This window comes from Sphaerodactylus townsendi, linkage group LG01, assembly GCF_021028975.2.
Source record: "Sphaerodactylus townsendi isolate TG3544 linkage group LG01, MPM_Stown_v2.3, whole genome shotgun sequence".
In the NCBI taxonomy this organism is placed as follows: domain Eukaryota; kingdom Metazoa; phylum Chordata; class Lepidosauria; order Squamata; family Sphaerodactylidae; genus Sphaerodactylus; species Sphaerodactylus townsendi.
The window spans coordinates 18098266-18230432 of NC_059425.1; the positions used below are offsets into that span (position 1 = coordinate 18098266).

The 132167-nt window shown below is 47.8% G+C and overlaps 4 protein-coding genes across 5 annotated transcripts in view; 2 read left to right on the top strand and 2 right to left on the bottom strand.

Annotated features, from left to right (window-relative positions):
* MACROD1 (mono-ADP ribosylhydrolase 1) overlaps positions 1–37389 on the bottom strand; it is a 419553-nt gene extending 382164 nt beyond the window's left edge. For both annotated transcript variants that reach the window (XM_048512020.1, XM_048512030.1), the window contains exons 1-3: positions 36976–37389; positions 25567–25668; positions 20619–20742 (exon numbers count right to left, since the gene is read on the bottom strand). In XM_048512020.1, coding sequence (XP_048367977.1) covers positions 20619–20742; positions 25567–25668; positions 36976–37237 — 488 coding nt within the window. In that variant the 5' untranslated portion in view covers positions 37238–37389. The remainder of the gene's footprint in view (positions 1–20618; positions 20743–25566; positions 25669–36975) is intronic.
* Positions 37390–44510: 7121 nt separating this feature from the next.
* STIP1 (stress induced phosphoprotein 1) lies at positions 44511–69472 on the top strand. Its single transcript, XM_048512119.1, is given in 15 exon segments — positions 44511–44633; positions 49996–50205; positions 51257–51398; positions 52942–53083; positions 57603–57771; positions 57895–58021; positions 59166–59188; positions 59191–59270; positions 60733–60853; positions 62003–62099; positions 63634–63758; positions 65364–65400; positions 66984–67087; positions 67927–68099; positions 68958–69472. Coding segments are annotated over 15 exon segments (1632 nt in total). The 5' UTR covers positions 44511–44624; the 3' UTR covers positions 69031–69472.
* A 4570-nt stretch (positions 69473–74042) lies between these two features.
* FERMT3 (FERM domain containing kindlin 3) lies at positions 74043–121378 on the top strand. The gene is made up of 15 exons (XM_048512141.1): positions 74043–74269; positions 79638–79805; positions 84444–84677; positions 85870–85995; positions 88115–88283; positions 92939–93041; positions 96578–96685; positions 96848–96982; positions 97701–97750; positions 104196–104320; positions 112930–113036; positions 114106–114315; positions 115180–115304; positions 117459–117600; positions 120434–121378. The coding sequence occupies exons 2-15, from the start codon at positions 79646–79648 to the stop codon at positions 120611–120613; spliced, it is 1974 nt and encodes a 657-aa protein (XP_048368098.1). The 5' UTR covers positions 74043–74269; positions 79638–79645; the 3' UTR covers positions 120614–121378.
* A 2793-nt stretch (positions 121379–124171) lies between these two features.
* The window catches only part of TRPT1 (tRNA phosphotransferase 1), an 8571-nt gene continuing 575 nt past the window's right edge, over positions 124172–132167 (bottom strand). Inside the window, exons 2-7 of the mRNA XM_048512130.1 lie at positions 130028–130109; positions 129407–129576; positions 126621–126795; positions 125044–125100; positions 124710–124820; positions 124172–124304 (exon numbers count right to left, since the gene is read on the bottom strand). Of these exons, the coding sequence (XP_048368087.1) occupies positions 124282–124304; positions 124710–124820; positions 125044–125100; positions 126621–126795; positions 129407–129576; positions 130028–130109 (618 nt within the window). The 3' untranslated portion in view covers positions 124172–124281. The remainder of the gene's footprint in view (positions 124305–124709; positions 124821–125043; positions 125101–126620; positions 126796–129406; positions 129577–130027; positions 130110–132167) is intronic.

Consider the following 132167-nt stretch of genomic DNA (forward strand, 5'->3'; position numbering starts at 1 on the left):
CTTTCCCTTCCTTCCCCCCACAACAAACACCCTGTGAGGTGGGTGGGGCTGAGAGAACTCCGAAAAGACCAAGGTCACTCAGCTGACATGTGTGGGAGTGCACAGGCTAATCTGAATTCCCCAGATAAGCCTCCACAGCTCAAGCAGCAGAGCGGGGAATCAAACCTGGTTCCTCCAGATTAGAATGCACCTGCTCTTAACCACTGCTGCTCCAACCATTTTGTTTTCAGTCCCTTTCCTAATAATCCTCAACGAAGAGTTGCCTTTTTCACCCCTGCACCACACGGGGTTGACACTTTCACTGAGCTGTCTACTATGGTTGATTCCCCACTGACAATTAATCGCGTGGTACTTACGCAAAAAAACAAGGTTTCAGGCATGCCTCCCCACTCCTCGAGCGACAAAGGGGGTTTCTTCCCATTTCTGGCGCTCATACCCCACCCCCTTATTCCGCGTTTTCGCTGTACCTGCTTGGAAGTACAACTTTTTCTTTTACCACGGTTCTTCCCAGTCTCAAGGGGAGAAACGAGGGACTAATCTTCACTTAATTGCCCGCCGTGGAACGTGACATAAATGCCGACGACCAATCAGCCATCGCCGGACGCTTAGAGATGCACGCGCAAAATTTCCTGGTTTCGTTTTTGCCTTTGGGGTCAGAGAGCGCAAGCGCGAGGAGACAAGAACACGTAAGCTGCTTTCCATAGGAGATCAAGCAGCCATTTAAACGATTAGCCATTTGCTTGTTTAGCCTTGTAAATCTAACGTCATGACGTGATCACGTTTTTTGAGGGGGGGGAAAGGGACAAAAAATGGAGATCAATTTGTTGTGGGGAGTGCTGCATTTCCGAAACCTGATGTAGCCCTACATGTGTTTGCAGAATAAATCTGCAATGGGGAGGTTGAAACCCCGATGAAAAGGTGCAGTTTATTTTTAAACTTGGTTCAGACTATATTTAATTTCCAGTGGGGAATCGACTGATGTTGAATCCGCAATGAAAAGTTGCGGTTCATTTTGAAACTTGGATTAATCTACTTTTCATTTTCAGTGGGAAATCGCCCACTGACTCATAAGCTTTACTCTCCTGTTCGGATCCGTGTTGAAAGCACTAGTCAGAAGCCCCACAGGGACCCAAAGTACCACTTACAAATTCAGCCACAGAGTGCCATAAATACCCACTTGGGTGGTGATGGGCCCCAGAGATGACTGCCAACCGTATCAGCAGCAACCCCCCTTTCAATCAAAACAAAAAATGCTATCTTCCTTACTAGCCTAAACTGTAAATCAGGACATCTCCAGTACAAACTTCACCTCAGCCATGAACTCGTGAGGTGACCTCAAGGCAAACTGCACACCATTGGTCTCAGCCTTTCCGTCCCTACCTGCGATTTAAGGACAACAGAGCGGGCTTACCTCTTTCAGTGTTGTTCTAAAGATTAGTAAGGGTGTGGGAAATGGGGGTTATAAAGATAAATTAGAGGAAGGAAAGACTGTGCTTGGCATCCTGAGTTCCTTGGCCAAAGACCGGAATATGACAGCTAGACCATTCTGCAAATGCTTCGTATTATAGTTGCTGTTAAAGGTCTGCCCCATCGCTACTGTGCTATGGCCGGGCCCGTCACGGAGCACAGCACAAGTGCTAAACGTTATGATCAGTGTCTGTCCTGTCACTGCAATGCTGATTCAAGGCCTGGCCTGTCAGGGAACACAGCTTGGCCTGACAGGGAGCCCAGCACTTTCAAGGCCCACCGGACAATCACACACCCCATCAGCTGTAAAGTGAGGCTTGAGGAGTGCTAAACTGGCTGTCATGTATGGTTCCATTTAGCACTACCAAAATGGGCCTGACAGGGGCTTTTCAGACACATTCTCACATTTTCAGACTGCCAGGCTGTGGTAGTCTGGTGCACCGACAGAAAGACCCTGCTGTTTTTGCAGGGAAGTCTCGCTTATGGTTCCTGTCTCAGAGGACACCCAGAGCAAGGAAGTGTTGATTTTAAAGGCTCTGCCGTTTCTGCTTTTCCTCAGTCTAAAAGATGCTCTCCAGGTAATTTATGCATCAATCCTTAAAACATCTACTCCACAAGGCCAGAAGAGTCTTCATTGAAAATGTCGAGGGAGGAGCAGACCTCACGGTTTTCTTCTCCCACCAGTTAACCTGAGTGCTTGAAATGAGTAAAACAAAAACGCCACGCAGTTCTTCCAGCAGGGAACAGGAGGGTTCCGGAGGCTATTTTTAGAAATGGGTGTCAGCATCGTGACAACTGCAGACGTGTTGGAGCACACACCGACATGAGTCATAGACTGGTCTAGGCCTAAAAACGTGAAAGCTTGGGGGAAAAGGGAGCATGCCACACCCCAGGAACCAAAGAAGAATTTAAGCGCATAAAAATAAAAAAGTGTGTTTGCAGGGGGGGGTTTAATGAGATTTTTTAAAAGTCCAGGGATTTTTATAAAATAAATCCAGTACTTTTTATCTTGTATCCTTTAAATCAGGGGTCTCCAAACTTTTTAAACAGGGGGCCAGTTCACTGTCCCTCAGACTGTTGGAGGGCCGGACTAAAAAAAACTATGAACAAATTCCTATGCACAAATGATTGTAAAATGTTTGATTTCACCTTTCAGCCTTTCTGTCATGGTCTATTTTTAGAACAGTGACCAAAGTATGTCAAGTACAGGGTGGGCTCCAAATATTGTTGGGGAGGCTGTGGAATACCTTCCCCTGTAAAAAAAAAAAAAGCAGAACTTTCCCAGTGAAGCATTCCATCTAACCCAGGATCAGGTATCTTCCTGGGTTCTTTTTCCTCCCTAGCAGCCAGCGAGCAATTTGCCAGCCTGGCTGATGCCAATGGGAGTGAGGCGGAACAGAAAGCCTTAGAGCAACACATGGAGTAGCTGAGAGGGAAGGGCGGAGCAGGCATTGCCACATGTAAGGTTTCCAACTCTGAGTCAGAAAATTCATGGAGATTTGGGGGTGCCATCATGTAACTGCAATCAACAGCCATTGGGGCCGGTTCCTCCTCTCCCTCGAGCCCCCACTGCACATGAATGGAGCCAACACCGCCATACCTGGCGGGCCGGATAAATGCCTTCAGGGGGTCACATTTGGCCCCCGGGCCGTAGTTTGGGGACCCCTGCTTTAAATCTTTCATTCTCTGCATGATAGAATGAGAAGGACCCTGAAAGGACTATGGCAATCCAAAGCATGAACTGGCTGACAACTGAAATGGGCTCCACCTTGTCAAAAGAGGTCAGGCAGCGCTGAATTAGGGATGGGTTCAGCACCAAGAGGTATTTATCTGGTCTTATTTATAATCATCCCTGTTGACAAAATTTCCTGTTCAACCTGTGAAGAGCAACGGGAGAATCCACCGAGCCTGCTTCTGGCTTGTGACCTGCATTCAGTCGCCACCTAAAGCCCAACCATAACGCAGCTGGAGTAGGAAAGTCCAAATGAATCAGCCACATTTCAAGCAGCAATTCTAGGCCTGGATCGAACCAATTTTGCCCACCGCAAGGACAGTTTCTTCAGCAGCTGTACCCACCCTCTCCCCACCCAAGATGACAACACGCAGCACTGACCCACCAAGGATGACATGGGCCAAAACACGCATGTTTTCAGACACCTTCCATCTATGTTTTCTAGAAACACAGATAGAAGGGATCTCAAGCGTCATCTAGGAGACAGCGTGGTGTAGTGGGTAAGAGCAGATGCCCTCTAATCTGGAGAACTGGGTTTTATTCCTCCTCTCCACAGCCACTTGAGCTGAGGAGGCTCATCTGGTGAACCAGATTAGCTTGTGCATTCCAACACATGCCAGCTGGGTAACATTGGGCTACTCACACTTCTTCAGAGCTCTCTCAGCCCCACCCACCTCACAAGGTGTTTGTTGTGGGGGGGAAGGGAAAGAAGATTACAAGCTCCTTTAAGTCTCCTTCAGGAGAGAAAGGGGGGAATATAAATCCAAACTCTTCTTCTAATCCAACTCCCTACACCGTGCAGCAAATTTCCAACTCCCTTCCCACCCCCACTTCCCCAGTGACCTCTGCTCCATACTCTGCTTTTCTACGAGTCTCAGAAAACTATGTATGGAGCTGGCAGTCTTCAAGGCACGGGTGTAGCAGAGAATCAGACTAGATGGTCTGTTTGACCCCTTTCGACATTATGCTTCTATGAGTCTATGAACCCTCCTGAGAAATTTTACTACATATACTCTTGCTCCCTCAAAACTCCTCAGAAATATTCCTTGAGGCTGAAACCCCCTTAGCTTCTTAGCTAAAATTCTCCTTAGCTAAAATTCTATGATATGATAATTCTATTTGAACCTGGGCCGATATCAAGGGCTCACACTCTCAGAGAGACGCTGGAGGCCACAGTAACTTAGAGGGGCCTGACGCTGGTCTTCATTGCCACTCAATTGCTCAGCTGTCTGGAAAAGAGTCAGTTGGCAGCAATTCACATCAGAAGGGCACTGGGGGAAGGGAGGCCACCTAACTGCAGATTTCCCAAAACCTGGAGCATGGTGCCTTTAAAACAGACCGCTCACCATTGTCAAGGATTCTACTGTGGTGATCAAGGATGTGCACAAAGAACAGGGGTGGGGAGGGGTGCCTTTACTTAGATTCACATCACGGTCGTCCCCGATAAATGTGAACATTCGGGAGGACGGGAAGGAAGCAAAAGTAAAAGCAATTTGCTCGCACATGCAGCAAAACTGACATTTACTGATGTCTGCCAACAGGCCAAGGCGGCCTCCAAGGGCCGCGTTTGGTATGCTAAGCAGCCCCTTCCCACCAACTTCCAATATCTCCTCCGCCCCTCAGCAGCAACCCCTGCGAAAAGAAGCCACGAGGAGGAGGTTTAATGATCTTTAAAACCTCCCCGTGAAATATAGCCTGGCGGTGACAATAAAAGGGATCGGAGACAAGAGCCATCTGATGGGGAAGTGCTCCCGACTTAGCCATGCAGAAGGCTGCTGCAAATCTCTCTTTTTATAGCCATTTTTACAGCCAAAAGGTGGAAAGAGACAGAAGGGGACGGGGTGGGGAACAGAGGAATGGTGCTGCCCAATTAGACTTGTTGCACTAAATAGGAGAATCCCTGTGTAGGAAGCAAGACGTTTGCAGGGTCATTCTGGTTACGAGCCATTAAAATATGTGCGGGCGGGAGGGGGAAGACATCAACTAGAACAAAGGGGTGTCTCTGATAGGCTGCCTGAGATGGACACAGGCATGTACAGGGTTGTGCCATTGCAATCAGACAGTGTGAGTGCAGACCTCCCAAGGATTCCAAGAGCCTGGGTTTTGAGACCTTAAGCGATAGATATGCTTGAAAAGGGATACATAATGCTTGGGGTAATCTAGCATCCGCCTCTCTTCCCATAATACTGTACTCCCAGTGACTCTGCCCCTTCTCCTATACCAGGATTCCCTTACAGAGCATTTGCACAACACTATCTTGCTCGCCCTTCAAACCACTTGGAAGTGAGAGGGAGACTCAAAAAGCTCTCCCAATGAATACTATTCAGGTCTCCCCTCACAAACTACTACCATGCCCTAAGACCTCAGAAAAAAACACACACAAACATACAAAAGTTGCCTTCTACCAAGTCAGAAGAACTGGATTTGAATCCGTAAGCACCTTAAAGACCAACGAGATTTCCAGGATATAGAGTCAAAGGGAGCCAGCATGGTGCAGTGGTTAAGAGCAGGTGGATTCTAATCTGGAGACCGGGCTTGATTCCCCACTCCTCCACCTGAGTGGCAGAGGCTTATCTGGTGAACCAGATGTGTTTCTGCACTCCTACATTCCTGCTAGGTGACCCTGGGCTAGTCACAGTTCTTTGGAACTCTCTCAGCCCCACCTACCTCACAAAGGGTCAGTCGTGGGGAGAGGAAGGGAAAGAGGTTTGTAAGCCACCTTGAGTCTCCTTACAGGAGAGAAAGGTGGGGTATAAATCCAAACTCTTTTTGTTAGTCATGGACTCAAACCTACCACTTCCACTGCAGACCAATTTGGCTACCCACCTAAACTTTACCTTGAGATACCTACGGTTTTGCACATATCCTGCCACATAATTAGGGGCTTTCTGTCCAAGAAGCATCCTTGCTATAAGCCAGATCCTGGAAACAACATGTTGTTCCTAAGGCAGTTCAGGAGGCGATGCTATCCTTTCCTCTTACATTTCTCCCTTCCCTCTTTTCTTATCTTCCCATAATTGAAATTTAGATTATCAATTTGATACCCCTAGGTCTGTAGCCATTGGATATTCCAGGGCTTCCTTGACACTGCAGCTCTTTGCCAGGTACTAGTTTTACAGAGGATCCTGCACACCTGTTCCAAGAAAAAACAGTTAATCAGGAAATTCTGCCTTGTTGCTATCTAAGAAGTAAACATGATTCCACACCCACCGTTCCAGCCAATGAAGGGCTCGGATGACTGGCAAGCATTAGTCACTCTTCCACGTAAATGTTTTAAACTGTATTAATGGAATTAAAAGACATTAGCCTCCATTTAGGTTTTAGCTGTTGTGCAACGTCTCCCTTGTTCCAGTTTGGTTCCCACATTTGGATGCATCCTCAAGAACACTGTTCCTTCCATTCCAAACACTGGCAAAGCATCGTTACCGCTGGTCCTTTTATTCCAACGGTTCCCTCTCACAACTCCCCACCCCTACCCTGCGCAAGATCACTGCCGCATGCCCTTTTCATGCTTGCAGAAAGTCTCTTCCTCTTCCAGGAACACAGCCTGCCTGGCTCTCCCATTAACGGCTCTCATTAAATTGAACAAAGCTCAAATGCCACCAGGGTTGGTGACACAACTCCCACTCTCCAAGAGGAGAAAGCTCCACCACTGTTATGGTCTAATGTAAGAGAGAGGCAAGGAAGGGGAGACGAGGGGCAAAAAAGACAGGGGCTGAGCGGCAAATAGCCTCTGCCCTGCTCTGATGTGGCAAAACAGCACTTCGCAAGGACTGAGGAGAAAGGCCAGACAAAATACAGGAGGGGGAAAAGGCAACAGGGCCACCCCCTCCCTCCTTCCCAAATTAGGCCTGGTCCACATCTGCAGCAGAATTAAGTGGTAGGGTACAAAAAAGTGAGATGAACTCTATCATTGATGATCAATGTTGTTAGTGGACTTTAGGAACCCTACTGGACTGTTTTCTTTCGCTATGAACAACTAATACAGCAAACCCCTTTGGAATCTACTTTATACAACAACTGGGGGAGGAATCATATTTTTGAATGTATCCCTCGGCACAGCTTTTCTGTAAAAAGGAAAACACAACAAGCCGAGGGTGTTTTTCATATGTGGACACAGTTGCATCGTTTCTCTGTAGCTGGTCATACAGCTAGGCTTGTCATGTGCCTGCTAACTGTGGGCAAACTCCCGGCATCTTTAGCTGCTGCCCACTGGTGGTCAGCTGATTGGCAGGCAGAAGCAGGCCAGCCAAACTGGGATGGGGTGAGCAATCGCTGCCACCATGCAATAGGGATGCCAGCCTTCCAGGTGGGAAGGATCTGGATCCCTGGAATTAGTGCTCATTTCCTGACCACAGAAATCAGTTCCCCTGGAGAAAATGGAGGTTTTGAAAGATGGGCGCTATGACGTTGTACCTCACTGAAGTTCTTCACCTCCACAGGCTCCATCCCCAAATCTCCAGGAATTTCCCAACCTGGATCTGGCAACTCTATCCCCCGCCCCCTACTGATGGCCACAGGAGACCTGGCAACCCTACCATGTGATGATATCATCTCCTGTGCGACACAGAAGTACCAACATTGTGGTAGGGCAGTACTCTAGCCCTCATTCAAAAACCCTCCAAAGAATTTTTGAGAGAGTGATAGCAAGTCTCCTTGGAGCCATGCTGGAACTTCCAGGTTGTGTTGGAAGTGACATTTTTGTTCAGGGACAATCGCAGCCCCGCATGGTAAGTTCATGCCACCCCCTCTCCTGCCAGTTGCCAGACCATGCCTGCCAACCCTACATAGAGCCAGCTGCAGTAGGGCTTCCACCTGGCAAGTTCTCCCACATTTCCCCTGCAGTTCTGACTTGTCCAGAGCAAGATGTTTTCTGCATCAAGTATTTGCTGAGGAGCGCTCTCAGTGTCCACAGAGGCTTGTCTGGCCTTACCACTGCTGCAGGGGAACATGAGGGGGCGCTGCCCATCAGGCCATACAGAGGAGGTGTTTGGAACTTCTGGTGTCGGCATCTCAGGACACAATCTGGATCAAGGACAAAATGCTGGAGGGCAGTTGCAACTGATCAAAAGTGTCCCCCTCCCTGATATTTTAAGGCTGGATACAGAAAAAGAGAGGTCCATTATGCATGGAATGCTTACCTCCGGACTCTTCGCTGCACAGTCGGCTTGCAGAGGGCTCTCCTCACATTTCTCTGTTTACCAATGAGGAAGGACTCCCTCCTTTCCCCAGAGTTTTTCTGCAGAGGGGTCTCCAGGTTCTCTGAACTCCGCCCATTAAGTGATTCTTAAACCCACTGATCTCATTACGCTCGGCAATCAAGACTTGGCCCTTTAAGCTGTATTTATGTCAATGTTACTGTACCAAAAGTAATCCTTCCCCCCCTCCCCTGCAAATAAAAAGGGCAAAGCAATTCCCTGGACCACAGGCTGCTAAAGAAAGGGACCATCCTAGAGTAGATATTCTCTCTTCCTCCCCTCCACACTTCCTGCTGTTGGTGCTGCTGCCGCCAGAGGACAAAGACTGGTTATTTCCAAGCTCTCTTTATACTGATATCTCAAAATATCAAGAGAATTAGAGATTGGTGTTGCGTGAGTGACCTTCTCTTCTGTTACTTGAAGTAGTCAGCAACATGAAAGGGCGGGGCGAGGGGGAAGGTGTGCAAAGCAGTGCAAGGGAAAGGGAAGTCAGGCTGTGGGTAGAGGGAAGATCTCTGGGACTAAGCTATGCTCACTGGCAAATTTATTCGCTCTGCCAGCAAAGCAGATGAAAAGTAATGCTAAAAGTGGTCTCGCTTACCATGGAGAGAATGAAAAGTGAAAGTGGGCCTTGAGGAAACAGGTCTGTACTAGAAATCTCGCTGCGATGGACATTCGACCCCATCACGCCACAGGCACATTGTGTGTAATTGGTGAAAGATAACCATATTCCACTCCCTTTTCCCGTGGTGGTGGAAAGAGCTATCAAGTCACAGCTGATGAATGGCAACCCTTTAGGGCAGTGGTGGCGAACCTTTGGCATCAAGAGTCATTCCAGATGCCAGTATGGACTACAATTGGCCATCACTGGCAGGCTGATGAGCCAATTGTAGTCCATACTGGCAGGGGCTGGACAAGTGGCGCTAGATATAAGGTTCGCCACCACCATGGCTTTAGGGTGTTTGAAGGGTTTAGACGACCCTGTATTGGATGGTATCTTCAGAGGTATGTCATGGTAAGGTGTATTTCTCTCATCTGACCATGACATGCTTCTGAAGACGCCAGCCAGATGTGAGCAAAACACCAGGAGCCCAAACTCCCAGACCACGGCCACGTAGCCAGGAAAACCCACAACAGCCAACTTATTCCAGTCATGAAAGCCTTCGACAATACACCTTGGATGTGTTTGCCCTAAGTATGTTTAATTGATCAGTATTTTCGTGACAGTGCAAATCTATTAAGAGATCTTTTAAGAGTCGACAGTCTGAAGTGGATTTGAAAAACGGTGATAAATTTTCTTCCCCCAGAACAGAAGGGCCAGATGTTAAGAACACTTCAGTGTATGAACATGCATATGAAGAAAAATGGGCTTTTGACCTTGGTTGTGAAGCCAGAAGGGTCTGGACGGCAGGGCCTTGCGAGCGCCATGGGAACATAAAGAGTGAGTGGTTTTATTCGCCAAGTCAGAAAGCCGCTAAAAATTATTCTATGCCATAAAAAAGGGGGAGATAAAAGTCACCCATTAAAAACTCTGCACTGGAGCCCCCGACTCGCACCATCAGATCAGCGCTTTATGACAGTTCTTTGCAACGCAGCTGAGCAAGTCTCCCAACTTAAGAGCTGCTCTGAGGAGGAGAGGAGTCTATAAAGAACAGATAACAAAAAAACGGTGGAGTAGATTGGGCTGAACATCAGGTTTGTTAAGCAGGAGTCATCAGAAGCAGAGCACCAGGCTGGAATGCCAGGACCTTCCCAGAAAGCAGAGAGGCCAAAAGTCACAAGATTTGCTTACAGAAAGTCATGAGAGTGTTGAAAACAATTAAAGAATTGTGATAAGGCGGCAGGCAGGCAAATTAGATTAGATCGACACATGCAGAAGCATAAGAGGGAAACCAAAGTTGTATTCTGGACTATACCATTTCAGGTCACAGCTGAGGAATACCATTTTCTTATATTTCCCCTCAAATTTTAATACTTTTTTAAAAAAAATAGCAGCAACAGGGAGTGGGCTGTGTTAGAGTGAACTCCCCGTGATGTGCTAGGTTTGGGTCCAATAGCACCTCAGAGACCAACAAGATTTTCAGGGTATAAACTTTCAAGCGTCAAAGCTCCCATAGCCTGAAAATCTAGTGGGTCTGTAAGGTGGTACTGGACTTTGAATTCTAGCACAGTTATGGCGATCCTATGGCATTCATATGTCCAGATGGACTTCAATTCCATCAGCTACCTGCCAGCATGCCACTGGCCGTGCTGGCAGGGGCCGATGGGAATTGTAGTCCATAACATCTGGAGTGCCAGAGGATCGCCACCACAGTAGTAGCAGATCGACATAGCTACTCTCTGAAGCCATCTCCCTGATGTGCTTGTTTTCTGCTTGCAGGATGTTTTAAGAAGGGGAGGCGTTTTCCAAAACAGTATCGAACCTCGTGAATTCTAACCCATTCCATCACAACAGGGGTGAACCATTTTAGACCAGGACCCAGAGTTCTGGTCCAGAGGGTCTGCCAAGCTCTCTGCATATTGCTCAGACACTGCTGCTAAGGAGCCAGAGTTCAACAGCGTTGGTTCAGAAAGGATTGATTAAGTTGTTTATATACTTCAAGTGCCAAGGACAACCAAATAAACCATAATCAAATTGCAAAAAGAAAAAAAAACCCACAGCATTTATGCAAATGTGTATTTTTTTCCAATAACTACAAGCATTACAGTGACTGAAAGGTAAGCAAATTGTAACAAGAGCTGATGGAGACAATGAGTGGTGACTGGGGGAAGAGAAGGCCAGGTTGTCATGCAAGGGACCCAGACTTCTGCCTCTCAGATAACAGACCGATTCCTTAAAACACTGGCCCCCATCCAGCTAATGAGGTGCTTATAACTAAAGGTACATGCCACAGGGCCAATGCCATTTTAAAGTCTGGCATGGAAGATTTAAAAACGCCACGAGAAATCCAGGTGAGGCCCTCTTGCCACCCCACCAGTACCTTTTCATAAAAGCGCGAAGCTTGATGGTCACGAGGCGCAGGCCTTTACGGCATAGTGGTTAAGGCTGGGTGGAACAAACTGCCAAACAGTGGCCATTTCCCCACTCACCATTTGTTGCGTGCTACTCACGGCAAGTAATTCAGGGGTCTGCTGCATTCCCTGCTACCTCAGTGGCGCATAACGCAGCTTTTAATTCTCGATTCTGCCGCTTCTCTCCTTCCCCCCTCCAGCTACGGCGTCATATTTCTGCTCCCTGGATGGTCGAAAGCACCTTTTTTTGAAAACCCTGCACCGGGAGCTGGGGAAGCTGGGGGGAATGTGTGTGTGACTCGGGTTTGAGTTTCCCGCCGCTGCTGGTGATGTAGAGCCACCCGTCCAATTAGACAATGGCAGGTTGTGTGTGATGCACGCACAGCCTGTTTTTGTATTTTTTGTTTTAATCCCAACAATAGAAATTCATCGTCTTACAGTATCGTCGCTTTGAGCGCATCGTGAGGCGGTAGACGACATATTATTAGCGCTCAAATAGACGTTGATTCCCTCGGCAAAGCGTGGAGATGTCGATTCGGCCCTTTTTTTCAAATTAAAAAAAAATTCCCCAGCAATAAACACAGCACGGCCGCCAATCAGGACACCACTTGAAGGCGGATCATGGGGAGTCTCGTCATTGCTCCGGAGCCGCTACCGCCTCATTGGACTTCAAGTGGGTGAGCTGCAGTGGGGTAACCATGAGCCCACGCTTCAAAAGCAACTCAAGCAGCATAAACCTAACCGTAGGTATCATCTACCTGCATTTTAGAAGTGGGGAAACGACCAGTGTGAGGGCCCTGTGTGACAATTCCCCAGGGCCTGAAAGGCGTTGCTGTTCCACCAGGCCTTTCCATCTAGCCACCCAGATTGTGTTTTATAGATCATCTCTTTCGGTCGGGGCGGGGGGGGGGAGGGGGGAAAGGCAAGTTGATGGAAAGGTTTATGTATTTATTGCCATCTGTTTTAACTTATTAGTCTGGGTGCTTATATTATATTTATCTGTTTTAATTGATTTTATAGTGATGTTGTATTTTAAATGTATTGATTGTTAGGTTTTATGTTGTGACCTGCCCTGAGCCCTGTGGGGAAAGGGTGGGATACAAATCTCATTGACTAAATAAATAAATAAATGTATTGTCGAAGGCTTTCACAGCCGGAGGTGCTGTGGGAGCCTGGCTGTATGGCTGATAGTCTCAGAGCATTCTCTCTCCTGACATTTCACCTGCATCTGTGGCTGGCATCGTCCGAGGATCTTCCGAGGATCTGTGGATGGCGAAACGTCAGGAGAGAATGCTGCTAGAACACGGCCATACAGCCCAGAAACCACACAGCACCCCACTAAATAAATAAATGTTTAAAGTGCTCATCTTGGGCTTTAAAATGGCAGTGGCATCCCGGTGGTGTGCAGGAGGATGCCCTTATGTCTAACTTGCCTTTTCATTACAAGCACCTAGCTAGCTGGGCGTGGCAGTGTTGGAAAATGGCCTATTATCCAAGAGGCAGAGGCAGGTGCTTTGTGTGACACCCTGGCCTTCTCTCCCAGCCTCGGCTCATTTTCTCCATCAGCTCTTGTTACAATTTGCTTGCTCTTCTAGCACTGTAATTCTTGCGCACGTGGAGTGTAGCTGTTGAAAAGACGTGCATTTGCATAAATGCTGTGGATTCTTTTTATTTATTTATTTTGGCAATCATGTCCAGTCAGGTCCAAAATCTCGTTGAAAGCAACAGTGCGTCAGGTAAGTGGCAACCAAGTGGCAACCTAGCCGATTTTGCGCCCCCCACGCGGAAGAGGTAGTTTCAGGACAAGGTATCCCTTGTCCCTAGGCAGATACACCACTGTTGTTAAATGATGTGGAGCCCTGTTGATCCATTAGAGGAAAGAATTCGTTGGTTCTAATCAGCAGCATCTCCCTACCCACACTTACCCTCCCCATAAAGTCACGTTTTACTTATGGTGACCCTTGGGGGGGGTTTCAAGGCAACAGACATTCAGAGATGGTTTGCCATTGCCTGCCTCCACAACATAACCCTGGTATTTTTGGGAGGTCCCCTATCCAAATACTTGCCAACCCTGCTTAGCTTCTGAGATCTGATGAGATCAGGCTAGTTTGGACTAGGCTCTTCAACCTGCGGCTCTCCAGATGTTCATGGACTACAATTCCCATCAGCCCCTGTGAGCATGGCCGCAGGTTGCAGACCTCTGATCCAGGTCAAGGTGGCATTTCCCGAGCATTACTTATTTCACATTTGACTTCTTGCTTGTTATACCAAAGGATGGATCCCATAGATCTAACTAATGATCACTAACTAATGATCAATAACACATCAGGAAAAACTTCCTGACAGCAAGGGCTGTTCAACACTGGAATGCGCTGCCTCGGAGTGTGGTGGAGTCTCCTTCTGTGGAGGTTTTTAAAGAGAGGCTAGATGGCCATCTGTCAGGAGTGCTTTGATTGTGTGTTCCTGCATTGCAGGGGGTTGACTTGATGGCCCTTCTGGTCTCTTCCAATCCTAGGATTCTATGAGATCTAACTAATGATCACTAACAGATCTAACTAATGATCTCTGACCACCCACCTCAGGAGCCTTTGCCTCGGGGGAAGTTTCCTGGGACTGGGGGAAGGCACTGCTGTTATCAGAAAGCAACTGTAGGTTCCAGTCTGGGTCTTAAGACACCACAGGTTTCAAGTGGACAATGCAGCTTCAGGAGAGGACACCATAGAACCCACTTCAAGGTCCATGAGCGAACAGACTTCACCAGAAAAGGAGCTTCCCAAGTCAAAAGCATGCCTCAGCTCCCACCTCCTTTCTTTCTCTTCCCAAGCAGTGGCAAACATCCACAAGCCATCACACCGCCAAAGTGACAGGCGAAGCGATTTATGCTGACAGTTCGGCATCGTAATATCTGCCTAGAGCTTTGTCTCTTGCACGTTGCGGTCCCATAACTATTGTCGTTATAAGGCGACGATTCATAATACAGAGGGATTCGCGGCAGCTAGATCCATTCATCTATCCATAAACCACCCAGCTGGGAGGCGAAGCGGCGGTTGGCTTCGCTCAGGTCTTTCTGGCAGCCGGTTGTCTGCGGTTTCTCCTCAAACGGAAACAAAGCCTCGTCAAGGCATGCCCCCCCCCTCAAAAAAAACCCCCACCAACAGGCAGCATAAAAGCCGCAAGGAAGCCCCAAGGTGGCCCCTTGACCCCAGAGAGGGTTAGCTCCTGCAAGGGCAAAAACTCAATCTTGGGGAAAGCCCAGAGGAGCAATCATCAGCAAGGTCAGAAGGGAAAGAAGCCCAAAGGGTATTATGAAGCTGCTCCCGGAAGGGCAGCATGACACTTCTTTTGCCACAACCCATGATTTACAGCAGAGATTTACAGGGCAGGTGGGGGCCTTCCATGATGAACACTAGCTGGGCAGAGTGCAATGTGGCCCTGCCACCAGACGGCAACGATTGGCCTAAGTCAGGGGTAGGGAACCTTTAAAACCCAAAGAGCCATTTGGACCCATTTTCCACAGAAAAGAAAACACATGGAGCCGCAAATACTTTTTGACATTTAAAATGAAGTAAGAGGTGCTCCAGCCTCAGCCCCATGGGGCTGCTGGCTGGGGTTTCTTCTGCATCGGACTAGGTCGGCTGGGGAAGAGGGGAGATCTCCCTCTTCCCCAGCCGCCTGGCGACTCAAGGTAAGAGGTGCCCCATCCCGCAGCCCCTCGTGAAGGAAGCTGCTGGCTGGGGCTCTTCAGAATGGCTGGCTGGGTAAGAGGGGAGATCTCCCTCTTCCCATCCAGCCAGGCAGCCTCCCCGCGGGGTGCCCCATCCTGCAGCCCCGTGAAGGAAGCTGCTGGCTGGGGCTCCTCTTCTTGCATCGGAGGTCGCCAGGCCGCTGGGGAAGAGGGAGATCTCTCTTCCCCATCCAGCCAGGCAGCCTTCCATGGAAACGGTAGGGTGCCCCATCCTGCAGCCCTCGGTGCTGGCTGGGCTCCTCTCTTGCACGGAGGTCGCCTGGCTGGCTGTAGAGGGGAGATCTCCCTCTTCCCCATCCAGCCAGGCAGCCTGTGGGAAACGGTAGGGGTGCTCCCCATCCTGCAGCAAGTGGCTCCTGCCTCTGCAAGGAGCAGGGCGGCGGAGAGGGCTCGCTGCTCGCTTTGGCCGGGCCGGCGAGGGCGCCTCCCGCCCCTGCAAGGAGCAGGCGGCGGAAGAGGCTCTCGGGCGCTCGATTCCTGGCCGGGCCGGGCGAAGCTCCCGCCTGCAAGGAGCAGGGCGGGCGGAGGCTCCCCGCGCCTGCCTGGCCGGGCCGGGCGAGGCTCCCGCCTGCAAGGAGCAGGGCGGGCGGAAGAGGCTTCGGCGGCTCGGAAGGCCTGGCCGTCAGCCGGCTAGGGAAGCGCCTGGCCTCTGTGCCGCAGGGCGGGTGAAGAGGGCCCGCTGCTCGCCTTCCTATGGAGTCAGCAGGAACAGCGGGCGAAGAGCCGCGATGCTCGGGCGAGCCGCGGGTTCCCGACCCCTGGCCTAAGTGGAATGATGACACCATATGCTACCATCTCAGAGGCATAGGGGGAAAATGGCTCCCGGGGCAACACCTGCTCCAGGCGCCCCACACCCCCCCAACCCCCCCCCCCCCCGTGCTCCCTTACTCCCAAACTACTCCTTCAGCTGGCAGAGGGTGGGGTGGGGATGGGGGCAATCCTCCACCCTATGTGACTCCAGCTGCTCTGGGGACATGTGACACCACACGTCCTTGTGAGCGCTCCGCCTCTGTACCAACGCCACTCGGGCATCCAAGAGATGAACCGGCTTATCCATACCACTGAGCTGCAAACCAGCTCCTTCAAGGGCAGCTCCACCCACCGCAGCCGTGACAATATGTTACAAATTCGATTTCCACTCCTGTGCAAATGGAGCCCCCTGCCTGAGCACTGCCGAGAAGCAGAGAGAGCAGAGGTGCCTGCATTTCTTCCATTAGCAGTGCAGGGCCGGGGAGGGAGAGAACTGGGTCAGCACCCCAAGTCACAGCGGAATCAAGTCAGCAGCAGCTCCAGTTCCACAGTATCAGCGACAATCAAGCTCTTGACTGCAAGTCGTGCGTGCTGTGCCTTTTCTATTCCCTTTGGGAAATGCATAGCTCCCACATGGCTATTAAAGAGGGCTTTTAGAGAAACTATAAAACCTCCTCCGAAATTTGGAGCGAGAAACCTATCTCGCACACCCTATTTCCACTTTACGCCCATCCCAGTCAAACCCCTTTCTATACCACCCCTCACTTTTGAGGAATCGAACCCAACCTCTCCCTTCTCCCCCATCCAGACAGCCTGTTTTAAAGTCTTTAAAGAACGTGACTAGAAAATGGACCCTGAGCAAGGTGAGAATTAAAACAGCCCAAACTGACCCCAGTTCTGTATGATTTCAGACTCCAAGTTAAAAAAATCCCACCCTACGATGCTTCCTTCTGAATTATCAAAGGCTTTCACGGCCAGAATCAAGTGGTGAAATGTTAAAAGGAGAAGAGTTTGGATTTATACCCCATCTTTCTCACCTGTAAGGAGACTCAAGGTGGCTTACAAGCTCCTTTCTCTTTCTCTTCCCACAACAGACATCTTGTAGGAGGTAGAAATTGGGCTTCGAGAGAGTTCCCAAAGTGACTGATTAGTCTCAGTGGAAGGACCAGAGTACTTCCAGATGTTGGCACTGAATGGACTATGGGACTTTATAACTCCCAGCCAGCCCCTGCCAGCATTGGCCATGCTGGCACGGGCTGATGGGAATTGAAGTCCATGAACATCTGGAGTGCCACAGGTTCGCCACCACTGGACTAGCCCAAAGTCACCCAGCAGGAATGTAGGAGTTTCGAATATACATTTGGTTCACGAGATAAGCCTTCCCCACACGGTGGAGTAGTGGGGAATCAAATCTGGTTCTTCAGATTAGCATCCACCTGCTTTTAACCACTACACCACACTGGCTCTCCACACTAAAACCACCAGATCCAAGTCACACAGTCTGAAAAACACACAATCCCCAACTTCCCTATGACTCCCCCCCCCATAAATCTCTGTATGTAGAAACCTAATAATCAGGGAAATGTAACTGAGGTTACATATATTTCACATGTTTTTGAATCTCACTGACACATGAACAGCAATAATGGACACAGAATGTAGAAAAATAACACAGCAGAGAATCTGCAGCTCACCCCTCACCCTGGTGGACTCATTTCCTATACTCGAGGACATTTGCATGTTAAATATAGGCACACCCTCCCTGTGCCAGAAACGCTCACAGATGGGCAGCAGGAAAAGTTGCTGCTTGCTTGCTCTTTTAGCAGCTATTCTGGGTATTTCTAGGAAAGTACCCCCTGCCAGATCCCAGCCTTGAGAAGCATGAGCAGTCAAGATAAAGTCCCCCCAAAGCAGTCCAAACTATGCTTTCCAACAGCAGTCCAAATGTTGCAACTGCTAAGCCCACCACTTACACAGCAAGCAATGGTCATTGGTCAGCATCCAATTCCCCGCCATTCACCAAGGCAGAGATGCAAGCCCAGAGAGCCAACTTCTCTTCAGGCCTATCTGTTTGCAGACATTCTGGAGGTGCCTCCGAACATACTACATCACCTGGTCCTATCCTGCTAGAGCCCAGCCACCTTCCTTGCCAGGGCCTGATTGCCTGCTGCTGACATTAACACCATTATCATGCCCGGCAAGACTGTGGGCCCTCACAATGCCCAGTGGAGAATGAAAGAAATGCTCTGACTGTTCCCCCCCTGCATGGTGTAGCCCACCCAACCTTTCTGGAAATGTGTGACCTCCCTACTCACCCACCCACCATATCTGGCATTGCAGCAATGGCAGCTAACAGCTCCTGGCCTCGATCCGCACAGGTAATTTACTTGCAACTAATGATAATTATCAGGTCTCCTAGAATTTAATGGACACATATTATAGTCCCACTTGTGACTTTACATATGAATTAAGCACATATGGGCTTCATGATGCACAGAGGCAGGATTTATGAAGCGCCAACAAAACCTCTTGTTAGCAAAGACTTTTATTCCACTAATAAACAGTATGATTTATTGAGGGAGCAAATTAGTAGGATGAGTCCTGCAACAGTGAGGTTTTACTGCCCTCTAGTGCCCATTACGCGCAATGACACCTATGCCTTGCAAATCTCACCTTGGCACCTCTTGATGCTCTAAACTGCACCTTATGTTTTCCCAGGACCTCCACCGATGTGTGCAATCAGGTTTGTGTCAGAAGTTCCAGGAACTCAGTTGTCATGTATATATGGCCCAAATGGGGCTACAGCGTACAGGGAGATTGGAACTATGTTCCTTCCCCACCGTTTTCCTAAGCTTAAATAAACAGAGCTACTTACCACGTTGAAGAAACCTAGATAAACACCATCAGTACATGTCAAGCCCCCTTACAGGACGAAAAGTGCCACCTGGGGCAATTTCAGGTCAGGAAAATATTGGGTGGAAAGCTCCTAAGCCCCTTCCCACAGCAGAGCATGAAAGGGGAGCTTGGCCGGCATAGTGGTTAAGAGCGGTGGTTAAGAGCGGTGGACACTAATCTGGAGAACCAAGTTTGATTTCCCACTCCTCCACATGAAGCCTGCTGGATGACCTTGGACTAGTCACCGTTCCTTCAGAACTCTCTCAGCCCCATCTATCTCACAAAATATTTGTTATGGGAGGAGAAGGGAAGGAGTTTATAATACACTTTGAAACTCTGGACAGTTGAGGAAAGCAGGGTATAAATCCAAACTCTTCTTCTGATCCAACAGCCCTTGAGCGCATAGGACTTGAATTCACAACAGAAAACCTAAAACGCTCTGACTGAGCAGTCAAAGGAAAATGCAACGTATAGTTAGACCCTTGGCTAAGTGTGTACACAAAAGAGACTTGCAAAGCATATTTGCTGGGGGTGCCTTACCTGTGGATAAGCCCAACTGCTGCTACCTTATTTGTCAAACGTATTGCTCAGGCATTCTTATCAGTGATTTGAGTGCTGATTCTGCCAATAGCCTTGTACCAGATGCTTCCAGGTTTTAAATACTAGGCAGGTGGGTTCACAACATCATAGGAACCGGTCAGTCTGCCTGGGAAGAAGACTGTTCACTTGAACAAAGCACTGTGTGGTTATCACAATGGTTTGTGGTTATCACAATGGCCTCCAAACTTTGTTTCCTGCCTGTCCCATATCCCCATTCCTAACAGCCGGTCCAGGTGTTTGTCATCCAGTTTACAAAGACTTTACTTAAGCCCAACTAATCCTTTCTGTGGAGGACATTCAGCCTCACTAGGTCAAGGACAACCCAAAGATGCAACAAATTGCATCCAGAAACACCTGGCACCAGCAGGAAGAACTACCATAAGAATGGTAAGATATGGCCCAATAGCTACCCTGACATCCAAATGAACACCTGTCCTTAAAGAAGGTTTCTTTTGTTCAGCATTGTAAATGGTACTGTTTAGCAAAAGGCATTATTTGAGAGCAGAAAATAATCTGAAAGAGGAATCGCTTCCAAGCGCATATTCATTAATTTCTTTTCTTCTCCTGTCACATTTGGTCAAACAGGCTTTGTGGGGGGAGGGGAGGGTAAGCAATACAAACCTGTACATCTGCAAATCCAAAGCAAATATAGGCTGTGCATGTATTTATGACAAAATTTATACCCTGCCTTTCTGCCCAATCAGAGCCACTGAGGCGGCTACCAATTTAAAAACAGCAGTACACAAGCCAATCATAAAACCAATTAAAAGCAAAAGCAAAATACACACGTGAAAACAACAATTAGGGCAGGGAAGAATGCCAGGCGGGGCAAAAAAGTCCTACACGATGGCCAACAAACCCACTTGCAAGAAACCACAAGCTATCATTTCTCTCCAGACTAAAATGATATCTCATTTGTTCTGTGGGATAAACACTGTTACTAAAGCTAGAGACAGACAATTGATCTGAAGGGAGGAACGATAGATGCAGACAAACATTAATTCCTTCTGTTCTAATATTAAATAAAACTGCACCACAAAACCTGGGGGGGAGGGGGTAGACACACATTTGACCTTTCTACTGTTGCCAAGTTAAGGATTTTCACCATCAAAGTTCCCACGCACGACACGAGCCACAACCTGGCATGAGTTCCCAGACCGTCCACTCCCTTGAAGCCAAAAATTAATTCCAGCCACGAAAAACACCAAATCGGATTCACTCACCAGCGTTGACAATGGCGTCCACCTCTAGCTTGGTGATGTCGCCACGGAAGAGAGAGATCTTCTCATTCAGGTGATTATCTTTCGGGTAGATGGCCCCTTCTGGAGGCTTCACACGGGCATCTTGCAGGGAAAAACAGTAAGTGAAAGAGGTCACCCATTTCAGGACCACTATGGGCCAGTAGCAAAAAGGCCGGAATGTGTTTGCAAGCTTTTCGCTCCCTTCCAGGAGAACAGCCAAGTGGTTCCACCCCCTCCCAGAATGCTCTATGATGCTCTTGCTGGCCTACAGTTTGCACCAAAGGGTATCACGAGAATTATTGATGAGGAAGCACCTGTCACGGATTAGCCAGATCTAGACCTACCAAAGACTACTCCGATTAAGAATCTTTGTGAACAAGGGATTGCCTACTCGGTAGCAATAGTAGTTTCCACACAGAGATTATTCCCCTTTCTGCCCTGCTTTTGCAAACGTATTCTCAGCAGCAACATTGTTTCTGCACACATTTATTGCATGCTTTTCCCTCCCACCCCCATTGGGCTTTTTGGAATAATATCCTGCCCACTGATAACTTCTTAAGAAAACAGCAAAAGGTTTGCCCCAGGTGATGGGTTGCAGGCAGGATGGGAAATGGCACCAGGGATGGGTAGGGAGCTACAGAAATCCACACCTTCCCTTTTGCATTTTACAACATCCACTTTGGATACCATCATCCAGGAAAAGATTGTATCACACCAGGTTTGGGCGGGGAAAAAAATCACAGCAGAGCAGGGAAACACCAAGGAACTGTGGCAATGACCACTCATACTGGCTGCCAGTTTGTTTCCAGGTTCACAGCAAAAAATGAGGTTGGCTTTTAAAACATTCAGTGCTTTGATTCTGAGGAAACAATTTTGCAGCCTGAGATAAATTGGACAGCCACTGCCAGTCTGTGTACAAAAGACTAACCCTTATTGGCCATGCTGGCAGGGGCTGATGGGAATTGTAGTCCATGAACATCTGGAGAGCCGCAGGTTGCAGACCCCTGACCTAGAGCATCCGAGGCCATTTGTGGTTTCCTTTGCATTCAGCGCCAATTCCCTTCAGATTAGATTCTCAGCTATGCACACATTTCCCCCTCTTCAAAACTCACTGTGCTTCAGATCAGACTATCCTTGCGGTTTCCAAAACCAGTTGAAGTGCAACTTTTTGCCTCCCTTTACAGAGAGATTGAAGGAGGCCAGTGTACACTCGGCTTCCTCTGGGTTTTTCTGCTCCCCCCTGTCTTTCACCACCCACACAGCAGAAATTTTGGCCACTCCTTCAGAAGGAGCAGTGGGGCTTCTTTTTTATTTAAAAGATATGGGTCTATCACAGGTGCGACAGACCACTGAAACGCCGCCCACCCCCCAAAAGGTGGCAGGCAACTTTTTCCACTGGAGGCTGCAGAAACAACAAGGAGGCGTAGGAAGGAGGGTGGGAAAATGGCTGCTCAGCTCAGCAGGAATACTGTGTACATGAAAAAATGCAGGCAAACTCCTTACCTCAGGGTAAGTTATGCATATATAAAGGGCCATGTTCTACTTCTGCCCCAGAGACCATCCAAGGATCTCAATTACAGACAACTGCAGAAGTCTTTTAGGTGGGGATCCATATAAGGGCGTACTCACCAATTGACTCTGAACTCTAGAACTCCCTCCCCCAGGAATTACATTTTCTCCCCTCACTGTAGGCCTTGAGTCATCAGCTGAAGGCTCTGCTTTTAATTTCAAACAGACTTTTGAAATCATGTCCTTCCTTGTGGTTTTAAATTCGGTTAAATACATTTTGATTGACTTAAATCAATTTTATCACTCTATTTATGTCCACATCTCACTGGCCTCAAGCACTTTTTAAAGCTCAAAAGCAGCACGTCAGTGGCCTAAACGAACAGACCAGTGAGTGCCCTCTGATGCATCAACTAGGTCTCCTCTTCCCCTTTGGATTATTTCCGTCTGAGAAGTTTGGACTTCTCCCTCAGACCTTTGCTTGGACCTGCTCAGTCACAGCCCTTGTCTTATCCTCTCTGGCCTCTCAGCTTCCTGCCTGAATAGACAATCTTCCACAGCATGTAGGCACAAGGAAGATTTGGAAAGCTTTCTCACATTGGGCATTATTACTGAGCAGCTCAACACTATTCTGACTGTGGGAGCTTGCTAGTTCTCCAGCCTACTGCATGATTCTACTCAATGACCTTTCTCAGTTCATAGAATCATCACATTATTTTGCCAACATCAGACCCCTCGATTCTGCTGTGTGGGTCAATGCCCAGAGAGGGGGCATTCTGTAAACCAGAGATAGACACAGCAACTTCTAAAAATGAGTGGTTGTGGAAGAAAAGATTTCCCCCATATACTCAGCCTAATAGAATCATAGGGTTGGAAGATATCACAAGGGCCAACAAGTCCCTAAGCCCTGCCATGCAGGAATACACAATCAAAGCACTCCCGGCATATGTTCATCCAGCTTCTGTTTAAAAATCTCCAAAGAAGGAGACTCCACTGAAGTCAGCCCGCGAGGGTCACAAGGAAGAGGCGAGACGTAGCGATATCATCCGGTGGAAAGAAGCCAGCAGCTAATCTGCCATGGTCTGGTCCCTGGCACCTTTTATTAGGGTTTTCCGAGAGGCGGGTCGGGAGGCGGGAGAGCGGGAGAATATTGTCCAGTACATGACTCATGGGGCTGCGTACGTGAGAGAGGAAACGTTCCTGTCCGGGCCTAATCCATACCTGGGGGTATGCACCCCTTTGTCCGGGACATCTTGTGACAGTGAGTCAGGCATCTCATGACGTATGACTCATCGGGGTCTTGTGACAGGTGAGCGTGTGCGCCCAGAAGGGCACAGATGGCACGGGCATTCCTGCGCTCTCTCTGAGGCTCTGCTGGGTTCGCGGGGCTCACCCCTACACTCCACTATCTGAGGCAGTGAATTCCACTGTTGAACAGTCCTGACAGAAAGTTCTCCCTAATGTTTAGGTGGAATCTCTTTTCTTGCACCTTGAATCCATTACTCCATGTCCTAATCTCTGAGGCAACAGAAAACAAGCTTGCTCCCCTTTTGACATGACATCCCTTCAAATATTCAAACACAGCTATCATGTTCCCCCCTTAACCTTCGCTTCTTTATATTAAACATCCCCTGCTCCCTAAGCCTGGATTCCACACCATTTACCATTTTGGTTGCCCTCCTCTGGACACGATCCAGCTTATCAATATCCTTCTTAAATTGCGGTATGCAGAACTGAACACAGTACTCTAGGTGAGAGTAATACTTTACTTTGATTTTCAGATTTCTAATGGTTCTTCTATCTATACCAGCAAAACACTTCCAGATCAGGGTGGACAGAAAGAAGTGTGGATCATTACATTTCTCCTTATACATAATTGCCTAAGGGATGGAATGTCCAACTACGAACCCCCAGGATCAATGGCATTCCATTCTATTCCATTCACTCCCCACCCACCGTCCCCCAACCCAGGAGCCTCCCCCGCTCCAAACAATATGAGGTGCTCTCCTGGAGGGAAGATGGAGGAGGAAGAAGGGGGATCCCCCACCCTCCCTCCCCTTCTTGAGTCCATTTTATTTTAATTTAAAATGGGCTTTAATGCTTGTCTATAAATTTTTATCCTGCCTTTTCTCCAAGAAGTTTAAGGCGGCATAATTGTCACCCACCTGGCCTTGTTCCAGCCCAATCCTGTCATTGGGATGTGGGAACCTTTTATTGGGGATGATTTTCTTTACTATCTTGTTACTTTCTCTTTTCAGTATGGGCTGATCAGTTTGGTAGGTAGATGCTCGCTTTGCACTTTAAAGCAGTGGGGAGTATAGATTGTTTTGACTTGGTGAAGAACATAAGAACATAAGAACAAGCCAGCTGAATCAGACCAGAGTCCATCTAGTCCAGCTCTCTGCTACTTGCAGTGGCCCACCAGGTGCCTTTGGGAGCTCACATGCAGGATGTGAAAGCAATGGCCTTTTGCGGCTGCTGCTCCTGAGCACCTGGACTGTTAAGGCCTTTGCAATCTCAGATCAAAGAGGATCAAGATTGGTAGCCATAGATCGACTTCTCCTCCATTAATCTGTCCAAGCCACTTTTAAAGCTATCCAGGTTAGTGGCCATCACCACCTCCTGTGGCAGCATATTCCAAACACCAATCACACGTTGTGTGAAGAAGTGTTTCCTTTTATTAGTCCTAATTCTTCCCCCCAGCATTTTCAATGTATGTATGCCCCCTGGTTCTAGTATTGTGAGAAAGAGAGAACGTACCTCTGCCTTCCCCTGGGAATGATGGGCACCTGCTCCCCCTTGGGAAATGGTATCAAAGGGGGGTGTCTGGTCATGTGGAACTTAGGTGTTGAGGGAAGGAAGGAGAAATGGGAGCGAGGGTATAATGGAAGCTCCTTTGGCGCACAAACTCTAGTTTTGTCAATGGACATCTAAATCCTCAATTCTGATGCTGTTTTCAGTATTGGTAATAATTTCAACACCAAGTCTTATTATTGAACAGTCCTGGGGCATGACTCATGTACAGTTCTCCCGTCACCCCATTTTGTTTGTAGAACTCTGTGAGGTAAATTAATAGTAAGTGATGTCAGGTTGCAACTAACTTGTGGTGGCCCCTCACAGGGTTTTCCAAGTAAGAAAAGGAAATATGTGGGTTTTTAAATTGTCTTTGTGAAGTTAGTCTGAGAGAAAGTGAGTAGTGCAGGGTTATCTAGAGAGCTTTGTGGAAGAGGAAAGAGTTTAATCCAATTCTCACAATTGCTATGCTAGCCACTACACTAGCTGAACATACACACCCACAAGGCTTCCAGACAGTTTTTTGGTCTTCTTGCACACATGAGCCAAACCTTGAGTTTCCCTCAGAAACACAAAGTAACAAATGGAATTAAGCTGAGAGCAGAACGGAGAACTTTAGAGACTCACTTTTTGCCATTTCTTTCCATGTGGGTATTTGCTTCAGTTTGATGAAATCCTTGGTAAAATAATGTTCTCGCCTCTGCTTAGCATTCAGCCCTTTTAGAAATGCTGGACAAGGAACAAAGGGTGGGGGAGAGAAGACAGAAATAGACATGTTTATTAAGTAATCCAAATTTGGGGAGAAAATTTGATACAAGATGTGGGAGCCGGCCAGCCTTTAACTTAGACATATAAAATATGTCCTACAACCAAAAAGAAGCCCAAGTTTTCTTCAAATCAGAAAGGCTCAACACTTTGGGCAACTAGGCAAAAAGTAGCTGCCACCAACCCCCTCCCCCCCCCCGAACCACACTTTGAATCAATGCAACCTGGACACGAGATGACTACCCCTGTGAGAACTAGGCCTCAACGGCACCCATCCTCACACACTTCAAAAGACACTTTTCTGGCACATCGAGTAATCCAATTTGTGTCAAACTAATAGCACAGTGAAAGGCTTCTAAAGCATCCGTAACAGCTGGGGGAATCAAAGCTTCCCTTTGATATCTGCTATTTCAGTATTTAAACCTGTCAGTGTCTTCTGTTTCATTCAAAGGGTAGATCCAGGTGCTTTCCTCTCACCTCTTTTTCCAAGGGGGAGGGAGTCACTCAAGACCAAGAATATGAGTTTTTAAAGTGGATTCATTCGGATCATGTTCCTAAATGCTTACTGAGGTTCAGTTAAGAGTGGGTGTTAAGGAAACTGAGGTCACTTTGACCAGATAGAAGCAACATAAAAAGGGCTACAAGGATCCCTTTATTGGGAGGCAAGCTAGATGGTCTTGTGGCTGGAGTTTGGGCTAAAACACAGAACTGACCTAATCACAGAATATGTGTGTGTGGGTGAGCAGGTGTAACCTCAGCTTGTGGGTTCTGTGGGGCAGTACTTGGAATGAGTTGCAACAACAATTTTTAAACAACAAAATGGTTTACTTTTCTTTACAATTAACACTTTTAAAACATCAACATTTAACGTTACAATTCAAGGTCCTGTTCAGGTTGCATTTCAAGTCCTTCTATTTACAGTCTACTGATATTGCCAAGTCCAAATTCTTCTTTGCAAGTTGGCTAGCTCCTGAAGACTCCAAGGGCTTGATGAACAGGTTGCAACATGATGAAGGTCTCCAGGAGAACTCTCACCCATTACAACCACAAAAGAAACCCTGAAACAATAAACTCCAACATTTACAACACAGCAAAAACTAACAACTACCTTCCCAGTAGTTCCCAACAATATTGCAATTACCTTAACAAGGTGTTAAGGGCTTATAGAAATCAAGGTCCGAGTCTGGTAGCCTTGTCTTCTGCAAAGAGCTCTTTCAGCCTTTCTGCTGCTCTGAGTCTCCACCCCCTTACTGGGTCAACCCATTCTGGGCCAATCCATTCTGGGCATGGGGGTTACACGGGCGGTGTGTTTTGTTTTTTGACAAGAGTCCAATTTTTTCCCCTCAGAGAGAAATTTGGTCTGCTTTCACCAAAATGTGGGGTACCCTTCTCTCGATCTCCTTTTTTCTCTTTATACGTTTAATTTTGTAGGCTGCCACCAGGAATAAAATTCCAAATACCCTTTTATTTCCCCTTTTATTCTATTTTCTTGGTAGTATATACTACCCTGTTTCCCCGAATATAAGACATCCCCTGAAAATAAGACGTAGTAGAGGTTTTGCTGAAGTGCAAAATATAAGGCATCCCCCAAAGTAAGACGTAGCAAAGTTTTTGTTTGGAAGCATGCCCGACGAACAGAACACAGAAAAATAAGACATCCCCTGAAAATAAGACATAGCGCATCTTTGGGAGCAGAAATTAATATAAGACACTGTCTTATATTCGGGGAAACACGGTAGTGGTAAGGCAAACGGATGGCTTTTGTGGCACTAAGGAAAAAATCAGGTAGGAGTTCCACTACTTAAATGAACCAAAATAAGATTTTTATTTGTAACTGGTAGGTAACTTCAAGGTTCAAAACAAATTGGTTTCAAAAGTTAAAATAAAATATAACTGAGGCACCAACTAACTACTTTATATAACTTCCAGTCAGCAGAAAGTAATTCGCCTTGGTCACACCCATACAACTGCTTGGCTTTTCTGACAGAAATTCTCCTCAGAGTGAGTTTTGACACTCTTAACTCTGAGTTCTCTTTAGGTAAAAACCACACAGACAAAATTCCTCGCACAGATGTGACACAGAGCTCTGTGTGTGTGTGTTTTAGCACAGCCTATGTTCTCATACAGAACTGTTTCCACACAGGACTCTGCTCTGTGTTCAGCACAGCCTCTCAATCTCTCACACAGAGCCCTCACTCTCCAAACTCTCAAACTGACACACTCTGTCTCTACCCCCTTTTATAATATTTTATTCCACTCCTCACAAAACGCAGTCACAGCATTCCCGCCTTTTTATGGCCACGCCCTCTGTCTTTCTCCTATTCAGCACTCAGTTTAAAGCCAAACAAATCTAAAATCATTTCAATCCAACTTTAAAATCGTTACAGAGTGTGCAAGCAAGGGCCAACCTTCGTAAACCCTAAAAGGCACTCATGCGGGTTAGAAAGAGGGGCTCAAAACCATCTCGCCAATGGCTTATCCAGTGGTGGGATCCAAACATTTTAGTAACAGGTTCCCATGGTGGTGGGATTCAAACTGGCGTGGCACCAATGGGGCTGGGTGGGGCATGATGGGGGCGTGGCCGGGCATTCCGGGGGCGGGGCATTCCTGGGCAGGGCTGTGGCAAGGACACAGCCACTGTGCCGGTCCTTGGGCAGGAAACGAATGCACGCAGGCGCAGGCTGCCGCACACGCCGGTGCACCTCCTGCTAGACTGCTTCAAGTTCTGCGCACTACTGCTGAGAGGAGGGACGTAACTAAGGCAAAAATCACGTGGCAAAATCACCAATTAGTAACCCCCTCTCGGCACACACAAATAATTAGCAACCTACTCTCGGGAACCTGTGAGAACCTGCTGGATCCCACCTCTGGGCTCATCTCCCCATTTCTTCACCCCAAGCATTTTTCTTTATAACTGGCACTGGCGTAATGCCCATTGGGCAAGGTGGGCAGCTGCCCAGGGCATCACCTTGTGGGGGGCATCAAAATGCTGAGTTCGTTTTGGGGTATTTTAGTGGTTTTCCATTTCTGGCCTGCAGGGGACGCAGTTTTTAGGCTAGCGGCACCAAAATTTCAGCGTATCATCAGGGGACTGTCCTTATGTTACCACCCAAGTTTGGTGAAGTTTGGTTCAGGGAGTCCAAAGTTATGGACTCCCAAAGGGGGTGCCCCTATCCCCCATTGTTTCCAATGGGAGCTAATAGGAGATGGGGGCTACAGTTTTGAGGGTCCATAACTTTGCCCCCCCTGAACCAAACTGCACCAAACCTGGGGGGTATCATTAGGGCAGTCTCCTGATGAGACCCTGAAAGTTTTGAGACTGTGCCTTCAGAAATGTGCCCCCCCAGCCTAAAACCCCCATTGACAGCAATGCAGAAAACTCAATGCAGAAAAAAGATTCTTGGGCAAATTTCGGGATGTTCTTGCAGGGAGGGCATTCTTGGATGTATCGGCACCAAAATTTCAGGGTATCATCTGGAGACTGTCATGATGGCACCCCCAATGTTTGGTGCAGTTTGGTTCAGGGGGCCCTGAAATTTTGGTGCTGATATGTCTAAAAGTGCACTCCCTGCAGGCACCAATGTCCTGGTGCAAAACAAAATTTGGTCGTGGTGGAGTGGCCGCCCATGGGGGGGGGGGGGCATCCAACTCAGGTTTTGCCCAGGGCTACAGTTTGCCCAGGGTTGCCTCGTTACGCCCCTGAACTGGTGTGCAATACGGGATGTGATAGAAGAGAGGTGGTGTGAGGAAAAAAGCAGGGGGCACCGGAAAAGCTCAGCCCTTCTCACCATCACATGTTCCTTTTGCCATTCACGAACAACACATGTAATTAGGGCACTTTAATGTTTAACCAAAACCAAACTGACACCATCATGCCTTATTGGGCATCTTACTTGACAGCCAGTGTAGTGCATGGTTATAGAGTTGGACAAGGGAGACCCAGGTTCAAATTCCCACTCTGCCATGGAAGCCTGCTGGGTGCCCTTGGGTCAGTCATTGCTTCTCAGCCTGACCTACCTCACAGGGTTATTGTTGTGAGGATAAAATAAGAGAGGAGAATGATAAAAGCTGCTTTGGGTCTCCACAGGAGAGAAAAGTAGTGTATAAGTCCTTCAGGGATAGGGCGGGATATAAGTATAACAAACAAACAAATAATTGAAGTTAACACCCCATTAAACTATAGTGTTAATTAATGAGCACACATTTGCCACAAGAGCTGCAGAGGTAAGGCGACAGGTGCAGTTGCTCAGCGTTCTGCCATTACAGTGCTGGAGCAGCATGCCTGTGGTAATAAAAAGGAGCATGAAATCTGGCATTGAAGAGATGTATGCGGCACTTACCTTATTAAATTTCAGAAGAGGGGGGGCAGAATTGTCCAGAGATTATCTAGCAGTTTTTAAAAAGTGTGTACTGAGGTACAGGTTCGTCTGTTTAGTAGACTTCTCAACATATCTTCGGTTTCCCCTTCTGTTGGTTTAATCTGATTAATATTTTAATACGGAGAAGAGAAGGGCTTTATGTACACACGCACCACCCGGCATTTCCTCTTCAGCCAATAAGTAGGCTCAGTCAGCACTGTCTAAAATGGTTAATATGCCCTCACTTTCTATAAGCCTATTAATAGCAAATTTTCTGTCTTAAATATAACTTTTAAAATAATTGGCTGTTGTGGGTTTTCCAGGCTATATGGCTGTGTTCTTGTACCTTTGGCCCCCAGTGTTTCCCATGCATCTATGGCTGGCATCTTCAGAGGTATGTCATGGTAAGATGGGTTTCTTGCCATGGTACAAGCCTTTGACAATACATTTAAAATATTTTTTGTAATTATGCTACCAAGGTACCTGAGAATTTGGAGTAAAGGGGGAAGGGTAGCAGCTGATGAGGAAGGAGTTTATTATGTCACATATTTTGATCTGCATGGCTGGTGTCATACAGGCTAATCATATCGCTTTATACGTATATAAATAAGAAGGTGATTCAGGACAGATGAAAGATAGTATTGTATTGTATTGAAGGTTTTTACAGCCGGAATCACTGGGATGTTGTGTGATTTCCGGGCTGTATAACCGTGTTCTAGTAGCATTTTCTCCTGATTTTGCCTGCATCTGTGATGCTACAAGAACACAGCCATACAGCCCGGAAACCATACTACACCCCACTGAAAGATAGTATTTCCTTGCATTTGTGCCTTATATGTGTCACCAAGTCGCTTCTGACTTATGGGAAACCTATGAATTAATTATATCCAAACTATTGGCTTTACTCAGATCTTGCAAACTTGATTTAATCAAGAACTCTTATTTATCTTCTGGGGGGTCAATGGTATCACCACCAAATTTCAAATTAAATACTTCTTTATTCAAGAAGTAATTAAATTGTGGAATTCACTGCCAGCAGAAACACTGACAGCCTCTAGCACTGATGAGTAAGGATACATTCATCAATTACTATTAGCCATAGTCACTAAACAGAACCTCCACATTCAAAAGCAATAAACCTTGAAATACCAATGCTGGGAGGCAGCTCAGGTAAAAGCCTTGGCTTCAAAGTCCAGCTTGTTGGTTCTCCAGGGCAGCCAATTTGTCACTGTGAGAGGCAAGATAATGGACTAGATGAACCACTACTCTGATCCAGCAGGGTTGTTCTTATGTTCATAATCAATTATTTTCATTATTAAGTAAGTTCATACTTAGAAGGGGAAATCACTTCATTCCCATTTTGAATAGCTAGCAAATTCTTATCTTTCCAGTGTTGTAACGTCAACCACTTGGCCACCAACATGGTCACAGAATCCATTTCCACTAAGCAGGGGAGATTTCATAAAGGATTGCAAAGTCTCCAACCCAAATGATTACATCTGTGAAGTGAAGGCTGTTTTCTTGAACTAGGTTTACATTACTCACTGGTCCATTCAAAACGGCATTACTGGATATTCTCATATTATGTGAGCCATATGAGGTAAAGACAATTATACCATCTCCAATAACCTGAAGCAGGTGTTCTCCAAACAGTCTCTCGGGTGTTCAGTTTGCACAAAATAATAATTTTGGCCATTATAACCTTCGTTTTAAAACAATGGGATAAAATCTTTATGAAAAACTTCCACAGCTGAATGCTCACTTAGCATTCTAATCCCCGTTCCCATTGCTCTCATAAATAAACCAAGTCTGCTTTCAGATTCGTCAGACAGAGCACGGGTTAGGAAGATGGCAGACCTGGGAAGGGAAGCGAACTGAGAAGGCCTTCAAGGACTAGATATGCTATTATATTACTTTCCTCAGGGCTTTATATTTAAGCTCTTGTTTTCAAGGTTATAGTCAGTGAAAGAATAGCTGTCCTACTGCATTCAGAAAACCACTAGAAGAACAACACTGTAGCTTTATATAATTTTAATCACATTTTAATTGCCAGAAAAGGTACACAGTAGTCGGGCTGTTCCACAGACAAATTCCAAACCCTATTTTTACTATTACCATTTTTTCCTGCTGCTCTATCCTAGGAGTTTTTGGTGCATCTTGAAATCTGCTTTGCATGTAACTCAATTCTGCAACACATCTTGCATTCCATTTCAAGGCTGTACCAACTATAGACTCACAAAATAACCCACAACATACTATTTTTTTTAGTTTGACCACCCCTCTTGATTAAGAGTTCAGAGGAATTCAAAAACGTCGCTATGTGACGCTATTTCAGTTGAACCCCATGTGAAGGCCTTGCATGATCACTGACTTCAATCTTACAGAAAGCACTTGGGGAATATTTTTGTCAAGAGTAGGGATGCCAGCCTGCAGGTAGGACCTGGCGATCCCCTGGAACTACAGGTCTCCTCCAGATTACAGAGATCAGTTCTGCTGGAGACAATGGATGTTCTGGTGCAGTGGTGGCGAACCTTTGGCACTCCAGATGTTATGGACTACAATTCCCATCAGCCCCTGCCAGCATGGCCAATTGGGACTGATGGGAATTGTAGTCCATAACATCTGGAGTGCCAAAGGTTCGCCACCACGGTTCTGGTGGGTGGACTCAGTGGCATTGTAACTCACTGAGGTCCCTGACCAACTGCAAATCTTAAGGAGTTCCCAACATGGATCTGGCAACCCTACACCTGCATCTCCTAGAGTGGACCTGGTAACCCTAATCAAGAGGCAGACTACAAAACATGAGAAACGTCTTTTGGGCTTTGGTTTATCCTGTTTGCAAGTACCAATACAGCCTGTGGTGGCATTCTGGCACTCAGCCTCCGTCTAGCAAAGTCAGCATGAATGGTGGTTAAGAGCAGTGAAGGACTCTAATCTGGAGAACCGCGTTTCATTCCCCACTCCTGCACATGAAGCCTGCTGGGGGACCTTGGGCCAGTCACAGTCTCTCCCGACTCTCTCAGTCTCACCTACCTCACAAGATGTCTGTTGGGGGGGGGGGGGGGGGGGAGTATAAGCCACTTTGAGATTCCTAACAGTAGAGAAAAGCAGGGTATATAAACCAACACTACTACTTTTTCAGAGCCAGGCCCAAGAGCCAAAGGGTCTCTGCTGCTATCCTCTAGGAACAGTTGCTAGGCAACCCAACCCATAGGCTACCAGTATCCATTGGTGTTACTGGAGTAGGGCCCTCTACAGACATCCAAAAGGATGTGGCATCCTTGCCCTTTGGCTGTGATTGCTAGACCCTACAATGCCAAGTTACTCAGTAAGAAGTCGCAAGGAAGGCCTGTAGCCCCATCATTCTGTTACCAGGCCTTATCGAAAGACTTCATGTTCTTGTCACCTTTGTGAGGAGGTCTGTCAAAACCCCAGAGGCAGCTGTATGAAAAATCAATATTCCCTCGCATTACACTTTTCTTCACAGAGCCCAAGCCATCATATGTGGTTCTCCTCCATTTTCTCCTCAATAACCCTACGAAGGGTTATAACTGTCCTCTTCTCAATGTTTTCCACAATAACTCAACAAAGTAGGATAGCCTAGCAGTGTAACTAGCCCAAGGTTACTTAAGGAAATTTGAATTGGCGTCTCCCCACTCCTCGTCTGACACTTCAACCACTCTAGCTCAGTTCTCCCAACCTGTGGCACAATCTCCTTCTAATACTAGCCTAGTTCAATGCCCCACTGGGGCTCATGATGCAGAGTTGACTTGAATTCATAATCAAATCCAGTCAGAATTTCAGGTTTCTCAACATAAGACAGAACAGAAAGCCAAAAAATGCAGTGGAAAGAAGGGAGCAGGAGAATGCATGTCCCAAACATTTAGGGTTATTTCTTCCTTACTTCCAAAGAGATCTCTGCTCCATTTTTAAAAAATCATTGCTTCTTCTCAGAGGCACATTACAAAGGCACTATTTCCTTATCTCCATTCTTTTCTAAACTTCTTTTTACAAACCAAAAAAAAAGCACTCCGGATATTCTCAGAAACACTTTACCCTTGGTATATTTTTACTTAGAGGAAAAATTCTCAGAAGCACTACTTGAAAGCACCGGTGTTTTTTTTTCAAATGGACAACACAAAAGTTGGAAACCCTACAGTGGCATAATTATCCGTCAGCCTCCTGCAGTGATTCACAACTATCGAGTTCTGTTAATCCCAGTCCTCTGAGAAGCTTCATCTACTCGCTAGCAAAATATTTTTTTCAAATTCTTTTCCTAGAAACCCAAGGAAAATAAGCCTTAAGCTTATTGTGTGCATCTTCTTGACAACAAGGGCACAAAATCCAAAAAGTCATCTTGTCTGCAGTGATTGAGCTTTCCTTGCGCCTCACGTTTGGACAAGGCACACTTCTCTCTCACACAGGGCTACAAATAGGCCCCAAAAGCCTGGCTTGTATTTGTCCAAACTGAGGGTGTGAGTCACAGAACAGTGCCATCTTTACTAGTACAGAAGCTCAACCACGCATCCATCACAAAAGCAACAGGACAGTATGGCTGCCAACCTGGAGATCTCATGCTATCACCATTGATCTCCAGGCAGCAGAAGAGAAAATAACTGCTTTAGAGGATGAACTCTATGGTATTTTATCTGGTTGAGGTCCCTCCCCACTCCAACCCGGTCCTCCACCCCGCAAATCTCCAGTTGATTCCCAGTCACAGTTGGCAACCATTGGCATTTATTTACTTGGAGGCAATATCCAAAAGAATATCACATTGTAAACTAAGCTGAAGAAAAATAGTGTCCTCATGAGGAATGAATATGCTTCAGGAGGATATACTGTTGAGAGCAGTTCAGAATCAGCTGCGGGGGATTAGCTTGTGGGGTATGCTGTGGGGTGTTTTGGGTCACAGCAAGAACACCGGGGGAGTTGTGACTGGGGAGCAGGAAAGCAAAAAGATAGAGCTCTTGTCAGAGCTCATTGGTTAAGCAAGGTCAGTACTCGGATGAAAGGCCACCAATAAAGACTCTGCAGAGGAGGGAAATGGCAAACCACCTCTGCTTCTCACTTGCCTTGAAAGCCCCTTGCTGGCGTCACCATAAGGGCAACTGGATGGCACTTAACGTACATTAAGAAACTTCTAAACTTCACCCCTTTCCACAATTTTTACCACCAACACCTTGGCTAGTACCTCAGAATCCTATACAACATGTTCTACAGCAGATATCCAGGGTCCCCTGCAAACAAGCATGTGTAGAAAAACCTGGGGTGTTTAAAGTTTCGCAGCAAAGGAGGAAATGTTTTAAATCCCACAGCGTAGTTACGTCTTGTATTCTGCCTTTCTTTAAGAGGTACAAGAATTGCCTGGCATGGAGACAGACTGATTCATTAGCAGAAGTGCTGCCCAGTTTCGTGGCCTTCCTTCTTTTTCCCTTTACAGCACAACACAGAGAAATTTAGCTGCTGGAGCCTATCCCACTTCTAAGCCCCAGCACAGGATAATCACCACCTGCTTAATTTCTATGGTTCAAGCTTGTAGCCCAGCAGCAGGGTCAATTTTTGAAAAGGTGGAAACTTTACATCCCTGTGCCTCTCTAACTCCAGTGAATGTATGCCCACCAAAAAAACTGAAAGCTTCAGAGCTTCCTGGCTGGTACTATGAGAACTAGAGTTCCTTAATGACCTTTTTTATCTAGGCCTCTGGAAGACACATGGCTGATCAGGCCTGTCTCCTAGGAGACGATTTATGTTTCCCAGCATGCATTGTGAGACACCTGTAAATACAAAGAGTGTCAGACCTAAATACCCATAATTCACCGCAGACACAAGTCAAGTTCTTGGTTCAGCAACTGCACACAAACAACTCCCAAACTGTTTTGCTCTTTCGTTTGGGTCAGGGTTTTTCTCCCTCTTCTGGAAACTCTCGATATGCCACCTGCTGTTACAAATTAGGAATACAGTGGTGAAAGAAAGTTAGATTCCCACAAATGTAGCCTACCCAAGGAACATAGACTCTATTTAGCACCAACTGCATGTCAGCCTAGCAAAAGACGGCTGCCCATGGATACTAAAGATCAGTGCTGGATGCAATCATAGCATGGGGGATGAACTGGGACATCACAGACACACAAAGACACACCCAAGGCCTCACATCTGCCCCCTCTCACTTACATTTAGCCTCCTTCCAGTCAGTGGCCGTGGTCAGATCCACTTTAGATGCCATAGTCAACAGAGGAGCTGCTGCCAAACTCCGGATGCCCCTTCCAAACACCCAGTATGTTGGCACCCTGCAAACGGGGACCCCACCTCCACCACAAGACACCCTTTTCCCCACCACCCTACAGTGCTATAGGGCAGCTGCCCCACACCCTCAGAAACGTCCCAAGGGCTTCATTCCAGACAGCCTGCTGGTTCGCAGGGGCACATGGAAGACTCAAGGCTACCAGGCCTGTCTCCTAGGAGACGATTTATGTTTCCCAGGATGCGTTGCGAGACACCTGTAAACAAAGAGTGCCAGACCTAAATACCCACAATTCACCGCAGACACAAGTCAAGTTCTTGGTTCAGCAACTGCACGCAAACAACTCCCAAACTGTTTAGCCCTTTCATTTGGGCCAGAGTTTTTCTCCCTCGTCTGGAAACTCTTGATATGTCACCTGCTGTTAAAAGCATTGCAGGGGAACTAAGAATATGGTGGTGAAGGAAAGTTAGATTCTCACAGATGTAGTCTACCCAAGGAACATAGACTCTATTTAGCGCCAACTGTATGTCAGCCTAGCAAAAGACGGCTGCCCAAGGATACTAAAGATCAGCGCTGGAAAAACTGGATGCAATCATAGCATGGGAGATGCTGGGACATCACAGACACACAAAGACACACCCCAAGGCCCCACATCTGCCCCCTCTCACTTACATTTAGCCTCCTTCCAGTCAGTGGCCGTGGTCAGATCCACTTTAGATGCCATAGCCAACAGAGGAGCTGCTGCCAAACTCCGGATGCCCCTTGCAAACACCCAGTGTGCTGGCACCCTGCAAACGGGGACCCCACCTCCACCACAGGCACCCTTCTTCCCACCACCTTGCAGTGCTATAGGGCAGCTGCCCCAAACCCTCAGAAACCTCCCAAGGGCTCCAGACAGCCTGCTGGTTCGCAGGGCCATAAGAAATCCTGGCATGGTTGCAAGATTGCAAGGGAAGGCACTGGCACCCAGCCTGCCTCTCTGGTTGGCCTTTCAGGCAGCGAGAGAAATTCTTCTCCCTTATTTATAACACCTGGTATTTAGGTGGGAGAGAGGGGGGATAGTGTTGCTAGCTGCTGCAGCTGCTGCCACAAGACAGGATAAGGGGCTTTGACTTCTGAGCCTCTTCCCGCCCCTTCGTGGGCGCGCGGTCTTCTGGGAAATGTAGTTCTGCGAAGCCTCCTTCCTGGTCCCGGTGTCTGTGTTTTTCTGCAACAATGGGAACAAAAACAAAGCCATGAGCAGGGGCGATGCAAGCCGTGCAAGATTTTGATTTCATTCACTTATAAAGATAAAATAAAATCAGTAAGGCCATCGGCTTTGGAGAAAGAGGACTCCGGCAAGAGGAAAGAACAAATTGTGGTGGTCGTCTGCAGCAGTTCCGGGATCCAACCAGAACCGCGTTATCTCGGCTGCATATCCTGCATGCCTTCACTTCATTCAAAGGGAGTGAGGTCTTTGGGGAGACCAGCCCTTTGCAAAGTTTTCTATGCAATCGTGGAGAAGGCTGATGCCACACACCTTCCTCGCAGTTCTGCAGGCTTAGGTAGCAGCTTCAGTCTGGCCGCTCTTGCCACCATACTATTCCCTTGAAATCTCTCTTCCTCATACCCAGTTACTTAAAGACAAGCGATACATTATGCATCTATAAAAGCCCCCAACTTAAAAAAAAAGAAGGGGGGGAGAAGCAAGGAATTTGGAAATACGGCAGTTTTGAGGGGAGGGGTGGTTAACTTGTTCTTAGATTCCTTTGAGATGTGCTGTTAGGGGAGAATTCTGCAGATTCTATGGGCCACCAAAAAGACAACATTGCAGTCTTGTGCCGAGTTCCTCTGGTAGTCTAAGCCCATTGAAGTTAATGGACTTAGACTGAAGGAACTCCGCACAGGATTGTATTGTTAATGGGTTTTAGATCAAATTGAGCCTAAGTTCTCTCTAGAGGCTAAAATGACTAAACTGAGGCTATTGTACTTTGGCCACATTGTGAGAAGACAAGAGGCACTGGAAAAGGCAATATTGCTAGGAAAAGTTGAAGGAAACAGTGTGAAGAAATTGTTCCCTGGTCTTGTGACAAACAGGTAAAAAGGAAGAGCCAATATGAGATGGGTTGACTCAATATTGGAATCTACAACCCTACACAAGACCTGGAATCCACAAGACCTGAGCAAGGCTGTTAAACTTGGTGGCAACACACACAGAGGGTTGACACAGAGGGTTGACAAGAATCGGCAGTAACTTGATGGCAACACACACACAATAGACAACCCTTTCTTGCCTGCCGTTTTTCAACTAAAAACATCTCCCCACCATTGTCCATGGAATTCAGGGGCAACAATCCCAAGGACAACCAAAAGAAACAAAAATCAGAGAGGAGTGGTAATAATAAATAAAGGGAAATCAGGACAAGACAAGTCTAAAGCTGTGGAAAGGGAGTGTACAGTTCTGGATTTGTTCAGGCAGTGTGTGGCCTGGTTTTGTAGGTGCATTTGCTAGATAAATTCAGAAAGAAAAAGGTACAATTTTTCCACAATATGACAGAACTATTCTCCCTTTGTTGGTGTGACTGACTGGGCTAAATTTAGGTAGGTTGCCAAGGCACCGCCAAGCCAAGTCAAGGAGGCAATCTTCTATTTATAGCTGGGAAACTAATCTCCAAGCGTTCCCTTCACTGCCCAGAGAAGCAGCAAAGCCAGAACAAAGGGTGTGCATTTTTATTTATGTTCTGATTCCTCCAGCCTTTATCCAAGTCACACAAATAATACTACTAAAAATGTTATTTCACAAGCCAATCCGGGGTGGGGATCAGCATTTAGAGCAAGCGTGTGGTCAGGCAGGTGCGTGCCCACCTTGCCGGTGTAAATGGCACTTACACCAGCGTAGTGGGCAAATTGGAAGACGGGCAGTTGCAGCGGAACTCAGCAGCACTTGACCCAGAAATGCCTGCCACAGTGCCACCCAAAGAGCCACACTGATCAGAAATTGGAAACTGGTGCAGCTGGAAGTAGGCTAGGGGAATTCCTGGAGGGAAGACGACTTTGGTCTGCTTCCACCGAGCTTTCAAACCAGGAATGTCCCTGGATTAGCCCTTGAACTTATGCCACCCATCCATTTGGCGTGATGGAGGGCTTTCAAGTGGCCTGGGTTTTCCAGATTTTTGCTGCCTCCCCATGCTGCCTGGAAGCCCTCTGGAGGTGTTACAGCAGCATAGCAGTGATGCTGCCCCAGCCGCCATGGCCTCTAGACTGGGTCATATATAAGTTTCATTGGCCATTGTTACAAGCCCAGTATTAAATTTTTGATTGTGTGTTCCTGCATTGCAGGGTGTTGGACTTGATGGCCCTTGGGGCTCTCGTCCAACTCTATGAGTCTATGAAATTTTACCCCAAATTAGATCTTTGTGATCTTAAAAGCCCTCACAACTTTCACTAATGGCTCCACCTGCCCTTTACGGCTTCATTCCCTCATCCCCTATTTATTTATTTCGCCATTTTCTCAAGATGGATTTTACAGACTAAATTAGTACAATCAACTATGCAATATCAATAAATCAATACAATGCAGTAGGTGTTTGACTTGTAGAGATCTGGAAAACCAACCAGAAGTGAAGCACAGCATAAATATTCACATGATATGTTAAACAAAAACAAAATTACATAGAAGCCTACTTACAGCAACAGACAGTATGAACTATATGCAGTGATAAAGGCCAAAGTCCCCAACTCTCCACCTCAGAGCTCTCTCTGAGCCACAGCTTGCAGAAAGCCAGGAGGGTGGGAATCTTCCTGAGCTCATCAGGCAAATCATTCCATAAAATGAGGGCCAGAACAGAGAATGCATGGGTTTGAACTGCTGTTGATTTTTGTCTATTTGCAGGGGGCCTCTTGTACCAGGCCCTGTTCAGATGATCAAAGCTATCATAGTGGTGCACAGTGGAATAGCAGTAGCGTATATGAGTGACCAATGTAATGAAGGCGTCCTTATACTGAGCCCAGTAATGGATGGGCAGCCAATGGAGGGGCTGCAAACGGGAGTAATAATGCATGTATCCCATATTAGATAATACCACTCAAACATCCTTATTTCAGTGCTTCAACATTCAAAATGTAACATACATAGGAAACTCAAAAGAAATCCCTCCCATTTCATAAGCAAGCTGGGTCAAATACACCACAAAGGCATTTAATTTCAAGTACAGGTAGCCTATTTATTTCTTCTTCCTTTTTTAAGTTGTCTCTACGGAACAGATAGATATAGTGTAATCCTGTGTGTTTATGAACCCTGTGTGTGAACAAGATCTAGGGATACGGATAATCTGTGAGTTGAATATGAGGGAGGCATTAGTGTAGTAATGCAATGGCAAAGAAGGCCAACATGGTTTTGAGCTGGGGTGTACCACCAAGGGGGACATGTGGGGTCAAATGTCCCCAGGCTGTGGCCATTTAGACACATGGGGGGTGGAAAATCGCCCCATCCCACCCCCAGTGGTGGGATTCAAATATTTTAACAACTGGTTTTTTACAAGCACCATTTTAACAACCGGTTCTGCCAAAGTGGTTGTTGAACCTGCTGAATCCCACCACTGCCCCACACCCCTCTTCCTCCCCTGATGACCTGGTGCTAAAAAACGTTGTCTGGCTGTGGTGCGGGAGGGTGGGGGTGGGGGGTGGAAAACTTTGATTTTGTACTGGGCTACATTTTTCCCAGATACGCCTCTGGTCTTGAGGTATGTTAACAGGGGCATAACATCAGATAGCAAGATATCATAGTTCACGAAGGCCTGCATACCTCGCATTGGTCAGTGGGACTCCACTTGAAGCAATGTTATTAGAAGTTTTGAAGTGGGCTCAATTTCACAAAAGGATGTGGAGCTGGTGAAATTCCGGAGCAGGTACTATAGAGAGTGACAAAGTCTTATGCGGATGGAGAACAGCTTGCTGTCCTTAAGTTTTTGAAAGGTGATCACTTAGAGGAGGGCAGGGAACTGTTCTTGTTGGCAGCAGACAGTAGGACTCACAATAATGGGTATACATTACACGTGGAAAGTACCTGTTGGACATTAGGAACAATTTTTTTACAGTGAAAGTAGCTCTGCAGTAAAATCAACTGCCATGGGAGATGGTGAGCTCCCTCCACTGGTAAACTTCAAGCAGTGGCTGGATATGTCATGATCTGCCCAGTTCTGGTTCAATCCTGCCATGTCTTCTGGGCAGAACGTGGGATCCTCTTTCCCTCCTCCCTCCCTCCTGTCTGCTTTTGTTTCAGTTTAATTTCCCAGGCAAAGCCGGAACTCCTCACGGTTAGACACGAGTTAAGTTATTGGTTCTCCACAAATCACCCTCGGTTAAGGGAGTGTGGGTTGTTTTGACCCGCGAAGGCCACGCTTGTCCCCTGGACTGTGGTACTGGCAGAGGCCCAAACCCTCTTGGGAACTGGTGTTCAGGGGTGGGTGTGACGTGGTGGGGCATGTTGTGGGGTATAATGGAAAGTGTTTTGGTACTTACCTTTAGTACTTGCAATAGAAGTCTAAAGCTTTTTTAAAATGCTTTTCCATAATTAAAAAAAATCTGAATAGAATCTCATTATTGAGCAATCTAGGGACACGACAGGATAAACATTTGTCAAGGATTCTCTAGGCCAGACCTGGGCATTATATCATCAGTTCGCGGTGCTGCCAAGACCCAGCCCCGCCGGATGATTCGTGACCTGGCCCTTCTGCCTTGCTGGAGAGCTGAGATGAAAGCCCCGTATGCAGCTGGTTTGCTCCTTTGGCTTTGCCGGCTTCGTGGTGGGCTTTCAAAAGCCGTTTCTGGTCCCCCCCTGCCTTGTTGGGGAGCGAGGCGCCTATTGAAAGTTCTGAAGCCGGCAAAACCAAGGCAACCGGCTTCTGCAGGGCTTTCAAAAGCAATTCACAGTCGGATGAAAAAAATAGGTCATGGGACTTAAGTCTCCCCACTTGGTTTGGATTGTCATTGCGGGACAACTATCCAGGTATGTTAAGGCTCAGATTCTTTGTGCCAAGCAGTGTTGTATGCAGAACTGTTGCCACCGACTCCAAGCTGATCTGTGAAAATCTGTCACTCATCAGCCCGGCGCAGGGAGAATTGAGTTCAGCCTTTTACCGGCCCTCCACAATATTTTCTGTTTCTTATGCGGCCCCATGGAAAAAGTAATTGCCCACCCCTGCTCTAGGCTGATTCTGCGTTGATCAGGGGTTGGACTAGCTGGCCTGTATGTCCCCTTCCAACTGGCGATCCCATCATCTTTATCTTCTGTGATCCTGCGGACACACTTACTCCGCAAGACTAATGTGTGTAATAGGGCTTCCTCTCTGGTGTGCATAAGACTATAGTCTTTATAGCGTGCAGTTTACAAGTATGTCAACTGCATACTATGTAGTATGTATACATAATAGTATATAGCAGTGGTTCTCAACCTGTGGGTCACGACCCCTTTGTGGGTCGAACGACCCTTTCACGGGGGTCGTCTAAGACTCTCTGCATCAGTGTTCTCCATCTGTAAAATGGATAAATGTTAGGGTTGGGGGTCACCACAACATGAGGAACTGGTGATGAAAGCGGTCGTGGGCATTGTGGAAGGTTTTATGGTGAACGTACTGGTAGTAGCATGCAAACGATAGAGTGTAGTTACTCGCTTTGAGAAAATAATCCCCTAAAGCAGTTATTATAAGATACACCAACAATGCCACTGTTTCAAAGCAAATATGCCACACAGCCCATCTTCAAAAGAAGCCAGTTTCTCTGAGGCAAGAGTCCCCAACCTTTTATCGCCCAGGGGCATATTTGGAATTCTGATAAAGCATGGTGGGTGCAACCATAAAATGGCGTGGTGCCTACAGGAGGCGGCGACCTGGCGACATTAAAATTTATTTGCCGAAGTCTCACTATCAGTGGAAGACCTCTTGAGCTGTGGTGGCAGCTTCATACGCAACACCGAAATCTGTCAGCCAATCAAATTTCCAATCAAATCTAAATGCTTTTTAAAAATGCTTTTCCTTAATTTAAAAAATCTGAATAGAGTCTCGTTACTGAGCAAACTAGGGACACGACAGGATAAACATTTGTCAAGGATTCTCTAGGCTGATTCTGCATTGATCAGGGGTTGGACTAGCTGGCCTGTATGTCCCCTTCCAACTCTTGACCTTTTGCAGGGCAAAAGCCTTACCTGGACCCACCCACTTGGGAATTCCCAGTAAAAGTGTTTGTAGGTACTCCATTGGGAATTACTGCTCTAGGGGAACAGACTTAACATCAACTGTTCTTTTGGGAGATCTCTGGTTCCCACATGGAGGTTGGTGATCCCATAATTGTGCATTTGTGTGCATATTTTTAGGAAAAACTGCAGGCTCATATTTGTGCCAAGCCAATAGATAGGATTGGCTTTCAACTTCCTATAACAGTGCCCAGTTCCATACTGCAGGCCCGAAAACACATGCTAAACTATAATTTTTAAAAAAACTAATTCTAGGATAAAATTTATTTTAAAAATTCAGTTAAAAGGGCAAATAGATGACATTTTAAATAATTTTAAGATGATTTTTAAAGATAATAGCTTGTTACAGATCTGTGTGAAAGTAGAACCTGAAAAGGTGGGGAAGTAAAACACGTGTCAGGACCGCATTACGTCACACCTCTCGAAATCAGCTGGTGGCAAGAAGCGCATCTTGCTTTTTAAAAAGAATGGCGCTGTCGTCACTCCTTACATTCAATTCAGAGGCTACATAAGTAATCTGAAAAACCAATGAAAAAGATTTTGAGGGATCCCTAGGAAGGAATCTCCATCCAATGAGCTCCGTGTTTGATGACGTCAAATCCTACCTCATCCAATAGGACCTAAGCATAGCTTTGCGGACTGAAACTAGAAGGCGGGTGTTTCAATAGGAACAATCCGCTCCTTCACATCGGGGCCAATAAGAATCCAAGACACCGCCCCTAATCCCGCCCTCTCTCTTCGACACAAGCCGACGCCAGTCAACATCACGGACCTATCCCGCGAGCGACCGGCATCCTATCAGCACGATGTGTAGGCGGGACGCTATTGAAATGTTCACCAATGAAGCCGAGGGAGGGAGGGGCCGCTGACAACGCTAGAAAGGATACCCTATGAGCTCCTTGCCGAGACGAAAAAGGGCGTGTCCCGAGGGGAAAGGCGGGAGCCAATCAGGGCTCGGGGGCGTGGCCGGAGGGTTCTAGCAGGTTCCAGAAGGCGGGGTGGGAAGAGGAAAGGCGGGCACAGGACGGGGGCGGGGGGAGGAAGGCTTAAGTAGAGACGGCGGCAGAGGTGGCGCGGAGACTCGGTCGGCGCCATGGAGAAGGTGGGGGAGAGAGCAAAGAAAGTGGGGTCTGCATCCTGCGCAAAGGCCCATGGGAAGCGGGGGTCTTCAGGAGACTGTTTTGTGAGGGGAATGAGGGCCTGTGAGGGGTCGTAGACTTGGGAGGGGGTTCCATAGTAGGGAAAGCAAAGGACTATGGGAAGGGGGCTCTGAGGGGCTAGTGTGTGAAGGTGGAGCTGTCTGTATGCCAAAGTAAGTGTGGGGGGTCCTTTTTTGGGGGGGTCCTAGGAGTATAGTGTAACTTTAATCGATTATGGGGAAAGGGTCAAGTAGAGAGAGGGTCTTGAAGGAGGAGCTTCTGTGCAAGGGATTCTGGGAAGGCTAGTCCTGCGGGGTGTCTGAATGGTGGGAGGTCTTGAAGGTGTGAAGTATGGTGAGGTTTGGGTAGGGAATGATAGTATTGTGAGAATAGGGGGTGTTACGATGGGTTCAGGGTCTTGAGGAAGGAGTACACAGGAAGCCCGTGGCGTCCTGAACAACCAGTTCAGTTTTGTTCTGGTAAAAAAGAGTATTTGAAGGTCCTACAGAACTAATGCACATTGGCAATGAATTAGCATTGCTACCACTGTAGGAGTGTTAAGGGAAGGAGGGTTCAAGTGTGGGGTTATCTCACAGGCGGATGGGGTGTTTTAGTTATGGGGCAGAAGTTGCCACCTATATCTGCCTATATAGATAGATATATGATGTGAAAAGGTAGGGAAGGAGGGTCTGAACTTTTGTAAGGGACTGTGAGAAAATTGGGGTTGGAGTGTATAGGGCTGTAGGATAACAGAAGTGTTGGGGGTAAGCCTTAAACGATAATGTGGAATAAAACAGCAGGCTGGGAAATTTGTGAGGGTGTTATGTGAGATTCAGGGTTAGCCATATAAAATTGTGTGTAAAGTGCTGTCAAGGCACAGCCAACTTCGATTTTCAAGGCAAGAGACGAACAGGTGGCTTGCCATTGTCTTTATCTGCATTGTGGCCTTGGTATTCACTGGTGGCCTTTCATTCAAGTACTAACCACAGCTGACCCTGTTTAGCTTCTGAGATCTGATCAGATTAGGCTAGCCTTGGCCATCAAGGTTAGGGCCATATAAAATTACACAAATATAAACAAAAGCAATGGCAGAGAGCTGCTATTCATATTTTCTGGTGTGTCCATGTGTTTAGACTGTTTTGCATATCTTCCAGTAGCTCTGTTGTACTTTTACTCCATGCCAAGCCAGATTGGATCTCCCACTTTGCACGATATATAGGGCCCTAATTCATATGGGATTATCACCCTCCTTCCTCTTTTGGCTATTTGCCCTGAATACAGGTGCTGTAGGAGTGCTTGCAATATATATCTCTTCTCCCCCCCCCCCCCCATTTGCGGAAAAGGTCCACGAGGACGGTTGGATTCTCCTGCCCATCATTTTCATGTTGCATAGCCTGATGCACTTGGATTTCAGAAATTGAAGCCAGCTGGAGATGTGTTTATGGGTGTCTCGTTGTTTCTCAGAGGTTGCCTCTAGGATAGGGGTCCCGGACATCGTACTCACGTTTTTTAGAAAGTGGGTGCTGCTAGCAGGACTTTTGATTGGCCAATGGAGGTCTGTTCAACTGTGCAGATTAAAATAATGTTTCAGCATCAACTGCTACCACAATATTGATTTTTTTCTCTCTAATTCCTCTTTCCCACTGTATTAGGGTGTTTTTATTATCCTGCTTCTTCAGTGTGTGTGTGTGTGTGTGTCCACCTCGTGTGGCAGGTGTTTTGTGATTGGCTCTTCCACCCATGGCAGCCATTTTGTGTCTGTACCCACCACCCTGTGTCAGAATTGAAAAGGTGCCCACTGGCTCAAAAAGATTGGGGACCCGTGCTGTAGGAGGTAGAGTTTTAGAAGTGAGTGTCTAGAAGGGGTGTCCGTTATGCACTTTAAATGTAAAATGGTATAATGTGACTGTTGGATTTGGAAGGTTAGGGTAATTGGTAGCATGAGCCAATGCAGTGCATTATTTTTTAGCAAGTGTACTTTCCCCATGCTGGAGAGCACTTGTTGCCCAATATGCTACTTAGCATGATGAATTTGATTATGATGATATACTTTTCTGGTATTGTCTTACAGTTGTGAGTCTAAAGTTCTGAATTGTGTTTAAAAAAGATAGCGGTTTGAGAAGGTAATTGTGGGGAGCTTTGGTCAGAACATTTAACAAGAGTCAAGCCAAGAAGGCATAATATGTACATGAAACAATTTCTGAAGCCTGAAGTAGAATTTCCGGGCTGACAGCAGCCAGCAAGTTGCAGCATGTTTGGCAGCAATGGGAAGGAAATTTTGAGAGAGGCATTTCAGCTTTGCCTGTTTCAGGGGAAATTTTGCATCACTTTAGCAGAGGGAGAACCGTGTTGGCCTTCTTTGCTCATACTTGGTCATGCTAGCCTCATCTCAGTTATATTTTAGCAAGAAGCCCTGGAGTCTTGCTTTGCGAGTGAGAAACGTCAGTGGTGGCAATGGTTCTATGATAAATCAGATCAAAAGAAATTTCAAGTTCCGGCAAGCCAGATCATTCATTTATCTGGCACGGTGTGGTCCAGCGCTGATGGACAGCTGCATCCATGTTGTTTCTGACTATGACACTTGCCCAGCTGTTCTGCTCAAAATCGTATTTTTAAGTGGTTGCGCTGCAAATGTTTTGTGCTTGTTTTGATGTTCACCACCCTCGGGCACCCTATTTGGGTGGAAAAGCATCTCTTAAATGTTTTAAATATATTTCTACATGCGAAACACTTTGCTGCTGTGCTATTACCCTGCCTGACCTCCCCACACAAATTATAGGCGCTGCCTTCCCACATTAATTGCAAGACAAACCCGTCGTTGCCTTAGAGTGTGAAAGTAGAATGTGGAAAGTTACCGCTTTTTCAAGGAGATTATTAGCAAGGTAGCGTTTTCCATTCTCTAGGGGGAAATCAGGGATATAGTGTAGGCAGATGAAAGTAAATGTATTAAACTTATTGTCAAAGGCTTTCACGGCCGGAATCACTGGGGTGATGTGTGGTTTGGCCGTGTTCTAGCAGCATTCTCTCCTGACGTTTTGCCTGCATCTGTGGCTGGCAACTTCAGATCCTCTCCCACCAAAATTTGCAGCAAGAGGGTAATAATGAGTGCTGTTCTAATGAAAGAACAGGCGGCTTCCGGACTTCCTGGCAGTTCCTCCCTCCCCCCAAGCATGTGCGTAAATCTTGCCACATTTTAAGGTGCAGCTGTTTCTCTGTCAAAGTAGCGTCATAAGGTCCCTGGGTCTCTGCATGCACAGCCTGAATGTTCCACTTCAACGCCGCCGCTGAAAGTGCTGATTATTCTCCCGTTAGCTGTCTAGAATTTCAGCAGCCTGTCCCCATCTGAATGGAGCTGTGATTCAGAGAGCCGCCTGCGCTTGCATCTCCTTCCAGCAGTGGCCTTGGACGCAGTGGGGACTCGGTTGTTGTTCTGTTTGCCCTGGCGGATCATGAGCCGCACGTTCATGCAGGCTGGTGGATGCTGCAGTCTCTCCTCCTCTTCCTCTGGAGCTCATTAGCAGGAGTTGCTACCTGTGGAAGCAGTGACTCATACCTGGAGGCCTTTTTGTCCCTCAGGCTCTCTCTGCATTTCTTCCTAGAGCAAAGCCTCGTATGCTTGCAGTTTCTAGGGTTGTCGTAGGTGGGAGGTGCAATTCAGTGTAAAAGGATCTTCTTGCCGTAGAGAAAGTCCTCAGTTCGATCCTTGGCACCTCCAGTTAAAAAAGCTGGTAGTGGGTGATGTGAAAGGCACTGCAAGTCTGAATAGACAATACTGGCAATGATAGATCAGTGGTCCAGTTCAGTATGAGGCAGCTTGTATTTGGGATGGATGGTTAACAAAGGACTCATGGACTGGAGGAGGCTGCCCCACGGCAATTACATGTGGCGCTTGGAGACTGTATCAGCCATTAATTAAGGTATTATCAAAGGCTTTTACAGCCAGAATCAACTGGCTGTTGTGGAATTTCCAGGCTGTGTGAATAGACCACAGCCAAACAGCCTGAAAATACCATAACAGCCATTAAGAAGAAGAGTTTGCATCTATACCCTGCCTTTCTCTTCTGTCAGGAGACACCTTGTGAGGTAGGTGGAGCTGAAAGAGTCCCGAGAGAACTGTGACTAGCCAAAGGTCATCCAGCAGGAATGTAGGAGTGAGGAAACAAATCTGGTTCACCAAATAAGAGTTTGCCGCTCATGTTGAGGAGTGTTGAATCAAACCCAGTTTTTCAGTTTAGAGTCCATTTGCTCTTAACCACTACATCACACTGGCTTATTTAAGGCTTGACATAATTTTTTCCTTGCTGTTGTAACTGATGTGATAAATAATCTTTTTGTAAGCAACGTAGGTTCTGTAGGTAGGTTGTTGCTTCTGAATCAAAAAACGGAAGCATGTATCTATTATGTTAAGGCAGTCCTTTGGGCATCATGTGCTGCATAACTGATAAACAGTTGGCTGGAGCCCATTAAACTGAACACGTGAAGTCACTCTAGACTGCAGTCAACCATCTGTCCATCATAATGTTATCTGCTCTTGCTCAGAGTGGAATCTTCGACTGAGATTTTTCATGTCACTTATTACTGGATGCTTTAACTGGAGATGGCAGGTATTGAACCTGTGACCTTCTGCCAAATATATGCTCAACCACAGAGCCATGGCCCACCTCCTCTCAAGTTGAACTCCACAGTCAATTTTTAGCCCCATTTCTCCTCCCCAGGTTATTCTCTGGAGAGCAGAATGAGCTCTGAGAATTCAGAAAGGAACTGTGCAGTCCCCTGGTTGAGCGCTGTGTCAGGGTTGTAGGAAGAGCAAACCTTGGAACAGTTTTCTGCTGCCACCCACAACACTGTACAGACTGGTTGGTTGAAAGGAATTCCTTTTGGCTGGTATTCCTTCTTGCCGTGCATATTTGGCTTGATTTAAGCATCGCGTTGGCTGAGGTAGTTGTTTTGCATGAGTAGCAGTCTACTTAAAATGAAATGCCATGCAGTTGCAATATCTTATGGAGATACTCAAGTTGACCCTTAGGTGACCAGTCTTAAGCATGTGCCTTTAAGTAACAAGGCCTGTATTTCTTTTCAAAACTCCAAGAGCTTTTGCAGTTGGAAGACTTCCTTTCCCTTTATAACCAAAGCACAGTTCATAAAAGCAAGATGTATGATTGGATGCAGGTTTGTAATAGGGTAACTAATCCAGGGTATTCTGTGTTCACTAAGAAATAGTTCAGTGGGGAAATAGGTTACTTTGCTGGGTTACTGGCACACAGAATTCTTAACAAGATTTTGGCTTCTTTTTTCTCTCTCGCGCTCTCTCTTGATGCTCTACAGGTGAGCGAGTTGAAGGAGAAAGGTAACAAAGCCCTGAGCTCAGGGAACACAGCAGAAGCTATCAAACACTACTCCGAGGCTATTAAATTGGACTCTTCCAACCATGTGCTGTACAGCAACAGATCTGCTGCGTATGCCAAAAAGGGGGAGTATCTGAAAGCATTGGAAGATGCTTGCAAGACCATCGAGCTGAAGCCGGAGTGGGGCAAGGTGAGAAGATCTTTTTAGCAAAGGCTCTCATCAAAGCAGGAAAATCCTCCTTGTTCCTTACCAATTTATGCAAAAGGATTCTGCACCTGGCCTCTTGCAGAGAGCCTGTAGTCTGTCTCAGAAAAAGATGTTTGTAAGATTGCATATTCCTCCACCACAGAACTCAACATGCTGGATATCTTTTATTGTAGAATGCTTCACCTGGGTCCTAGTACTTACGTAGCCCTGCTCCCCTCACCTGTTTGAAAGTATAAATATAAACTATAAATGCTCTTGTATCCAAGTATGATGTTCATTAATGCACAAAGTAATGGTTTTGACATAGGCGGCGCATAAAATGAATGATAATTCTTGTATTCATTTGGGACCATATTCTAATGTGGAAGCATACGGTTTTCTTGACCGCTGCACCTCAACTGGCCATACTAACATCTTTTCTGGGACAAAGTATAGTCCAGGGCTAGGCGGACATGTTCCAGACAGATACATATCGCTGTGGTCACAGGGCCAGATTAGAGACTGTGAAGTCCTGAGGCGCTGTGAGTGCTACTAAGCATCTGCTTGTGGCCGAGCAAAACTTTTCTCCCTCTCATGCCTTGTTTGCCAGCACACCGACATCTTCGCAAACAGGCATTGCTGGATTTTTAGCATTTGAACAAAAAAGGTCTGCTACTGATATGGCCTGTTCTTATGAATGTATGAAACTGTGTCGATATTACCAACTCTGGCAGTGGCTTTCTGGAATCAGAGGCCTGTCTCGTTATCTGCTTCCTGAGTTGCCAGAAACTAAATATGGGGCCTTATGCATGTCAAGCAGGCGTTCCGCCATTGACCCATGACCCCTGCTCAGAAATATTCATATCCATTTCATTGTTTCCTTGGCTTCAATAACACCTTCTTCCAGGGAAACCACCATCTCCAAACAACCTCAGTTCTCAAGCTGCCCCTAATGGTCTGAAGCTATCACTGATGGTGGATGTCACATTTTGTGGAGATGTAGGAGCTGATCTTGTCTCCTTGAAGCCTGACCTTTTTCCTGTTGTGTGTGCAGGGCTACTCCCGAAAGGCAGCTGCCTTGGAATTCTTGAACCGCTTTGAAGAGGCCAAGAAGACTTATGAAGAAGGCCTGAAACACGAGCCAGGCAATGCACAGCTGAAAGAAGGCCTTCAGAACATGGAAGCTAGGCTGTCAGGTAAGAGCCGTGCCTTGGTTTCACTTTCTTCCTTGTGGACCCTGAGAGTTGACTATTCGTATGTCTGTGGTTTAATTGAAAGACTTTGAGGAATTGTTTCAAAGGAGAATCATAGAGTCGGAAGAGACCCCAAGGGTCATCAAGTTCAACCCCCTGAAATGCAGGAACACACAATCAAAGTACTCCTGTCAGATGGCCATCCAACCTCTTTTTAAATACCTCCAAAGGAGGAGCCTCCACCACACTCTGAGGTAGTGTATTCCACTGTCAAACAGCCCTGACAGTCAGGAAGTTAAGTAGAATCTCTTTTCCTTCACCTTGAACCCATTACTCCTGGTCCTAGTCTCTGGAGCAGCAGAAAACAAGCTTGCATGTGTGCCAAAACATGATTTTACATAAGTAGCTACAGCTTTATGTTCTAGCTAACTTGAAAGTCCACTAAGATCTGGGCTAGGAGGAACCTTTCTAACCATTGCCCTGTAGTCTGCCTGGCTCAAGGCAAATTTCAGGGATCCAATGGAAAGGATCTAGTCTTTATCTGATCTGTGGGCTTGTGTACAGTCCTCCCCAGTTATTTTCCAATAAGGAAATTTCTCACTCTGTGATTGTTTGATAACTACAGAGACTCTACCTGGTGCACCTTTTGGATATTTTGTGCAGCTTTGGTAACCTGCTTTGACCTAAAAGATGAAGGAACTTGAAGCCACAATTGGAAAATGTGGACTGTTAACCGTAACTAGTTTGGGGTGACATACAAATGCAGATGGAGGTAGAGAAAAAAGCAGGAGTGTTGAAACCAATAATTTGAGGCAAGCCACTGCTGGTAATTGCATGTGTGCCAAAACATGATTTTACAGAAGTAACTACTTTGTAAAATACTTATGTTGTATCTAACGTGATCCAAAACAGTGTAGTTTCCAATTGTCAAGGTTCTTGGTATTTCCAACAATCTCCTTGTGGCTGTGTGTGATTTATTTGCTCTATTATGTTTGCTTGTGTGTACACATGCATAAATCAGGATGAGGGACTTGGGCCGCTCATCCTTCCATTAGCAGTCCCTTGAATCTATTTAGAAAGCTCTGTCTTATCCTAGAGATCCTTTAACTGGTCTATGGAAACACTAGATGAGTTAGCTATATCTTAGAAAGAAAATAAAGACTTTTGTAAAATACTAAACTGGTATATTGGAAAAGTATCTTACTGGATGGATTCTTTTCTACAACACTTGGAAAAGGTGGCTTCTAGGCCCTGTACTGGATGCCCCAAAGAAGGGAGATCTTGCAGAGTTTATAAACACTCAGTGTTTATTGCTAACCAGTATTGAAGGGCTGGGCCTCTTTTTTTTTTTAAACCGGAAAGTCCACAACCTATATTTCCACACAGACTGGCTGCTGAAAGACAGACACAAATGGTGCAAATGAATACTGGCCAAGTGTAATCACAGGTGTCAGGTGTGGTTGACAGAAATGATCCTGTGATTGAGAGTAGAACCGCAAGTTATTGAAAGAAATCTCACTTTTTTCCCCCTTTCTCGTCCCTTCAGAAAGGAATCTCTTGAACCCTTTCAACATGCCTAACCTCTACCAGAAGCTGGAGAGCGACCCCCGCACAAGAGGCTTGCTCAGCGACCCAAGTTACAGAGAGCTGATTGAGCAGCTCCGCAACAAGCCATCGGATCTGGGGGCGTAAGTATTGGGGGGCAGGTTGGGTTCATTTACATGATCAAATCAAAGGCCTGTCTAGCACAGTACTCTATCTCCAGCAGCAGGCAGTCTCTGGAGCCCAAGAAAGCCAATGTGATTCTGGGCTGTATCAATAGGAGTATAGTGTCTAGATCGAGAGATGTAATTGTACCTCTCTATTCTGCATTGGTTAGATCACACCTGGAATATTGTGTACAGTTCTGGGCACATCGATTTAAGAAGGATATTGACAAGTTTGAACAGATCCAGAGGAGGGCAACCAAAATGGTAAAAAGTCTGGAATCCATGCCCTATGACAGTGGTGGCGAACCTTTGGCACTCCAGATGTTATGGACTACAATTCCCATCAGCCCCTGCCAGCATGGCCAATTGGGTATGCTGGGTATGCTTCGTTTGGTGAAGAGAAGTTTAAGAGGTGACATGATAGCCATGTTTAGATATTTGAAGGGATATCATGTCAAAGAGGGAGCAAGCTTGTTTTCTGCTGCTCCAGAGATTAGGACCAGGAGTAATGGGTTCAAGGTGAAGGAAAAGAGATTCCACCTACACATCAGGAAGAACTTCCCAACAGTAAGGGCTGTTATACAGTGGAATGCACTACCTTGGAATGTTCAACCCCCTGCAGTGCAGGAACACACAATCAAAGCACTCCTGACAGACGGCCATCCAGCCTCTTCTTAAAAACCTCCAAAGACCTCCTTCTTTGGAGGTTTTTAAGAAGAGGCTGGATGGCCATCTGTCAGGAGTGCTTTGATTGTGTGTTCCTGCATTGCAGGGGGTTGGACTTGATGGCCCTTGGGGTCTCTTCCAGCGCTATGATTCTATGGCCTTTGGGTGTCACTCTGATTTGGAAAATCGGTTGATTTCTGCCTGAAGTGCCTTCTGGGGGAGTGTTGTGCTGTAAGGGTGCTGGTGTTTTCTATGTTAATTCCATGGTGGCATGCAGAAAGACTTACAGACGAAGCTGGTTTACAGTAAGTCAGACAATGGGTCTATCTGTCTGTAGTATTATCTACTATGACAGGCAACTGATTACCTGGATCTTTTATTTATTAGATTTAATACTCCACTCTCCCCAGCCAAGGCTGGGCTCAGGACAGCTTACATACATAATTCTAAAACATTAATCCTAAAACAGTCCAAAATTAACATATAAAAATCCTCTGAAGATGCCAGCAACACATGCAGGCGAAACATCAGGAGAGAATACTACTGAACAACAGCCATACAGCTTAGAAAAACCACAACATCCTAACATATAAAAAGGTAAAACATTAAAAGCAGTCATAGATGGTGACTAAATAAACATCAAAGGACCCGTGGACAGCCCATACTATAATTATCAACCCCATCCTATTTATGAGTCCTACTATGCTCTGTTCCTCATAAAGAAGATAGTAGCTTGTATATTCCTCTGCCACAGAACAAAGCATGCCAGACCTTCTTTGTTGTAGAATGTGCCACCTGGGTCCTAATGCCTACCAAGCCGTGCTCCTCCCATCTGTTTGAAAGTAAAAATACATTTTGGCATAAATGTTCTTGTATTCAAGTACCATTTTCAGTAACGCACAAAATAATGGTTTTGGCAAAAGCAGTGCGTAAAATGTATGATTGTTCTCAGATTTGTTTGGGACTGCATTCTAATGTGGAAGCATGCAACTGTTTCAACTCTTGCACCTCAACTGACCAAAATGTCATCTGTCTGTGGAACAGAGTATATCAGGATAGGGAAAGAGGGGGGGGGAAACAAAATCCCGGGACTAGGTAAAACAGACACGTGGCAGCCTCAGCCAGTGGCCTGGTGGAACATTTTGCTTGTATAGACCCTGAGTAAGATCCCACAGGGTCCTGACATCATCTGGTAAAGAGTTCCACCAGGTGAGAACCAGGCTGAAAAAGCCCTGCCTCTGGTTGAGGCCAGCCAAATGTCCTTGGGATTGGAGACCACCAAGAGGTTGCCCCTGGAGGAACAAAGTGCCCTCAGGGAACAATATGAGGAGATGCGGTTCCAGAGATTCAAAGCTCCCAGATATCTCAAGGCCTTAAAGGTTAACACCAAAACCTGGAAGACGATTTGGAATTCCGTGAGCAATTAGTGCAGCTGGCTGAGTACAGGTCTAATGTGGTCCCACCAGAGTCCCGGTGAGCACTCACTACCACATTGTGGACCAGTTGAAGTTTCTGGATCAGTCTCAAGGGCAGGCCGAAGTAGAGTGAGTTACAGTAATCCAGCCTGGAGGTGACCATTGCATGGATCACTGTAGTAAGGTCTGATCGGGATGTTTAGAGATATTAGATCTTCAGTTAAGTGTCCTTGTCTGGAGAACTGAAGGATTACAGTATCCCAGAAGAATTTGCTAGGTCCGGTGTGTAACTTAATTGCAGCAGAGTTTTGTATTGTAAATCTGCCTGAAATAAGGTTGCCTTGTCTAAAATGTAACTTCCCACAATTCTGGTTCAGAGTTGTTTAACAAATTGCTGAACCGGGGATCAGTACAAAGAAGTTATACTCACAAAATAACGCTGTATAGAACAGTATTAAAAAAGTAATGAAAGCATATCTTAAGTCTAAGATCAATTTTAATTCACTCTTCTATAAAAGAAAATGTTAATGTGCAAACTTGCACTTAAATACTTTTTATAGAAATGTGAATGTATTAAAACCCTGTCTTTCTGAAGAAACTTCATTCTAGGTCACTTTTCAGAAATAAACCATCTTTTCCTGTCCTTTTTCCTGTTTGTTCCTTGATTTATTGATCTAGGTATTTATACCTAGGCTAGATTCTGTTCCCTCAAACCTTTATAAAATCTAGCTTGGAACCCTGTTACAGCGAGCTAGGTGGGAAATTCTGTGACAGGAAAACCCTTTTGTGGTTCTGGCTAGCCACCAGGAAATCTGCATTACTTCTCTGGCAGGAGCAACAGCCAATAACATCTGTTGGAGAAGGGGCTGCCAAGAGCAATTGGCTGGAGGCCAGAGCTCAGTGGGTGGTCTCTTATCAGTAAACTGAGGGCCCCTCCTCATCTCCTAAGATGTACTTTACATACTCTCTAAATCAGTGATGGCGAACCTATGGCACGGGTGCCAGAGGTGGCACTTGGAGCCTTCTCTGTGGGCACGTGCACAGAGTTTGTCATGTGGGGAGCAGAAAATCACACACACACACACACACACCCCACACACAACTAGGCTGGCCTGGGCCACTGAGCACAACGTGTGCGTGCCACAGTGAGCAGGGAGGACTCGGCTGGTGGACCTGGTGCCTGTGCTCCGGGTGGCTGCTGCTTGAGGGGGGGTGGGTGCAGAGGAGGCAGAGATGCTGGAGAGACAGAGAGACACAGAGCAGTGCGCGTGGGACTTGCTGGAGGCTAGAGCAGGCTGGCCCCTGCTCAAGCAGGTGGGGTGGAGGAAGAGGGAGCCAACTGTTTTTTTCTAAACTAAACCTCAGCATTCAGGTTAAATTGCCAGGTTGGCACTATGCGATAATTGAGTAGGGTTTGGGTTGCAATTTGGGCACTCAATCTCAAAAAGGTTCACCATCACTACTCTAAATTATAGCAGGGGTCCATAACCTTTTTTGAGTCCTTGGGCACATTTGAAATTCTGACACAGCATGGTGAGTGCAGTAACAAAATAGAAGTCTAAATGCTTCAATAACACAGAGTACATCCCTGTCCAGGGGTGGCACCTGCTGCCAAAGCAACATTTTAAAAAATCTTCACAGCCAGTCAGAATCCATACTGGGCAAAAGCTCTACCTGGCCTCACCTACTTCCTAAAAACACTTGGCCAGCACCTGAAAAGGTTTTAGTGGACACCATATTAGGGGTCCCTGAACTTCAGTAACTTCAATATATGGGACTGGAACTTAAATTACCATGGTTCCTTGCATTAGATTTGTTTGCTAGTGGACCACCCTGTTCCAGGACCTTAAACTCTGTTTTCCAGCTTTCTCCCCAAGGAGGAAATTGATGTGTGTTAGCTGTCTGCCTTGGAAAGTGAGCCATCTTTTGGGCTTCCTCTCCAAAACAAAGTCTTGGTACCCCAGTGCCTTCAATGCACAACATTTATTCTGCAACAGTGAAATTGACATCAGCAAATTTATACAAATCACTCCAGTTAAAATTCTTGCATTTTTTTACTGGTGCCCCTAATGTGGATTTCAGGTATATGAAGATGTGGATTTCAGGTATATGTGGATTTCAGGTATATGACCAGCTATAGAGCATCACTGTCCTCAAACATAGGCCTGGTGGAACGTCTCTATATTACAGGCCCTGCAGAACTGAGCTAAGTCCTGCCAGGCCCAGATGTCATTAGATAGAGATTTCCGCCAAGTTAGTAAAAGGCATTCCATGCTTTGCAATTTAATTTTGGACAAGTATGGCTGTAAACAATGTTAATCTGTAGCAGAATCAGAAGCCAAGCACATGTTTCCAATTCCTCAGATTATACTGTCTGCAGAATGTAACTGATTTGCTCCTTGTCTACTTCATAAAAGGAAATTGAAAGACCCGCGGGTGATGACAACCCTGGGGGTACTGCTGGGAGTTGACTTGGCTGGTGCAGATGACGACGACGAAGCCATGTCCCCACCGCCACCGCCACCTCCCAAGAAGGAACAGAAGCCAGAACCCATGGAGGAAGACCTGCCAGAGAACAAGAAGCAGGTACTGCCTCACAGAGCAGCGCATCACAGCGCCATTTGCGTCCGCTACCTTCAAAGTTTCTGCTTGACTCTGGTACTTGTCCTAAAGTAGCTCGCACTTAAAGACCTCTTCGTTGTTTTTCAGGCTCTGAAAGAGAAGGAGTTGGGAAATGAGGCCTACAAAAAGAAAGATTTTGAAACAGCCCTGAAGCATTATGACAAAGCAAAGGAGCTGGATCCCACCAACATGACATATATCACTAACCAAGCAGGTGAGATAGAGGAAGACCGTTTTTTTCCTCCCTCCCCAAAAGGCAAAACAGAGGTGCCCAGCTACAGAGGGGGCCAGAATCAGAATACTTGACTGGACTTGCACCAAGTGTGTAAGCCTCCTTCAGGGTTGCAAGAGGTTAAGTGTAGCACTTGCTCATCCTTTTGTTGGGAAGTGCTGGAGAAAGCACCCCAGCAGGTGGCACTTGAGAGCACTCTTCTCCAAAACCTGATTCAGTAATAACCAATAGCATTGTCCTGTTTACAGACACTCTATCGCTCAGTAATCTTCGCAACATCTGATAGGGCAGAATTAATGTCTTTATTCCCATAGTGTGGAGGAAGAGCTGAAGCTGAGAGTGTGTAGTTTGCCTCCTCTCAAAGATGAGGGTCAAAAACAGCACTTCCCAGCTGACGGCTGTCATGCCACATCATTTTTCTCAGTTCAGGGGCATAAAATTGCCCAAGTGGTATAGACAGTAAGGAGACTTCAGACATATGAAACTGTGACCCAGCTAGTACATCAAGGGGTCTGGATCTTGGGTGTCATAACTGGCTATTTGTCTGCCTGTTGGATGAAGAAGACTTTGCATTTATACCCTGCTTTTCTCAACCATAAGGACTCTCAAAGGGACTTGCAAAATACTTCCCTCCTCTCCCCACAGGACACTTTTGTGAAGTAGGTGGGGCTGAGAGAGTTCTGAAAGAACTGTGGCTGGACCAAGGTCACTCAGCAGGCCTTATATGGAGGAGCGAGAAAACAAAACCAGTTCACAGATTAGTCTTCTGCTCAAATGGGGATTGAAACCCTTTTCTCCAGATTGGAGTCGGCCGCTCATGTGGAGAAGCAGGGAATCGAATCCTGTTCACCAGATTACAGTCTACTGCTCTTAACCACTACACTATGCTGACAGCCCCCCTCTCTAAATTAAAGCGCTGACAGCCCCCCCTTTCCCCTTAGCTTGAGATTGCAACTTGTAAGCTCCTCAGGGCCGGGCCGTGTCATATTGTTTTGTCTTGTACGTGTGCTTGTCTGCCAGCAGACATCTGCCCATGCATAGGAACCTTGCTGCTTATATCTGTTGGGGCTTTGGGATTGCCAGGGACTCACTGCGTTTTCTGTCTTCGGCCACCTTCCTTCCTCAGCGGTCTATTTTGAGAAGGGGGAATATATGATAAATGCCGGGAGCTATGTGAGCAAGCCATCGAGGTGGGGCGCGAGAACCGAGAGGACTACCGCCAGATTGCCAAGTAAGTCTCCTCCGTTGTCAGGGCTCTCTGTCCTTTCCAAGTCTGCTTGGTGGGACTTCAGTTTCTTTCCGGATTGCTTTTTGGTTTTTCACCCATCGCAGTTTTTCATGGTGGTTGGTATTGCAGTCCCACCCTGATTCTAAACATATGTTGCTGGAGCTTCATCATTTTTCTCAGCAAAGTTTTCTGCCAACCCAGTCTTCCTTTTGCAGTGAAGGACATGGATTACATCAGGGGTGTCAAACATGCGGCCTGGGGGGCGGAGCTGGCTCCTTATCAGGCTCACAAACCAACTGAAGGACCCCCCCCCCCCCGCTCCTGATCAAACCAAATTGGGAGCGAGGGTAGGTTGCCTCAGCTGGCTCGTGGGCCTAATAAGTCTTCTCAAGGCAGCCACTGTACCCCCTGGGGGCTTGCAAGTTCACCGCACATGCCCCAGTGCCGTTTTGGTGCCCACCATGGCAGCCGTGCCCGCCTGACTTAGTAACGTTTATGTCATATCCATAAGAACATAGAACTAGCCTGCTGGATCAGACCAGAGTCCATCTAGTCCAGCTCTCTGCTACTCGCAGTGGCACCAGGTGCCTTTGGGAGCTCCGCGTGCAGGATGTGAAAGCTGTGACCTGCTGCTGCTGCTCCTGAGCACCTGGTCTGCTAAGGCATTTGCAATCTGAGATCAAGGAGGATCAAGATTGGTAGCCATAGATCGACTTCTCCTCCATAAATCTGTCCAAGGATTTATCCAGTCCTCGTAACAAATGAGTTCAATACCCCAAGGTTAGATGATTCTCGTGAAAGGCACTCATAATGACAGATCTTCCCTCTGCAGCTCCTTCAGACTTGCAGATAGTCAATGCTGCAGGTGGAAGGGGGGGAGTGTCAGGCTAGCCTTTTCGAACAGGTTGTCAAAAGGAGGTAAGAGATTTGAGCCAAGCATCCTCTCCTCAAAACCGATGTAACATTTGTTCCATTACACATGTTGCATCAACAGGAAGAGGAGATTGGGGTGACTTTGTCTAATTCCTCACATCACTGTGCCTCTTTTTATTTAAGAGCGTCCCATGATTCTCATCCCAGGCTATTAGTGAGTCTTAGGGGACTGTTGGTTGAAGGGAGAAGCAAGGAAAGATCTGCCTGTAATTGCCTTGTTCTTCAAGTTGGAGGAACCCAGCCCATCAGTTTGCTTTCTTCAATATTTTTCTTGAAAAGCAGGCCAGTTTGTTTTAAAACTTTGAGAACCTTTATGCATGAACTGAACGGAAGCTGAAACGCGATTGCCTGAAATGTCGCCTTGTGTACTGCAGAGCCTGCTGCTAATCACTCTTTTTTCCTATTGGGAACTATCCTGTATTTACCCTTTGCTTGAGGCTTCCCATCCTCTCCAGTAAAACCTCACAGGTGTCATGGCTGAGAGGTTTCCACTTAGCAGCTCCTTGTTCTAAGTGTGTTCTCTTCTGTCTAGAGCTTATGCCCGAATTGGCAATTCCTTTTTCAAGGAGGAAAAGTTCAAGGAAGCCATTCAGTTTTACAACAAGTCTCTGGCTGAGCACCGCACTCCGGATGTGTTGAAAAAGTGCCAGCAGGTGAGTGTCAAGTTCCTGAGCCTTCTTGCACCGGCCTCAGTTGGGCCCCATTGCTGTATCTCCCCCCCACTCCCCCAACCTCTGGGTTCTTCAGAAGCATCTGCAGTTTCTGTCTTCTTTGGCTGATCCTACCTCCCTTGCTATAGGAATCCAATGTTACACAACACCTGTATGAATTCCTGTGGTGATGGCAGAAATCCCACTGACTTCAATGTAATCGAAGAGCCAAGACACCACAAGTCTTGGGCATCGTAGCTTGAGATGGATATAGTTTTCCTTGTTGAGAGACCAAGAGTTCCATATCTAAGTCTTGGGGATGATCAGCAGGATAAGAATGTACTGGAAATCTGTCTTTCCTGCTATTTCTCCTGATTACCTTTTTTCCTAGCATGAATTACCTTAATATCTTCATTCACTTCAACAGGGTTGCAAGCAGTAGGGGTTTAAGCACAAAGAAATTACAGGGTTGTACCGGTCACATGAGGTTAAAAAAAAGGCCAAGCCTGACAGTGCAAAATAAGGTAAAAATATAGGTTTTATTACTTAGAATTCCCCACGCATTTCACCAGAGGCCTTTTCAAGGGAATTGGTTAGTCTTGTAGTGATTTTAAAATGGAGAATATAAGATCAGCAGCAAATTGCCACTGAAAGCTTCTTAAACTATTTGAAAACCACTGCAAGGCCAGCAGATATTTTTAACTTTTTTTGCGCCATCAGCCTTGGCCCTAGTTTTTATCTGCTGAAGCTTAGGCACATTGTTAGAAGTCATTGATTGGAGGAGGAAGAGGAGAAGTTTGGATTTATATTCCCCCTTTCTCTCCTGCAAGGAGCCTCCAAGGGGCTTATAGTCTTCTTTCCCTTCCCTCCCCCCCCAACAAACACCCTGTGAGGTGGGTGGTGCTGAGAGAGCTCCAAAGAACTGTGACTAGCCCGAGGTCACCCAGCTGGCATGTGTTGGAGTGCACAAGCTAATCTAGTTCACCAGATAAGCCTCCACAGCTCAAGTGGCAGGGTGGGGGATCAAACCTGGTTCTCCAGATTAGAGTGTACCTGCTCTTAACCACTGCACCACATTGGCTAGTTGGGTTTCTGGAAGGGGTACAGCTAGTAATGGCATTGCTTCTTTTTAAGTACAACTTTCTTCTACAGGCTGAGAAGATCTTGAAAGAGCAGGAAAGGCTTGCCTACATTGATCCTCAACTGGCTTTGGAGGAGAAGAACAGAGGCAACGAGTGTTTCCAGAAAGGTGAGACTCTTGAGCCAGGTGATGTCTTAGCGCACTCCTGCTGCTGCTGAACTAAGATAGCTGCCCTAGACCGAATCAGGGTGATATTACCCGACCAGCAGCAGCATACCAAAGGCTAGGGTGAAGGAAGACTTTTCTGGCAGCCCAAAGCCCTTTTGGATCTGCAGGCTCTATTGAGCAAAGGACTGTCTTGAAAATGCCAGGGGAGTTGCGTTAATGTTCGGTTCCAGTGGTCCATAGAGACCAGTGGCAGTGGAAAGTGCTATCAGGACACAGCTGACTTAAGAGACCCTGCAGGGTTCTCCGGGCAAGAGGCGAGCAGAGGTGGTTTGCCGTTGCCCACCTGCGTAGTAATCCTGGACATCTCTGCTATCCAAGCACTAACCAGGGCTGACCCTGCGTAGCTTCCGAGATCAGGTAGCCTGGAAGCACCCAGGTCAGGACCCGTGCAGGCTACCTGCTGCTAGTAACTATTTTAAATTTGATCCTGCTTTAATCTGAGGAGCTCAGAGTGGTATGTGTGGTTTTCCCTCACAGTTAACCGCTGTAGACTGTCGTGATGCTATCTAAATTAGATTATTGTAACCAGTTGGATGTGAGGCTGCCAAAGAAAGGTTTTTGGAAACTTGATACAAAATGTGCCTGCCAGAGCAGTCTCAAGTTCTTGGTGCAAGTGTGTTACGCCAAGGTTTTGCTTGCTTCCAATTTACTTTGGGAACCGTTTCAAAGATTCGAACAGCTTTGGAACTGGATCTTTTAAGGGCTGTTCTCATACCCAGTGCCTAGGTCTGTTTGTCTTATGGCCAGATTGTGAACCTGCCCATTCAGTGAAAGCCTTTGCAGTGCTTTTGAGTCCATCCCACAGAAGTGGAGTCAGGTAGGGATAGGCCAGGGGTCTGCAACCTGTGTTTCTCCAAATGTCCATGGGCTACAAATCCCATCAGCCCTTGCCAGGCTGGCAGGGGCTGATGGGAATTGTAGTCCATGAACACCTGGAGAGCTGCAGGTTGCAGACCCCTGGGATAGGCCCTGCTTGGCCCTGCTTGGTTATGGCATCACAACTCTGGAACAACCTTCCCCCCAAACAGAGCTGCTTGACATTCCTTTTATCAGTAATTGATGTCATGTGACAATTTTATTGATGCAAGAGGTGGGGCCATGGCTCAGTGGTAGAACACCTGCTTTGCATTCAGGAAGTTCCAGGTTCAATTCCTGCCATCTCCAGTTAAATGGATCAGATAGTAGGTGAAATGAAAAGCCTCAAACGTTGCCTCTCGGAGGATATCTTGGTAGGCCAATGGTTTTATTTGGTGTAAGGCAGCTTGATTTGTTAGCTGCACTTTTGACTGAACCGATTGAATCCGAGGTAATTTGAATTGCTTTGCTATGAAGTGGCTGCTGCTGATTTTTACTTTTCTATGCTTGTTGTTCAGTTCTGATTTTTTAAATATAATGAATTACGAGCCAGCTTCAACTTGAAGCAAGATGCTTGTTTTAATATGGTCTGATCCTCTTTCTTGCTTTTTTCTTCCAGGAGATTACCCTCAAGCAATGAAACACTACACAGAAGCCATCAAGCGCAACCCCAATGATGCCAAACTGTACAGCAACAGAGCTGCCTGCTATACCAAACTGCTGGAATTCCCATTAGCATTGAAGGTAACTGTGTCGGGGGGGGGGGGGAAGGGGGGGCTTTTGAACTGCATTCCGGGGAACCCTGGAACCTCTCTGAAGCCGATCCGAGTTACTTATGAAGGGAAGTCAGATAAGCTTCCTCAAAAGAAAGGTTGGAGTCCAGTAATGCCTTAAGAGATTAACAAGATTTTTGGAGTATGTTCTTTCCAGTGTCAAAACGACCTTCCTCAGGTATAAAAGAAAGGTTGCCCACAACTGCTCATCCCCAGGGGCATGCATTCATGAGTGGCAGTAGAGAAACTCAGCAGGCCTGGCTAGAAAGGGACCCAAAGTCCTTTGCCAAGCACCCCTATTCTGTGGCACAGAAGAGTGTCATGGTTGAAGAGGATCAGCTGTGGTACATGGCTGTCTCTAGTTCAGATCTCTTCTGTGCCATCAGATGCACTTGGAAAAAACTTGAATCCAGTGGCACTTGTAAGACCAACAAAGTTTTATTCTTGCTGTAAGCTTTTGTGTCCCTGCACACTTCTCCAGTTAGCAAGTGTATCTGAACAATTGTGCATGCACATAAAAGCTTATAGCAAGAATAAGACTTCGTTGGTCTTAAAGGATTCACAAACTTTTTATCCTGCTGCTTCAGAACAACACTGCTGCCCACCTGAACACATTAAGTGACTGTTTTTGCTGAGTCACTCTGTCTCAGCCCTATGCCTATTCCTTAAGTAGAAGAAGAAGAGTTTGGATTTATATCCCATCTTTGTCTCCTGTAAAGAGACTCAAGGTGGCTTACAAGCTCCTTTCCCTTCCTCTCCCCACAACAGACACCTTGTGAGGCAGGTGGGGCTGAGAGAATCCTGAGAGAACTGTAACTAGCCCAAGGTCACCCAGCAAGAATGTAGGACTGCAGAAACACATCTGGTTCACCAGATAAGCCTCTGGCACTCAGGTGGAGGAGTGGGGAATCAAGCCCGGTTCTCCAGATTAGAATCCACCTGCTCTTAACCACTACACCATGCTGGCTCTCACGTGTTTGAGGGCTGTATGTGTTTGGTAAATGCTAAGTGGTAGTAACTGCTGATTTGGAAAAAAAAGCTTTTTTGAGGTTTTCTTTTGACTGGCAGCCCCATGATTAGGAAACAGCACCTCCAGGGAGATGCCCCAGGGCCCCTCAATCTTGATCTTTAGGAGGCAGCTGAAGACTGTTTTATTCATGACTGCATTTGATCAGTTCTTCTCCCATCAGTTTTATTGTTTTTAAGTAGTGGTCTTTGTATAGCAAAAAGAATCCTGACAATGCAGTCCTTACAAAAGCTGTTTTGAGTTCCTGTGACGTAGAAAGGCAGCTAATATATGCACTAAAGAAATGATACTCAAACAATGGGAATATCTCCACTAACAACGAGAATAAAAAGTTAGGTTCTTCCTGGTGACCCAAGGGGCAGTTAGTTAGGCATTAGGTGATCCTCAAGAGGGGAGGGCATTCTGAAAGCAAAGTGCCTCTCTCTATTTTTAAAAGTTCCCAGTTGCCCCCTGCCTCATCTCTAGGTGGGGACCTGAAGAGCAGACCTTGGGAGGAGGATCTTTATTGGGAAGAAAGCAGTCTTTTAAAAGTTTTTTTTCTTTCCACAGGACTGTGAAGAATGTATCCGACTAGAACCCACCTTCAGTAAGTGTTCAGTCTTGAGTATGCCAACTTTGAAGGGGGATTAGGGAAGGGAAAATATGATGAAGCAGTATATCATGGAAAAGTATTTGGCTGTCCTCGATTGGCGCCAGAGTCTTTTTGGTTCTGGCTCCAGCCTGGTGGAACTCTCTTACCAGGTGAGACCCAGGCCCTACAGGATTTGGCTCAGTACTGCAGCACCTGCAAGGATGAGATGTTCTGCCAGGCCTGTGGTTGAGGACAGTGACAGTTCTACTCTACCTGGCCTCTCTACTTTTCCTGGTTCTCTTCCCCTTTCTTTGCCTTTTCCTCTTCTTTTCCTTCTTCCTTGCTATTCTCCTTGTTTGTTCTCCCTTTATTTGCAGGGGTGCCACCTGGAATTTTAAATTTTAGTATTAATACTGAAAATGATTTTAAAGTCTGTTCTCTGTGTTGCATAGCACACCTATGTACTTTGGTCACATTATGAGAAGACGAGTTACTGGAAAGGACAATAATACTAGGAAAAGTTGAAGGCAGCAGGAAAAGAGGAAGACCTAACATGAAATGGATTGTTTCACTCAAGGAACCCACAGCTCTCTGTTGGCAAGACCTGAGCAAGGCTTTTAATGATGGGATGTTTTGGAGGACAACTGCAACTATGTGCAGCTGCTAAAAATCAAACTGGTTTAGTGCTACATGAATGGCGCTCAAGCTCCTCCCGTAAGGGTTACCTAGGTGGATTCTTTTGCAGCAAACCACAACTGTCTGTTGAATTCAAATCATCCCAGCTACGTTTGGGACTCTTTAGTTTGGAGAGGAGACGTCTGAGGGGGGATATGATTGAAGTCTATAAAATTATGCATGGGATAGAAAATGTTGACAGAAATTTTTCTCTCTTTCTCACAATACTAGAACCAGGGGGCATACATTGAAAATGCTTGGGGGAAGAATTAGGACTAATAAAAGGAAACACTTCTTCACGCAACGTGTGATTGGTGTTTGGAATATGCTGCCACAGGAGGTGGCATGGCCACTAACCTGGCTATCCTGGCAGGGGCTTGGACAGATTTATGGAGGAGAACATTTATGGCTACCAATCTTGATCCTCTTTGATCTGAGATTGCAAATGCCTTAACAGTCCAGGTGCTCGGGAGCAACAGCTGCAGAAGGCCATTGCTTTCACATTCTGCAAGTGAGCTCCCAAAGGCACCTGGTGGGCCACTGCGAGTAGCAGAGAGCTGGACTAGATGGACTCTGGTCTGATCCAGCTGGCATGTTCTTATGTGGTCCATTTCTTCCTGCCCACCATTTCCTGATGAACAATGCAATCCTGACAAGAATACCCTTCTAGATTGATCGGAATCAGGGGGCTTAGAAGGGTGTAGCTGTCTTTAGATTACCTAGATTCGAGTAGCACCACAATGAAGTTTTTAGGGTATGAGTTTTTGAGACTCATCAGATCTCCTTAGGACTGTGCTGGAAAAAGCTTAGCCTGTGCTGTTAACCAATTGCTTTCTTCTCTTAAAGGCAAACTTGGGGGGGAGGGAACAAGGGTCAGTAGTTCTTGATTTGAGGGTGACCGATCATTTGCTGTTGGCTTGCAGTCAAGGGCTACACACGCAAAGCAGCGGCACTGGAAGCAATGAAAGATTACTCCAAAGCCATGGATGTCTATCAGAAAGCACTTGAGTTGGAATCAAACTGCAAGGTGGGTACAAGTTTGCTAGGCATGGCTGTTGTAATGGAGGAAGGGGTGTGTGTGTGACAAGTCTTCTTTTCTTTAAAGAGGCAGGAAATGTTAGGTGTGTTATAGGGTACTCTTCTTCTGCTCTCCAGGAATAAAAACTTGTCTTGTGATTACCTTCCTAGTAGAAGCCAGGTTTATGGCCGAGGGAAAGGATATTCTAAACATTAAGCTTGTTTGCTTTCATCTATGTACTAATAGCAAAATTGGCCAAATCAAAAGATATTTAAATCTGGTGATTGGAACTGTGAACGGACAAGACCCACTTACAAATACATTGGGAGATTTTAAGAAACCCCAAAATGTTAGAGTAAGTGCCTGTAGCTTTAAGCAGCAGATTCCTTCAGAGGCTGGTGCTAAGCAACCACAGTGTTCCCGGCTTGGTGCTGTCAGTAAAAGACCAGGGAGCGGGTATGGCCTGTTTTGACCTTTGAGGGAAGACTCACTGGGGCCAGGCCTGAGAAAGAAGGAAACAAGAAAGTAGGAAAGGCTATGGGGATTTTCAGGAAGGAGAAAATGGTGCAGGAGGGGGAATGAGATGCCTCACGCAAGTCCTTGGGGGCCCCTCTTATACATATATATTCCCCCACTCCACCATATTATTCCTCCAGCTGACTATGCTGAGTTGTCTTTGCAGTCCCATAAGACTCAGGTCTCTCTGGCACAATGTGGTAGGGGCAAGGAGCTGTTGCAGAGAAATACAGACCTTTGTGGGTCTTGCCAAGTTCATGCTGGCCATCAGAGGGGCCAGGCTCACCTATGTCCAGGCAGAGTCCCTCATACTTCTGCCTTTAAACCTGCAGGAAGCCTCAGAGGGTTACCAGCGCTGCCTCATGTCCCAGTACAACCGCAACGACAACCCTGAGGATGTGAAGCGCCGTGCCATGGCCGATCCAGAGGTGCAGCAGATCATGAGCGATCCGGCCATGAGGCTGATCCTGGAGCAGATGCAGAAAGATCCACAAGCTCTAAGCGAGTGAGTGAGGCCAGGGAGACTCTTGGGGGGGAGCTGGTTGATGTCTTCAGCTTGGCCAAATTGGCCTGGGGTCACTACCAAGATCCCCTGGGGGGGGGGGTGTCACATGCTGCTTTTGGGTTTCTTTGTCTTTAGCCTGGCAGCTCCTTTGTTATCCCGAATTGTTTTACTTCCGATAAATAGAGATCGATATTGCATATGATGTTTGATGTTCTGAATAGATTTTAATTTCATATACCTTACTGTGGTCAGTTTTGGGGTTCAGGACTTTTAACATTCCTGGAAACTCTTGCATGTTGGAGGTTCAGGAGGGTTAGGTGGAGGGGCTGGAAATGGGGGGGGGGGCAGGTTTGTCTGTGGCAGGTGGCCCAACCCAGTGGTTGGTTTGGGGGAGTTTCCTTTGAAGCCTTTTAAGGGTGCGATACTCATGAGAATCAGAAGCACACTTTCCCATGAGGCCCTACTGCGCAGCTTTGTCTGAGTGCCCTGTGGTTTCCGAAGTCCCATTGGAAATTGTTCACAAGGTCTTGTCTTTTGCTTTATTTCATTTTTACCCCCGCCTTTCTCACCAGTGGGGACCTGGAGAATCTTACATCCTCCTCCTTCCTTCCGTTTTATCCTCTCAACAACCCAGTGAGGTAGGGTAGGCTGACCTAGCAAGCCTCTCTAGGATGCCATGTGGGTGGATTTGAACCCAGGTGTCCCAGAACTTCCTCCAACACTCCTAACCACCGCACTGGATTTCACATTGTCTCCATGCTGGCCAAAGGCTCTTCCCGTGGCCCGGAACCTGCTAACTTCTCCGCCATTTTGGGAGGCAGCAGACCTGACACCAGCCTTTGTTTCCTCTCTCTGCAGACACTTGAAGAATCCTGTCATCGCTCAGAAAATCCAGAAGCTTATGGATGTCGGTTTAATTGCAATTCGGTGATGATTTTGACTCCGCCCTCCCTCTCCAGGTTGAAAAGGGCAGCTGGGACATTTGGATGCTGGCAGCACGGCCCAAGGGCGCCTCTTCTTTTCAGAGGCAGGGACTTGTATGGTCGAGCGGTGTGTCGGTCTCTCTCTCTCTCTCTCTCTCTCTCTTCCACACATAAACGTGCGTGTGTGCTCACACCAAACACCCTGCCAGCATAGGGGCTGGCCCGTCGATCATCTTTACCCATCGCTCTGCCTCTTGGAACTTGTTCCCATTTGTCTGCTGCCCTCTTCTTTCCCCCTCCACCCCCTGCCGTTTTTAATCCCCTTTGCCAGCAGCCCTGGCCTGGGGAAGGCTCATCACTTGTTGGTTGTCTGGGTTTTTTTTTTTCAGCTGTGTGGCTGCATTTTGTCTGCTGCGCACCCAATAAATAAAAAAAAAGCAAAGTGAGTCACCTTGGCTTCCTGGGTTGCCTCCCTTCCTCCACGAATCCTGTCTTGTCTGCTTCAGAGCATGTACTGGTTTTCTCATTGGTCACACGTACACACAACAAGCAAAGCATGTTTCTGCAGTTGTTTCCTCTAGAGTAGCACCAACTCCCTGACTCCTCCCTGCTTGTTTTCCGGCACCTGCATCCAGTGAAGACCACACAAACCTGAGTGCAGCCGGTTTTTTGAGGAAGGGAGTCTGAAGAACAGTCAAATTTTGGTGATGAGAGGAAGTTCTAGAGGTGTGGCAAACCTTTGGCACTCCAGATGTTATGGACCACAATTCCCATCAGGCCCTTCCAGCATGGCCAATTGGCCGTGCTGGAAGGGGCTGATGGGAATTGTGGAGATCTGAGACTACCACCACTGCTGTAGAGCTATAGGGGAAATTAAAACCAAAAAGTCTCCAAGTCCAGCCTGATAGCACACTCCCTCCCAGAGTTCTTAGGAAATTCGTATGTGAGATTGTTCAGCTACTAGCCTGTGTACGTAACTTGTCGGTATAATCAGCCCGCATACAACATGACTGGAAAATAGCAAATGTTACACTGATCTTTAAAAAGGGCCCCAGAGGGGAATCAGGAAATTATAGGCCTGTTAGGTAGCCTAATGTCTGTCCCAGGGAAATTAGTAGAATCTGTAATCAATGGTACAATTAGTAGACACATAGAGGAACACAGTGGGTTGACGCCTTCTGAGGGAAAATCAGCATGGCTCTGGCAAAGGGTAGTAGTCCTGCCTCAACTAACCTTTTGAAGTTCTTTTGAGAAGGTGAACAAGCATGTAGGTAACAGTAACCTGGCAGACATTATACATTGGACTTCCAAAAATCTTTTGACAAGGTGAAAGCCTTCGACAATACACTGAGCAAGGCTGTTAATTATAGGAATAATAGAAACATAGAGTTGGAGGAGATCCAGGGGTCATCAAGTCCCAACCCTCTGCAATGCAGGAATACACAACCAAAGCACTAATTATTGTGTATTGGAGGATGTTTTGGAGGTCATTAATTAATTGGGCTGCCATAGGTTGGAAGACAGCACTGAATGCACACAATCTCCACCAACAGCATCTCTGTTTAGAAGGGAAGAACTGGAGGTCAGGGGATATATGGCTTAGCTCACCACTGCTTTGCTGCCTCCCCCCTTGATGCAGTGAAGCAAAGCCAGCGCTGCGTTTTATAAGCAGGAAACCTTCCAGTGTGGTCACAGCAACAGGAAACAGGGCTGGGTTTGAAGGGGAACCACAGTCATAGCTGTGACTCTTCGTCCCCTCCCAGTTCTGCTCCTTGGAAATATGTCTAGGCTGCGCCCTGCTTTGTGTCAGCAGCAAGAGGGCAGGTCAGCAGCACAGAGGACAAAAACATTGGTTTACTTGCTGTCCCCACCCCTCGCTGTAGTCCTGAGTCTGTTTCTGTGCTGCTTAGTTAAGGCCTGTGACTTGACAGCCAAGTTAGGGGGCTTCTGAGTCAAGAGATGAATGGAGGTGGTCTTTCTTCTGCATAACAACCCTGGTTGTTCTTAGGTAGTCCCCTTTCCAAGCATTAACCATGGTGCCATTGTTCCAGCCTTTTAATCTCCTCTACCCTGGTTGACTGGAAGTCTGAGATTGCAAATGCCTTAACAGACCAGGTGCTCGGGAGCAACAGCCGCAGAAGGCCATTGCTTTCACAGCCTGCATGTGAGCTCCCAAAGGCACCTGGTGGGCCACTGCGAGTAGCAGAGAACTGGACTAGATGAACTCTGGTCTGATCCAGCTGGCTTGTTCTTATGTTCTCTTCTTACGCAACCCGGGGACAGGGTGACAAACCCACATTTCCCAGTCACCCAAAAGTGCACATTCCACACATCTCAATACTCAGATTATTTTGAACATCAGCTGTCCATCTTGCCCTTCCTGACAGATAGAGCAAGTAGTTATCTCTTTGTGGGAAAGCAAGTGGCTGTCAGGGACCCAGGAGACTCCTGGTGAGCTTCAAAGTTTAAGACAGGTTAAAGCCAACAGTTTGTGTCTGCCTCAAGGTCATCCAGCAAGCTTCCATGTAGGTTTGCCAGCCTCCAGATGGCAGCTGGAGAAATCCTGGGATTATAACTGATCTCTGGGTGACAGAAATTAGTTCACCTGGAGAAAATGGTCACTTTCCAAACTGGCCTTATGGCATTCGACTCCATGAAATCTCCCAATTCGAATCTCCTCTAACCCTGCTCTGCATCCTCAAAAGCTCCAGGTATTTTTCAACTCTGAGCTGGCAACTCTTCCTGCATGGCAGAGTGCGGATTCAAATGAGGGTCTCCCAGATTCAAGTCCAATACCACAAACATTAACCTTCAGTAGTTCTCATGCTCATGAGGTGTCTCCTGGCTGGAATAATAAGAGTTTGGATTTATATTCCCCCTTTCTCTCCTGTAGGAGACTCAAAGGGGCTTACAAGCTCCAAGCCCTTCCCCCCCTCACAACAAACACCCTGTGAGGTGGGTGGGGCTGAGAGAGCTCAGAAGAGCTGTGACTAGCCCAAGGTCACCCAGCTGGCATATGTGGGAGTGTACAGGCTAATCTGAATTCCCCAGATAAGCCACCACAGCTCAGGCGGCAGAGTGGGGAATCAAACCCATCTCCTCCAGATTAGAATGCACCTGCTCTTAACTACTACGCCACTGCTGCTCCTCGTGCTCTCTTGTAGAACAGACTGGATGCAGAATGAAAGGGAGAGAGAGGCTGGTGGAGGAATATTGGGGCAGTAGACCATTTTAAAGACTCTGTGTAAAAAAGACACACAAACCGAAAAAAAGCAAAAACAAAATGCACCTCTTACACAGTATATACTGTCTTCCAACTGTATAATCTTTGATGGACAGTTAATAGTTAACATTAATATATTAGAAAAAACATAAGTTCAATATTTTAAGTGTTTTGTAGTGCTTACAATCTACTGTTTTCTTTAGTTTTCAAACCCTGCCAGTACTTTTCAATTCTGAATAAATTTTCAGATGATATTCCATAAAGGGTTCCGCTTTTCCACAAAATTGTCCAAACTGTTGTCCCTTTGCGTCATCAGTTTTGTCATTTCTGAATATTGTATAACTTTCAGAGTCCCGTCCTCTTTTGTCGATATCTTATTATTTCTCCATTTTTGTGCATGTAAGATTCTTGCTGCAGTAGTCATATACATAAATAGCATTCTATGTTGTTTTCAGCTAAAAATCTGGAAGAACTCCCTGATGCTCAGAGCACTTGCTCAATGGAACAGGCTTTCTTGGGAGGTGATGGGCTCTCTTTCTTGGAGGTTTTTAAGCAGAAGCTGGATGGTGATCTGGCAGCCATGCTGATTCTGTGAATTCAGACAGATCATGAGGAGGAGGCAGGAAGGGATGTGCCCAGGGCTCAGGTCTTGTGGCCCTATTTTATGTGGCTGATTGCCACTTTCGGGTCAGGAAATCCTGGCCAGGAATCCTGGAGGATTTTTGCCTTTCTCTGCAAACAGAGCAGGATGCAGAATGAAAGGGAGAGAGAGGCTGGTGGAGGAATATTGGGGCAGGAGACCATTTTAAATACTCTGTAAAAAAGACACCCTGAAAGTTTAAGACTACCACAGCTGGGAAGTTGGGGTGGTAACTGAATTTCCTGTGTTGTGTAGGGGGTTGGATTCGATGCCCCTTCCAGATCTTTGTCCCTATGTTTCTACTTGTAGGGAATCGGAAGGGGAGGTTACTGCATTCAAACTGGGACATTTTCTTCTTCCACATACATTTTTCCATCTGCATATGTTGGCCTAGTTCAGTGATAGCGAACCTTTTCAAGACCGAGTGCCCAAATTGCAAACCGAAACCCACTTATTTATCACAAAGTGCCAACACGGCAATTTCACCTGAATACTGAAAAAAATGGCTGGCTCTGAGGCGTGCGCTACTCGGTAGTAAGCTTGGTGGTAGTCGGTGGTTTTGCTTTGAAGCAACCGTGCAACTCTTCGGATGGATGAATCACGACCCTAGGAGGGTTTACTCAGAAGCAAGCCCCATTGCTAGCAACCAAGTTTATTCCCAGGTAAAGGATCGCGGTTTAGTTCTTCGCATGAAAATCAGTGGGGTTTAACAGTGCTAAACAGGGTTACCTACACTGCTTCCCTTAAACAACCGTAAGTCTTAGGTTTAATGCTAATAATCGAGCCTAGCAGCCCAGGCCAGCCTAGATGTGTGTGTGGGGGGGGTGATTCCTCCCCGCATGACGAACTCTGATTGCACGTGCCCACAGAGAGGGCTCTGAGTGCCGCCCGGGTGCCATAGGTTCGCCACCACTGGCCTAGTTTCTGATGCCTTTCTGAGCATTTTCCAGCAGTCCAGCTATATGGGTGGGCATCTCCCCCTCTGGCCGACAGAAGGCAGGCTGGTGCCCAGTGCCTTTGTGTGTGTGTTCAGCAGCAGACTAGTCAGCTTTTCTGCTCCGAAGTGTACACAGGTGTGTTTATAATGCAAGATATGGCCATAAATGACACCTGGCCCAGCCAACTGGAGGAGCTGCACAGTTTCCTGTGCAGAGCGAATGAGCTTGTTCAAAAGTGGAAGTCGCGTTTTGCAAGGAGGTGCGTGAGTGTAAGCATGTGGTGTGCGCAGTGAGGAAGTTGATAAGGGAGGGGAGGGGAGAACGCCCTGAACGTGGACCAGTGTGGGATCTAGAGACATGCTGTGGAAGTCCCTGGAAGCCTGAACCCACCGTTCTAATCCACACCAGAGGCACTGACGTCTTTGTGGCAAAACCAGCACCTACAGGTATGTTTCCTGTGTCCTTTTAAGGGTGCACCAGCAAGATTAGGAAGTTCCTCTTTTTTTTCTTAACTGTTCTTAGGCAGGGCAAATTGGTAAAGTTATCATAGTTTAAATTATCTGCTTTTGGACTTCACTGGAACAGAATCTGATGCCCGGTAGCAGAATGGCAGTTTCGTTCTGTGTCTTGTGGCACTTCTACTTGACTGTATTACAGCAAGGGTTAAAAGGCTGTGGTCTAGGTCACGCTTCATTAGATGCAGAGAAGGTTCAGACAGGCACACACAATAGTTAACAGTGAGGTCAAAGCTAAATGTAGTCTGTGTAATATACGTTGAGAGGCGAATCTGAACATCTTGCATTTCGTGCCTTGTCATTTCAGAGGAGTGCTGTTTGTGCCATTTGCCCAGAGAGTTCAAACCTGAGGCAGCTACTCCCATTTCATAATTTTTTTTACTGACCAAGTACTATTCAATTCCATGGTGAAATATTTTTTAAAGCAGTTGCTTTGACTGCAAAGTGAAAAGCAGTATTTACGATTCTGTTCCCTTGGAACTGCTGAGCTATAATTAGCCACTGATTCAAGAATGCTGTGACTAGAAGGAGTAACCAATTATGCTGAATGGTACAAAAAAATGGGGCAAGAAATAGAAACTTTGCTAAAAAGAGATTTGCCTGTGGAAATGGATGTGGGAAGGTTTGATGAGAAGGTAACAGCCCTAGATTATGTGGAGCCCCAGTTACTTGCAGCTGATTGTTGAGAAGGAATGACCAACCGTGGCCATGACAAATTAATCTTAGTGGAAAACAGACTTCAGGCTATGCAAAGTAACCAATTAACTGGTCCCTTCCCTGCTATTTCAAAACATATCACAGATTTAGTGTGGATGTAACCTACTCATCCTTGGCTACAGAAATCCTCATTGGAGACCTAGGAAAATGTAAAAGTTAATATAATGATAGCACCCCTGTAGCTTGTGAAACAAATATGAAACAAATTAACAAACCTTTAATTTAACAATCAAATTTAACAAATTAACAAATTAGCAAACCTTTAATTTAAACACAACCTATCTAGAGACAAATAATAGTGGGTATAGCATGACTCAATTGTACAAAATCTTCAGTGCCTTTCAAGAAAAGCACTCAAAACAGTTTTAATAACTAACAGTGCCCACCTAGTAAATAAAGAAAAACAAGAAAGTCCAAACAATAATGCAGGGTTTCCTTATCCCATCTGTTCTTCTACATAGGGTGTAGCTGCTGAAGGTCTTGTCCAACTTGGGCCTGTTTGAAAATAAACAGTTCCCTCAACTGAGCTGTGGGCCTTCCTTCTCCCATTGCAGGTCATATCAACTGAGGAGAATGGGGCTCTTACAGTTGGTAATATGTAAGCAAGCTTACCCACTGCACCTGCTCACTGAGCTCTTGTCCCCTGGGCCCCAAGATCCAACCAAAACACAAATACTAAAATGGCATGAGCATACTTGAGCATAAAATTATTAGTAAGTGTGGAATGAACAACAGCCAAATAGCATGAAGTATTTTTTTTTATTTTATTTATTTATTTAATTTGGTATACCGCCCAATCCCCGGAGGGGATACTGTCCCCCACAAGATAGCTTGTGTAATTCTGAGAAGGCAGCTCACTGTGATTTGTCTCGCATACTTTCACGGCAGCCTCGGGCACCTCAGAGAACGTCGGATTTTTTCAGCTCCCTTCGTGTTATTGCACCACTTTTCACAAGAAGAGAAGTTCTCTGAACTGTTCACCCCCAATTGTAGTTTCTAAGGTCTAGAAACTTGGAAGACAAACGGGCAGGTACCTCGCACAGATGCTTTCAACAGCAATCATGACTCATCAGTGACTTGAGCAGATGATTAATTTTAGCAAAGGCGCTTGAAACCAGCCAAAGAGGGTTGCTCAGTTGCAGAAAACGATGCAATGCAGAGCTTTGCAGTAGTCTAGACCAGAGAGATCCGCACAAGCATTTGGGCAGGAAGTTATGGAGGGAAGGGAGATGGAACGGAAGATGTGGTAATTAGCAGCTTTGTCACAGCTTTGTCAAGTAGAAATTGCTACTTTAGACAGCTGTATGAGTAATTTTCAAATATTTTATTTTATTTAAAAATTCCTCACAAGCACACCACAGTGAAGAATTAAACCGTCCGGTCCATTGTTATGCTGGTCTTCCACTTTCAAAGGGTTTCCTGACGTACAGCCTGCCATGGCATAGTCCCATGGTGGCAAACCTATGGCACTCCAGATGTTCATGGACTACAATTCCCATCAGCCCCTGCCAGCACGACCAATTGGTCATGCCGGCAGGGGCTGATGGGAATTGTAGTCCATTAGCATGCATTCCAGAATAATTATATCGCTCTTCAGTGTTTTCCAATCCAAATGCTGCTCCTCATTAAAATGCAAACCATCTAACCAAACATGAGCTACGAGATAGCTTTAAAAGGGGCTTGGACAGATTTATGGAGGAGAAGTCGATTTATGGCTACCAATCTTGATCCTCTTTGATCTGAGATTGCAAATGCCTTAGCAGACCAGGTGCTCAGGAGCTGCAGCAGCAGAAGGCCATTGCTTCCACATCCTGCATGTGAGCTCCCAAAGGCACCTGGTGGGCCACTGCGAGTAGTAGAGAGCTGGACTAGATGGACTCTGGTCTGATCCAGCTGGCTTGTTCTTATGTTCTTATGAGATACATTTGCTGAAGCAAAGTAAATGCTTTTAGAGACTGTTATCCAACGTGCTCATTTCACCTACTCTATCATTTGTATTCCAATAGTACTTAGTGTAGTCTAATCCAGTGCCATAGTCTAATCTGGAGTGCCATAGGTTCACCACCACTGGCATAGTCTGTTCTATGACTTAAGGACTGTACCATCAGATTCCCACAACATCTTGCTACCTAGTTTGCCAGAGCCCTGGTGGTGGCTGGAGATCTTCTGGGATGACGACTTGATCTCCAGATGACTGAGATCACTTCCTCTGGAGAAAATGGCAGATTTGGAGGGTGGACTCAATGGCATTATAGCCCACTGAAGTCCCTCCCCTCCCCTCCCCTCCCCTCCCCATCCCAACCCCCACCCTTCCTAGGTCAGGGCATGTTCGTCTGTAAACTATTTCTAGAATCTTCTCTATAAACCGAAAGCATGTTTGTGGTGATGGGGAAGCCACTGTTTAAGAGGGCTGCCATTACTTTGAGTCATCTGAGGTAAATTTTTCTTGTTGAGCCCAGGTGGCAGCCACTTCCATGGTCTGTGATGGTCAGGAAACCATTCCCAACTGAAATTAGCTATGCATTGTCGAAGGCTTTCACGGCCGGAATCACTGGGGTGCTGTGTGGTTTCTGGGCTGTATGGCCGTGTTCTAGCAGCATTCTCTCCTGACATTTCGCCTGCATCTGTGGCTGGCATCTTCAGAGGATCTGATGGTAGGAATGGAAAGCAAGTGGAGTATATATGCTGTGAGGTCAAAAGGTGAGGCCACCTGAATAGAGTAGCCTGGCATGTGAGTCACAAAGAAGTCTGTAGCATGGGAGTAACAATGAAGACAGCAAGGTCAATAGGTGAATGGATCTGAATAGAAGTATCCTGGTCTTTGTTCCCTTTGATTGCTATAGTCTATAGTTGTCCTGTGTTTGTGAAATAGCTAATTTCAGCACCCCACTGAAATTAGCTATGTTGGCTAACAACCATTTTAGGACATGTGCCTGACACCTTCTTGGAGATATTCAGCTCAGGTGCCATAAGAAACTGGAGCTGGAGAGCCAAGTGCTCAGAATGGCAAGTTTCTGATCAAAATTGTTCTCAGTTTGCAACCTAAGGCAAAAAGAAAAGAAACAACACAAAAAAGATCAGGCTGCCCTTTCCAGTTAACACTTTGTAACTTAATTCAGACTAAGGGTCCTTTTTAGAAAGTGGGCAGGTCCAGGTATGCTTTTACCCATCGAGGCTTCTGTTTGGCCACTGGTGATTTGATTGGCTGTGCAGATTTTAAAAAATGTTGCTTTGACAATAGCTACCACCACAACACAAGAACTTTCACTGTGGGCCCCTTTTGCACAGCAAAAGTACAGTGGTTTGCAGTTGGCATAAAGCAACCTGCTGTCCGTGTAGGCAGTGAACAGAGCCCACAGAAGCAATGCGGGTTGCCGTCACACCTTCACACGGAGGTGCAATTTTTTTTCTTACCAATGTGTAGCCACACAGACATGCACAGCTGGATCCCCACAGCCATGCTATTGCATGGTACGCCCCTGTGCATCTACGAGTCTACGCTTAAAAAAGTTAAAAGTTGAAAAATGGGTGGTGCAGCCACATTGCAAGCGCCTCCTTGCCCGGGTGTTCGCTCGGAAGTGGCTGCAAACCGTGTTAAAACAAAAGAATCGCGGATAGTGTGATTCTTGAAAACCTGGGGGGGGGGGCATGGTGTGAACTCATGTTAGGAGTGGGATCCGCCCAAAGTCCCCCTCCCCCCAAACTGGACTTATACCGTCGTTAGCCCGTGTTTATTGGCCCGTGCAGAAGGCGCCTGTGTGACTGAAGGTAAAATTGCTGTGTCCGCCATTTTTATGATGGCTTCACCTTCTGGGGCAGACATTTTGTGGCTATACCCCTCACGCTGTGTCAGAATTCCAAAGTGCCCACAGGCTCAAAAAGGTTAAGTACCGCTGCCGTAGGATAGGCTGACCAGACGTCCAGCTTTTGGCGGGACAGTCCCGCCTTGAAACAACTTGTCCCGCGTCCCACAGGTTTTTTCAAGTGTCCCAGGTTTTGGAAGGCTGCCGCACTGCCTTCTGGGGCGCAAGGCAGTGCGGCAGCCTCCCACATGGCCACAGGAGCGCACGGCCTGTGACAGGGCGGGAAATGGGAGCGCCCCAGAAGGCAGTGCGCTCCTGTGGCCACACGCGCATGCACATGTGGCCGCCCGCCCGTCCCGGTTCGCAAAGGTGACCATCTGGTCACCTTACCATAGGACACAGTGTGTAACAGCCTCTGTGTTACACCTCTGTGTTACACCTCTGAAGATGCCAGCCACAGATGCAGGCGAAACATTAGGAACAAGATCTACCAGACCACCGCTACACAGCCTGGAAAACCCACAACAACCCGCTGCCATAGGGTTTTCAAGGCCAGAGATGAACAGAGATGGTTTGCCATTTCCTGCCTTTGGGTAGCAACCCTGGATTTCCCTGTTGGTCTCCCATCCAAGTATTAACCAGGGCCCACTCTTCCAAGGTCTGACAAGCTTGGGATAACCTGAGCCATCCAGGTCAGGGCATGCATTTGTGCTGAAGACCTTTTGACCGGATCCAACAGGACTACTGTCTCAAGCTCTTATCTCTCTTTGCTTCTCTAGGACTCACCATGGCTGGTATAAAGACAGCCAGCGGAGAATATATTGATGACTCCTGGGAGCTCAGGGTGTTTGTAGAGGATCTGGGACCTGAGGCTGACCCGGTACCACTCCGCGTCTCAGGCAGCATGCATATCGGCGGTGTCATGTTACAGATAGTAGATAAACTAAGTAAGTCCCAACTTAGCTTTCTTTCATGTACTTGAAAATGGTAGAATAAGCTTGTGAATATGTAAATGTTCTTTAAAAATTCAATTGGTTACAAGGGGGCTCAAGAGGGAGGAGAAACTGAGTGGCAAAGTCTTATCTGGTGAACCAGATGTGTTTCTGCACTCCTACATTCCTGCTGGGTGATCTTGGGCTAGTCACAGTTCTTCAGAACTCTCTCAGCCCCATCTACCTCACAAGGTGTCTGTTGTGGAGAGAGGAAGGGAAAGGAGCTTGTAAGCCACCTTGAGTCTCTTTACAGGAGAGGAAGGTGGGGTATAAATCCAAACTCCTCCTCCTCCTCCTCCTTCTTAAAAATGGCACTTGAAGTTCTGGGATTTTTTTCTTCCTAAATCGGCATATGTACAGATGGCTCACATTTTTTGAAGTAATTAACTTCACCCCCTCCCCGGTACTTTCCCAAGTTTGCAAAAACCCAGCTGTGGGTGGTGCTTCATGTGGATTTTTGGTCTTCAAAAGTCCGGGGCTATGTAATGTTTGTAGCCTACATCCAGGTAAAGATATTACATTGGATCCTGGTGAAAGTTTCCTTTCATGCAAGAAACTTGATTTTCCTACCTACCTCCTTCTGTAGCAACCCAAAATACTGTCCTAAAACCCTGATCCTGAGGGGAGAGAGGATCCTGAGGCATTTCAGGGGGCATTTGGGTCTCTTGTGAGAAGGGAGAAGTAGCAAAATCACACTCCATTGGTGGAAATCCTTGTGGTTGTGGAAACATCTGGTTTGGTGGATGCAAACCGTTCTTCTCTTGTTTCCCTTCTCTCATCCAACCAATATTAATCCACTCTGTCATATGCCTTAAGACATTTTACCCCATGTTCCAGGTGTATGCTTTACACCACTTTTGCAGCGCTATGGGTTGACCAAAAATGCCCAGTTCCTCTTCCATCTCAAGGACACAGGAGTGAACTCGCCCCAAAGACAAAACTAGAAATCAAAGTTTTTATTATGTCTTTGCACATTCTAAATTTTGCCCTAGATCTTCCAGAGATATATTCTTGTTTTGGGGCTATATTCCCCTTGAGGGGGTTAGCGCTGACATTTTCTTCTCCAAATAGCTCGATTTGGGGCATTTTCAGGGGGAAGGTTGATAGCACGTCTGTCTTCAGCAATGCTGTCCATCCACCATCTCCTTGGTCTTCCATGTGGGTGGTGGTCTCCAGGGTCAAAGTTTAGGCCGTTTTTGCAACAGAAGTCTCCTCCAGTTGCATAATGTGTCCGTAACACCGGAGCTGTGCTTCCCTCATTTTTTTTGTTATTGGTGACATACTGTAAATAAATAACTCCTAGTTGAGCACAGAAGAGTCTGCCTGTTTATGCGGTTCACAAAACACAATAAAAATGTCCCTGTATCCAGTCGCATATGAGCACGGGGTGGGGGTGGGTGGGGGATACCAGTGACTCAGCTAGGGAATGTGGCTGGATCCCTTTTCCCTTGTGGGTTTCTGGAATCCCTCTGATAAGCATTCACATACCATCAACCTTTAGTTGCTAGCTACCCGCTCTTTGCCCCTGCTTGGCTCAGAGGTGTGATAACCAAGCCAGGAAATGACACCGCTGTTCATAAATTTAGTTCCTCTCTAGTCACTTTAGCACCCACTCGGTCGAGATCATGCCAGTTTCATGGGGAAGTCATTTGAGTGAAGGTGGGGAAAACAGTGCGATGCCAACATTTTAATGTGGGGACACCGATACAATCTGGAGTGGAAAACCCTTCCCACTTAACAAGCAACCATTTACAATTGCCCTTATTTACTAGGGGCAGTCCCTACTTCCAGGTCTCTATTTTTTTTGATAAATCATTGTCTGAATTTTGGGAATGCCTCAAAAAAAGTCTTTGTATTTTGGGAATGCCTCAAAAAAAGTCTTAGCTGAAGCTAGCTGCAGAGGATAGCTGTCTTGGTCTACAGTAGAACTAGATTTGAGTCCAGTAGTGCCTATGAGACCAATAGGATAATTTCGCCCATCTCCAAAGTGCAATTGGACTTGAATCTAGCTGAGCAGAAACTGTTAAGTTGCAGCTAACTTATAGGATTTTCAAGGCAAGAGACGGTCGGAGGTAGTTTGCCATTGACTGCCTCTGTGTAGCTACTCTGGTATTCCTTGGAGATCTCCCATCCAATAATTAATCAGAGCCAATCCTTCCAAGATTTAATGAGATCAGGCTAGCCTGAGCTGTCCTTGCCTGATTTCTTCCCCTAAAGAATTGTGGGACAGGTGTGGTAAGCTGCAGTACAGCAGTCAAAGCTCTGCTCATCACCTGAGTTTCATTCCATTGGAAGTCCGTTTCAGGTAGCTGGCTCAAGGTTGACTCAGCCTTCCAGCCTTCCAAAGTTGGTAAAACGGGTACCCAGCCTACTGGGAGTAAAGTGTAGATGATTTGGGAAGGCAGTGGCAGACCACCCTGTAAACACAGTCTGCCTAGTAAACATCGTGATTTGATGTCACTCCATGGGTCAGCAATGACCCAGTGCTTACACAAGGGACTCCTCTTACCTTTGAAGATTGGTCATTCTGTTTGGGTAGCCATTGAATACTGTTGACCACATAATGACACACCCTTCTGTCTGGGATAGCCATCCTCTTCCACCAAGTGTGCAGCTCAGGTGACCCCGCCACGCCCCCACAGAGGGCACACCTGGTGCGTCACACACACCCTCCTTGGAGCTACGTCTCTGGGGGGCACCCGCCTGGCAAATCAACCCTGGCAATTAATGAGGTGGCGGATGTAGCAACCAGATCACCCTCACATCCCTTGGGTGGCAAGACCTTTGAGCAGTGCCATAAGCGCACACTCATGCCCTGATAGTCTATTATTAGATTAATTTAGCTTACTGCCATTCACTAGAATATTGAGGAACTGGGATATGAAGACCTTTTCCACATGATGGCATTTCCCTGCAGAATCTCTGGTTTTGCTGTAGACATCAATACAGCACAATTACTGATTTTGAGGAAGTTTTTACAAAAATGTATGTATGTGTGTATATATGTGTGTATATATACCACAAGTAGTCTTAGGTATGGTTTCACTGTGAAACTTTCACATAATATTGGGATGCAGATCAGAGGTGGGATCCAGCAGGTTCTCACCAGTTCCCAAGAGTGGGTTACTAATTATTTGTGTGTGCCGAGAGGAGGTTACTAATTGGGTCTGCTTTTCCATTAGAAATTCCATTAGGTCCAAAAATCATAAAGTCCTGTTGTTTCCTATGTGGCTGGTTAGCGAAGGTAGAAAACAGGATAATTCTCCCTGTTGGGCTGTTTTAAAAACATGGTTTAGTAATATGGTAAAGTTCCTTGGTTAAGAAAAGTATCCTTCTTTTGATTTCTAGAAACAAAATTAAGTATTTGAAAGTATTAAGTATTTGACAGGCAGTCAATTAGAGGAGAAGTAGTTGTTTCTGTTGGCAGTAGACGATAGGACTTGCTATAGTGAGTTTAAATTATGGACAGAAAGATACCAGCTGGAAATTAGGAACTTTTTTTTACAGTAAGAGTTTTTTTACAGTAACAGAGAAATTATTAATGCCCCGCCCCCAGAATGCCCAGCCACGCCCCCGTTGTGCCCCACCCAGCCCCATTGGTGCTACGCCACTGTTTGAATCCCACCACCATGGGAACCTGTTACTAAAATTTTTGGATCCCACCACTGATGCAGATGTTCCTGACTTGTTCCTTAGCCACGCCCTCAGACACTCCCTAGCTACAGAGACATCCGGGCAGAACAAAGGACAAAAGTAGGGTTTGTCTAAGTAAACCAGGACTTTAACTGTGATTAAAATTAGCCATAGTTTGCTATTTTGCCTTACCTGAGTTTCTACCGTTACATGTAGATTCAAGTTCAGTAGAACCTTAGAGACCAAAATTTTGGGGGTTTGAGCTCCTTTTGTTGAATACTGCCATGACATGGCCCTCTATCTATCCGGGCTATGCTCTGTTTTAGTGGCTGCAGTTTGCCAGAATTTACACAGAGCGTTGACATTGTTATTTTGCTGGCCCTCATATTTGGATCTGTGGTTCTCCTACTGATGCCACAGGACCCTGGTCTATAAATTCATTTATCCCAACTCATAGGTGTGGTAGATCTAGCTGATTGCTCTCTACTAGCTGATTGCTCTCTATTACTCTATTACTCCGGGGGTGGGCGGTATAAAAGTCAAACAAACAAACAAACAAACAAACAACAACAACAACACTACGACGACGACGACGACTAACAACAACAACAACAACAACAACAACAACAAAAATACTGACTGACATCAACTTTTCAGGATCTCAGGCTGAGAAGGACAACTCCCAATTTCTGATCCCCAACAGGAAGGGATTAAACCTGGGACATTCTGTGCAGAGCCCTTCTGGGGTTGGGCGGTATATAAGTTGAATGAATGAATGAATGAATGAATGAATGAATGAATGAATGAATGAATGAATGAAGAAAGAAAGAAAGAAAGAAAGAAAGAAAGAAAGAAAGAAAGAAAGAAAGAAAGAAAGAAAGAAAGAAAGAAAGAAAGAAAGAAAGAAAGTATGTACTCCAACTGAGCATCTTCTCTTGGTTCTTTTGCTTTTTCCTCCAGAACTGCAGCGGGACTGGTCAGACCATGCCCTGTGGTGGGAGCAGAAGAAAACGTGGCTGCTGAATACACACTGGAGCCTGGATAAATACGGGGTTTTGGCTGATGCCCGCTTGCTGTACACCCCGCAGCACAAGCCGGTGCGCCTTTCCTTGCCAAACCAATGTATTGTTCACATCCGAGCCAACTTTGCCCGGCCTGTTTTCAGTGCAGTGATAGACATCTGCAAAGTACTCGGTGAGTACATCATGAGGCAAGGGGTGGTGTGGGGGGCCTCAAAGTGGGCAGTAATCTCTGTCCACAATTTCTATTTCTAAGTGTGATGTAGTGGTTAAGAGAAGGTGGATTCTAATCTGGAGAACCGGGTTTGATTCCCCACTCCTCCACCTGAGTGGCAGAGGCTTATCTGGTGAACCGGATGTGTTTCCCCACTCCTGCATTCCTGCTAGGTGACCTTGGGCTAGTCACAGCTCTCTCAGGACTCTCTCAGCCCCACCTGTCTCACCAGGTGTCTGTTGTGGGGAGAGGAAGGGAAAGGAGCTTGTAAGCCACTTTGGGTCTCCTTACAGGAGAGAAAGGTGGGGTATAAATCCAAACTTCTCTTCTTCTTCTTCTTCTTCTTCTTCTTCTTCTTCTTCTTCTTCTTCTTCTTCTTCTTCTTCTTCTTCTTCTTCTTCTTCTTCTTCTTCTTCTTCTTCTTCTTCTTCTTCTTCTTCTTCTTCTTCTTCTTTGAAGGAAAGAGAAAAACAGAAGTGCAGTAAAAAGATATTTTTATATGTATTTATAGATCCTTATGCATTTCACACCCTGCTTCATCACACAATCAAGACCAAAATAAAAGAATGCAATAATAACAGGACTTTTTAAAACAGTACAAACTGTTTTATCAAAGTCATTTTAGGACTGAGCATTTTTTTTTTATCAAGAAGCCATACAGTTTGTCTATTTCGTGAAGTTATAACATATTATTTTACAAAAGACAGGCCTGCAGTAAATGGGATAAAGTATTTGGCTGTGTATTTGACCATCTGCCAGCCCCCTCCCAGTTTGATCACTGTGGTGTGATGCCAGACGTCTCTTGCTATTAACTATTTATTGAAGGTTACTGCTGCTATAGTTTTAAGGTTTTGTATTATTTTTAACTGGGATTATTCTATTTGTTTTTACTGTGTTTGTTGTTGTTTTGCTGCACACCGCCCTGAGCCCTTTGGGGGTAGGGCGGTTTATCAAACAAACAAACAAACAAACAAACAAACAAACAAATAAATAGAATCCACCTTCCAAAGCAGCCATTTTTTTCAGGTGGAAATCAGCTGTCAAAGCAGAAGATCTCCAGTCACCACTGCAGGTTGACTACCCAACTTAGGGTTCCTTGCAAGTGACTGGGAAAGTTGCGATCAGCCAAGAAACTAATGGCGCTCCCTTGCAGGTATCCGTCATGCCGAAGAACTGTCGTTGCTGCGTGCACCAGCGGAGAAGGAGAAACGAAAGCAGAAGGAGAAAGAAGGAAGTGCCGCAGAGACCTACGACCTAACAGGAGTGCGGCTCCCAACAAGTGAGTTGTTTCGGGGAGAAGCCGGGTGAGCATAAGTGCATATCCAAGTGCAACAGCGATGGCGTATCTAGGGGAGAAAGGGGGACAAACAACCCAGGCGCCATTCTCTTGGGTCATGTGGTGGGTGCATTTTGGATACCCCATCTCTCTTCCCACCCCCACACAGGCCAAACCAGCATGCCCTCCTGGCCTTGTCTCTGCCCCCAGTATGTTGCCGACCTCAACGTTGCTCGCATGGAGGAATTGCTCAGCAATTCTGGGGGAGTTTGGCTGTGGGGTGGGCGCAGGGGTTTTGTAAAGATATGCCACTGTGCAACAGCATGCACTTTCTAATATTGCTGGAAGCAGGACACAATTTAGATCCTATCTTCTAATTCCACCAAAGGGGCAAGGTGGCTTACAGAGAATTAAAACAATATTCATTTAAAAAAAACTCCAACATAGTAACATCATATTCAAACCACATGTTATTAAAATATTTATTTAAATATAAGAAGAATCAACATGAACAAATATGTTGTCAGGTGATGGTGGGAACTCATGGCAACCCTATGAATCAGTGTCCTCCAGAATGTCCAATTGCTAACAGCTTTGCTCAGGTCTTGCAGAGGGACGTAGCTTCCTTTATACAGTCAATCCACCTCAGGGAGGGTTGCCAATGTCCAGGTGGCACCTGGAGATTTCCCACTATTACAGTTCCCCTCCAGACAACCAAGATCAGTTCACCTGGAGAAAATGGCTGCTTTGGAGAGTGGATTGTATGCCACTATATCCTACTGAGGTCCCTCCCCTCCCCTCCCCAAACCCTCCCCTCTTCAGGCTGTATGCTCAGAATCTCCAGACATTTCCCACACAGAGGCCTCTACACATACAACAGTGCTGAGCAGATGGGCAATGGAAATAGGAAAACACTTGTACAGCATGGTTTGATTATGTGTTTCATGAACTCAAGCTGTGATTTGGGCTCTAAATTATCATCTGGGGTGTATGTATCCAGGCGCGTATTGCCCAGGGAAACATATGGGGCTAAATGTCCCTGGGCTGCGGCCATTTATCACCCTCCACACCCCTCCTCCTTCCCCCCGTGTCCATACACTGAAGACCTGGTGCAAAAAATGTTGTCAGGTTGTGGTGGGGGAGGGTGGCTGCCCATATGGGGGGTGGGGGGAGGGTTGGAAAACTCAGACTTTGCACCAGGCTACATTTTCCCTAGATACGCCTCTGGGTGTATCAATAGAGCTGTATTGCTCACATCTTAAAGCAGACACACTTCACCCTAGAGCAGGGGTAGGGAACCTGTGGCTCGAGAGCCGCATGCGGCTCTTCTGCCCTTGCACTGCGGCTCCACGAGCTGAGCTGCCGGCTTCATCCTTGCCTGCTCTGCAGGCAGCAGGGCGGGCGCACCAACTGCCCGCGGACGGCTGGGCCGCGCCACAGGCTTCTCCTCTCGCCCGCCCCGTTGGAGTGGGGTGGGCGCTTTCCCGGCAGACAGCGAGGCTGAGCCGCCGGCTTCATCCTTGCCCGCCCTGCAGGCAGCAGGGCAAGCGCACCAATTGCCCGTGGCCTTCTGGGCCGCGCCGCGGGCTTCCCCTCTCGCCCGCCCCATTGGAGCGGGGCAGGCGCTTTCCCGGCGGACGGCAAGGCCAAGCCACTGACCCCATCCTTGCCTGCCCTGCAGGCAGCAAGGCGGGCGCATCCATGCGCTTCTCAGAATGAGTGGAGTAAAAGGTAAAAAAACCCAATATATATAGTGTTATCTTTATTTTAAATGTCAAAAATTATGTGCGGCTCCAAGTGTTTTCTTTTCCCGTGGAAAATGGATCCAAATGGCTCTTTGAGTGTTAAAGGTTCCCTACCCCTGCCCTAGAGAGATCACAAGGCCCACTTTGTAAAATAAGGACCATCTAGCAGTCCTTCTAGAGCACAGGTGTCAAACTCGCGGCCCTCCAGATGTTATGGACTACAGTTCCCATCATCCCCTGCCAGCATCATGATGGGAACTGTAGTCCATAACATCTGGAGGGCCGCGAGTTTGACACCTATGTTCTAGAGAGTACAAGATGCAACATGGTGACCCCTTTCCATCTCTGATCTTTCCCCCAACTCGTCCTGATACCAGATGCTGAGCAGCAGCTGTTCCGAGGAATGCCTGCTCACTTTTCAGACAGTGCACACACCGAAGCCTGTTACAGGATGCTGTCAGTCAGTCAGACCGGGTTGACCCCTGAGCAGATCATGCGCATGCACCGGCCAGGATCCCTTACTGAGAAGACTCAGATCAACAGCAGGTAAGGAAGCGGCATGGGGACAAGGATGGAGAGGGAGGAGGCAGGTGTGTTTGGGAGGGTGGAATGGAAGGGACCAGGGCTGGCATCAGCATCCCCTGAGGTGGGGCAGCTTCCAGGGCCCATGAATCCTAGCGGGGTTTACTCACTGTTGCTGACTCCCTGTTCATGCCTCTCTCCTGATGACTACACTCACCCTTTCCCATTGCCTGCTTTTGAGTGCTTTATCACCACTGCTGCCTGTGTATATGCTGCTTAGTGTTGCTGGAGAAGGGCATGCGGGCGATCCACAAAACATCAGCAAATCCTGGTGGCCAAGGCAGTGGTACTCCTAGCTGCACCCACTAGAATGGTCACCTGTGACTGCAGGTGGTAACAGAACTTGAAGGTGAGCAGAGGAAGGATGCCCAGGCACATGGGGTCATGCAGGTGAGAGGGCAAGAAGTAAGCATGGGGGCCCTGGAAGGGTTGCCAACCTCTTTTCATTGAGGACGCAAATGGAGCCGAGGAGTAAGCGCACAGGTGGTTCTGGGAAGCAAAACAACACCATTTGGTGTGTTCTCAAAACATTAAGTTCAAAAGCCATGTCTAGCTCCATTCAGGAGCATATAATTGGGCCAACTGGAAGGATTCCACATCTAACCTGATTTTAGTTCTGTACTTGTAAATATATGCGTGGCTTCACAGCTATGTGATTTAAGCCAGGTTGAAGTCTTTTTTATGATTGAAGTCTATAAAATTATGCATGGGGTAGAAAATGTTGACAGAGATAAATTTTTCTCTCTTTCTCACAATACTAGAACCAGGGGGCATTTATTGAAAATGCTAGGGGAAAGAATTAGGACTAATAAAAGGAATCATAGGCTGCCACAGGAGGTGGTGATGGCCACTAACCTGGATAGCTTTAAAAAGGGCTTGGGCAGATTTACGGAGGAGAAGTCGATCTAAGGCTACCAATCTTGATCCTCTTTGATCTCAGATTGCAAATGCCTTAACAGTCCCGGTGCTCTGGAGCAGCAGCAGCAGAAGGCCATTGCTTTCACATCCTGCACGTGAGCTCCCAAAGGCACCTGGTGGGCCACTGCGAGTAGCAGAGAGCTGGACTAGATGGACTATGGTCTGATCCAACTGGCTTGTTCTTATGTTCTTATGTTCTTATAGGTTCTTTAATTGTACATTGATTATTGTTATTGAGTCAACATGTACTTGGTGTTAAAGCTTGGAATCCATGTCTCTGGATTTATAAGTGTTCTAACAACACTGATGGAAATATTGAAGCCATTTGAGCTGTGTCACAGGATATGGTGTTAACAGATATAAAGACACAGTGAAAATATCGGAAATATATAAATAAGCTGTTTATTGATTTGGGAGATACATTGTACTTTGTTACAGAGAGCATTTCCAGTGCAGAGTGTATTTATTTATGAACCTTCAGGTGGTGACTGGTGAGCTGCTATTACTGCAGTACATTATAGCAGATCTCTATCACAGCTGTTCTCCAGGTGACAAAGATTAGTTCACCTGGGGAAAATGGCTGCTTGGGAAGATGGACTGTATGATATTATACCCCAATGAAATCTTCCCTTCCCAAACCCCACTTCCCAAACCTAACCCTAACCCTAACCCTGGCTCCACCCCCAAAATCTCCAGATATTTCCCAACTCAGAGCTAGCAGCCCTAGTCCCTGGGCACTCTCTGCCCAGGGCCCCGCAAGCCCTAGAACTTGTCCTGGTGGAGAGAAAAAGGTTTTGTGGGGAGAGGGCACCTATAGAATCTGCCACAGACCAGCCATTCTCTAAACACAAAAACATGGATTGTGCTGCTAGGAAAGGCTACAGATCTGCCTTGTCCAGCACTCTCTCTCCCCCAGCAGCCAACATGTTTCCCCTTGGGAAGCTGTCAAAGGAAGACAGCCAATCTCCTGTTTGTTGATTGTGTGCTTTACTCTTTCAGACGGAACCGTGCTGCCAGAGCAGTTTGTAGCAATTAAAAGATAACAATAGATATCAATTAGGGTAGAATTTTAATGAGATCTTGGCCGAGACACTCTTTTGTCAAGCATGGCTGCTGCCTGTCTTTCTGACCGCAGCAATGGTAGCTGGGGATTGTCCATATTGCCATCAGTCTAGGCCTGACTGGAGTTGCCCTTTTGGACCAGCTTGTCCCCCTGGGACTCGGTTCATCTTGTTCGCGGCTGTCAGCAGGCTTCCAAGACAATGGCCTGCTGGTAAGCTGAAGGGCTATTTACCTTTGGGATTTCTGGCTGCTTCCTGTCCTGCCTCTGTCTTCAGTGATGATTGAGGCTCTTTCTGCCACAGCTGGGGTCCAGATATTATGGAAGGGTATATCTAGCTCAAGGTGACCAGATGTCCCGCTTTTGGCGGGACAGTCCCGCTTTTGAGCAATTTGTCCTGCATCCCGTAGGGTTGCTTGATTCTCCCGCTTTTTTGAAGGCTGCTGCACTGCCTTCTGGGGTGCTCCCCTGTTTCCCGCCTTGTCACAGGGCGGGAAACAGGGGAGCGCCCCAGAAGGCAGTGCAGCAGCCTCCCCGCTACGTCGCGACTGCCCTCTCTGGGGCGCCTCCCATATTGCTCTACCCCGTGACAGGGCCGAGAAACCGAGGAGCTCTGCGCAAAGTGCAATCAGCTCCTCTGCGACCATGTGTGTGCACACGTGCGCGTGCACGTCCCGCATTTAAAACGTGAAAACCTGGTCACCTTAATCTAGCTGCTTCCTCACTTCCCCTCTAAGGGCACTTCCGCTCATGCAGAATAATGCGCTTTCAATCCACTTTCACAATTGTTTGCAAGTGGATTTTGCTATTCCAGCTGCAAAGTGCAGTGAAAGTGGATTGAAAGTGCATCATTCTGCATGTGCAGAAGTTCCCTATGAGCTATGGCCACTGGAGAAAGTGCAGAACTCAGCTAGAGTTATTTTTTGTTGATCGTGATTAATCTGTTAGATTGTGCAAATAAAAAGCTTTAAATAGATTTAAAAGTGTACGCGCATGGAGTTCACCAGGCAAAAGGAGGTTTTAGCGTGAAATTAAAAGAGTTTTTAAAATGTGCTTACAAAAACTGTCCGGGGCAGCTATTATCTTACGGCCAAACTATGTGTTTGGATTTTTTTAACAAGTTGCGACAGGGTTGCCTGACTGGTCAGATTTCCCTTAGCTACAAAGTAGCTGTGGCGAATGGCTTTTAAAAACACAAAGGAAAGTCCAAATGGGTTTAGAGCACTGCAATGGATGGAGGGCAGGATCCCATCTTCCCCCACAGGCTGTTGTCCCATATATAAATATCCCTGGGAACCCTGGAACAACCTGTTAAAACCGTAAACCTACAAACTGATCCTTAGAAGTTACATTCCTGTCCTTCTTTACACTATCATTGGCTTTTCCAAAATCATTCCTGTCATAGTACGTGGAGGCATGATTTAAGAATGCACATCCTCCCAATTTCTTTGCAAGGCTGCCTATTCTAGCATATTGCTGGTTGTGATGTGTGCGGGCACGGTCCAAGAAGAGGCATTCCCATTGTGCATGACGAAAAGGTGCATTTCCTCAGAATTATTACTCACCCAAATAGAATCATAGAGTTGGAAGAGACCCCAAGGGCCAGCAACCCCCTGCATTTCAGGAACTGAGAACACACAGTCAGAGCACTCCTGACAGATGGCCATCCAGCCTCTCTTTAAAAACCTACAAAGAAGAAGAAGAAGAGAAGAAGATTTTGATTTAATATCCCCCTTTCTCTCCTGCAGGAGACTCAAAGGGCTTACACTCTCCTTGCCCCTTCCCCTCACAAGCAACAAACACCCTGTGAGGTGGGTGGGAGCTATGAGAGCCTCCGAGAATCTGTGACTAGCCCAAAGGTCACCCAGCTGGCGTGTGTGTGGGAGTAAAAGGGCCAATCTGAATTCCCAGATAGAAGCCTCCACAGCTCAGGCGACTGAGAGCAGGGAATCAAACCCAGTTCCTCTCCAAGATTAGACACGCGAGCTCCTCTTAACCTCCCTACGCCACTGCTGCTGGAAGGAGGAAGCAGGTACAGCCAGGACGCCTTGCAGGAATAAGGTGAGGAAGAGCGCCAGAAACGGTAAGAAACTGTCTTTGTCGCTCAAAGAATGGGGAGGCTTCCCTGAAACCTGGTTTTTTCGCGTAAGTACCACGCGATTAATTGCCAGCGGGGAATCGACCTACATTACACTCCGAGGTGCGCAGGGTTGCATGATTAAATGGTTGCATGATTAAATGGTCAATCCACTCAGATGTCTTTAACTATAAAATAGACCAGTCTCTGCTCGGAGGAGCCTGAAATTTGATAGTGGGAGACAGCAAAGACTGAGGAGGGAGAGGAAAAAGAAGCTGGGCATGATCTTCCTTACCAAGTAGACCCAAAAAAGAAACAGGACATAAGAGTTGCAACAAAGGTAGTTTTTCAATCAACCTTCATTGAGCTCCAGGTGTGCAGCAGCAGCAGCAGCAGCAGCAGCAGCAGAAGGCCATTGCTTTCACATCCTGCCTGTGAGCTCCCAAAGGCACCTGGTGGGCCACTGCGAGTAGCAGAGTGCTGGACTAGATGGACTCTGGTCTGATCCAGCAGGCTCGTTCTTATGTTCTTATGTTCATGTTTGCTCCCTTCCTGCTTTCCCAGATGGCTGGATTCATCACGGACTCTGCTGCAGCAAGACATCAGGGAAAACGACCATTTGTGTCTACGCTTCAAGTATTACAGTTTCTTTGACTTGGAATCAAAGGTCAGCATTGCCTCCCTCCCCAGGGATTCAGGACCCCAATCTCACTTCATTAGCCCCCCCCCCCTTATTCCGAGTGTATGTGCAGAGAGACCAGATTTGTTTCTGTTTATTTTTTTAAATTAAGCATAAGCATAAGCATTTTATTGTCATTGTGCACGCACAACGAAATTTACAGCAGCATTCCTCAATGCACACAATTTCAGACTCCTAATTCTATCCGCAGACTTTCCCCTTCCTCACACCCATCCCTGTACAGCCCCAAATTTGCTCAACATCGAAGTCAGCTGGAGTTTCAGCATAAGCCACAGCTCTAGAGTAGAAGCTGTCTCTAAGCCTCTTTTGTCCTAGTTTTGATAGACCTTGTATGCGTCTGCTGGATGGTAACAGTTCAAAAAGAGAGTGTGCTGGATAGAGACGGGTCTCTCAGAATGCCAGCTTTTTTTTTTAGGCTTCTGGAAGCGGAATTATAGAGAGTTCAGCGCTTCCAAGGAGGGGAGAGGGCAGCCGATAATCCTCTGAGCAGTAGTGATCACCCTTTGGAGCGCCTTCCTATCTGCCACTGTGCAATTGGAGAACCATACACAGATGCAGTAGCCTGCTTTTCACCCTGACAACATCACAAGGAACACAGAGGCCTAAGAAGTTCAATGAATTATGTTGACACTTATTAACTGCAGCAAGAGTAATAATTGCATCTTGTTGGAAATCCGATAAAGATCTTAGTTCAGAACTTTGGGAAGGTAAAGCTAGAGAATATGCTATAATGGCTAAATTAACAAGCCTTGTAAATAGACAGCCAAAACATGAATTTGATGAGAAATGAGAACTTTATTTCTTATTTGAAGCTGAATTGATGATGGAAAAATTATAATAACTGGAAGAGTAACAACTTGATAATGATTAAAATATAAGAGACTGATTAGTAATGATGTTGCAGAGTCAGTGGATAGAAGAAAGCGAATTTTAAGATTTCGCGATGGTTTCTCCGATTATACTAGATCAGGGGTCTGCAACCTGTGGCTCTCCAGATGTTCATGGACTACAAATCCCATTAGCCCCTGCCAACATGGCCAAAACCGCAGGTTTCAGACCCCTGTACTAGATTATTGTTTTAGGATCCGATGTGTAATGACTGTATCTATGCAGTTCTGGGTAGATGTATTGTATTTTTTTTCCTGTTCTCTCTTTGTTTTTAAATTTTTCTTTTCTGTTTTATATTTCTCTATTGTGTTTGTCAATTATATTGTGAAGGTTAATTAAAAATTAGCTTAAAAAAACACAAAGGCCCTTTCCACACAAATCCCGAAACATTTCTAAAACATTTTCAATCTCCCCCTTTTACCACGATGTATGTCCACATTCACCCCCTCAAAACAATTCTTGGCTGCCATTTTGTGACACCCCCCCCCACTTTTTTTAAAGAGTATATAGTCAAATCGATGCTTCAGTGCTTCAGATCCTTGCACTGCCTTTGTAGACCCTACCCACTGAAGATTATCCCCTCCAAAATTTAAAAAGAAAACCTCACAGACATGCTCAAAAAGAAGAGGAAGTTCAAGGAAGGCAGAGGGGTGAGGGAAACATCTTAAAGAGATCACACAGGCAAATGAAGCCAGTTTGAAAACTTTTTCAACTAAAGAATCATTTTAAAAGGGTGTTCATTCAAAACGTTTTGAGGCTATAAATAAAAGGTTTTGGGAACTAAAGAGGGTAAAAACAATCCAGACTCCATGGAGGAAACAGTTTATTTCCTGCCTCAAAACATTCTTAAAAAGTTTGTGCAGATAGGGCCATTGTGTAGCCCAGATGCAAAAGCTAGTTTCTAGTCTGTGGAACAAAACTTGACTCCCAGAAGATAGCAAGACTGGCAGCCCTAGAAATAGATGGACCATTTTAGATTTTCCTTTCTGCAGGGCAGGACAGGGCTGTCCAAAATGGCGCTTGTGTATGCCACGGCCCCTACCCATATCTTTCCTAGCACCCACCCAGTGGTGGGATCCAAAAAGTTTAGTAACAGGTTCCCATGGTGGTGGGATTCAAACTGTGTATAAATAATGGGGCTGGGGCACAACGAGGTGGGTCGGGCATTCCGGGCGGGAATTCCTGGCTGGCTGTGGCAAGGACGAGCCACTGTGCCGGGTCCTTTATGAAAACTAATGCACTGAGGCGCAGGCTGCCACGACCGGGTGCACCTCCCTGCTAGGACTGCTTCAAGTTCTGTGCGCCACTGCTGAGAGTAGGGCGCAACTAAGGCAAAAATCACGGCAAAAAATCACCACTAGGTAACCCCCTCTCGCACACACAAATAATTAGTAACCTACTGGAACTCCAGAGAACCTGCTGAATCCCACCTCTGCACCCACCCACTGAGTGTTTTTAGAACTCCATGTGGAATTCTTGTCCAGCAGGGCTTTTGACTGACCCCCAAGCCAAGTTGCAAAGTTTTGCTTATCAGCATATGAAGCTCCTAGTTTGCAATTTACTACAGAGGCTGATTGAAACTCTGTTTTTAAGTGTGTTAATATTATCTGTATTTTTCATCCTCTAATGTTTAATATCCTTACTGTTTGTGTGTATAGCTTGTTTAGCATGACATTTCTGCCTCCTGGTTAAAGACTGTAACAATCAATCAATCAGTCACTCCCTCGAGACTGACTACAGTAGCAGAATAGAATAGCATTGGTTCTATGCCACCACGCAATGTTCTTGTTTCTTTTCTCTCTTTCCATTGCTCTTTTTTTAAAACTGCCCCGGCTGCTATTTGGTCAATAGCTCTACTTGGGGTTGTCAGCTCTGGGCTGTGAAACACTAGGAAATTTGGGGGGTGGAGCTTGAGGAAGGTGGGGTTTGGGAAGGGAAGGGCCTTCAATGGGTATAATGCCATAGAGCAGTGATGGCGAACCTTTTCGAGACTGAGTGCCCAAATCGCAACCCAAAACCCACTTATTTATCGCAAAGTGCCAATGCAATTTAATCTGAATAACCCCTCAAGCAGGGCCAGTTCTGCTGTAGCCTCCGGCAGTCTCACATGTGCCGCCTGCCTCTCTAGCATCTTTGCCGCCAGCCTCACCCCCCCACCTCCGGCAGCATCCCCCTGGAGCACAGGCACGAGGCCCGCCAGCCTCCCTCCTCGCTGTGGTGCACACACATTAAGTTCAGCGGCCCAGGCCAGCCTAGATGTGTGTGTGCAGGGGGGCGATTTCCCCCCCACATGACAAACTCTGTGCGCGCGTGCCCACAGAGAGGGCTCTGAGTGCCACCTCTGGCACCCATGCCATAGGTTCGCCATCACTGCCATAGAGCCCACCCTCCAAAGCAGCCATTTTGGTTTCTGTTACCCAGAGGTCAGTTGAAATCTCTGGCGATCTCTAGGTGCCACCCAGACGGCAGCAGCATTAGCTTTACTTCCTGTGGCAGCCATTTTGTAATGGCGCCCACCACCTTTTTATCAAAAATCCAAAATGGCCTTGAAAATATTGGAGACCCCTGTCCGATGCTGTCAGGTGACCAAACTGTGTTGTTCTTCTCACATCCAGTATGACGCTGTGCGGATCAACCAACTGTATGAACAGGCCCGTTGGGCTGTGCTACTAGAAGAGACGGACTGTACTGAGGAAGAGATGGTGGTCTTTGCTGCTTTGCAGGTAAGATTCTCCCTCCTCCAAGAACCCTTGAGTGCCCATGACTGTGTTTGTGTGTGTGTGTGTGGGGGGGGGGTCCTAGTGACTAATGTAGTGGTCCACTGAGTGTGTGTCACTCATCTGACACCCACATCTTAAGCTGAACCTGTTTCTCATCACTTCCAGTATCGGATCAACCAGCTGTCCTTGAACACCAACCCTGCAGACCATGCTGGAGACTCTGGCCTAGATGACCTGGATGCTGCTCTTGCCACATTGGAAGTCAAACTGGAAGGGAAATCAACAACTCTGAATGATCTTGTGAGTGCTGAACTGGTCTCGCTTTATGCTGTAACCAGAGACTCCTGTGTGCTCAGCCAATCACAACAGAAGTGTATGTTTAGTTGCAGGAATTTTTACTCCAGATGTTATGGATTCATCAGCTTCTTCCAGCATGGCCAATTGGCCATGCTGGAAGGGGCTGATGGGAATTGTAGTCCATAACATCTGGAGTGCCAAAGGTTTGCCACCACTGGCCTAGGGTTTGGGGCTGCCAACCGCCAGGTACTAGCTGGATATCTCCTGGGATTACAACTGATCTCCAGCCGATAGAGGTCAGCATGGTACAGTGGTCAAGAGCAACGGACTTTTATTTGGGGAACAGGGTTTGATTCCCCACTTCTCCACATGAAGTCTGCTGGGTGACTTTGGGCTAGTCTCAGTTCTTTCAGGATCCTCTCGGCCTCACAAGGTGTCTGTTAACGGGGGAGGAGGGGAAAGAGTTTGTAAGCCACCTTGAGCCTCCTTATGGTTGAGAGAAGTGGGGAATTAAAAACCAACTCTTCTTCTGCTTCTTCAGTTTACCAGGAAAAATGTTGTTTGTCCCTCATTTTAGTGCTGGTTTTCATGTAATTGGTTTTATGGCTTTTATTGTTAAATTGCTTTTCTTTGTGAGCTCCCCTGAATACTTCTCTCGGGAGGGGGCCTTTACATTTTCTAGATAAATAACTAAAAGTAAGCATTCATCTTGCCCTTCCAGGACAGTCTTACAACGATTCCAGAGTTGAAGGACTACCTCCGAATACTCAGGTGAGTCCCAAAATCATAAACTGGATCTTGGGGTGGCTCTTAAGTTGCCAGTAGCAGCAGTGATGTAGTGGTTAAGAGCAGGTGTACTCTAATCTGGAGGAACCGGGTTTGATTCCCTTCTCTGCAGCCTGAAATGTGGAGGCTTATCTGGGGAATTCAGATTAGCCTATACACTCCAACACACGCCAGATGGATGACCTTGGGCTAATCACAGCTTCTCAGAGCTCTCTCAGCCCCACCTGCCTCACAGGGTATTTGTTGTGAGGGGGGAAGGGAAAGGAGATTGTCAGCCCCTCCTCCTCCTCCTCTTCCTCCTCCTCCTCCTCCTCCTCCTTCTTCTCCTTCTTCTCCTTCTCCTCCTCCTCCTCCTCCTTCTTCACCACAGTCTTGGGGTTTCCTGGTGGTGGTGAGCTGCAAGGGAACGGGGACACAGGGAAGAACTAGAGAGGGCAGTCTTCAGATTTAGCTAGAAGAGTGATAGGACAGCCAACATAGTGTAGTGGTTAAGATGTCTGACTAGAATATGCGAAACCCACATTTAAATCCCCACTCTGTAGTCGACCCACGCGGTCAGCGTAAGAACGAGACGAGACGCGGAGATAACATCTGGTGGAGATCGCCAGCAGCGGGAGACCGGAGGTCCGCGGTTCAGCGAAGTCTCCCCGGCCTGCCGTTCCTAAAAACTTTATTGTTATCATCGGGGCGCAGGAGGGAGGACTGGGAGTTCCGAGAGCGGGAGGTCGAGATCATCAGGTGATGCATGATCTCATCTGGCTAATGCATGGAGAAGAGCCAGACGCTGCCTGAGCCTAATCTCTCACCTGGGGCAAGACCATTGTCCCTAAGCCCGGTGATTGAGCCAGACAGTCACTCACCCGCGACTCATGGGGATGAGGAGTGGCATAATCGGCAGCAAGCAGGTCCGCTGGCTGCCCCAACGCTCTACTACTGCACTGTTGGGTCGGCAGTGCACTACTACACTTCCTTGCATTTAGAAAACGGGGGGTCAAACGCTTGGCATGATGAAGGGACGCTTTGTCTCCTCCGCCAGCCTGGTTGTTGGCTAAGCTGCTTGTGCAACATTAGAACTTGGTTGCGGTAGGGGAAATGCAAGGGTTTCTACACACATTACAGGCAATATTAGACACGCATTGAACTAAACAAGATCCTATAACAAGGCACACACTAACCAATGCAGAGCTGTACACCAGCATCTCTCAACCATCCTCCCGCAGCCAGCTCCAGAGGGCTGACCACCAATGGGGCAAAACATCATACTTCAGATTAGATACAACTTCTTTGCAGCTCACGTGACTTTCATGTGGATCAACTGGGAAATTATCAGAAAGATTAAAACAACACATATATGTACATTCACAACCTTGGTGATGTAACAACAACAACAATCAATAGCTGCACGCATTGTTCAGGGTCGCTTGACGAAATTCCTGCTGCTCGGAGGCCAGGGCATCCAGAGCGTGGAGGTAGAGTTGATGGACTTCTCGCAAGGGCACAGGCCAGCCGGCCAATAGCCCGGCGCATCAGGCGAGTCCGGGGACCCCACTAGGAGGCTGCGAGAGACGAACTCCGCCGAGAGGGCGACCGGCCAAGCCCGACAGGAGGGCCTAAAGGCAGGCTGTCCCGTGGCGGAGCCTGGGGTAGGACAATGGTGAGGGCGGCTGAGGTGGCAAAGAGACCCGCAGGGAGTCGGGCGGGATGTAGTTAACGCCCTCTCCTCGCAGGTCCACAGAACCAGCCCCCTGGGAGCAGGATGCTCCAACACGGGAATGTCCTCCATGTGTGTGCAGTTCCAACTGGCCGAAGCCGACTTAATGGGCCCGGTCGTCTCCCTGCTCGGGCTGCCGATGCGGGCGCAGGTGTTGGACTCGCGGTTACGCACCGGCCTTGGTGACAAGGGAAAGAGCCAGCCGGGAGGGTTTGGACGCATCGGGTCCCCAGTCGGGCCATAGAATATCTGATGGATGAGGCATCTGGCGAAGGCTCAGCCCAGACTCCGCTAGGAAGTCTCCGGCAAGCTTTGCAGACGGGAGCAGGCAGGAGCTCAGCAGGCCCTCACCTCTAGGTACTGGCCCAGGCAGAAGGATGAGACGCTATACGGCAGGTAAACTGACTCCCAGATGTTGGTCTGGTGAAAGCTGTTGTGGGTGACATCACCATCGCAGGAGTAAGCAGAGCAGGCAAAGGATGGTGGTCGCTGAGTTGGTGGTGATGATCGCAGCAGAGCGCACAGAGGTTTCGGGCGCCTCGGGTGTCTTGCTACGCAGCAGCTTAGGGCTCGGCTGCGGTCGCCGGACGCCTCCCCCCCAGGTCATTCGGGTCTTGGCGCTACGGCGCTCCTGCTGGGATCGCTGGGCGGATCCTAGAGAGATGCTCCATCTCCGGGATGGGGTTGGTTTCTCCCGGCCATTCCACGGGCTGGCCTGTCATGGCTAATCGGAGTCCACGGAACCTGTAGGAAGAGGAACTGAAACACACACCCCTTCCCAGGTTACTGGCCGGGTCCCGGCCAAGCTCAGTTCCTAGCTGGATGGCGATTGGATCGAAGTTAGTGTTTAGATTTAATATGGGAAGGAAGAAGGCTTGTTTTGGTAGCCTGTGAAGGTTGCTTTTAATGCAATCTCCTCCCGGGGGCCGCCTTACACTCCTCTTCTTTAGTTGTTTTGACAGGGAGGGCAGGAAGTAATCTGGTGGGAATTGGCTTCAGAGTCATCAGGGTGGCGCCAAGGCGCAGGTCCCAGCCTAGGGGAGGGAACAGGCGAAGTCCTGGGGATTGTGGGTATGCATACCAATCAGCAAATACGCGGGCTTTGAAGCACCTTTGGGGGGGGATGGGTATCCGTGGAACAAAGCAACGCTAATAGAGGCAAATTCCCCAGGCCACACAAGGGAGAAGAAAAGGGGGTTTCTTTGCAAGGAGTTGTACTTTACCGCGGACCTTTGGTGGGCTAATGCAGGAAGCGGATGGTGCTAAATTTTGTGATCGAATTATCTTGGGGAATTGCCGTCACCGGTGACCGGGCCCTTAAGGGCGGTTTCGCTGGAGCCTGGCCTTTAATGTGGTACTGATAAAGCTGCTATGGCGCCATGCAGCCATAACCCAAACGGGTTTGGGCATACGGCATAATGGCGGCAGCCCTTAAACTGGGGCCTGTCCTGACAGTGCTGCGTATCAGGATCGGGCCCAGATTTTAATCCAGGGAGGGCCAGTCAGTTAATTGGCTCCTCCACTTTTACTGGTCAAAACAAAGGAAAAGGGGAGGGGAGAGGGAAACAGATTTCTGAAAATGAGGCAACTCGAAGGCACGATAAATCAATGATCCGGTGATCGCTTTACCTATCCCAGACCAGAGTCGCTTTTAACCTGACCTGGCGAGGTCTCTTTCCCCAGAGATTGGCCATGGATGTCAGGAACGATGTATGGACTGTGAGCTGCCGCCAAGTCCTACAGACCGTGAGCTGGCGGATGTCTGCCTCGCCGGTTTGTCTCCCCCACCCCAGATGTGCGCAGCAGTTCTCGGTCGCCACTGGTCGTGGGCTTGCCACTGGCTGCTCTTGATGACGTGCAATATCGCCGTGTCCACCAGGCCCTTAAACTTACATCCTTCTATGGCTTTGTGCCCAGATATGGACGGGAGCTCCCGAGCATGCCTCCACCGCGACGGTGGTGTAGGCTGCGCCATGTTGGCTGCTGGGGCTCGCAGCCTTTATTGGGTCGGGCAGCGGCAGCCATGGGCAAGAGAATCAGCTGAGCGCCAGCCAGCCCGCCGGCAGCTCCTGTGGGATGTTTGTCCAGACCTGGAGGTGGATGGGTCCTGCGCGTGGAGTCGACACTGGGACGCATTAACAGTCCCTGTTCAGCGGGCGGAGGCCTTTGGCAGCACCTGCCCACCTGTCCCGCAGGGGATGGGCTCGCCATACTGCCAGCAACCCTGTGGGGAACTTAAAGGAGATGGGCTGCGCATGAAGCCGATGCCACGAGAGGGGTGGTTTGGCAGGGGCTCATGCTTGAGTCTGCTCTAGTACTCTCCTCCTGGTCCTGGGTTGGGGAGACTGGCGGGAGTTTCCTCGGACGGGCAGTCGCTTTCTCCAGCGGGAAGCCCTTCTGGCAATGTGGGCACCGGTTTTGGTGGCCTCTCCTCCTGGGGAGGACCCTCCTCCATCGGGCTGTAGCCCCCCGCTGGCTGCCTGCACTCCTTCGAAGTGTCCGGGTCTGCCGCAGTTAAAGTAAGCAGTCATCCTGGGACTGTCTCCCCGCCGGTGGAGAGTGCTGGCGGCGAGGAGGCTAGCTTGGTGGGTTGAGGATCCATCGTCCTGGCAAGCCTGATGGCTGTCGGCCAGTTCAGGATTTTGCTCTTAGGTCTGATTACCTGGCGGAATCTACATGGAAGCCGCTTCTCCTTATGAAGCATGAGGAGCCTGCTTTGGGCCCTCCTCGCCATTCACCTGCCTCTTGAGCGCCCGGAGCCTGTTCACAAATTCAGCATAGCTCTTGGGGTTTCTGCCGGATGGAGGAGAAACTTGGCCATTGGCCGGGCATTGGGGACTTTGACAAAATGCCTTTATAGGCGACTCAGAGGCTTAATCGCGGCGGGTGGCCCCTTCTGGTAAGCAGCACAATCTGATCGTTGGGATTGGCAAAAGCGCCGGCTGCAGTTTTGATGGCGGTGTAGCCGCCAGAGGTGGTTGCCTGTTGAAGCATTGCTGGCGAACTCACTCTCTCAGACCACACCGCGCAGGGCCCAGGAGCATGAAGGTGGTTTCTTCAGCCATCTGCCCATTAGGTGGTTCCTGGCGATGGCTTCCAGCATGCCTCTCAATGAGGGGCTAGTGGACTCCTACGTCCCGCATTACGGCGAGCCGGTATGATATTATATTCAGGGCTACCGGTCAACCCACAATCCATGCCATCCTCCTCGTATCTGTGAAGTGGATGGGGCACAAATGCGAATTCGGCATCGCCTTCCACAGTTTTTCTCTGCAGATCGTATAATACGCTCTGGCGAGAGTTTTGTTCCGCCACGGGCGCTTTGACGAGGTGGTGGCTTCGGAAAATGAAGGCGGAAGGTGGAGGGGCGGCTGAGCCGCTGGAGAGTTTGAAATGGGTGAAGGAGCGAGGGTGAAGGAGGACAGGCCCAATTTAGTGGATAGAGAAAATCTGGGTTGAAATTGAAGGTGAAAGATTGAAAGGAGGGCTGCCTACAGCAAGGAGCCAGGTCTGCAGGCTGATGCATTACAAAACATTGTCTCCCATCGCCAGTAGCAGCGAAGACGCGCCAGCCGCAGGCTCCAGCGGTTATGCTCATGTTTTCCCAGTCCTTAAGATTCACCGTCCCCTCTGGGTACCATGGACACTGGAGCTTCAATCTCTCAACCAATTTGGCGAGCTCCTTCTCTCTTTAATGGGACCCTGCCGCGATTGCTGAACGCTTTCAGTTCACAACGGTTTGCCTCATAAGCCTGCTTTTGCAAGCTCCTACTCACCGTTCCGTCGGACGAGAGTAAGTCCTAGACGCTGCGGTCTCTGGATGCTTCATCCAGAGGACAGGCGTATACCGGAACGGTGGTCCCTGGATGCTGCCGATCCAGCTGACTTCGTATCGCGCCTTCCCAGGCGACGTAGAGCAGGGTGGAGGCTCGAGATTCCCGGTTTCGCACCAGCTTGTAGTCGGTAATTCCACGCCGTCAGCGAAGAACGACGACGCGAGATAACATTCCGGTGGAGATCGCCAGCAGCGATAACGGAGGTCCGTAATCTCTAGCTAATCTCCGCCTGGCCGTTCCTGGCACCTTTATTGTTACCTATCGGGGCGCAGGGAGGGAGGACTGTGGAGTTCCGGAGACGGGAGGTCGGGAGATCACCTGCGATGCATGATCTCATCTGCCACGCGGAGAAGAGCGTGACGCTGCTCTGAGCCTAATCCTCACCTGGGGCAAGACCATTGTCCCTACCGTGATTGAGCTTCGGTGACAGTTCACGCACCGCGGACTCATGGGGATGAGGAGTGCTACGCGACCAGCAAGGCCGCAGGTCCGCTGGTCTAACGTTTTACCATTGCACTGCACGGCAGTGTACTCAATACACCACTCTGCCATGGAAACTAGCTAGCAAGCATTTAGGATGGGGAGCCGCCCAGGGAAACTATAGGGTGTGGGCACCTAAAGCAGGCTATGGCCAATCATCCCCGAACATCTCTTGCCTGGAAAAAAATCCTGGCGAAGTCGCCATAAGTCAGCTGTGATTGACAGCAAAGCAATTTTTTCAGCCCTTCGAGTGAAGGTTCTGAGGAGCCAGATAGAGAGGGACAAGCCCATAGAACTGTTGGAGGCACGTACAAGGAGGCAGGCGAGAAAGGACACCTGTGGATGGTACAAAGAGAACGGAAAGCCACACAACGTTGCTCTCTTGTCCTTGTCCGCTGCGCAGGCCCCGCAAGCTGACGCTGAAAGGTTACAAGCAGTACTGGGTCACCTTCAAAGAGACGTCCATCTCCTATTATAAGAGTGCTGAGGAGGCACTTGGAGAACCCGTGCAACAGCTTAGCCTCAAGGGTAAGTCCAACTCTGCTTCCAAGGGCCAGAGCTCCAGAGGTAGAGCTGTGAAAATGTGAATCTGCCTCCTACTGAATAAGACCCACAGTCCAACAAGGCAGAGGCGTAGCTCCAAGGGGATGAGGGGGGGCGCGACACACCAGGCACCCCCCCCAGCAGGGGTGGGGTGGGGTGGGGCATGGGGGGGGTGGGCATGGCATGGCAGATGGCAGCATGGCAGGGGCAGAGGACGCACCAGTGCCCCAGGCTCTTTCCCCCCTCGCTCTGTCCCTGCAACAAAATTCATATTGTATTGTCGAAGGCTTTCATGGCCAGAATCACTAGGCAGGGTCTGCAAACCCGTGGGTTCGGAGCTACATGTGGCTCTTTTCAGCCTTATACTGCTGCCCGCTGCGGCCTGGAGGTCGTGGAGGGTAGCGTGGGAGTGTCCCTGCAGCGCTCTAGAGCAGTGCTAAAAGGAAAGGTGAGTCCCAACGTTCTACTACGGCACTGCTGGGTCGGCAGTGCACTACTACATCTCCTCCTTTTTTACATTTTAGAAAACGGGGGGCCGAAACGCTAAGGGGCGATTTAAAGGGACGCTTGTCTCCTCCGCCGTTTGGTTAAGTTGGCCAAGCTGCTTGTGCAACATTAGAACTTGGTTGCGGGGTAGGGGAAATGCGAGGGGTTTCTTACACACATTACAGGCAATATTAGACACGCATTGAACGAAACAAGATCCGATAACAAGGCACACAATTAAACCAATGCAGAGCTGTACAATAGCACTCAACCATCCTCCCGGCAGCCAGCTCCAGAGGGCTGACCACCAATGGGGCAAAACATCATACTTCAGATTAGATACAACTTCTTGCAGCTCACGCACTTTCATGTGGATCAACTGGGAATTATCAGAAAGATTAAAACAACACATATTATGTACATTCTCACAACCTTGGTGATGTAACAACAACAAATAATCAATAGCGGCACGATTGTCTAGGGTCGCTTGACGAAGTTCCTGCTGCTCGGAGGCCAGGGCATCCAGAGCGGTGGAGGTAGAGTTGATGGACTTCGCAAGGGCACAGGCCAGCCGGCCAATAGTCTTAGCATTGTAGGAAGCGAGTCCGGGGACCCCCACTAGGGAGGCTGCGAGGGAGACGAACTCCGCTTCGGAGAGGGCGACCGCGTCGCTCCGACAGGAGGGGTCGAAAGGCAGGGCGGAGCGGCGGCGGCGGCGTCCGGGCTCCCGGGGTGGAGCCTGGGGTAGGACAATGGTGAGGCGGCTGAGGCAGCAAAGAGTTCCGGCAGGGAGTCGGGCGGGGATGTAGTTAAACGTCCTCTCCCCGCAGGTCCAGAACCAGCCCCTGGGGAGCAGGATGTTTCCGAACACGGGGGGAATGTCCTCCATGTGTGTGCAGTTCCAACTGGCCGAGCCGACGAATGGGCCCGGGTCGGTTCCCCGTTCGGCTGCGCCGGTGATGCGGGCGCAGGTGTTGGACTCGTGGTTAGCGACCGTCTTGGTGACAAGGGAAAGAGCGCCAGCCGGGAGGGTTTGGACGACGGGTCCCCAGTCGGCGCTCATAGAATATCTGATGGATGAGGCATTCATGAAGGGGCTCAGCCCAGACTCCGCTAGGAAGTCTCCGGGTGCTTTGCAGACGGGGAGCAGGCAGGAGCTCAGCAGGCTCCCGACTCCTAGGTACTGGCCCAGGCAGAAGGATGAGACGTTGGCAGCGGCAGCAAACTGCTCCCAGATGTTGGTCTGGTGAAAGCTTGCCAGGGGGTGGCCGATCGCCATCGGCAGGAGGCAGCAGAGCAGGCAAAGGATGGTGGTCGCTGAGTTGGTGGTGATGATCGCAAAGAGAGCGGCACAGAGGTTCTCGGGCGTCTCGGGGTGGTCTTGCTGGCGCAGCAGCGCTAGGGCCTGGCTGGTGGTCGCCTTGACGTCTCCCCAGGTCATTCGGGTCTTTGGGCGTTGGCGACGGCGTTCCTGCTGGGATCGCTGGGCGGGATCCTCTAGAGAGATGCGTTCCATCTCCGGGATGGGGTTGGTTTCCTCCTGGCGCCATTCCATGGGCTGGCCTGTCATGGCGAATCGGAGTCCACGGGAACCTGTAGGAAGAGGAACTGAAACACACACCCCTTTCCCAGGTTACGGGGGGGGCCGGGTCCCGCCAAGCTCAGTTCTAGCGCGGATGGCGGGAGATTGGGATCGAGTTAGTGTTTAGATTTAATATGGGAAGGAAGAAGGCTTGTTTTGCAGCCTGTGAAGGTTGCTTTTAATGCAACCCTCCTGGGGGCCGCCTACACTCCTCTTTCTTTAGTTGTTTGACAGGGAGGGCAGGAGGTAGGCGACCCTGGTGGGAATTGGCTTCAGAGCGTCATCAGGGTGCGTCAAGGCGAGGGTCCGAGCCTCGAGGGGGGAGGGAACAGGCGAGTCCTGGGGGGATTGTGGGTATGCATACTTAATCAGCAACACAAAGGGGGCTTTGGAAGCACCTTTTGGGGGGATGGGTGCATCCGGGGAATGAAGCAATCAGGCAATAGAGGCAAATTCCTTGTACACACAAGGGAGAAAGAAAAGGGGGGGTTTCTTTGCAAGGGAGTTGTACTTACCGTGACCTTGGTGGCTAATGCAGGAAGCGGGATGGTGCTAAATTTTTGTGATCGAATTATCTTGGGGAATTGCCGCCCGCCGAGACCGCTCCTTAAGGGGCGGTTTCGGCTGAGCGCCTGGCCTTTAATGTGGTACTGATAAAGTTGCCAGGCGCTGGGCAGCCATAACCCAAACGGGTTTGGGTATTAGCGGCATAATGGCGGCAGCCCCTTTTTAAACTGGGGCCTGTCCTGACAGTGCTGCGGTATCAGGACGGGCCCAGATTTTAATCCAGGGAGGGCCAGTCAGCCAATTGGCCCTCCCGCCTTTACTGGTCGAAAAACAGAAGGAAAAGGGGAGGGGAGAGGGAAACAGATTTCCTGTGGAAATTAGGAGGCAACTTCGGAAGGCACGATTGGAATCAATGATCCGTGACGGCTTTACCCATCCCAGACCAGAGTCGTTTTAACCTGACTCATGAGGTCTCTTCCCCAGAGATTGACATGGATGTCTAGAACGATGGGGCGGACTGTGAGCTGCCGCTCAAGTCCTGGGCTGTTGACCGTGAGCGGGCGGATGCTCCGTCTCGCGGTTTGTCTCCCCCCCACCCCCCAGATGTGCGGGCAAGCCTCGGTCGGCCACTGGTCGGGCCACTCGGCTGCTCTGATGACGGTAACATCAGCGCCGGTGTCCACCAGGCCCTTAAACTTACATCCTTCTATGGCGAGCTCCAGATATGGACGGGAGCTCCCGATAGGCGTCTCCACCGCTGCGACGGTGGTGTAGGCTGCGCCATGTTGGCTGCTGGGGCTCGTAGCCTTTATTGGGTCGGCAGCGGGCAGCGCATGGGGCAAGAGAATCAGCTGAGCGCAGCTGGCTCCGGCGGGCAGCTCCTGTGGGATGTTTGTCCAGACCTGGAGGTGGATGGGTCCTTGGTGCGTGGAGTCGATCACTCCGGGGACGATGAACAGTCCCTGTTCAGCGGCGGAGGCCTTTGGCAGCACCAGCCCAATTGTCCCGGTAGGGATGGGCTCGTCATACTGGGTTGGGGCGACAAGAACCTCGTGGGGGAACTTAAAGGAGATGGGCTGGGTGCATGCGAGCGAGATGCCACGAGAGGGGGGTGGTTTTGGCAGGGGCCTTGGCGTTTGAGTCTGCTCTAGTACTCTCCTCCTTGGTCCTGGGCTGGGGAGACGCCCGGGCGGGAGTTTCCCGACGGGCAGTCGTTTCTCCAGTGGAAGCCCTTCTGGCAATGTGGGCACCGGGTTTTTGGTGGCCTTCTCCTCCTGGGGGAGGACCCTCCTCCATCGGGGTTGTAGGCCCCCCCGCCGGGCTGCCTGCACTCCCTTCGGAAGTGTCCGGGTCTGCCGCAGTTAAAGCAGTCATCCTGGGACTGTCTCCCGCCGGTGGAGAGTGCTGCGGCGAGGAGGCTAGCTTGGTGGGCGGAGGATCCAATGTCCTGGCAAGCCTTAAGCATGTCGGCCAGTTCAGGATTTTTGCCTAGGCCCGTGATTGCCCTGCGGCACTCCATGGAAGCGTTCTCCTTTGCGAGGCGCATGAGGAGCTCGTTTTGGGCCTCCTCGCTATCTACCTGCCTCTTGAGCGCTTCCTGGAGCCTGTTCACAAATTCAGCATAGGGCTCTTGGGGTTTCTGCCGGATGGAGGAGAAACTCTGGGTTGGCTGGCCGGCATTGGGGACTTTGACAAATGCCTTATAGGCGCACTCAGAGGCGACCGTAAGGGTGGCCTCAGGCAGTACAATCTGATCGTTGGGATTGGCAAAAGCGTCGAAGCCGTAAAGCTGAGCGGCGGTGTAGGCGCCGCCAGAGGTGGCTGCTCTGTTGAAGCATTGCTGGCGGAACTCACTTTCCCAGACCACAAATTGCGCAGGGCTCAGGAGCATGCGAAAGGTGGTTTTCCAGTCATCTGGAACCATTAGGTGGTTCCTTGCGATGGCTTCCAGCATGCCTCTCACGTAGGGGCTAGTGACTCCTACGTCCCGCATTGCTTTGCGGAGCTCGGTAAGGATATTATAGCTCAGGGGGCGGTACTCGACAACCCGCCGAACTATGCCATCCTCCTCGGTATCTGTGAAGTGGATGGGGCACAATGCGAGAATCTCGGCATCGTCTTCCGTCAGGGTTTCTTTCTTCTGCAGATCGTGGCTAATACGTTCTGCGAGAGTTTTGAAACCCGCGCCATTACGTGGCGCTGACGGAGGTGCAGTGGCTTCGGAAAATGAAGGCGGAGCAAGGGGAGGGGGCGGCTGAGCCGCGGGAGAGTTTGAAATGGGTGAAGGAGCGAGGGGGGCAGAAGGAGGACAGGCGTCCAATTTAGTGGATAGAGAAAATTCCGGGGTTGAAATTGAAGGTGAAAGATCGAAAGGAGGGCGGCCTACAGCAAGGGAGCCATAGGTCTGCAGGCTGATGGCGACAAAACATTGTCTCCACGTCAGTAGCAGCGACATCGGCGCGCGAGGCTCTGTGCGAAGAGTGCGCCCGATGTTTTCCCAGTCCTTAAGATTCAATGTCCCCCCCTCTGGGTACCATGGACACTGAGCTTCAATCTCCTCAACCAATTTGCGCAGCTCCCTTCTCTTTACGGGGACCCTGCCGCATTTCGCTAACGCTTTCAGTTCGTCAACGTGCTTGTCATAAGCCCTGCTTTTGCAAGCTCCCATACTCACCGGTGTTCCGTCGGACGAGAGAGTGTCCTAGGACGCGTGTCTCTGGATGCGCCGATCCAGAGGACAGGCGATACCGAAACGGTGGTCCCTGGATGCGCCGATCCAGCGGACTTCGGTATCGCGGCCCTTCCCCAGGCGACGGTGAGCAGGGTGGAGGTTCGAGGATTCCCGGGTTTCGGCACCAGCTTGTAGTCGACCCACGTGGTCAGCGCAAGAACGAGACGAGACGCGGAGATAACATCTGGTGGAGATCGCCAGCAGCGGGAGACCGGAGGTCCGTGTTCCTAGCGAGTCTCCCGTCTGCCGGTTCCTGGCACCTTTTATTGTTACTCTATCGGGGGCGTGTAGGAGGGAGGACTGGGGGGAGTTCCGGGAGAGCGGGAGGTCGGGAGATCATCAGGTGATGCATGATCTCATCTGGCTACGTGCGGAGAAGAGCGTACGCGTCTGAGCCTAATCCTCACCTGGGGGCAAGACCATTGTCCCTGCGCCCGGTGATTGAGCCAGACAGTTCACGACCCGTGACTCATGGGGGGATGAGGAGTGGGGGTGCGATGCGACCGGCAAGGCCGCAGGTCCGTTGGCGTCCCAACGTTCTACTACGGCACTGCTGGGTCGGCAGTGCACTACTACACCACTCTGCCATGGAAACTAGCTAGCAAGCATTTAGATGGGAGCCGTCCAGGGAAACTAGGGTGTGGCACGAAAGCAGGCTATGGCCAATCATCCCTGAACATCTCTTGCCTGGAAAACTCTGCGCAGTCGCCATAAGTCAGCTGTGATTGACAGCAAAGCAATTTTTTCAGCCCTTCGAGTGAAGGTTCTGAGGAGCCAGATAGAGAGGGACAAGCCCATAGAACTGTTGGAGGCACGTACAAGGAGGCAGGCGAGAAAGGACACCTGTGGATGTGTTTGAAGGCCTGGCAACGTTCCTGTGCATGTCCTTGTCCGCTGCGCAGGCCCCGCAAGCTGACGCTGAAAGGTTACAAGCAGTACTGGGTCACCTTCAAAGAGACGTCCATCTCCTATTATAAGAGTGCTGAGGAGGCACTTGGAGAACCCGTGCAACAGCTTAGCCTCAAGGGTAAGTCCAACTCTGCTTCCAAGGGCCAGAGCTCCAGAGGTAGAGCTGTGAAAATGTGAATCTGCCTCCTACTGAATAAGACCCACAGTCCAACAAGGCAGAGGCGTAGCTCCAAGGGGATGAGGGGGGGCGCGACACACCAGGCACGCACCCCAGCAAGGGTGTGGTGGGGGTGGGCATGGCGGGGGTGGGCATGGCATGACAGATGGCAGCATGGCAGGGGCAGAGGACGCACCAGTGCCCCAGGCTCTTTCCCCCCTCGCTCTGTCCCTGCAACAAAATTCATATTGTATTGTCGAAGGCTTTCATGGCCAGAATCACTAGGGCAGGGGTCTGCAACCCGTGGCTCCGGAGCTACATGTGGCTCTTTCAGCCTTATACTGCGGCTCCGCGTGGCCTGGAGGTCGGAGGGTAGCGTGGGAGTGTCCCTCCAGCCCTCTAGAGCAGTGCTAAAAGGAAAGGTGAGTGGAGGGGCCGAACCGGAGGCGGCTCCGTGTGGAGCTGCCTCTCCAGCTCAGTAGATCTTCGGGGCCATGGAAAACGGGTCCAAATGGCTCTTTGGGTGGTAAAGGTTGCTGACCCCTGCACTAGGGTGTTGTGGGTTTTCCAGGTTGTATGGCTGTGTTCCAGCAGCATTCTCTCCTGACATTTCACCTGCATCTGTGGCTGGCATCTTCAGAGGATCCTCTGAAGATGCCAGCCACAGTTGCAGGCGAAACATCAGGAGAAAATGCTGCTGGAACACAGCCATACAATTCGGAAAACTCACAACACCCTAAGGTCCATATTGCCTACTGAGGCTGGTAGCTGCTTTCCAGTGTCTCAGACAGTGGTCTTTCACATCATCTACTGCCTTAAGCCCTCTATCTGGAGGTGCCGGGGATCGAACCCGCATGCCAAACAGATACTCTAAAGCATGGCTACAGCCTCTCCCCTGCCTAAGTGAGGTCTTGCGTGTATAAAGTTGAAAAGAGAGCAAAGCTTGAAGAGCTGCCACTGGTAAAGGTAGACCATCTTGGATGAGAAAACAGTGGCTCTATATAAGTTACTTTCAGAAGCTTACAAGAGAAAGGTCCCGATTAAACTTCTGGGGACTCCCAGGGTTCCTTACAGCACAGTTTAAACCCAGAATCTTCAGGTAGTCAGTGTGGTGTTGGGGTTGAGAGCAGGGGCGTACCACCCAGAGGGACACTTGGGGTCACATGTTCCCGGGTGCCACCCATTTATTCATGTGCGGTTAGGGGTGCAAAATCATCCTCCACACTGCTCTGGCAGCCCTGTGCCATGGCGGTCTGTGCCACCCTTGTGGCTCTTCGGCCACTCTTTGCCGGCCTCCTGGGGCTGTGTGCAAAGCTGGCCTCCTCTTTCCCCCCATGCCGGGTGGCAAGTTCAGGGCAGGCAGCGAAGTTGGAGGGGGCACAATTTCAGTTCTTGCCCCAGGCTCCATTTTCCTGTTTGATTCCCCACTCTTCCACATAACGCCTGCTAGGTGATCTTAGGCTAGTCACAGTTCTCTCCGTACTCTCTCAGTTCCACCTACCTCACAAGGTGTCTGTTGAGGGGAGAGGAGAGGAAAAAAGTATGTAAACCCCTTTGAGAGTCCTTAAAGGTAGAGAAAAGCAGGGTATAAATTCAAACTCTTCTTCAATATTTTATCTCAACAGTGGCGTATCTACCTAGGGATGAGGGGTACCCCTTGTCCCCAGGCGCCACTCTTCTGGTCACATGGGGGGCGCAAAATCGGCCCCCCACATGACCAGGAAGTCCTGCTGCCTTGTCTTTTTCATGTGCCTCAACCCCGTTCGTGTCAGTCGAGGCATGCAAAAACGATGAGGCCTGCTGCCTCCAAGCGCCCTCAACCCCACCCTGGACTCCCCCCTCCCATCCTTCCCCCCCCTGACTGGTGACATGGGCAGGGTTGAGGGCACCGGCAGTGGAGGACGGAGCCTGGGGGGCATCCCAGGCATGTCTCTGGGCACCGTTTACCCCCCCCCCCAGTACGCCTCTGTATCTCAGTTCTGAGTGAGGCCATAGCTCAGTGAATGGGTCAAGAGCTCTGCGTACAGAAGATCCCAGGTTCAATTCCTGGCATCTCCAGATAGAGAACCCAGAAAAGATCTATCTCTGTCTGTGACCCTTCAGAGTCACTACTAGACAATAACGAGTTCAGTTGGGCCAGTGGTCTGATTCAGTACAAAGCGGGTTCATACATTTCGCATCCTTTCTTCTCTCTGTTTGTAATTGTTTCTTCCCTACTCCAGGCTGCGAGGTGGTACCTGACGTCAACATCTCAGGGCAGAAATTCTGCATCAAGCTGCTGGTTCCTTCACCAGATGGGATGAGTGAAATTCACTTGCGCTGTGTGGATGTGAGTGCTGGGGTGTGGAAATGAAATCAAGTTTAAAAGGGGCAGGGATTATACTGGCAAGCTGGTGACGTGAACACAGGGCAGACAACTGTTGCTTCCACTAAGATGATTTTACTGTGCTATAGATCCATTATGGAGCAAGGTTTTTTTTTCCACCCTGAGTCCTATGGGAGATTTGGCAGGATATAAATGTAATGAATAAATAATTGCCCGCTGGCCACGGGCAATTGGTGCACCTGCCCTGCTGCCTGCAGGGCAGGCAAGGATAAAGCTGGCGGCTCGGCTCGTGGAGCCGCGGTGCAAGGGCAGAAGAGCCGCATGCGGCTCTTGAGCTGCAGGTTCCCTACCCCTGCTCTAGATCAAATATGGAGTAAGGGTTTCTTTCCCCCTAGAGATGCAATTTGGAGCGAGGGTTTTTTCCCCCCAGAGATCTAATATGAAGCAAGAGTTTTTTGCCTAGAAATCCAACATGGAGCAAGGGTTTTTTCCCTCTAGATCAAATATGGAGCAAGGGTTTCTTTCTCCCTAGAGATGCAATTTGGAGCGAGGGTTTTTCCCCCCTAGAGATGCAATTTGGAGCAAGGGTTTTTCCCCCCTAGAGATGCAATTTGGAGCAAGGGTTTTTCCCCCCTAGAGATGCAATTTGGAGCAAGGGTTCCCCCCTCCCCCAGAGATCTAATATGAAGCAAGAGTTTTTTGCCTAGAAATCCAATATGGAGCAAGGGTTTTTTCCCTCTAGATCAAATATGGAGTAAGGGTTTTTCCCCCCTAGAGATGCAGTTTGGAGCGAGGGTTTTCCCCCCCTAGAGATGCAATTTGGAGCGAGGGTTTTTTCCCCCCTAGAGATGCAATTTGGAGCAAGGGTCCCCCCCCCCAGATCTAATATGAAGCAAGAGTTTTTTGCCTAGAAATCCAATATGGAGCAAGGGTTTGGGGTTTTTTTTTTCTTGTTTGGATGTTCTCTTGCTGCTGTGAATTCCTCTGCGCTTTCAGGATAACATGAGCTCATGCAGAATTGTTGTGGAAAAGCAACCCAGTTTTCATGATCCCTCCTTCTCCCTTCTACCAGGAGCAGCAGTATGCCCACTGGATGGCCGGCTGCCGGCTGGCAGCAAAGGGTAAAACTATGGCAGATGCATCGTACAAGGCCGAGGTGCAGAACATCCTGTCCTTTCTACAACTGCAGCGGGCCAACCCTGATGCGCCCCTTGCCACTGAAACTGAGGGTACCCAGTGGCTGGTGTCACCCCGTTACCAGAAGAAATTCAAACCCAAGCAGGTATCTCTGAGCTGCACCCCCTCCCCAAACTGTTACCTCTTGGCACTGCTCTGCTTAGCTCTCCCATGGCTTCAGGGTACTGGCAGTGTGGTGTAGTGGTTAAACGCAGGTGGATTCTATGTGCCTGGCCCAAGGTCACCCAGAAAGCTTCCATGGTATTCAAACCTGGGTTGTCCAGATCCAACACCTTAACCACTACACCACGTTGGCTCTCTTGCATAGAATAGGATATAATAAACCTATTTTGATTGCTCTCTGATACTCATACAAGATTGTCTAAGTATGGAATGGTCCACATTTGGTCACTTGGTTTCTCAGAAAACCCAGACAATATTTTTTTCCAGCCAATTGCATTCCAATTTTTTGCAATGTTTCCTCATGTTTGTTTCAGAAGGGTCATAATCAGTGCTTTGCCTTTTGCAGCCAAAACCGTTGCTCATTACTTTGTTCCCATGATCATAATGCCATAAATCAGCAATTGCAATCATAAAAAGAACTCTAATGAACAACAATTATGGCTGCAAAAAGCTGTGGTAATAAAAACTGCATCTTGCTAGTGTTGCCAACCGCTTGGAGAAAAAATGTCCAGGTTTTTTTTTTAGAGGCTTAATGGGACGTTGTTTGCTTGGTGAATATTCTGAGCCACAAAGAGTTTCAGCTGCTTATTTGCACACATTAAGACTCTGTTAAAGTGACAGGACATTTTTTCCCAGCTTGTCAGCAAAACTACATTGACTATTCTATGAAACAGGATGTTGGTCTGATCCAGCACAGCTTGTTTATTTATTTATATCCTGTCTTACCCTACAGCTTAAAGTGGCTTACAAATCACTTCTAATGTTCTCCATTTGTAAACACACACAGTTAACCCCGCGCATCCTGGAAGCCTATCAGAATGTCTCTCAGCTCTCGCTCATTGACGCCAAGATGAAATTTATCCAGGCCTGGCAGTCGCTCCCTGATTTCGGCATCTCTTACTTTGTGGTCAGGTAAAGATCCATTCAGTCTAGTCGTGCAAATATAATCTCATTTCTTTTGAAGTAAGCCTAAACCGATATTTTCAGCTGAGATTTTTGCTTAGAATCCAGCTGCTTAAAAGTAATATACATGTTTTAGCTATAATTTTATAACAATGGAGAGAAAAATTCACCAAGGGAGAGAATTAAGGACATACTGAGGTTATTTCCAAGCACTGAAATCAGTGGAATTTGAAAGTGCCCAGCATTGACTGAGTCAAGTCTTAAAAAGTAAGTTGCATAAAATATAGTAGTATAAATAATTCTAGAGTTATCCCAGAGACACTGCCATGTTGCTGCAAAAATGGGAGATTTGTGGCACATTAATTAATTCCTGGGGTGTTTTTTTAACCCAGTATGTTAAATGGTTTTATGGAAGAAAAACAATCCCATTTCAGCAAACAAAAATGTAAGTGGTAGCTAGCTGTACTTTGGTGTCATTGTTTTCTACCATTGTTTTCTGTCCAGATGATAGTGTCCTAACAGGAGGCTTTTCATATTCTCACGTTCCTTGCTTCTAAGTTCCTGTTTCTTCTGTAGGTTTTTTTCCCATTCCCGCACATGTTTTGCTTCCTCTAGTAGTAGCTGGTTCGATATCACACAGGTTTGAGTCCAGCATAAAAACCTGCAGTTTAAATCTGCCAGGAGATGTGCTGGACTTAAACCTGTATGATATTGAATTGACCAATAGAGGGAGCAAAACACTGAAAAAGACACCCAAAGCATCAGGAACTTTTAAACACAAGAAGTGTGGTAACCAGTACTTGGAGACCACACAGCCTAGAGGAGTTTGCTAAATTAACTGTAGTGGAAAAGAAATTTCTGATCCTGATTCAGCCCTAAAGAGATAGCATCACAAATGCCAGTCTTATAGCACCTAAAGGGTTAACAGGCCTGGCCTCACATGTTTGAAGTGGACTCGTTTTGGCGCACAAAAATCTTTTTCCGTTGTGGATTTACTACCCTTACTCTGTAAGTAAAACCTTTTGTTTTACCAAATTAAATACTGAACGCATACACATGAAGAATGTTGTTTCATCCCACGCTTGGGACCTCCCATACAACAGCGTGTACGTACATATACTCACATATACCACATGCACACTGTGCAGTTTGTAGCCCTTGCATGATTGCAATTTAAATTGCTTAATTTTCTTAACTGTTTCACAACATAACATTGAATTTTTACAAATCTGAGCATTTTAAATAATTTCAGTGTTTGGCACCCATTGGTGAGAACAATGGAAAATGAGAAATGAGAACGTTTCTTACTGTGAAGCTAGGCAGACTGTTTGTTTGTATTTGTATCGCTAGGGGTAAAAGGGCTAACAATTCTGATAATGAAACCTGGAAGTGTGGCGAAAGGGTATGAGAGGTCTCGGAAGGAGGTCCTGTACTGGTCCTAGCTGTGGCTGTGTGATTACAAAAAAGAATCCAGCAGCCAAGGGCGAAAAGTCCAATGAATGTCAAATCAGTAATTCCTGATGCATTCAGTCTGTTTCCATCAAGGGAAATTTATTCAGTGGTTTTGCTCGATACCAAACAGCATCCCCTTCTAATATAAAATACGGAGCTGAAATCACAGGCCCGGCTGCTGTACGTGTGTTAATGTTAGAAGGAGAGGCAATTTGTACACCATTACCGCTAGATATATCCCTCTGGGGAAGATAGCTGAAAAGCAGCAGGATACTAGATCATCCCTGCACTTTCTCAGTTTTGCCTTTTTCCAATAATTGATGGCATATTGTCATTTGCTGATGTTTAAAGTACAAACTTTTTTATGACATCCACACTAGGGGTGGACTGGGACATATAGACAGCTCAGAGACAAGCTGAGCTGAACCCTATGCAGTACTGGTTGCACTCTGGTCGTCTCTTGCTTTGGCCCAGGAGCACTGACAGATGCAGGCTCACCTGTTGCCTGTTCCTTTGTCATGTGGTGCAGGAAGAGGGAACAGGCAGGCGTACTAGTTCGCCACTGACTAGGCCCAGACCAATCAGAGCCTACGGCACTGCAGTCTGAACTCAACTCTTGCCACCCAACAAGGAATTTTTCCGGGAAGGTGAAGGGCCAATCTACCCTCGATCCGCATCCTTGCTGTACACCTCCTTGCTGTCTTTGTGCAGGTTCAAGGGCAGCCGGAAGGATGAAATCCTGGGCATTGCTAATAACCGCTTGATCCGCATCGACCTGGCCGTTGGGGATGTGGTGAAGACGTGGCGGTTCAGCAACATGCGCCAGTGGAACGTCAACTGGGATATTCGCCAGGTCAGCCCATGCATCAGGTTGGGGAGGGCGTAGGAGGTTAAGAGCTTGTGTATCTAATCTGGAGGAACCGGGTTTGATTCCCAGCTCTGCTGCCTGAGCTGTGGAGGCTTATCTGGGGAATTCAGATTAGCCTGTACACTCCCACACACGCCAGCTGGGTGACCTTGGGCTAGTCACAGCTTCTCGGAGCTCTCTCAGCCCCACCTACCTCACAGGTTGTTTGTTGTGAGGGGGGAAGGGCAAGGAGATTGTAAGCCCCTTTGAGTCTCCTGCAGGAGAGAAAGGGGGGATATAAATCCAAACTCTTCTTCTTCTTCTTTAGGTGTTTTGAGTTCTCAGGAACAGTCTGGGTGGATTTATGACCCTGTCCCCGCCCCCAGTTCCTTAAAAAAAAAATTAAATAAGGACAGAAGATTCCAGTCTCCGGTTATTATGCACTGCATAGTCAATAAATAATGTTCACTTTTGTGAAGTAGATTATTTTCTATAATGAATTGCACCTATGAATATATTCATGTGTCTCATTGCTAAGCTGTTGTTCCTTCTGCAATTGGATGCAATGGATCGTTTCTGGAGCTGGGCTTAAGCAGTTTTAGCTGCCAGCAATAAACTTTTATCAATAATGTTTTCATTCCTGGGGGAAAACATTCTGCTGGATCTATAACTCTGAAATGAGAAAGTTCCCATTAAGGGAGGATAAATTTGGTTTTTGCTGCGACTGTGTAAAAATTGTTAAACGGAGAGTGGAAAAAACCCAGCCTACAGATCATCCACTGAACCTTGTATTTTTATATTATTTCAATGTATCTAAAATGTTTTGCATGCATTGGCCCTTTCTGCACAGTGCAAATGAAACATATTGATGATGTTAAAAGTAGCATTTTGGGGAAGAGCTCCACCCAGCTTTTTACCCGAAGATGTCGTTGGGATGTTTTATTTCTGCTCAGCCCGAGTTTTTGTAGGAAAGTTGCCTTTGGCCCTTCACTTCGCAGGTGGGGGGTCCCTCACATGGGGGGGGCTAACCACTGAGCTGCCCTGTTTGAGAGCCCCCCACCCCACCCCACCTTACTGACAGCCTCCAATAGCAGGCAAGGATGGCAAGAGGCTGACAGCGACAAACAATTCTCTGCCCAGCTCAGTGCTGTCTATCAGGCAATACTGGCAATGAGCGTGGAGGGGGAGGGGGGATGACTATGTTATGCCTTCCCTCCCCAGTGATTCTGGGACTCTATCCTTAAATTTTGCCTGGCCCCCCCAGGCCCACTAAAACCACTCTGGTGGAACAAACTCAGGGGCCCTCCAGTCCAGCAGCCTGTAGCCAGATAATTCCTGGAATCCACAAACGGAGAATCATGACCCTTGCTTTTTGTCAGGTAGACTACCACTGAGCACAGAAGTTCCATTTAGATATTGTGATTGCTTAGCCAAGTTCACAGGAAATGGGTCTGAGTCGCTTTTCAAGCCACCCGAGTCACTGTCCATGACCACAATATGTTAATTATGGGATGTGTGGAAGTACCTTTGACCCTCCCCGTCTCTTTTGAATCTGTTTCCCCTCAGTTTTCTTGGGTTAACCTTTAAGTAGTGTTTGGGGAGAGGAAATTTCTCTATATTTCCTCCACACCATTTTGTAAAGCTCCATTGGGCCTACTGTCATTTTTCAGAACTGAAGACATCCATTACCCCAAACATTATTTTATTTGCACGGTTTTCATCTAGCCCTTTTTTTCTCAGTGGAGATCCAAAGTGCCTTACATCATTCTTTTCTCCTATGCTTTGTCCTTGCAACAAGCCTGCGGGGTAGGTTAGGCAGAGAGTATGTGACCGACTAGGAATGTCAGCCTCCAGGTGAGACCCGGGTATCTTCCAGAATTACTGCTCATCCCCAGACTACAGAGATGAGTTCCTCTGGAGAAAATGTCTGCTTTGGAGGGTGAACTCTGTGACATTGTACCCTATTGAGGTCCTTGTCACCCCCAGGCTTCATGGCCAAATCTACAGGAGTTTCCCAGCCTGCATCTGGCAACCTGCCCCCCATCCCCAGGACCTGGAAACCTTATGACTGACCCAAGGTCACCTGACAAGCTGTCATGGCAGAATAAGGTTTTAAAACTAGGTCACCCTGATTCTAGTCTGACTGTAAGTTGGATCCTGAAGGTTCATTCTTCTGACAGTGGTGTTTGAGCCACGTCCTGGGGGAAGGCCCCACCCTGAAAAGTCAGACCCATCTCCTTAGTCCAGTGGTGGCGAACCTATGGCACGGGTGCCAGAGGTGGCACTCAGAGCCCTCTTTGTGGGCACGCGCAGAGTCCCCCCCGCACACACACATCTAGGCTGGCCTGGGCCGCTGGGCTCGATTATTAGCATTAAACCTAAGACCTAATTTTGGGGAAGCAGTGTAGATAACCCTGTTAAGCGCTGCTGAACCCCACTGGTTTTCATGCGAAGAACTACAGCACGATCCTTTACCTGGGAATAAGCTTGGTTGCTGGCAATAAGGCTTGCTTCTGAGTAAACCCTCCTAGGGTCGTGATTCACCCGTTGGAAGAGTTGCACGGTTGCTTCAAAGCAAAGTCACTGACTACCACCAAGCTTACTCCCGAGAAATGCTCACCTCGGATCCACCCGTTTTTTTCTGAACTAAAACCTCAGTATTCAGGTTAAATTGCTGTGTTGGCACTTTGCGATAAATAAGTGGGTTTTGGGTTGCAATTTGGGCACTCGGTCTCGAAAAGGTTCGCCATCACTGCCTTAGTCTTTTCCTTGCAGGGAAGGTCTTGCAGGGAAGATTCTCCAGCCCCACAACCAACTTCTGCTTGCCTTTCTTCCATAGGTGGCCATTGAGTTTGATGAACACATCAACGTGGCTTTCAGCTGCATCTCTGCCAGCTGCAAGACGGTGCACGAATACATCGGCGGATACATCTTCTTGTCGACCCGCACGGCTGACAAGAACCAGGAGCTGAAGGAGGACCTCTTCCACAAGTTGACGGGGGGCCACGAAGCCCTCTGACCTGGCACCGCCCAGCCCAGCCTCCTCCTTCCGCCCCCACCCCTGCCCCCAGGAGGGCACATGCAGGCCCGCCTTTTCAAGGAGCTGTTCGGGTGGTGCTGATGGAAACCTGAGGAACCCCTTCAAGGACTTGAAAAGCCAGGCTACATCTGATGCCAGAGGCCAGATTTTCACCCCCACGTTAGGGTCTAAAAACATCAGTGTGGGTTAGAGTTGCCAAACTTTACGTGGTACAGACATAAACCGCCTTGCGTCTGTCAAGCAACAGTGAATGAATACTGGATAACCCAACAAAAGCCTTAACGGGACTCTCAAGGTGCCTGCCAAAATCTCATTTACTCTACGTAAACGTTGTGTACGTAATAATGATAAAACACAATCCTTAGACAATTCTCACATCTTTACAGTCTCAGAAACCAGGGTCAGATGAGCCTGCTGGGTTGTTTGCTTTGCACTCCTTATAATACTGAGATAAGAATTTCTGGTAGATTGTTAAACTGCGAGTTGGGTCTGGGATTAATGAGAAGGTTAAGATGTGGGAATCTTCTAAGGACTGTAAGTGAGAGTTTGGTGCAAGGTGATTTATGTCTCCGTCCTCTGTTGCACCTCCCTCACGCTTTGATGCAGTAAACTCCAGGTGGCGGCTGGCGATCTGCAAGTGAGAGATCAGTTTACCTGGAGCAGTGGTTCTCAACCTTCCTAAGGCCGTGACCCTTTAATACAGTTCCTCATGTTGTGGTGACCCCCAACCCTAACATTTATCCATTTTACAGATGGAGAACACTGATGCAGAGAGTCTTAGGCAACCTCTGTGAAAGGGTCGTTCGACCCCCAGGTTGAGAACCACTGACCTGGAGAAAATGGCTGCTTTGGAAGGTGGACTCTGGGGAATTATATCTCACTAAAGTCCTTCCCACCTTCCTCATGCTCCACCCCCAAAATCTCCAGTTATTCTTAACTTGGAGCTGGCAACCTTTGTGCTTAGATAGCAGCACTGGAGCAGAGGAGGATAACTCACCTAGCTACCAATCCCCAGGTGAGACCTGGAGTTCTTTCGGAATTACAGCCTGTCTCCAGACAGAGATCATTTTCCCCAGAAGAAATGACAGCTTATAAAGGGTAGACTCAATAACGTCATGTGCCTGTCAGAGCTTCCTTAATTTCCCAGGCTACATCCCAAAATCTCCAGGAATGTCCAACCCGGATATGGCAACTCTACCCCTCTGCAATCCCATGCACTGTTCCCCAGATTAACACAACCATAACCTCTGACACTTTTTGCCGTGTTAAGAAAAAAAAAGACAGTACTGGGAGCATGTGAGTCCTCCCCAACTTTAGGGCTAAAAGCAGGTGGGGGGCAGTTTCAGGGAGACAGCATCGGGCAAGGCAAGTTGACCTCCTTGTGCCCCCCACCACAGCTGCTTTTGAATGTCACATTGGTAGATATGATCCCCAGGGTCTTGTTTGGTTTGGCCGTAGGAAGAGAGTCTTAGCTAAGTAATAAAGAAATTGATTGGGGGGGGGGCGTGGCGTGGCAGCTGCCCACTTTATTTTAACAGTTCTTGAATTTTTAAATTCTGTTTTACTGAAGGTCTCTCAGTTGGGTTTTGCTTTTCGTCTTCTTATCGGCCAGAAACAGCTATAAATAAAAACATTCTTCCCAGTGCTCAATAATGTATCATAATCTTTAATCACATTGTTTAGAGAATCTGTCAACCCGCATTTTTAGAGTGGCCTTGATCTTTTCCTCCCTCCTTTATTTGGTGAAGTTCTGTTCCTCGTTATCCAGGTGGCTGATAAGGACTATTGTTTTGCTAGAGCACGGGCAGCCGGCTGGGTGCTTATTTCTCAAAACTGCTTGTGAATGAGACCACTAGTCTCCTTTCTAGCCGGCTGTCTTCCACCCTGGCCAATCAACCGTCTTCAGCAAATCTATAAATGTGGCATGAAGGCCTATGGCAGTGATGATGAACCTTTTTGAGACCAAGTGCCCAAATTGCAACCCAAACCCCACTTATTTATCGCAAAGTGCCAACCCATCAATTTAACCTGAATGCTGAGGTTTTAGTTTAGAAAAAACCGGTTGGCTCCCTCTTCCTCCACCCCACCCGCTCAAGCAGGGACCAGTCTGCTCAAGTCTCCAGCAAGTCCCATGCGCACAGCTCTGTGGCTCTCTAGCATCTCTGCCTCCTCTGCACCTCCCCCCCTCGGGCAGCAGCCACCCGGAGCATAGGCACCAGACCTGCCAGCTGAGTCCTCCCTGCTCACCGTGGTGCGCGCACATTGTGTTCAGTGGCCCAGGCCAGCCTAGATGTGTGTGTGGGGGGGGGGTGATTTTCCACCCCCCACATGATGAACTCTGTGTGTGTGTGCCCACAGAGAGGGCTCCGAGTGCCACCTCTGGCACCCGTGTCATAGGTTCGCCATCACTGGCCTATGGTCTTCTTTTTGCTGACTGTTCCTAAGCAGCCAGTATTAATGGGTAGATTGCCCCTAAATATGGAAGTTTCCATTTAACCATGTGTTCATTTCAAAAGGAATCCTGTTGAGCATGGCTTCTGCTAAAATGCTGAAGTTAGAGTTACGCACCACCTCATGTCCTAACATTTTGGGGGTGGCTCCATCTCCTGAAGCAGTCTTTTTGTGGTTGTATCCACTACCTTGTGCCAAAATTTCCAAAGTGCCTGAAGGCTGGAAAAAGCTGGGGACTCCTGCTCTAGGAACAAGAAGAAGAGTTTGGATTTATACCCCACCTTTCTCTCCTGCAAGGAGACTCAAAGGAGCTTACAAGCTCCTGTCCCTTCCTCTCCCCACAACAGACACCTCGGGGGGGGTCAGTGGGACTGTGAGAGTTCAGAGAGAACCAGGACTGGCCCAAGGTCACCCAGCAGGAATGTAGGAGTGCGGAAACAAAGCTGGTACTACCAGAAGCCCTTGATCCTAGTCACCAGCTGAAGCCAGGTGGCCTGTTTTGTTGCCTTCGTAGCCACAGGCAGCGGCAGAAGCTTATTCTGGGGAAAGGGAAGCCAATCTCCTGCTGTTGTTGGTCCTTTGTCAAATGGCTGACACAAATCTGCCATCTGTCAACAGAAAGCCAAAGACAGGCAAAATCTAGGAACTTCTCCAGCTCAGACTAAGGGCCAGATACTATATGCTGAAAAAAAGATGGGCACATCTATTAATATAAAAGTGATATATAACACACACACTCACCTCCATCTGCAGATACCAAAATCTAGAAAATCAAAACATTTACAAAATAGATGGAGGGGCTTAAATTCCCACCGACTCAAAAAAGAAAATTGCCTGCGCATGCGTAATGGTCTTACCTTTTGAACCTGTGGCAACCACCACTGCAAGTTTTGGGCCTGGCCACAAGCCCCTCTGGGATAGTAGCCAGTGGCTCAGTTGCGGATGCCGAGAGAAGCTGCGGAGCAGCTCCCAGCCACTGCCACCCCCCCAAAGGGGCTCAAAGGTGAGTGAACATATCAGATCAGCATTGGGAGGGAGATAAGATTCCCCCCTGCAAGTTTAACAGACCCCCACTTGTACTACATATGTAAACAGTGAATTTTATTGTTGAAGTAATAAATAATAGGCATATGCCATAAATCTGTATCTCATGGGGAAAATGAGGTAGAAGAGGACAATCTTGGCATGGAGATGGGTCACTCGAGAGAGAGCTGGCGTCCTGCAGGGGGTAAAAAACAAAGGGGGAGAAGTTAGGTGTTAGTCAAAGATCTCAAGCAAAAAAAAAAAGGTCCACGTTCAAAAGATGCAATTCAGCAAGGGTAAGGGCAGGGTTCTACATCTGGGTAACAAAAATGAGAAACAGGCATACTGGATGGAAGCTACGCTTCTTGGAAGCAGTGTGCGTGAACAAGACCTAGGGGTATCAGTGGACAGTAAGTTAAATATGATCACCCAGTGTGATGCAGCAACAGAAAAGGCTAATACGGTCTTGGGATGTATCACCAGAGGCATAACATCCAAATCACAAGAGGTCACGGTTCTGCTGTATACCACATTCGTCATTTGCCAGACCTGCAGTTCTGTGGGTAGTGGTACGAGCAACGGAAGCCAGCTGGGGACTTACGAACGGGTCGGAGTTCCAGGGCTTCCCGGAAGTACCGAGGGACCAGCAGCCCGTTATCATCACCCGGCGTGAGGATGACACCATTAGCCGAGCGGTAAAAAGGGATTCCATCTGCAGGAGAAGAAATCCAGATTATGGTGCTTACGTATGGAAAAAGAGTTTACATTTATACCCTGCTTTTCTTAACCATAAAGAGTCTCAAAGCATATGTAATAAATGCATATGAATTTTTGCAGGCAAAGACTGAGGGGAAAGGTCTTGACCATAAACCATCACCTCCCCCATTCCTCCTTCAACAAGGCAGGGAAAGTGTTCCCGCTTCCTCCTCACTCACCTGCCAGAGCTTTGACCACGTCAATGGTTATGGCCACCTCACAGTTGTTTCTCATTCCTGCAGAGCACAAATCACACAAAGATTTGTCAGGTGTGACTGAGATGGGGAATGGACTGTACCACGTCAGTCTGCAAGGGAAGGGTTACAGTTTTTCAAAGTTCCCCTCCACTAATAATATCCTGTAAGTCAGTGGTTCTCAGCCTTCCTAATGCCGCCACCCTTTAATACAGTTCCTTATGTTGTGGTGACCCCCAACCATAAAATTATTTTCATTGCTACTTCATAACTGTAATTTTCCGATGGTCTTAGGCGACCCCTGTGAAAGGGTCGTTCGACCCCCCCAAAGGGGTTGCGACCCACAGGTTGAGAACCGCTGCTGTAAGTGGAAAGCTGACATCGTATGCCGAGAGCTAGACTCGAACCCTGACATGCTATTTGTTCCCCTCTGCTGGGAGTTTTTACACGAGGAAGTATTAAAACTGTGACTCTTCCCCCACCCCCCAACCCCCGTAATCTAAACTGCAATAGCCTGTTTCTACCCCTCAGGCCCGGTTCATACGTGCTGGGAAATGACACCACACCCTGTAGATCAGGGGTCTTCAAACTATGGCCCTCCAGATGTTCATGAGCCCTACCACTTGGCCAGGCTGTCATGGGCTGATGGGAATTGTAGTCCATGAACATCTGGAGGGCCACAGTTTGAAGACCCCTGCTGTAGATCTAACAGATGAGTCTCAGAGACTTGTCTGAACAAAACCACTTTATGGTCCTTCCAAAACAGAAGGGAAGAGGAGGCTTTCCTTCCCCCGTCCCGGAAGAATGTTCCAAAAAGAAGAAGCGGCAGCCATAGAAAAATGGCATCCTTCCTACTTCAGTAGATAGTCTGAGGGGAGAAAATGTTTAACAATGTCTTCTGGGTTGATGTCATCTGGGGTTGGCAGAGAAAGAGGTCGTTCTTCAGGGATACTGGAGAAATTCAGGGGAACCGGGCTTTATTTCCACACGGAACTTGAGTGTTATTCTAGGTTGGCTGCTGCAAGGTTATTCATTTCCCTTTTGAGGTGGTGGAAAGTGCCCTCAAATTAGTGCCAACTTATGGTGACCCCTCTGGTTTCTTGAGGCAGGAGGTTCTTGAGGTTTGCCATTGCCCGCCTCTGCTAGCATGTAGTGGTTAAGAGCAGGTGCACTCTAATCTGGGGAACCGGGTTTGATTCCACACTCTGCCACGAGCTGCGGAGGCTTATCTGGTGAACTAGATTAGCTTGTGCACTCCAACACAGCTGGGTGACCTTGGGCGAGTCACAGTTCTTCGGCGCTCTCTCAGCCCCACCGACCTCACAGGGTGTTTGTTGTGAGAGGGGGAGGGAAAGGAGATTGTAAGCCCCTTTGAGTCTCCTTACAGGAGAGAAAGGAGGGATATAAATCCAAACTCTTCTCTGCATCATGGCTCTGGACTTCCTTTGTGGCCTCCCATCCAAGTGCTAACCAGGAGCGATCCTGCTTAGCTTCCCAGATCTGGTGATATCCAGCTAGCCTGGGCCAGCCAGGTCAGGGTATTAAGAGGAAGGGCAACTCACCGCTCAAGACAGCCCCATCCCCTGGTAGTCCTGGCGCCAAGTGGATGTGCGTTCTCCCCATCCGGGACAAGCCCTGACACCGTATTGTGGGCCAGTGGCGCAGGTATGTGCCATGGGCCACAGTTTCTGGGAAGTCTGCAGGGTCCAGCAAAGGGATCAGTTCCAACTCAGATACCTGCATTAAGGAATAATGGTCAAGACACCAATTGGCTGCAAATGCCCAACTTATTCTTGTATTTCCCACCCCTGAAAGAAAAGCAAAGGATCTGCAGGGTTCTTCAACCCTATTAGCAACCACTGGAAAACTTAGAGAGTCAGTGTGGTGTAGTGGTTAAGAGCAGGTGGATCCTAATCTGGAGAACTGGGTTTTGATTCCCCACTCCTCCACATGAGTGGCGGAGGCTTATCTGGTGAACCAGATGTGTTTCCGCATTCCTATGTTCCTGCTGGGTGACCTTGGGCTAATCACAGTTCTCTCTGAACTCTCTCAGCCCCACCTACCTCACAAGGTGTCTCTTGTGGGGAAGGAAGAGAAAGGAGCTTGTAAGCCAGTTCAAGTCTCCTTACAGGAGATAATTTTCTCTCTCTTTCTCACAATACTGGAACCAGGGGGCATACATGGAAAATGCTGGGAGAAAGAATTAGGACTAATAAAAGGAAACAATTCTTCATGCAAAGCGTGATTGGTGTTTGGAATATGTTGCCACAGGAGGTGGTGACACAAAAAAGAAGTACACCTTATTTCCCTTACAGTGGCTCAGCAGATGGCTCCAGAAAACCCACAAGCAAGGCGAGAAGCAGATTGCTCTCTCCCACTGCCTTTGTCCCTCCTATCTGGTTTTTGGAAGTAGACTGAAACTGCATAGGGAGGTTTCATTTACCCATCATGGCTATCAATAGATCTCTCCTCCATGAAGAGACAGTAGCATAGGACTCACCAACCCCTTTCCCACTGCCTAACAACTGTTCTAACAAAGTGCGTGGGGCCAGGTGAGGCACTAACTCAGCAGGGCTTCTGATTGGCCATTCGAGATCCAATCAGCAGACAGTCTGAAATAACATCATTTAAATGGCAGATGCCACCTCAGTGTAGGTTTAGTTCTGTCTTTCACTCCTCTTAAGAACATAAGAACAAGCCAGCTGGATCAGACCAGAGTCCATCTAGTCCAGCTCTCTGCTACTCGCAGTGGCCCACCAGGTGCCTTTGGGAGCTCACATGTAGGATGCGAACGCAATGGCCTTCTGCGGCTGTTGCTCCCGAGCACCTGGTCTGTTAAGGCATTTGCAATCTCAGATCAAAGAGGATCAAGATTGGTAGCCATAAATCGACTTCTCCTCCATAAATCTGTCCAAGCCCCTTTTAAAGCTATCCAGGTTACTGGCCATCACCACCTCCAGTGGCAGCATATTCCAAACACCAATCACACGTTGCGTGAAGAAGTGTTTCCTTTTATTAGTCCTAATTCTTCCCCCCAGCATTTTCAATGAATGCCCCCTCTTTCGCAGGCACGTTGTGCATGGAGCACTTCCCATGCTGCTCCATGCCCCACAGTGCCTCTGTAGTTGGGTCTCCTCGTGTTTCCTTGTTTACACATGAGGAGATACTGTCAGAACATGTGTTTAGATGAGCAAAATCTAAATGACAGCTGGACCCCCCTTCTAGCAGGTGCCGTGTGCATAATTAGGACTGAGTGCACAACATGTACCGTGTGCAAAACCTGATATGGTAAGGGCACCTGATTGGTACCACATTTGTATATAGATAGCACAGACAACAGAGTGATGTGTGCCTGAAAACACCTGTGGTCTGGCGAAGCATTTGTCAGTAGATGGCAATAAATAGAACTGCACTGGTGACTGTGTGTCTGTCAGTTCTTGTCTACATTGCATCCTGCAAGGTGGTCTACTCTGAGTAAATCCGCTGCTTCAACAGGTTATGGGTCCAGATTCTGCCTTTACTCGTAACTGTATGTGTTGCTGTGTGCTAAACAGTTTACGGCTGCACCATGGCTGCGTCTTTTGCTGGCTTGTCTTTTGAGCGGCAGATACTCCACTGCTCATCACACGGCTAGCTTGCCCCCCCTTCCAGGTCACTCCCCCCTCCAAGCTAAGAATGAAGATTGATGTCTTCTGAGTTTCTTTAGTCCTTTAAATGCGATATCGATATTCCTTATATTGATATTGGGTAGACAGGCTGCTATAATTGTTTTTGGGTTTTTTTGAGGGAAATGCTGACCGTGAATCCCTGCGAAGAGTGAGGGAGGACCATCTCTCTCCCACCCCTGCACAGGGATCGACAGCCAGCATTTCCCTACAAAAACAAAAACAGTGATAGCAGGCTGCACAATATTGATATAAGGAATATTGACATTACATTTAAAAGACTAAAAAAAAACCCCCAAAACGGCAATCTTCATTCTTGGCTTAGATGGGGGAGTGACCCAGAAGGACTGAAGCCCCAAAGCAAGAGGAAACATCAGGGTTTTCCGGCTCTTGCTCCTGGGATCAGCAGAGTAAGCACATCTGTACAGAAACCTCTGCCACAAGTAAACATTTCTTTGCCGAGCAGCAGAGCAGCAGTGTATAATCAGTCCCAGTTTTTGGTTTACCCCTCTTCTTCCCTGTATTTTCATTGGGTATGCAGAATTCCAGAGGAACCCACCGGCACAAAAAGATTGGGGACGTCTGCTGCAGCACATCCTCTTGTGCTTTGCCCTGTGGTTCTTTCCATAGAGCTCAACCCCACCGGTCTTTGATTCATGCTCTGCCTTCCCATATTCACTCACCTGCAGTGAGTGCCCTTGATTGGCCCGGATCTGGGGCCGTCCATCAGAAGGGTGCAGCCGCACAGCAAAACGCTGCTTGTCATTTGTCTTCACAACACGCTGCACGTCGTCCAGGGATGAAGTCTTGAACTGGGGCAAGCGGAGGACCTCTGCTATGTCCACAAAGCCATCTGCATTCAGAAAATAAAGACGGTGTGTCATTTGGCCGCCCCGATGCCACTGGGACTGGACAAACAAAAGCCCAACTAAACCATCCCAAAGTTTTCTCCTGATGCTGTCCCCTAGCACTGATAATCAGAATGCTCCTGGATGTGGATGATCCCTTTTGACACTAAGCTAGCAGCCACTGTCAGATCCATCCCTTCCATCTTGCAGCCTGACTCTATTGCTGCGGTTACTGAGAACTAGGGTGTTGTGGGTTTTCCGGGTTGTATGGCCGTGTTCCAGTAGCATTTTCTCCTGACGTTTCACCTGCATCTGTGGTAGGCATCTTCAGAGGATCCTCTGAAGTGCCAACTTATTTTTCAGTTGGGGCTGTGTGCCTTCCAGGCCAGGCAAAAGTTCAACTGGTAGGGCTTTTTTTCAGACCGCAAGGGGAAGAGATAGGGCAGAAACACTCACCCGGCTCCATATGTAACCCCAGTTTGTTTGCACCATGGCGCAGGACATAAGAGAGGGCTTTTGAGAGGTGGACATCTGCATCCTGTAACAAAGTTTGGAAAGAAACAGTCAACAAGTAAGCGATTGTGGAAGAGGAAAGAGATTGTTATACTTGTGTACAAGAAGATACTTGGAGAATGTCATCTTTATCCTGTACAAGGTATAGACTGAGGCTACTGTACTTTGGTCACATTCTGAGAAAATGATACTCAGTGGAAAAGACAATAAAACTAGGAAGAGTGGAAGGCAGCAGAAAATGAGGAAGACCCAACATGAGATTATTTATTATTACTATTGTTTAATTTTGTTTAATTTTGTTTAATATCGCAGCTGCCAGTTCTTTAGCTGGCTGTTGGCCTGTCATTACAATTGGAGCCCCACCCAGAGGCCTAGGAAGTTGTACTGTATTGACGTAAGGGCTGCCTTCTGAATCTGACCAATGTTGATTTTGAAGATGTTTCAAGTGTCCCCCACCCCAGGGTATTATTTTTATTTCCTGCCCTTTACAACCATCTCAGGGTGAGTTACAATAAAAACCATAATAAAAATCCCATACGATAAGACACTAACACCACTATAAAACCAATCCTAAATCATTCTAAACTCTAAAACTCCCACTCCAACCCCACCCCACCTCCAAGAGTGAGAGGAGTGTGCAGGACACCCTGAGACCATCCCCATCCCTGAGCAGTGGTGGGATTCAAACATTTTAACAACAGGTTCCGATGGTGGTGGGATCCAACTAATGACTGTTTAAAAGTATTTAAAATATATATTTTAATATCACTTTTTTATTTTAAGTATTAAAAATATTAATACTTAATAAAAATATTTTGAGTATTGAGAAGCAAGCTTTTATTGGCATAGACAGCAGTACAACAATAATAAAAAACAGATTAAAAAGCATATACAATACAGGAAATACATGTTAGGTCGAAGGAAATCTACTGGCATTTAGTAATTTCCAGGAGAAAGTCTGCCAGTATCATACAGAGAGAAGGATCAGGGTTGTCCAACAAGTAGTGTAATCTAATTAAATCGGGGAGATGGGGTAAATGTAAAGGAGTAAGATTCACATACTTGGATCTGATTTCCTTGAATCTGAGACAGTGTGGTAATTGGTGGGCCAGAGATTCAACTGAGCCATCGTTACATAGGCACAATCTTTTAGCCTTTTCTTGCTTATTAAATCTGCCATGTAACAAGGCAGAAGGCATAACATTAAACCTGGCGAGCATTATGGCTCTCCTTTGAACAGGGTTTACTAAGCAATACAGGGTTTATTAAGCAAATGGGAGATATTTTAAGTATTTAAAAAGTAATATTTAAAATTTTAACAACAGGCTCTACAGAACCTTCGGAACCCCCTGAATCCCACCTCTAGTGTGTGTGGGGGGGGGCGGGGGGAATCACCCAAATGCCTGGTTGAAAAGGCCACTTTTCACCAGGCGCCAAAACTCCAAGAGGGTAGGCACCTGGCGGGTCTCTGGTGAGAGGGCATTCCACAGTGCAGGGGCCACTATGGAAAAGGTCCTCCGGGCTGCCAGCACCCCCTCACCTCCAAAGGGTGGTGGTACACCCCATCAGGCCTTCCCCACCAACCTCAGGAATACATGGACAGATGTGCTCTCTCAAGTACCCAGGACTGAAGCTATTTGCACAGGTGTCAAACTCGTGGCCCTCCAGATGTTATGGACTACAGTTCCCATCATCCCCTGCCAGTGTGATGCTGGCAGGGGATGATGGGGACTGTAGTCCATAACATCTGGAGGGCCGCGAGTTTGACACCTATGATTTAAAGCTTTACAGGTTGGCACCAGCACTTTGATGGATTGATTCTATAAAGAAGCGGGTCCCAACATGGGGTTTTCACCAGGGTGTTTTGGTGGGTACTTGAAAAAAAAAGTTACATAATGGGTTTGCTAATATGCGTGTACAATTTTAGGGAAATGGATTGCCAAGGGATATGTGAGAGAAAAAAGGTTGGTAATCACTGCTATAAAGAAATTAACAAACCTCATTCTACAAGACCCTGAGCAAGACTATTAATGACAGGAAGTTTTAGAGGACATTAATTCATAGGTTACCATGAGCCGGAAGT

Bases quoted from the DNA above. Each gene is read 5' to 3' on its own strand.
- FERMT3 (XM_048512141.1), top strand. From the start codon at position 79,646: ATGGCTGGTATAAAGACAGCCAGCGGAGAATATATTGATGACTCCTGG. The intron at 84,678-85,869 runs GTGAGTACATCA...GCTCCCTTGCAG, and splicing joins AGACATCTGCAAAGTACTCG to GTATCCGTCATGCCGAAGAA. The intron at 115,305-117,458 runs GTAAAGATCCAT...GTCTTTGTGCAG, and splicing joins ATCTCTTACTTTGTGGTCAG to GTTCAAGGGCAGCCGGAAGG.